Genomic DNA, 144,179 nt, shown 5'->3' with positions numbered 1-144,179 from the left:
CTGGCAGTTTGCAGAATCTTTTCTTTTGTCTTGACTTTGGACAGGTTCATCACAATGTGTCTGGGAGAAGCTTGGTTAGAGTTGAGGCGACCTGGGGTCCAATATCCCTCGAAAGCAGTGTGTCAGAATCTTTGGTGATACTTGGGAAATTTTCTTTTATAATATTCTCTAGTATGGCTTCCATTCCTCTGGGGCAGTCTTCTTCCCCTTCTTCGATCCCTATAACTCATATGTTGGAATGCTTCATAAAGTCCCATAAATCTGACAGTGAACGTTCTGCTTTCTCTCTCTTCTTTTCTGCCTCTTTAACTATCTGAGTTATCTCAAGAACTTTGTTCTCTGCCTCCAACATTCTTTCTTCTGCAAGGTCTAACCTGTTACTGATACTTTCCATTGCATCTTTAAGTTCCCTAATTGACTGTTTCAGTTCCTTCAGCTCTGCTATATCCTTTCTATATTCTTCATATAATTCATTTCTTATTTGATTCTGTTTTTGGATTTCCTTTTGGTTATTTTCCTCTATATTAGCAGTTTCCTACATTGTTTCTATCATTTCTTTCATTGTTTTCATCATGTGTATTCTAAATTCCCTTTCTGTCATTCCTAACATTTCTTTATGGGTAGAATCCTCTGCAGTAGCTACCTCGTGGTCCCTTGGAGGGGTTGCTCTGGACTGGTTCTTCATGTTGCCTGGAGTTTTCTTCTGATTCTTCCTCATGAGTGATTCTTGTATCTGTTTCCTTGCCCTAATTTTCCTTTCACTTCCTCTTGCTCTTTAAGTTCCCATGCCTGTGGACTAAGGTTTCGATGAGTCCTTTTGGTACAGGACCAGTAGGATAAGAAGGTTGAAGAGCAAGAAGGGATAAAAGAAAGAAAGAAAGAAAGAAAGAAAGAAAGAGAGAGAGAGAGAGAGAGAGAGAGAGAGAGAGAGAGAGAGAGAGAGAAAGAAAGAAAGAAAGAAAGAAAGAAAGAAAGAAAGAAAGAAAGAAAGAAAGAAAGAAAGAGAAAGGAGAGGGTGTGGATAGAAAGGAATATTGACAAAAAGAAGAGAGGCACAGAAAGAGGGAGACAGAGCAATATAGGTGTACAGTAGGGTACTTTGACACAATCAAAAAAGCCCCAACCTCTCGCCTTGCCCAGTTGGGTGATTCCCTTGAGGTCAGCAGCTCTTTGCTAACCTGATTAGACACAGTAGCCCTCCTCCACCAAGTAGAGAGGTAAGACAAAAATGCTATAATCAAACCAAAACAAGCAAACAGAAAACTTTACAGGATAAAATTGGGTGAAAAACCAAATAATTGGGGTAGAAGCACTAGCAAAAATGAAATTCTAATTATTGAAAAAGGTAGCAATGGGTAATTGTATTTAAACTAGAAAAATGGAGAAAGAAAAGAAAGAAAAAAAAGAAAAGAAAAAATCTGTATGGAAAAGGTTGAAATTAAAAAATAAAAGAAAACAACAACAAAATAAACAACAAAAAAAAACAACAACAACAAAAACAAAAACAACCAAAAACAAAGCAGTATATATTTCTTATTGAATGTTGTCTGGGCAACAGATGGTCTTCTGGGGTATGAAATGTCAATCACAATGCTGATATGACTGGAGGCCTCCGCTGATTTCTCAAACCCCACAGCGTGGACACCTTGAATCTCTCTTCGGCCCTCTTAAAAGGCACTTTAAACTTCTAAACTTGGCTAAGCAGAAGCTTTCTCAGGAATGTGATTGTCACGGGGATCACTGCTGAAGTGGCTATGCACTTACCCAGTGTGCCAAAACCGGTCTCACTCTGCCCCTGAGGGTTAAGGCTCAGTCCCCGCCTTTAGGCTGCTCAGTCACTAGGTTACCAGCTACCACCCGATCCTTGCTCTGTGACCCTGAGGGTGGAGCTTTCCAGGGCCTTTCTCTCACAATGACTCCCTACAGCCCACAGCCAAACACCATTAGCTTTGTCTAGCTCAGCGGCTCAGTGTGGGGCCCTAGACAATGCCCAAAGTTCTTTACACTCCTGCTCAAGCTCTCCCCAAGGCAGTTCAACTGAGTGCCAAGTCCAAAAGCACCAAAACAGTTCACAGGTAAGGCCTTTCCAGTTTGTGGTCTCACTGCTGCTGTACTTACAGCTGCCAGCGGGATTAGATGGATCAAACACACGCAACCACTTGCCAGTTTTCCACTATTTTTGTCCTCCTCTTGGGGTCCAGAAGTCTCTCGCTGACTTCCTGTATTCTCAAAGGGATGATTATAGGCAGATCCCACCAGCCAGAGATGCCTAGAGGCTTATCTCCCCAGACTAACGGTGCCCAGTTGCAGGGAAGCTGTTACCCAGCCGCCATCTTGCTCTCACTCCTCATCAAAACAATTCTTTATTAGAAAACCTTAGGAAAAGGAGTTAGATGGACATGATGAAAATGTGATCATAATATACATATTCTTTCTTATCATCAACTTAAATTTGTTGACACACATTAGTCCTGCCAATTTTTATGAAAACACAAACAAAGTAAACTAAATCTCAATGTGCACATAAATTTGTTATTTTGTTTTTTTGTGTATGTATTTTTAAATCCAAGAACATGGTGGGATCATTTTTTCTTTCACTTTTGTCCCCTTGTCTTTATAATCAAATACCATTTTTCTCTCTAGGGCAGCACCTGTGGCTCAAAGGGGTAGGGTGCTGGCCCCATGTGCTGGAGGTGGCAGGTTCAAGCCCAGCCCTGGCAAAAAACTGCAAAAAAAATTTCCTTTTCTCTTGTGCACCACTAATTTTTAACACCTGATAGGGAATTATTTATTCAGTAATTTCTCTAATATGTAGTAAGCGACTAAGTAAACACCATTTGATGAGTCTCTAAGACTCAGGAGAGGAACTGGTTATTTTAAAGAAACTCTCCAGAAAACTCTAACAAAATGAAATTTTTAAATACTTCCAATTAATGAAAATTTTAAAAACTAATACTTGTACTCTGAACATAAAATATTGTATATCAACAACTAGTAACACTTAGGCTTAAAGTCATCTTTTTACAAACTTATCACCTCAATAAATCTTGGAATGTGTAATAAAGGATTTTTTTGACATTCTAAGTCAAGTTCCAATATTAATTTAACTTACTTTACAAAATTTTATTATTAAAGCTGTGATGTCATACATAGGATTTTATCTATTCAAAGTAAATCATATGTGGATTGTAAGATGCCACCAATAGTTTAAAAAATGGGAAATTGACATAACTTCCTTTAGGAAAAATTACTAAATATTTCTTCCTCTTTAAGTGTATATTCTATAATATGTTAAATTAGAACTACTCTAGTCACAACTTTTGTTTATATTAGGGACCTTCCTACAAACATAATTATTCTAAGAAAAAATATCAACATTATTAGCCAATTGATGTCCATCTTAAAATCCATAAATTTCCTATGATTTTTATTTACTTGAGATTTATCATATTTGGTACATTATCAGTGACTGAAATGGTAACTAATAGACATCTTTGCCTCTTCTCATTCTTAGAGTTATGTTGCATTTTTTTGTGGCATTGTGCTGATATAAATGAAACAATTTCACTAAAATTAAGCTTCAATGTTAGCAAATTATAATATGGACTAAAAAAAAAACCTGTTAGCTTGAAAGTTCATCATTATGACTTTATTAATCATTCAAAATCCATAAAATTTTCTTTATTTTCATTTGACCTCCACTTCACAAAGCTATTATATGCCTCCAAAGGAAAAACTATAGAGATGTATAATATAAAATAACCAATTCTATGAGAAGTGGTGTGTAGATTCAAAAAATTATGTAATATAATGCAAAAAATTAATGGTGTCAGGATTTTCAGTAGTTTGATTATAGGAATTTGATTCATAGGCTTGAAAATATGTGTTAAAGGAACTAGGTCTAGGGAGAATGTGCAAATTTTAAAAATATGTGCTTATACACACCTGTGTACATAGGTATGCATATATGTGTGCATATTTACATAGACATATAAATATATTCACAGGGTATAGTTTACAGCAGAAGCTGAAAGTATTTTTCAGCACAATTATTTATTTTCTTATCATTTCTCTACAACTTTCTGTGCCTTTTTTTCAGAAACTATCCAAGCCATATTGCAAAGACTATAGCTTACCCAACTAAAAGGAATTCCCCTATGAAACCCATGGAATTCTAATTTATCAGGTTTTTTAAAAATTCTGTTAAGACGTACACCAAAATTTTATGAGAATGAACTAAATAGTGGGATTCCTTGACATATATTTTCTAGGAACTTCTAAAAAACCTTGAAATCATATTAAAATGTGAGAATATTGAGACATTTTGAATGCCTCAATTTAAAATAGTACAATCCATGTTACTTAACATCTCATGAACAAGACCAAGAAAAATGTCTTTTGACTTTAACAGTTGTCTTCCACTATGTCAAGAATGGAAAAAAAATGTATTCCTTCATGGACATCATTGATATAGATGACAACAAGTATAATAATATTTCTGAAATGTAAAAAACAGATGGTTTTTTAAAAAATAATGTTATGTTTATTAGCCATAAGCAAATCAATGAAAATTTTCCTAAAAAGTAAAAATCTGATTAAAAATCAATATAGAAATATTTAATATTCTCATATATAAATAATAAGTAGTAGAAATATAATATAGAAACTGGCATTGGAAAAAGTATTAAATGTGGCAAAATGTTAAAGAATGAACAAAATAATTTTTCAGAATATATATTTAAAATGAAAAATAAACACTAGTGGAAATTCAAAATAATAAAAATAAGTTGGTCTTTGGGCAGCGCCTGTGGCTCAGTGAGTAGGGCGCCGGCCCCATATGCCGAGGGTGGCGGGTTCAAACCCAGCCCCGGCCAAACTGCAACAAAAAAATAGCCGGGTGCCAGCCCCAGCCAAACTGCAACAAAAAAATAGCCGGGTGCTGTGGCAGGCACCTGTAGTCCCAGCTACTCAGGAGGCTGAGGCAAGAGAATCGCTTAAGCCCAGGAGCTGGAGGTTGCTGTGAGCTGTGTGATGCCATGGCACTCTACCAAGGGCCATAAAGTGAAACTCTGTCTCTACAAAAAAAAAAAAAAGAAGTTGGTCTTTGATAAGTCAGTATGATATGTACAAGTATGTAAAGATGTGGACAAGTCTTAGTTTTGAAAATGTGTAGAATCAAGGCCTGTCCAACTACCAGTGTAGGATTGCATAAAGAAGTGATGGGGAAGTTTACAGAAGGCTATTGTCTCCACATTCAACGGTAGGGTCATTGTTGGTCATTAGAGCCAGAAGTTCAGAAAATGAGCTGGACAGAGTATAGAGAACAAATAACAGCCTGGAATATGCTAGCACTTTGTTTCTGTCTCCTGCCACAGGGGAGAATAAGAGGGCAACAAAGTCCTTGAACACATTTTCATCTGTCACTTACCACATCTAAACAAGAAGCCGTTCAGAGTGTGATAGCTGCTGTTCCACTTCTGCCTTCCACATCTGAAGGAAATTTCTCTTGTGTTCATTTCTAACTTGACACTTACTTGGAAAGGGATTTGGGGTTACATACTCAAGAGTTTTATGAAATTGACCCTCTACAAAATCATTACCATCTATTACTTGTCTATTTAGCTATACATGCCTTTTTTAACCATATTTAAGTTCCAAATAACAGCAAAATCATACAAATATCTAATGTGGTACAACTATCAAGAAGGGTTGGCTGTTATTGCATATATATACAAGGTAGCCATAAAGTTTGAAATTTAAATTGTTAAATTGTTATATTGCTAAGTGCAGAAAGTGATATCTCTAGATAGAGTTATCTTAACTATTTAAAGGGATGTTTTAGAAATTTCAAGATAGATAGGTTACAAAATTTTACAAAATATTAGGTGGATGTTTGTCCTGTATAAAATATTCTCCAAGTTATTTTGCTAAGTGCACAAAGAAGTCAGAAATAGTCAACATATATTGCATAAATTGACTCTACTACAACTATTTAAATTGCACACAAACTTTATGGCCACCCTGTATTATATATTCTTTATAATAATATTATATTATTATAATAGAATAGAAGTCAGAAATAGTAAAAATACCTTGCATAAATTTGACTCTATTTCCTATATGAAAAATTCATATTATTTTCTTTTTATTAAAATGCTTAAATTGTTTTCGCTTAGGTTTGCAGTATAGTCCAATTTCGAGAGCTTATCAGTGTTTAATATAATATTACATATAGTTAATATAATAGAATATATAATGTGTAATATAAATGCATGAAATATAATCAATTTCAATAGTAATCACTGAGATGATAAAAATGTTCTGATAACTGATAATATTCTAAACACAGAACCAACAGAAATGCTGGATATTTATAATCAGTTGTAAAGAATGACAAAGGTCAAGAAAAACTACAAAGTTTTTAACCTAAACAAGAGAAAGGATGGAGTGGCCATTACCTGAGATGAAGAAGACTATGGAAAATTATACTGGGTTGGAGGAAACAGAAATTCCTTTGTGGGAATTCTAAGATTGGTATGAATATTGCATATTCGTGATCCCACGTGCAGTATGTGATTGGATATCAGAAACTTGAGGTCAATATCAAGTTGTAAGGTAGAGTCATGATGGCCTTTCAAGCAGTGAGATTTTGTAAGATCACCCAAGAGTAACTAAGATTGAGAATAAGACCAATTAATGAGCCAGGGGTTACTTCAAATTTGAGAGGTAGAATACATACAGTGAAACAAACATAAGATGTGATTAAAAATCTTGCAATGAGGTAAGAAGGAAACCAGCAGAGTGAAATGACCTTAAAGAAAAATGAAATGTTCTTTTGTTTTAGAAAAAAGAAAGTGTGAGCAACTTAGAAGATGCTGTCATTGAGCAGACATGTGGCCATTGGATTTAGCAATGTGAAGATCACTGGTGATCTGCAAAGATCAGTTGTAATGGGGTGATATAAGTGAAAGCCTGAGTGAACTGGGATGAACAGAAAATGAAAGTGGAGGAATTGAAGATGGTTAACATAGTCTACTCTTTTCAAAGGGTATTTGGAGGAAAAGTAAAAATAAACAAATGCATTCACACATACATACATACTTAAGGAGGCTAGTGTGTAACAGGAGCAAGTATCTGATTAAAGTATGTGCTTAATGGGAAAAAATAGCAGCATGAGACCTTTTTTGAGCTTGAAAAGTGATGCTACCGAGAGCACAAGTTGAGATGTTGACCTCAGAAAGGAGCATGTGATGTTCAACATTGTAAAACATGTGTAAGAGTTTTGGATTTTCTGCTCGTCGAACATAAAGTTGTTGTCTAGAATTATACCAGATACTTAGCAGTATACAAGAAATATTTGTAAAAGAATAATAATGAGATGAATAATGAAATATATCAGCTCAGATACTGAGAATGTTAGATAACATTTTATGGAATGTGTCCTCTTAGTAGGTGTATTTTATCAGGGAGATAGAAAAAACATCAAGAAACAGTCAAAACTTTAAAAGCACAATTGGAAGAGATGTTTTAGAAATTTCAGAACAGAAAGGTTGTAAAGTGTTACAAAATATTAGGTGGATGTTCGTCCTGTATGAAATATTCTCCAAGTTATGTTGTAAGTGCAGAAAGAAGTCAGAAATAGTAAAAATACATTGCATAAATTGACTCTATATGAAAATTTCACATTATTTTATCTTTATTAAAATGCTTAAATTGTTTTCGCTTAGGTTTGCAGTGTAATCCAATTTAGAGAGCTTATCAGAGAAGAAACTATGTACTAAATCAAATAGAAGCTGGCTTCATTTTTCCTTTTTTCTACATACAAATTTTTAAATTGGCTTTGAAAATGTTGACAAAAATTATTTTAATAAGCCATGCTAATTTCAATCATAAAAATAGAAAATATTTTTAATACATTGTGGATGTGATTATCTTTTCATACTTCATCCTCAAGGGTATTTTCAGTTCTGAAGATAAGCATCTAGGGCTCAAGGAGGTAAAATAATTTGCTTATAGCAGCCATGTAGTAAGTAATGGTACTTATGCTGCTGAAATATAACAGATACAAAAACCTTTCCAATAAATGTCCTAATGGTCAATTAAAAAAACTATCAATAATATATTAGATAACTATAAACACAATGAGCAAATTTAATACTTTTGCTGAAATTAGTAATAGTTAACATAAAATATAATTTTAAATAATAACCTAAGTTTCAATTAAGTATACTGGGGGTGCCAAAACACATTTTAAACAATCTTGTTTGAAGTAAAATTCATCATTACTAAAAAGTATAAAAATTGCAGGTAAAATGGTTGTGTGTAGCATGTCTAGGGACACTTGATCAGTAACAGTACTTTCCATTTATCTTTGAAAAGTCATACATAGATAACATCTATCAGCTCAGGACTTTAGCTTTGAAAAATTAATTGTCTTTTTTTTCCTCTCTGGTGTTCAGCTTTCCATCTGTTTCACTTTTTATCTAAAGACCAATATTAAATTATAATACTTTTTAATTGTCATTTCTGATGTTAGGAATTTTGTGTACAAAGTTTAAACTGAATGGACTATTAGGTCTAAGTTAAGGAAAGAAATAATAAAAACAAACCAAAAAACTTACACTTTAGACTCACATAATTATTAAATTAAAAAAAATAACATGTTGCATGAAATGCTCAGAAATTCTAACTAATCAGAAAATTCAGATTTTGCCCAACCCTAAATGTTACAACTTAACATTTTGGACCGACTTCAATAAATTAGCCATCTTTTAAAAACTTACAATCATGTATGTAAATTTAGTTATAGCATTTAGTTATAACATTGCCTTTTCTTTGTTTCATCATCTTGTATTATTTAAATTTAGGTGCTAGGTAGTCGAAGGTCTATCAATGACTTGGAATCATCAAGTATCATTACATGGCATGTTTAGTTTCTGATTCATCAATTTGAGGAGTTGTTTAGCATAAATTCATTTATTGATAAAGCATACAAAAAACACTTAGCTGGTGATCTGAAATGAAGTCCTGATGGTGAATATTTTCCTTAAGCATGGCAATTTTGGAATGCAGATTTAGTGTCATAAATCTTAAAGTGTAAAACCAAATACTACTAGTAATGTCATGAATCTGAAGAGACACTTCCATACCTAAAACTTAGTAATTAGAATGTTGAGAATGACCTTGATTTATTGAACATCTTACCTTAATCACCAATAAAATGACCCTGTACAGTAAAAATATACACTATAATATCCATATTTTTAAATTAAAGTATTTTTTCTTTTTATTTAAGATATTTATTTAGCCAAAACACTGCATTCTTTCATTTTTTTTACTACTTTTAGGCCTTATGATGGTATAATTCTTTTCTTAAAAATAACCAAAGAGAAAATACTGTGTATTAACTCTTCATAGCTTCTAGGTTACCCAGGCAGCTGTCAACATTAAATAACTGACAAATTGCCAGATGTAAAATAAAAATGTATCACCTCTTAATGATTGATGTTCATATAAGTACAAAGATAAATGTGCAGTGCAAAATAAATCTTACACTATATTTCAGTATTAGAAAACAAACATCCAAGTTTATATTCTTTAAAAATTCTACATACAGTAATGGATGTTACTGTTGTTTTCATAAGTAGGGAATAAAAATTTTGAGAAGTCAATATATGTACACAAGAACAGAGAATAATTCAATCACATTGTAGATGGCATATTTTGTATTCCACACATAATTTTCTCTTGGATTACTGTCAATATATTGGTATTTTTTTGGCATTTATTACTCTGATACTTTGAAATGAAAGGAACTGAAAATAACTTGCTTTAATCTTTTTTTTTTTATCAAAATTGTGACATGCAGAAGAATGGTCCTCAAACAATTTTTTTTTTTTTTTTTTTTTTGGTGATAATCTCTAGAACCTGTGAATAAGTTACCTTACAGTGAAAAAGGGACATTGCAAAAGTGATTGAGGATAAGGAATTTGTGACAGGAAGAATAGACTGGAACATTCTGAAGGCTGAATCAATTCATGTGAATCCTCAGAGCAATAACTAGGAGGGCTGTCCAGAAAATATCCAGCAATGCATGTCTGTATTTTTCATGGCTGGTATATGCACACATTCTGGGGAAGGGCACACATAAATTTGGCCTGAAATGTACAAAATAAACTGTATAATTAAAAGGTGTGTAATCCTATAATATTCTGCAATTAAACAAACAAAAAAAAAAACAAATTTAAGATTGTATAGTGTTTTCAATGTGTGCTGTTATACATACTTTTACAACAAATATATTTTTACTTAATATATTTCATTGTATCTCTTTACCATAAAAATTAATAATAGAAGTGAAATTCCTTCCTCAGAATGATAGAGCTGAAGCTTATCCCTTATTTTGTACATCCACCCTTCTCTTTATTACGCAACATCTGGTTGCAAATTGGAATTACTTGGGAAAAACCCAGTATGTCATAAAATAAAATTACACAAATTCAGATATCTAGAATCATTGTACAGGAAGTCCATGTTATGAACAAGATGGATTCTTTAGGTTTGGGTTTTTTTTTTTTTTTATTGTTGGGGATTCATTGAGGGTACAATAAGCCAGGTTACACTGATTGCAATTGTTAGGAAAAGTCCCTCTTGCAATCATGTCTTGCCCCCATGAAGTGTGACAAACACCAAGGCCCCAATCCCCTCCCTCCTTCCCTCTTTCTTTTACCCCCATAACCATAATTGTCATTAATTGTCCTCATATCAAAATTGAGTACATAGGATTCATGCTTCTCCATTCTTGTGATGCTTTACTAAGAATAATGTCTTCCACGTCCATCCAGGTTAATACGAAGGATGTAAAGTCTCCATTTTTTTTAATGGCTGAATAGTATTCCATGGTATACATATACCACATCTTGTTAATCCATTCCTGGGTTGGTGGACATTTAGGCTGTTTCCACATTTTGGCGATTGTAAATTGAGCTGCAATAAACAGTCTAGTACAAGTGTCCTTATGATAAAAGGATTTCTTTCCTTCTGGGTAGATGCCCAGTAATGGGATTGCAGGATCAAATGGGAGGTCTAGCTTGAGTGCTTGAGGTTTCTCCATACTTCCTTTCAGAAAGGTTGTACTAGTTTGCAGTCCCACCAGCAGTGTAAAAGTGTTCCCTTCTCTCCACATCCACGCCAGCATCTGCAGTTTTGAGATTTTGTGATGTGGGCCATTCTCACTGGGGTTAGATGATATCTCAGGGTTGTTTTGGTTTGCATTTCTCTAATATATAGAGATGATGAACATTTTTTCATGTGTTTGTTAGCCATTCGTCTGTCGTCTTTAGAGAAAGTTCTATTCATGTCTCTTGCCCATTGATATAACGGATTGTTGGCTTTTTTCATGTGGATTAATTTGAGTTCTCTATAGATCCTAGTTATCAAGCTTTTGTCTGATTGAAAATATGCAAATATCCTTTCCCATTGTGTAGGTTGTCTCTTTGCTTTGGTTATTGTGTCCTTAGCTGTACAGAAGCTTTTCAGTTTAATGAAGTCCCATTTCTTTATTTTTGTTGTTGTTGCAATTGCCATGGCAGTCTTCTTCATGAAGTCTTTCCCCAGGCCAATATCTTCCAGTGTTTTTCCTATGCTTTCTTGGAGGATTTTTATTGTTTCATGCCTTAAGTTTAAGTCCTTTATCCATCTTGAATCAATTTATGTGAGTGGGGAAAGGTGTGGGTTCAGTTTCAGTCTTTTACATGTAGACATCCAGTTCTCCCAACACCATTTATTGAATAGGGAGTCTTTCCCCCAAGGTAAGTTCTTGTTTGGTTTATCGAAGATTAGGTGGTTGTAAGATGTTAGTTTCATTTCTTGGTGTTCAATTCGATTCCAAGTGTCTATGTCTCTGTTTTTGTGCCAGTACCACGCTGTCTTGAGCACTATGGCTTTGTAGTACAGACTAAAATCTGGTATGCTGATGCCCCCAGCTTTATTTTTGTTTCAGAGAACTGCCTTAGCTATACAGGGTTTTTTCCCATTCCATACAAAACGCAGAATCATTTTTTCCAAATCTTGAAAGTACGATGTTGGTATTTTGATAGGAATAGCATTGAATACGTAGATTGCTTTGGGAAGTATAGATATTTTAACAATGTTGATTCTTCCCATCCATGAGCATGGTATGTTCTTCCATTTGTTAATATCCTCTGTTATTTCCTTTCTGAGGAGTTCATAGTTTTCTTTAGAGAGGTCCTTCACCTCCTTCGTTAGGTATATTCCTAGGTATTTCATTTTCTTTGAAATTATGGTGAAGGGAGTTGTGTCCTTAATTAGCTTCTCATCTTGACTGTTATTGGTGTACACAAAGGCTACTGACTTGTGGACATTGATTTTATATCCTGAAACATTACTGTATTTTTTGATGATTTCTAGGAGTCTTGTGGTTGAGTCTTTGGGGTTCTCTAAGTATAAGATCAAGTCGTCAGCAAAGAGGGAGAGTTTGACCTCCTCTGCTCCCATTTGGATTCCCTTTATTTCCTTGTCTTGCCTAATTGTATTGGCTAGAACTTCCAGCACTATGTTGAATAGTAATGGTGACAGAGGACAACCTTGTCTGGTTCCAATTCTAAGAGGAAAAGCTTTGAGTTTTACTCCATTCAGTAAAATATTGGCTGTGGGTTTGTCATAGATAGCTTCAATCAGTTTTAGAAATCTGCCACCTATGCCTATACTCTTCAGTGTTCTAATTAGGAAAGGATGCTGGATTTTATAAAATGCTTTTTCTGCATCTATTGAGAGGATCATGTGATCTTTACTTTTGCCTCTGTTAATATGGTGGATAACATTTATAGACTTGCGTATGTTAAACCAGCCTTGCATCCCCGGGATGAAGCCTACTTGATCATGATAAATGACTTTTTTGATAAGCTGTAATCTATTGGCTAGGATTTTGTTGAGAATTTTTGCGTCTATGTTCATGAGTGAGATTGGTCTGAAATTCTCCTTTTTGTTTGGGTCTTTTCCTGGTTTTGGTATCAGGGTGATGTTTGCTTCATAGAATGTGTTGGGGAAGATTCCTTCTTCCTCAATTTTTTGGAATAATTTCTGCAGTACAGGAATAAGCTCTTCCTTGAAGGTTTGATAGAATTCTGGAGTGAAGCCATCTGGACCAGGGCATTTTTTGGTTGGAAGCTTTTTTATTGTTTCTTTGATCTCAGTGCTTGAAATTGGTCTGTTCAGGAGCTCTATTTCTTCCTGGCTGAGTCTAGGGAGAGGGTGTGATTCCAAATATTGATCCATTTCTTTCACATTGTCAAATTTCTGGGCATAGAGTTTCTGGTAGTATTCAGAGATGATCTCTGTATCTCTGTGGGATCAGTTGTTATTTCCCCTTTATCATTTCCGATTGACGTTACTAGAGATTTTACTTTTCTATTCCTCGTTAGTCTGGCCAATGGTTTATCTATTTTATTTATTTTTTTCAAAAAACCAACTCCTTGTTTCATTAATTTTCTGAATGATTCTTTTGTTTTCAATTTCATTGATCTCTGATTTGATTTTGGATATTTCTTTTCTTCTACTGAGTTTAGGCTTAGATTGTTCTTCTTTTTCCAATTCCATAAGATCTCTTGTGAGATTGTTGATGTGCTCTCTTTCTGTTTTTCGAATGTAGGCATCTATAGCGATGAATTTTCCTCTCAAGACTGCTTTTGCAGTATCCCACAGGTTTTGGTAGCTTGTGTCTTCATTGTTGTTATGCTCAAGGAAGTTAATTATTTCCTGTTTTATTTCTTCCTTCACCCATCTGTTATTCAACAGAAGATTGTTTAATTTCCATGACTTTGGGTGGGGTCGAGCATTTTTGTTAGAGTTGAGTTCCACCTTTAGTGCCTTATGGTCTGAGACGATACAAGGTAAAATTTCAATTCTTTTGATTCTGTTGATATTTGTTTTGTGTCCCAGGATATGATCAATTTTTGAGAATGTTCCATGGGGTGATGAGAAGTATGTATATTCTTTTTCTTTGGGATGGAGTGTTCTATATGCGTCTATCAAGCACATTTGTTCTAGGGTCTCATTTAAATCTCTTATATCCTTGTTAATTTCTGTTTAGAGGATCTGTCCAGCTCTGTAAGAGGAGTGTTAATGTCCCCTGTTATTATGGTATTATCAGATATCATATTGCTCAGACTGAATAAGGTCTGTTTCAAGAATCTGGGAGAATTTAAATTGGGTGCATAAATATTTAGAATTGAAACGTCTTCTTGTTGTATTTTTCCCTTGACCAATATAAAGTGACCATCTTTGTCTTTTTTGACTTTAGTTGCTTTAAATCCACATGTATCTGAAAAGAAGATTGCAACTCCTCTTTTCTTCTGAATTCCATTTGCCTGAAAAATTGTCTTCCAACCCTTGGCTCGGAGCTTCAATTTGTCTTTTGAAGCCAGGTGTGTTTTTGCAGACAGCAAATGGATGGCTTTGCTTTTTTAATCCAGTCATCCAATCTATGTCTCTTCAGTGGGGAATTCAAGCCATTAACATTTATTGAGATAATTGATAAGTGTGGTAGTATTCTATTTCTCTTATTTGGTGGGATTCCATTGCTTAGTTTTATGTTTTGCATCAGTGTGGAGGTTAGGTTCTGTCCTTTAATTTCTGAGTTCTTACTTTGCTGCTGATCCATTGTGGTGGTCAGTGTGCAGAACAGGTTGAAGTATTTCCTGTAGAGCTGGTCTTGTTGTGGCGAATTTCCTCAATGTTTGTATATCCGTAAATGATTTGATTTCTCCATCAATTTTGAAGCTTAGCTTAGCAGAGTACAGAATTCTGGGCTGGAAACTGCTCTGTTTAAGTAGATTAAAGGTAGATGACCATTGTCTTCTTGCTTGGAAAGTTTCATTAGAGAAGTCTGCGGTCACTCTGATGGATTTGCCCTTGTAGGTCAACTGGCGCTTACTCCTGGCAGCTTGCAGAATCTTTTCTTTTGTCTTGACTTTGGACAGGTTCATCACAATGTGTCTTGGAGAAGCTCGGTTAGAGTTGAGGCGACCTGGGGTCCGATAGCCCTCTGAAAGCAGTGTGTCAGAATCGTTGGTGATATTTGGGAAATTTTCTTTTATAATATTCTCTAGTATGGCTTCCATTCCTCTGGGGCATTCTTCTTCCCCTTCTGGAATTCCTATAACTCGTATGTTGGAACGCTTCATAAATTCCCATAATTCTGACAGTGAACGTTCTGCTTTCTCTCTCTTCTTTTCTGCCTCTTTTACTATCTGAGTTATCTCAAAAACTTTGTCTTCTATCTCTGAAATTCTTTCTTCTGCATGGTCTAACCTGTTGCTGATACTTTCCATTGCATCTTTAAGTTCCCTAATTGACTGTTTCAGTTCCTTCAGCTCTGCTATATCCTTTTTATATTCATCATATCGTTCATCTCTTATTTGATTCTGTTTTTGAATTTCCTTTTGGTTATTTTCCACTTTATTAGCAGTTTCCTTCATTGTTTCCATCATTTCTTTCATTGTTTTCAACATGTGTATTCTAAATTCCCTTTCTGTCATTCCTAACATTTCTTTATAGGTGGAATCTTCTGCAGTAGCTACCTCATGGTCCCTTGGAATCTTCTACAGTAGCTACCTCATGGTCCCTTGGCGGGGTTGTTCTGGACTGGTTCTTCATGTTGCCTGGAGTTTTCTGCTGATTCTTCTTCATGAGTGATTTCTTTTATCTGTTTCCTTGCCCTAATTTTCCTTTCAATTCCTCTTGCTCTTTACATTCTTGTGCCTGTGGAAGTTGTGGGCAGGTTTAGACGGATTGAACACTCGCGACCACTTGCCTGTTTTCCACTGTTTTAGTCCTCCTCTTGGGGTCCAGAAGTCTCTCGCTGACTCCCTGTATTTTCTCAGGGGTGATGATAGGCAGATCCCACCAGCCAGAAATGCCTGGAGTCCTATCTCCCCAGACTCACGGTGCCCAGATGCAAGGAAGCTGTTACTCGGCTGCCATCTTGCGCTGTCTCCTGGGTTTTTTTTTTTTTTTAATTTCAGTTTCATTTGAGGATTCAAAGAAGCCGGTTACAATGTTTGCATTTGTTAGGTTGAGTCCCTATTATAATTGGGCCATACACCCTAACATTGTGCACATTAAGTGGGAGCACACTCATCTCCCTTGCTGCTCCCATCTCACCCCTCCTCCCATCTCTTACCTCCCTTGAATTGATTTGAGTTTTTCTCTTATGTGGGCATGTACTGACTTCATATTAGAAGTGAGTACATTGGGTACTTGCTTCTCCATTCTTGTGACACTTTACTAAGAAGAATATATTCCAATTCAATCTAGTTTAATACAAAAGATGTAAAGTCTTTATCTTATTATGGCTGAATATATTTCATAGTATACATATATCAGAGGTTGTTAATCCATTACTGGGCTGGTGGACATTTACGTTGTTTCAACATTTTGGTAATTGTAAATTGAGCTGCAATAAGCAATCTATTACAAATGTCCTTATGATAAAATTATTTTTTTTTTCCTTCTAGGTAGATGCCTAGTAATGAGATGGCAGGATCAAATGAGAGGTCTAATTTGAGTTCTTTGAGAATTCTCCATATTTCTTTCCAAAGAGGCCATATTAGTTTGCAGTCCAACCAACCTTGTAAAAGTGTTCCCTTCTCTCCACTTCCAGGCCAGCATCTGCAGCTTGACACTTAGTAATGTGGGCTTTTCTCTCTGAGGTTAGGTGATATCTCAGGGTGGTTTTTATTTGCATTGCTCTGATGCTTTGAGATGATGAGCATTTTTCATATGTTTGTTAGCTATTCACCTGTCTTCCTCAGAGAAAGTTCTGTTCACGTGTCTTGCCCAGGAATAGATGAGATTGCTCTTTTTTTCTGTTGATTGATTTGAGATCTCTGTAAATCGTATTTATCAAACCTCTGTCAGATTGTTACCCTGCAAATATCCTTTCCCATTCTGAAGGTTCTTTTTGCTTTAAATGTTGTGTCCTTTGCTATGTAGAAGCTTTTCAGCTTAAGTCCCATTTGTTACTTTTTGTTGTTGCAATTGCCACTGAACTCTTCTTCACAAAAATCTTTCCGCATCCTGACATCATGAAGAGTTTTTCCCACACTTTCTTCTAGGATTTTTTTATCATTTCATATCTTAGATTAAATCTTTTATTCATCTTGAGTCAATTTTTGTAAGTGGTGAAAGGTGTGGGTCCAGTTTCAGTCTTTTACTTGTGGTTATCCATTTCTCCCAGTACTATTTATTGAATAGTGATTCTTTTTCCCACTGTATGCTTTTGTTTGGTTTATCAAAGATCAGATGGCAATAAGAGACTGGTGTCATTTCTTGATTTTATATCCTGTTCAATATGTCTTTGTCTTTATTTTTGTACCAACACAATGCTGTTTTGATCACTGTGGACTTGTATCATAACCTAAAGCCTGGAAGAGTGATGCCTCTGACTTTGTTTTTATTGCTAAAAATTGTCTTCGCTTTACAGTTTCTTTTTCCAAGTTCCATACAAAATGAAGTACTATTTTTTCCATTTCTTCAAAATATGATGTTGGTATTTTAATTGGGATTTCATTGAATATGTAGATTTCTTTGGGTAGAATACACATTTAAACAATGTTGATTCTGCTTAACCAAGAGCATGCTATGTTCTTCCATTTGTTAATGTCCTCTGCCATTTATTTTCTTAGGATTTCAAAATTCTCTTTATAGAGATCCTTCACTTCTTTTGTTAGGTATACTCCTATTTTATTTTCTTTGAAGTTGCCATGAAAAGAATTGTGTCCTTGATTTGCTTCTCAATTTGGCTGTTATTTGCTTATAAGAAGGCTAGTGGTTTGTGGATATTAATTTTTATACCCTGAGCCATTACTACATTTCTTGATCACTTCCAGGAGTTATGTGGTTGAGTCTGTAGGGTTTTCTGAGTATAAGAGCATATCATCAGCAAAGAGCAAGAGTTTGACCTCCTCTGCCCCCATTTGGATACCCTTTTCATTTTCCTCTTGCCTGATCGCATTGGCTAGAACTTCCAGAAATATGTTCAATAGTAGTAGTGATAGTGAACATCCTTGTCTGGTTCCAATTCTAAGTGGAAGTGCTTTCAGTTTTACTTCATTCAGTATGGTATTAGCTGTATGTTTGTCACGGATGGCTTCAATCTGTTTCAGAAATGTGCCACATATGCCTATTTTCTTAAGTGTCCTTGTTATAAAAGGATGATGAATTTTGTCAAATGCTTTTTTTGCATCTATTGAAAGGATCATATGGTCTTTATTTTTGTTTGTACTGATATGGTGAATTACATGTATGGACTTGCATATATTAAACCAATCTTGCATCCCTTGGATGAAGCCTTCTTGATTGTGATGTATAATTTGTTTAATGTACAGTGCCACTCTATTAGCCAAAATACTATTGAATATTTTTGCATTGATATTCATTAGTAATATTGATCCGTAGTTCTCCCTGCTAGTTGGGTCCTTTCCTGGTTTAGGTAGGAAAGGTATCAGGATGATTTAGCTTCATATAATGTGTTTTGGAAGCTTTCTTCCTTCTCAATGTTTTGGAATACTTTCTGCAGTAAGGTTACAAAATCATCTTTGAAGGTTCAATAGAATTCTGATGTTAAGCCATCTGGTTCTGGGCTGATTTTTTGTTTTTGTTTTTGTTGTGGAAGCTTTATTATTGTTTCTGCAATCTCAGTGCTTGATATTGGTCTGTTCAAGAGTTCTGTTTCTCCCTGGTTAAGTCTATCAAGATGATATGATTCCAGGTATTGGTCCATTTCCTCCACATTGTCAAATTTCTGGACATAGAATTTTTAGTAGTAATCAGCAATAATGTCTTGTATCTGTGTCTGTGTAATATCAGTTGTTATTACCCCCTTTTAGTTTCTGATTGAGGTTTTTAAACATTTTACTTTTCTGTTTGTAGTTAATCTAGCCAATGGTTTATTGGGGAGTAGCTATCCCAACAGGGAAGGAAATATCAACTTTAATCTATAGTTTCCATGCAATCATTTTGAGTTCCTCATGTCAAGAGACCATGTTAGAAGAAGTAATTGACATTCATCATCAAGAGGGGATAGGGCCATACTGACACAAAGAAGGAAGAAAAGAAGGTATTTGGCCTTTAGATAATCCACTTGGTATCTTTTATTACTTCTCTGCCTAATCTTCATAACAAATAGCCAGCAAGTGCCACTGCCACCAGGGACAACCTTACATTTGGAGATTTGGAAAGTGCCCTTACAAATTGATGAAGGGGTACAAAGTAAGAACTAGAGTAAGGGCCCCCAAACTCTGTGAAGAAACAGGTTTAGCCATAATAATGGTAATAATCAGCCACTGTCCTCTTGTTTTCTTCCTAGTAGTTCATCATTATCCTTTTGTTTGCTTCTCTATAATTGCTACTCTAGAGGACACTGCCAGTAGTTGTAACTATTCTTAACTTTTCTCTGTATATACCATCACCTTTTTGGAACCTAGGGGTAGTTTTTGAGACATATTCCAGGCCTTGAATGCCCTGGATTGACTGACTCACCAAGACCAAAGAACTGTCTCAACTGATTTTGGACTGCCACCCCCCTGCATTCCACTGGATTCAGTGACCTACCAGAAGAGTGCCCCAGCTACAAAGGGACTGGTGGCTCTGCCCCAAACCCAGACAATCAGCAGACCCCAATTGCCTAATTCTCTGCCTGCCAAAGTGTCTTTAAAAACCCTGTCACCCCAATTCTTTCTTTTTTTCTTTTTTTGTAGAGACAGAGTCTCACTGTACCACCCTCAGTAGAGTGCCGTGGCATCACATGGCTCACAGCAACCTCTAACTCTTGGGCTTATGCGATTCTCTTGCCTCAGCCTCCGGAGCAGCTGGGACTACAGGCACCCGCCACAACGCCCGGCTATTTTTTTGTTGCAGTTTGTCCGGGGATGGGTTTGAACCCGCCACCCTCGGCATATGGGGCCAGCGCCCTACTCACTGAGCCACAGGTGCCACCCCTCACCCCAATTCTTGAAGAGGCAGAGTTGAGAATTTCTTCCCCTCTCCCCACTTAGTGCTATGTGGACTAAATTCTCTACTGCAAAACATGTTGTCTCTGGGTTTTGGATTCCTTTTGGGCAGAAGACAGATGACCCTGGTTTGGCAGCAACATTTTCTCCAAAACAAACTGCTAACCAAAATCTAACCAATGTTGCTGGAAGGTTCTGTTCAGCTTGACTGACCTTTAGACAAGCCTATTCCTGACTATAGGAAAGTCTTTCTGACTTTCCTTTCTTAGAGCATTTATTTTAGAAAACTTGACATTTCACATTCTTTCTATGTCCCTTCAAGTGTAAATGTTTTCCTATTCTCTTGCCAGTTTTATGAGGCAGGAGAATCTTTCTGAAAGACCTTGGAGCCATCTCTTTGAAAATGTAATCATTAAAATACATAGGGCCCCTGTCTCTCAGTCTCTATAGGGAGGTAAGTTGACACTGATAAAAGACAGGTAAAAAATACAGATGGTCTAATCACACTGACCAAACATCCCTCTATCACCTCCAATGTTTTTTTCCCTTGGCTTGCTCCAGTATTTAATAATCTTTCTACCTTTCCTGTAGTTGAGTTGACTTGCCTCTATTGAAATAGTCTCAAACTCTCTTGCAGTGGTTTTTGATAAAAGTGTCCCTTGTCATTTGTAATAAGTATCTGCTGAAATTTTTCTTTGGCAGGTCCTGGAGAATTATATTCTACATGATAGAATTTATAATAACCACCAAATGGATTTGAGTGGCATGAGTGGTTAGCAGTAATGGATATTGCAGTATTCCATGTAGATCCCCCTTTCTGAGGAGAAGTCATTCCCCCAGTTTCTGAGTGGTGACTACTGACTGCTCAGAGAAGCATCTCTTTATGAGGAACTCCTTCATCCAAATGTAGCTACCTCCTACATGTAATGATTGTCCAATGATGGATTACATATACCTAGCCCCATTGATTCAGTTTGGGACAACTTTAAAGAAACCTTCTAGCTTGAAAGGTGGGTTTAACTGGGGCCTCTTGCAAATGTCTCATAGTTCGAACTTCTCCCTGCAGGCATCTTTCTGCTTCTTTCACTCTTTTAGAGATATTGTTCCTAAGATTGTGTCCTAGCAAAATCCTATCTCAAAGTCCGTTCACAAGGGTTACAGTTTAAGAAATTCTTCATTCATATTCTACCATTTTTTAGAACATGTTCATTACTATTTTTAGAATATTAAACTTTACCATCCATATCTGTGAATATGGATTATACAACTGATTTTCTTAATGGGAAAAATACTATTTCACATAAAGAATATCAATATACCTATTCAAAAAGAAATTTTATTTATAAGATATATTTATCTTCTTAATTTTATATTGACAACTGCTTTTATTCATAGTCTTGTTAATATGATAGTAAACTTTAAAAAGCATTGTTACATCTAATATTTATATACATACTTCCCAGTTTTATGTAATTGCCACGTACATTTTTTAACATTTTGAAAAGTATCAACTGTGAGAATCAGTTATGCAGTCTTTATTCTATTAATACCCCAGGAAAAGTAATTTTCTTCTGTATGTTTTCAAACTACTAATTTGACTGATTTTAATATTTATACATTTTTATCAAGTTGCTTTTACATTTTTATACATTCAGACACATTTTTTCATCATGTGGTTATTGGAGGTTGTTTATTTCTTTATGTTTATCTATTTTTGCTTAGGAGGCTGAGAAGTATGTTAATCTGTTAGCATAGTTTTTTATTTGAAACAAAAGTACTACCAATTCTCTTCTCACTGGGTTAATTTCATGTGAGGTGCTTTATATGAATGCAGCTGACAAGCTCGCTTGGTGCTCTGAATTTGCTTTGTGTACATAGCCTCTATTCATTTTCTTTTATTAAAGAATTCATGAAATTAATAGCCCATTGTCTCTTCACTTTTCTTTCTTTGGTGATTATTTTTCCTAGAACAGTAAATTTGATTGAATCATTTAGTGCTTAGGCGTAGCCTGTATATTTAACTTTATGTTTACTTTCACCCTTCCTGCTTCAATGTGACCAACCTAATAAAATAAACTGTGTCTTTCAAAAATGCCATCAATCTATTAATTTGTGAGACACACAGCAGGTCCTTCAGATCTTTAACAAATGCTTGTTTGGACAGATATAAGCTCTATAAATATTGAAATATTATTTCAGTATGTCTTAATTTCTTAATGGGCAGAATTTTAGTTAAATCTGTGCTCTTGGTTTGTTAAGAAAAGACCTGATAGTTCTGATATCCCATAGAGTTTACTATGGCTTAGAAATCAAAGAATTGGTTATTATGTCAAAGGCATTTCTAGATCTCAACATAACTGCTTAAGAAATTGGCCTGCAAAAACAATCTAATTTCAAGTCTAGTTTCTGATAAAGCCCTTGTTCCAATAAGCCCTCCTACTTGCTAGAATATATAATTCTCAGCTTACACAAACCACACAAAGGGAGAGAGATAGTGCACACATTTTAGCCTCTAATTTTCTTTTCTGGAATCTTACCTGAAGCTCAAACTCATCATCAAAAAATTTGGCATCAAAATTACTCACTCAAATGACACTCCCTTGTCAAAAGTCATTCCATTTTTCTATCTAGAAGAATAAGACAATACCTAAACATATTAAAATATTATTCACTTTGACAATAGCACTAGTTCCAGGACATGAACTATTGCTATATTAGCGAGGAGAAGCAATCAGTATTTTTCATTGCCTAAAATCTCTATACTACAAAAAAATCCATCACTTCTAATGAAATTGGTAAGTACCTAGGAGGCAAATGTCTTTTTCATTTCTAGTCTTAAATCTGGTTTGAAATGAGCAGTTGTAGTTAGTTCACATTCCCAATAACCAGAAAAATTTACCCAATAGTGAGTACATTTATCACATCTTTTTTTAAAGGACATGACATTTTCATTAAGATTGAAAGGGCTATTATTGTTCTATTTAAAATATATCCATACATTATCATTAATATTAAAACTGGGAATAATAATAAATTTACTTTTACTTAAATTATTTAGGTTTTTAACAAAAATTTAACTTAGATCTACTTTTCTAAAAGATAACTATATTTCTGGGCTTATATGTAAGTTTTTTTAATGCAGAGTGCTTTCCATTCTTGTACATCACAAAATGATTGTGATGTTATAAATGTGAAATGTTGTGAATGTTATGCTTTTTTTTTTTTTTTTTTTGAGACTGAGTCTTACTATGTCACCCTCAGTAGGATGCTGTGGCATCACAGCTCACAGCAACCTCCAACTCCTGGGCTTAAGCGATTCTCTTGCCTCAGCCTCCCAAGTAGCTGGGACTACAGGCGCCCACCATAATTACCTGGCTATTTTTTTAGAGACAAGGTCTTGCTCTGATTCAGGCTGGTTTCAAACTCATGAGCTCAGGCAGTCTGCCTACCTGAGCCTCCCAGAATGCTAGGATTACAGTTGTGAGCCACATTTCTTTACTGCCATTTATCATTAACTATATTATCATCAGATTGTATTTTTCTGGTGTGTTTGTCTTGTATATATCCTCTTTGTGATAAAAACAAATGAATCTACATGAAAATTTGAAACATTAAAATGGAATAAATGGAATAAAAAGTTTTCAGTAGCGAGTGAATGTATTGTTATAGTAAATTAGAAGTAAATATCAATATTCGGTGCCTTCATGTATGTGTTTGTCACTCTTTATAAATTTAAAATATTAATTAGAAATTACCTATAACTATCCCTCAATGGTAATTTGGATACAATTAGAAATTATATTAATATTTTCAAGCTGAATCAGTAACTGAGACACAATTGGAAAATACATTGATATTTGAAGGTAAATGTTCTTAAAAAGTAATTTTCTAAAAAAGAAAGAGGTTACGAATGACTGTTTTGAATAGTAAAGTTAGAAAACAGTAGAAATCTATAATACAGTTAAATAGTAGAAATTTATAATGCATATTAATAAAACAAATTATACTTGAAATAGAAAATATAACATTTTGCAATTCTTTATAAAAATATGTTGGTTATAAATTTTACTTTATATAGTTAGGATTTAGTAGCTATAGTTCTACTTCATAATATTTATTTCATATTAAAGCATACATTTACCTGTGTGATAATTTGATAAATGTCAGTCTCATTAAGAAACAAACTTCATGAAAGATATCGCTATTTCTCCTCCAAACTACACTTTTTCTGGCACATGAAATTAATTTAGTATATTTACAGAATAAATTAAAAATAAATGAATAATATAATTTGAAAAACATTGCTAATGCAATGATTTGTATCATTTGTACCAGGAATTAAATAAATAGAAGTGACTATAAAATATAATAATTTAGCATCTGAGTTTAATTAAAGCATGATGCACAATTTTATGTGCAATATTATGCTTTAGAATATTCTTATATTATACAATTTGGAGTAGTACAGACCAATATGTGACTATTGATACCTTGATATTTCTGGCTCTAATTTCTCTGGCTTTATAATCTTTCTGTAATACTAAGTGCTAACAATTTATAACAGGCACTTTTATTGTCTCAATGAAATTTTGCTTTATAATTATCTTCTATAAAATTTCAAAATAGTGTCATGAATATTTTATGTTTCTATGGTATAAGTTGTAATGTTTCCTTTTTTATTTCTGATGGAGCTTACTTGAGTCCTTTCTCTTCTATTTCTAGTTAATCTAGCTATTGGTGTATCAATTTTGTTTATGTTTTCAAAGACCACCTCTTTATTTTGTTGATTTTGTGTATTATTTACTGGTTTCTATTTAATTTAGTTCTGCTCGGAGATTTGCTATTTCTTTCCTTCTTCCAGCTTGAGGTTTGGTTTGTTCTTTTTCTAATACCTTGAGATGTGATATTAAGTTGTTAATTTGTACTTTCTGTCTTTCTCATATAAGCATTTAAGGATGTAAACTTTTCTCCAGAATTGCTTTCTCTGTATCTCTGTATCCCATAGACACAAGCTTCTACAAGATTTTGGAAGCTCATTTTTCTTTTGTTGTTGTTGTTCAATTTGAAACTTTTTAAAAATTTCTATCTTGATTGTATCAATCACCCAAGGATAATTCAGTAGCAATCTGTTTAGTCTCTAAGTATTTTTTATCATTGTGAGAGTTCCTTTTTGGATCAATTTCTAGTTTTACTCCACAATGACTTAGAGAAGATAGATGGAATGAGTTTGAATACTTCCAACTTTTTCCTATTCAGTATGATGATGTTGGTTGTGCTTTAATATATGTGGCTTTTGAGGTATGTTCCACGTATTCTTAGGTTTTGAAGGTTTTTATCATGAACAAATGATGAATTTTGTCAAATGCTTTTTCTGATGTTGTTATGTTGTTGTTGATGCTGTTTGAGTATATAAGCTTCAGCCACATAAGTATAGCCATTGCTCTATAAAAACTCATATATAAAGTGTGTTTCATAATACAAAACATAGCTTACATAATTTTAATTAGTCTGCATTTTTTTTTTCAAAAGTAGCAAATGTAGTTTAATGTTCTGTTTGCTGATTTCATGACTAATAACTTTTCAGTAGAAAAATATAAACACATGCTAATTTGCTTGTAACTAAACCATTGCTATGGTAATAATATCATGAGATATATTCATTATGCTTTTAGAATAATTTCACCATTTCTCATTAAATGGGATAGTACAATGTATAACTAAGTCTATTAAGTTATTAATATATCAGCTGCAGTTTTTTTCTTTACTGTGAGGAAAATTACAGTCAAAGACAAATTAACAGACCTTTAATAATATTTCTAGTCTGATACGGTATTAAAATAATCAATGCAATTCTTGACACAAGATTTTACTTAAATGAAACACTAAAGTTTCAATTTTTGGATTCTGTCCTGTCAGTAATTGCGCCAGATTGCATTCTGATAATTTTCCACCGTGGCAAATAAATATTATCAGTTAAAGCTGCTTCAAATATCAAACAGAGTTGTGTGACTGTGGCTGTTTACAGAATGCCACAGTGTCTATCTCATATAACTCAGTGTGTTGATAGTAGGATACTTATCATTTAAGTCAATATGTACACGGTTTCTGGCTGGGCTTATGCATCTTTTTTGGGTGTGGGGGTGGGCTTTTCTTATGGAACACGAAGAGAAGGATTTATAATTTTTCCGATATTTCATTAGTATACTAATTATATTGAAATATTTTATAACCTGTGTAGAATTATAAAGAATAACATTTATTTACTTTTATTTTATACTTAGTATCATAGACAATCCTTTGACAGTGATGAAATCAAAATACAATTAAGTCAAATACAACTGTAAAAGTATTAAGAGTCGGAATTAACTTTAAATGGCATTCATTAAAATATCTTATACTATGCACAATTAAACTTTATAACAAAAACCCATAGTGTGAGATGATGGGAAGAACAGTGAACTAGACATCAGGAGATAGATTCTGATTCCTTCTCTACAGCCGATTAAAAGAAAGAATTTCTGCACAACTCTTAACCTCTTTGAACCTCAGTAACCTCATGTTTCAGCAGTATTACCTAGATTTTCAACTCTTAGTTATCAGTGAATACCGTGCACCTGGTTTCTCTATAGTCATCGAAATCGGTGATGCCATCAGGGAACAGTTCCAGATAGTCTGCCTTCTCTTTCCCTTTTATTAAGGATCTCCTTTTGTTCTCCTCACAAAGGAGATCTACTTAAGAAAAATTGTAGATTCTCCTTCATAGGGCCTTTGGGGTTATAAGAGTCGTTTGTTACTGAGGCATTTTAATGTTATATTTTGTAAGAATCACACTGACAGTATAGGACATGTGTATATTTAAATGCACAGGATTTCAATATCCTCTTATCAATTGTTCACTAAGTGGAAAGTGACGTAGACTGTTAAACACAAGGATTTTCTATGCACTAAGTCAGCTAGGATGATTTTTTAGAAAGAGAAATGAATAAGTATTTCTGTTTCATGTTTCAAGTTTTAGAAACTCTGAGGCATAGTATACTTCCAGGAGCAACTCTTTGAATAGAAACAATTTCAAACTCTAGTTGGTTCAAGAGTGACATTGTTTATTAGACTATCTCAATCAGTTGATGGAGGATGTCAGGAAATATTTTAAATATTTTCTTAAAGGTTCTTAAATATTTTGCTATTTTTGACAAAAGGGACTTGTCATAAACTCAAGACTAAATGCGATGTCTCATGTATATATATAGATATCTAGAGGGAATTGACACGTTTTAGAGTTTAGAATTTAGATATTTAGTGGTATCTAAGTATCTGCTGACTTTTTAAACCTCCCATTTATTCACAGTGGAAATGAATGTTGTGAACATCAAAGATCTGGGAGAAGTCATCTGATCCTTTAAAACATCTATAAATAAATAATATATTTGGCAATATTACTGCAAATATGTTCATGAGATATTTGGCACTTATTACTCTAGTGTCTTAGAAAAGGTAGTCATTTGGAAATATTTCTTAGAAGTCATTAAATTTATCTCATAAGATGCTTGGGCATATCTTTTCTTCAAAAGAAGTAAATGTGTTCTTAAAGAATATTTTCATTGAGACTATATATGCTAAAATATCACCAAAATAAAGCAAAATATGTGGAAATTTTGAGGCTGAGAAAAAAATCTTAACTTGCAATTAGAGTGCTCTGAGAGTATTTCAAAGACTACAGAGGAAACCAATCTAATAATGGAGCCCCAGAATTTTTAATCCATTTAATTGTATAGGTGCACTTTTTTACATACATTATGAGGGTACTCAGTATTTTGAAGCTTTTTAAAACAAAACTTGTAACTTTGAAAACCAATGAATGAACTGTATTTATAAATATAAGGAATTAACAATTCTTTCAATAGAAGTAATAGAAAAAGCAAAGTCTAGCGTTGCCCTTAAAAAGACAAACTACTACCTGTAAAATGTCAAGGTGAGCAGAAAATCAAAATTACCCCATTGTCTGACAAAAAAGGGACCTCAGCATAAGTGAAGAGCTGATGGAGGGCTGGAGTGTGGTGCCCAGAAACAGGATGCTAAAGCCAGACCAGGAGGCTTTTCAGAAAGTCAAGAAAGCCAATGAACACTATGAACTTTATAAGATAAATGCTGATGAAATTTCTTGTTCTGATAAACAGGGCATTAGTTGGAGAATGGAGGAATGCTAATCAGTTGCAGAAAATTTTACAGTCTAGGAAAAGAATGAGGGGGGAATTTTTGCCATTCCAGCAGGTATACAATGTAGGGAAACTACATTTTTTTGAAACGGAATTTTCTGAGCTATTAATATTTATAGTGATGGTACTCAGTAATTAGCAAAAAACACACTTCAGAGAAGAAAGTAAAAGTCTGTATTTAGCTGGTTTCTGTCATTTGAATGGAAATAAACCAGTAATTGTCTACGCTTTTGAAAATGGATAAGATTTCATAGAAATGTCAGAATTCAATGGCTGTGATCTTGATGTTATGTCTTTGTTATGCCCCAGTGAATTTCTTGACCTTGAAATTTAAAGTTAAAATTCAAATGAAGAATTACACAAAAAACAAGATAGACTCAAAGCACAGGGAATAGCTAAAGGTACACAATGAATTAAACAGAATTCACATTAAAATTAAAAATGTTATCAAAAACTCACAATGCCAGACTTGAACATTCTTCCAAACATTACAGAACATTTTCATCAAGTTTCAATACTTTACCCCACTAAAGAATATGAAAATAATATCTGGACAGTGTATTTAAAAAATGTCTCATTTCTTCCTTACACTAAACTTTTTTTTTTTCAAATTCCTTCTTAATTGAAATGTTTCCTATGATGATTTATATGCATGAAACTTGTGTGAGAAGCACTTTATTTTTATGCTTAATGCAAACATTCTCTCTGTCTCTCTCTCTCTCTCTCTCACACACACACAGACAAATACTGATTGAAGAGACAATCTCAAGGAAAATGATTTATTTATAAATAAGGATTAGTACAAATTAAAAATAAAATGTGTAATGAGCACTCAGGTTAATATTCTATGAATATGTTCAAACTCAAATACATCTTTCCCCCTAATTCCTTCATTAAATCATTTGTCCATGACAGGACAGTTAGATTGTTTCCAAGTTCTTTATCCAACACATAGTTCCAAAGATTTCCTCCTAGTGAATGGCTTGCCTTTTCTTTCCTCTTAACAGTATTTTAGCTATGTCCCCCAAATTTGGATAAGTTGCCTTGTCATTTGAATTTAGTTCAAATTAATTTTTAGATTTCTCTCAAGACTTCTTCTTTCGTCTGTGTGCTATTTACAGCTACAAGGTTTCCTTCTTAAGCAGCTGAGAATATTTCTAATATTGTCATTGTATACCATAAGAAAACTCTATTAAGGTCCAACTCAAGTCCATGCTTATTCTAAGTTCCTTTTACCACATGATTCTAGCCAAGACATGCCCTATCTCTGATCATTTGCTCCTATCCGTGAAATGTAATTAAATGATACAATCTTAAGATCCTTTCTCAAATTAATAGCAATTATAGTTCTACCAATTTTTTCTTGATAATTTGTTTTCATCCTGCCCCCAAATCTAATATCAATGATATGCCAAATTACTATGTCTGTGTCCTTTGTTTATTTTCTATACTTCTATAACAAATATCTTTGGCAGAAATTTTTATCATTTTTATTCTAGGTGGTTCACAAGTAAGCATCAGATATTGCTTTAGAAAGAAAAGTTAGTCAACCATCCTGGCTGACCATTCCTTTTCAGCATAGCAGAGCATTTAATTTTTCTGGAGAGTCTACCACTAAATGCAATAAAGTAAAAATAAAAGGAAAGAAAGGAAAAGTGGTGGAAAAATGAAATATGAATTATAGAAAAAAATAGGAAATAAAATGAAGAGAAATGTAAAATAAATGAAGAAAAAGTTTGCATTCCACCTTGCTTTCCTGCTTTCATATTCTATGGTCTTATCATAATCTTTAAGCTCTAGATTTCCCTGGGGACAAAGCAAGAAGCAAGTGGAAAAGAGGAAGATATTTTAAAATCAAAATTGTCTTTATCAAATATTGACAAGTTACTTAAGCTTCAAAGTTCCATTTTGTAATTTATTTAAAAAGATACATTTCTTATAAAACTGTACTATGGTTAAAAAATACCAAACCCAGGAGGCGGAGCAAGATGGCAGCCGAGTAACAGCTTCCTTGCATCTGGGCACTGTGAGTCTGGGGATATAGGACTCCAGGCATCTCTGGCTGGTGGGATCTGCCTATCATCATGCCTGAGAGGATACAGGGAGTCAGTGAGAGACTTCTGGACCCCAAGAGGAGGACTAAAACAGTGGAAAACCAGCAAGTGGTCGCGTGTGTTCAATCCGTCTTAACCCGCCCACAACTGTAAGTTCAGTAGCAGCGAGACTGCAAACCAGAAAGGCCTTACCTGTGAACTGTTTTGGTGTCTTTGGACTCAGCACTCAGCTGAACTGCCTTGGGGAGAGCCTGAGAGGGAGTGCGGAGAACTTTAGCCTTTGTCTAGGGCCCCAGTCTGAGCTGTTGAGCCAGACGGAGCTAATAGTGTTTGGCTCTGGGTCACAGGCAGACATTGTGAGCGATCTGCCCCGGCTAGCTCCGCCCTCAGGGTGGCAGAGCTGGAATTGGGTGGGAGCTGGTAACCCAGCGACCAAGTAGCCTAAGGGCGGGGTCTGAGCCGCCTTGCAGCCCTAACCCTCGGGGGCAGAGGGAGACAAGTTTTGAAACACAGGGTAAGTGGATAGCCACTTCAGCAGTGATTCCAGCGACAAGCACTTCCCTGAGAAAGCTTCTGCTCAGTAAGTGAACAAGTTCAAAGTGCTTTTTAAGTGGACGGAAGAGAGATTTAGGGTGTCTACCTGCTGGGGTTTGAGAAACTAGCAGCCTTCAGTCATATCAGAACTGTGATTAACATCTAATACCCCAGAAGACCACGTGTTGCCCAGACAATATTCAATAACATATACATACTGCTTTGTTTTTGGTTGTGTTTTTTTTTTTGTTTTTTTTTTTTTGGTTTGGTTGTTTTTTTTGTTTATTTTGATGTTGTGGATTGTTGTTTTGTTTTTTAAGTTCAACCTTTTCCATACAGATCCTTTTTCTTTCTCAATTTTTCTAGTTTAATTATAATTTCCCATTGCTGCCTATTTCAATAATTAGAACTTCATTTTTGTTAGTGTTTCTACCGCTATTATTTGGTTTTTCCAGCCAATTTTATCCCGTAAAGTTTTCTGTTTGCTTGTTTTGGTTTGATTTACAGCATTTTTGTCTTTCCTCTCTTACTAGGTGGAGGTGGGGTACTGTGTCTGATCAGGTTAGCAAAGAGCTGCTGACCTCAAGGGAACCACCCAAATGGGCACGCCCAGAAGGTGGGGTTTTATTTAAGGTTGTATCAAAGTACCCTACTGTACACCTATATTGCTCGGTCTCCCTCTTTCTATGCCTCTCTTCTTTTTGTCAATATTCCTTTTACCCATCCCCTCTCCTTTCTCTATTTTTCTTTTTTTTTCCTTATCACTCGGTCCTCCTTTCTTTCATCCCTTTTTTGCTCTTAAACCTTCTCACCCTTCTGGTCCTGTAACCCTTAGTCCACAGGCACGAGAAATTAAAGAGCAAGAGGAAGTGAAAGGAAAATTAGGGCAAGGAAACAGATAAGAGAAATCACCCATGAGGAAGAATCACCAGAAAACTCCAGGCAACATGAAGAACCAGTCCAGAACAACCCCGCCAAGGGACCATGAGGTAGCTACTGCAGAGGATTCCACCTATACAGAAATGTTAGGAATGACAGAGATGGAATTTAGAATACACATGTTGAAAACAATGAAGGAAAAGATGGAAACAATGAAGGAAACTGCTAATGAAGTGGAAAATAACCAAAAGGAAATCCAAAAACAGAATCAAATCAGAGATGAACAATATGAAGAATATAAAAAGGATATAGCAGAGCTGAAGGAACTGAAACAGTCAATCACGGAACTTAAAGATGCAATGGAAAGTATCAGCAACAGGTTAGACCATGCAGAAGAAAGAATTTCAGAGGTAGAAGACAAAGTTTTTGAGATAACTCAGATAGTAAAAGAGGCAGAAAAGAAGAGAGAGAGAGCAGAACGTTCACTGTCAGAATTATAGGACTTTATGAAGCGTTCCAACATAAGAGTTATAGGAATTCCAGAAAAGGAAGAAGAATGCCCCAGAGGAATGGAAGCCATATTAGAGAATATTATAAAAGAAAATTTCCCAAATATCACCAACGATTCTGACACACTGCTTTCAGAGGGATATCGGACCCCAGGTCGCCTCAACTCTAACCGAGCTTCTCCAAGACACATTGTGATGAACCTATCCAAAGTCAAGACAAAAGAAAAGATTCTGCAAGCTGCCAGGAGTAAGTGCCAGTTGACCTACAGGGGCAAATCCATCAGAGTGACCGCAGACTTCTCTAATGAAACTTTCCAAGCAAGAAGACAATGGTCATCTACCTTTAATCTACTTAAACAGAACAATTTCCAGCCCAGAATTCTGTACACTGCTAAGCTAAGCTTCAAAATTGATGGAGAAATCAAATTATTTACGGATATACAAACATTGAGGAAATTCGCACAACAAGACCAGCTCTACAGGAAATACTTCAACCTGTTCTGCACACTGACCACCACAATGGAACAGCAGCAAAGTAAGAACTCAGAAATTAAAGGACAGAACCAAACCTCCACACTGATGCAAAAGATAAAACTAAGCAATGGACTCTCCCAAAATAAGATGAATAGAATACTACCACACTTATCAATTATCTCAAAAAATGTTAATGGCTTGAATTCCCCACCGAAGAGACATAGATTGGTTGACTGGATTAAAAAACATAAGTCATCCATTTGCTGTCTGCAAGAAACACACCTGGCTTCAAAAGACAAATTAAAGCTCCGAGCCAAGGGTTGGAAGACAATTTTTCAGGCAAATGGAATTCAAAAGAAAAGAGGAGTTGCAATCTTATTTTCAGATACATGTGGATTTAAAGCAACTAAAGTCAAAAAAGACAAAGATGGTCACTTTATATTGGTCAAGGGAAAAATACAACAAGAAGACATTTCAATTCTAAATATCTATGCACCCAATTTAAATGCTCCCAGATTCTTGAAACAGACCTTACTCAGTCTGAGCAATATAATATCTGATAATACCATAATAACCGGAGACCTTAACACTCCTCTTACAGAGCTGGACAGATCCTCTAAACAGAAATTAAACAAGGATATAAGAGATTTAAATGAGACCCTAGAACAACTGTGCTTGATAGACGCATATAGAACACTCCATCCCAAAGATAAAGAATATACATTCTTCTCATCACCCCATGGAACATTCTCCAAAATTGATCATATCCTGGGACACAAAACTAATATCAACAGAATCAAAAGAATTGAAATCTTACCTTGTATCTTCTCAGACCATAAGGCACTAAAGGTGGAACTCAATTCTAACAAAAATGCTCAACCCCACACAAAGACATGGAAACTAAACAATCTTCTGTTGAATAACAGATGGGTGAAGGAAGAAATAAAACAGGAAATCATTAACTTCCTTGAGCATAACAACAATGAAGACACAAGCTACCAAAACCTGTGGGATACTGCAAAAGCAGTTTTGAGAGGAAAATTCATCGCTTTAGATGCCTACATTCAAAAAACAGAAAGAGAGCACATCAACAATCTCACAAGAGATCTTATGGAATTGGAAAAAGAAGAACAATCTAAGCCTAAACTCAGTAGAACAAAAGAAATATCCAAAATCAAATCAGAGATCAATGAAATTGAAAACAAAAGAATCATTCAGAAAATTAATGAAACAAGGAGTTGGTTTTTTGAAAAAATAAATAAAATAGATAAACCATTGGCCAGACTAACGAGGAATAGAAAAGTAAAATCTCTAGTAACCTCAATCAGAAACCATAAAGGGGAAATAACAACTGATCCCACAGAGATACAAGAGATCATCTCTGAATACTACCAGAAACTCTATGCCCAGAAATATGACAATGTGAAAGAAATGGATCAATATTTGGAATCACATCCTCTCCCTAGACTCAGCCAGGAAGAAATAGAGCTCCTGAACAGACCAATTTCAAGCACTGAGATCAAAGAAACAATAAAAAAGCTTCCAACCAAAAAATGCCCTGGTCCAGATGGCTTCACTCCAGAATTCTATCAAACCTTCAAGGAAGAGCTTATTCCTGTACTGCAGAAATTATTCCAAAAAATTGAGGAAGAAGGAATCTTCCCCAACACATTCTATGAAGCAAACATCACCCTGATACCAAAACCAGGAAAAGACCCAACCACAAAGGAGAATTTCAGACCAATCTCACTCATGAACATAGATGCAAAAATTCTCAACAAAATCCTAGCCAATAGATTACAGCTTATCATCAAAAAAGTCATTCATCATGATCAAGTAGGCTTCATCTCAGGGATGCAAGGCTTGTTTAACATACGCAAGTCTATAAACGTTATCCACCATATTAACAGAGGCAAAAATAAAGATCACATGATCCTCTCAATAGATGCAGAAAAAGCATTTCATAAAATCCAGCATCCTTTTCTACTTAGAACACTGAAGAGTATAGGCATTGGTGGCACATTTCTAAAACTGATTGAAGCTCTCTATGACAAACCCACAGCCAATATTTTACTGAATGGAGTAAAATCCACAGCCAATATTTTCCTCTTCAAACTGGAACCAGACAAGGTTGTCCTCTGTCACCTTTACTATTCAACGTAGTGCTGGAAGTTCTAGCCAATACAATTAGGCAAGACAAGGAAATAAAGGGAATCCAAATGGGAGCAGAGGAGGTCAAACTCTCCTTCTTTGCTGACGACATGATCTTATACTTAGAGAACCCCAAAGACTCAACCACAAGACTCCTAGAAGTCATCAAAAAATACAGTAATGTTTCAGGATATAAAATCAATGTCCACAAGTCAGTAGCCTTTGTGTACACCAATAACAGTCAAGATGAGAAGCTAATTAAGGACACAACTCCCTTCACAATAGTCTCAAAGAAAATGAAATACCTAAGAATATACCTAACGAAGGAGGTGAAGGACCTCTATAAAGAAAACTATGAAATCCTCAGAAAGGAAATAGCAGAGGATATTAAGAAATGGAAGAAAATACCATGCTCATGGATGAGAAGAATCAACATTGTTAAAATGTCTATACTTCCCAAAGCAATCTACCTATTCAATGCCATTCCTATCAGAATACCAACATCGTACTTTCAAGATTTGGAAAAAATGATTCTGCGTTTTGTATGGAACCAGAAAAAACCCCGTATAGCTAAGGCAGTTCTCTGTAACAAAAATAAAGCTGGGGGCATCAGCATACCAGATTTTAGTCTGTACTACAAAGCCATAGTGTTCAAGACAGCATGGTACTGGCACAAAAACAGAGACATAGTCACTTGGAATCGAATTGAAAACCAAGAAATGAAACTAACATTTTACAACCACCTAATCTTTGATAAACCAAACAAGAACATACCTTGGGGGAAAGACTCCCTATTCAATAAATGGTGTTGGGAGAACTGGATGTCTACATGTAAAAGACTGAAACTGGACCCACACCTTTCCCCACTCACAAAAATTGATTCAAGATGGATAAAGGACTTAAACTTAAGGCATGAAACAATAAAAATCCTCCAAGAAAGCATAGGAAAAACACTGGAAGATATTGGCCTGGGGAAAGACTTCATGAAGAAGACTGCCATGGCAATTGCAACAACAACAAAAATAAACAAATGGGACTTCATTAAACTGAAAAGCTTCTGTGCAGCTAAGGATAGAATAACCAAAGCAAAGAGACAACCTACACAATGGGAAAGGATATTTGCATATTTTCAATCAGACAAAAGCTTGATAACTAGGATCTATAGAGAACTCAAATTAATCCACATGAAAAAAGCCAACAATTCCATATATCAATGGGCAAGAGACATGAATAGAACTTTCTCTAAAGACGACAGACGAATGGCTAACAAACACATGAAAAAATGTTCATCATCTCTATATATTAGAGAAATGCAAACCAAAACAACCCTGAGATATCATCTAACCCCAGTGAGAATGGCCCACATCACAAAATCTCAAAACTGCGGATGCTGGCATGGATGTGGAGAGAAGGGAACACTTTTACGCTGCTGGTGGGACTGCAAACTAGTACAACCTTTCTGGAAGGAAGTATGGAGAAACCTCAAAGCACTCAAGCTAGACCTCCCATTTGATCCTGCAATCCCATTACTGGGCATCTACCCAGAAGGAAAGAAATCCTTTTATCATAAGGACACTTGTACTAGACTGTTTATTGCAGCTCAATTTACAATCGCCAAAATGTGGAAACAGCCTAAATGCCCACCAACCCAGGAATGGATTAACAAGATGTGGTATATGTATACCATGGAATACTATTCAGCCATTAAAAAAAAAGGAGACTTTACATCCTTCGTATTAACCTGGATGGACGTGGAAGACATTATTCTTAGTAAAGCATCACAAGAATGGAGAAGCATGAATCCTATGTACTCAATTTTGATATGAGGACAATTAATGACAATTATGGTTATGGGGGGGGAAACAGAAAGAGGGCAGGAGGGAGGTGGGTGGGGCCTTGGTGTGTGTCACACTTTATGGGGGCAAGACATGATTGCGAGAGGGACTTTACCTAACAATTGCAAAAAAAAAAATACCAAACCCAAACCAGTGCCCCATAGGTATCCTGTAAATGACTAGGCTCTTTAACATAATAGAAGGAATTCTAGATCTATATATTAATTTCTGGATTAGATTCATGACTCTCACACTTAAAAAAGTCTAATTCTGAATCATTTATTCACTATTCTTAGACCAGGCTTGCAATTTACCAATTTTCATGACCTACTAAACCTATGTCACATTTTTATATTTCTAAAAGACCCTCAAAATAATGTGCATCAATATTTTATTAAAACAAAACTGACATTTCCACTATTTACACAAACTTATTATGCCTTAATATCGTTTTGCCCATGAGCCTACTTTATTTTTAATATATAATATAGTGCACAAACAATAGTTTAGTTACTAATTTTATGAGCATTCTGAATCTTCATTTTATAAAATAAACATATTCCACATCAATTGTGTGTTTACATAAATTAGTTTCATATTTTAGTTTAGTAATAGCTACATCAGTATCAAGATTGAGAAATTTGGGTGCTAACTGAGCACACACAACTTTATTGATCTTCAGTGCTCCTGTAGTCCGTACACCTGACCAAGTCCTTTTTTATTAACTGATGTGATACAATTTCTTGCAAGTTAGTTGTAGATCCTTATTAATTTAATTAAATAAGCTCTCTGCTAACTACTTCCAATTATTTTAATCTCTGTTGATATCCACATTATAAATTTCTGAGGTGAATTGGGCAGTAGAGTATAACTAGCTTTTTGTTTTTTTCAATAGTTCTAAACATTTAAAACAGTAAGGCTGAAATTGATGGAACCCTTCTTTGAGTATGGTAATTTTAAAAACTTAAGTACATAATTCAAAAAGTTGTCCCGGAGACATTGATTCTAACATTCTAGTTTTCAGTGATGAATGTAGTAATATGACTTCTACTCTTTAGTAAGTTGTGCTAGCTAGACTTGTGGAACTGTTCAAAATTTAGATATGCATTAAATAATGCATAAATGACTTCAAAACAATTAGCTTTTTCAGCAGAAACTAGAAAATAATTCTCTTGGAAATACATATTCAATGAATTAACATTGCATTTAACCTACAGGGATAAATTTTCAAAATCGTCAATACATACCAAAAAGCATATAAAACATGTATTTCAAACTGCAATCTAAGTGCCATTATAAACAAAAAACAAAAGAGCTTATTCAAAATCATAGATTCAATTATTTGCAGAAATGAATAAAAATATTCTCCCATTCAGTGAAAATGAGTAAATTATTTTCTGCCAATCCTGCGTTAAATCAAGAAAGCTGCCAGTAATATAAATAGAAACATAGAGCACTGTCCGCAAACTAAAATGATTTCTGCCTTGTCGCATTCTTTTTTTTTTTTCTAGACACTGCATTTATATACCTCATTTAATGAGCACCTTGGTAAATAGTACTCTGTATTCCAAATGCATCTTCCACTCTCTGCCAAAGTTCCATCTTCTCTGGGTATGAAATATACTTCTCTGCCTCACAGACATTGGGTTTGTACAGGGAGTTGTTTGTACAATGCGATTTGGGCAGAAGTAACAGAGCACCATTTCGGAACAGAAGTCTTAAGAACCCTAGTGAGCCATTAGCCTTCTTTCTCTCCCAGCATCCACTCCGAGAAGACCTTTTCATAAGGATCTATTGATTCTTCAGCAAGTGTCCCAGAGTAAAGGATATGTAGAAAAGTCTTGAACACAACCTATAGTTTGCAGTCTAAAGACCAGCTGACTTCACCCTACAAGGGCACCTAATCCTACAAACAGTTCCTAAACCAGTGTACAAGAAAGCAAATGCTTGCCAAAGACTCTGATTTGGGAGTTACTAGTTACACAGCATTGTCATGGGCAAAATCATTTACAAATCTTATTTTATTTGATAATATGACAATAATAATATTTTATAAGTTGATAATATAATAATATAAGTTGATAAGTTGATAATAAGTTGATAATATGACAAGTTTATAATATGATAATATGACTGATTTGGGAGTTGCTAGTTACACAGCATTGTCACTGCAAGATCTTATACAAATCTTATTTATAAGTTGATAATATAACAAGAGAGATGATTCTTGGAGAGTCCCGCTTAATGCTTCAGTAGAACTCACTGAGCAGCATGGATTATGGCAGTGGTTCTCAATTGTCACTGTGTATTACAACTAATTAACTAAGGTGTTTTAAAATAAATATATTCTTAGAATCCATACTCAGAAATTCTGAATTAATAAATCTGAGTGGGTTCCAGGTAGAGTTTTTATTGGTGGTAGTGGTGATGATCACCCAGAAACTTTTGTTTGTTTGTCTGTTTGTTTATTTATTTATTTTGAGACAGAGTCACACTGTATTGTCCCAGGTTAGAACAGAAGTCTTAAGAAGGCTTGTGAGCTATTAGCCTTCTTTGAGGCTTCAGTGAGCCTAGCTCACTGGAACCTCAAATTCTTGGGCTCAAAGCTGTCTTCCTGCCTCTGGCTTCCAAGTAGCTGGTCCTACAATTGCCTACCATGATTCCTGGGTACTTTTTCTATTTTTAGTAGAGACTGGGTGTCACTCTTGCTCAGGCTGGTCTTGAACTCCTGAGCTTAAGCGATTCTCCTGCCTTGGCCTGCCAAAGTTCTGGGATTACAGGCATTAACCACCTCACCTAGCCCTAGACACCTTTATTAATCAATCATGACTGGGAATTGCTGTCCTATAATGTGTGCTGTGATAACTATAGGAGTATAAAGTCATTTTTATAAATAGATGATTAGCTTATTGGAAATGATTTTATCAGACAAATTCACAAGAAATGTATGTATATTGACCAAAGGGAATTTATTGGTTTTTAATATAAAAATGCATGTTAATTGGCTAATTCGCTTTATTTCCTTTATGAGCACCATCGCCAGCCACTTTAATTCTTCTCTCACTAGCCTGCTTGTCATGTAATTGCTTGTCCCAACTTCAGCCAAGTGTCAATTCTCTGACACATGCATTTACATAAGTTAAACAATAATCTTCTAATTTAGTGTATTATAAGTGCAAAAGTATCTTGAGGGGCTGTTTTTGGTTTTATTGTTAACACCCTTCAAGGCCTAAGTGTAACCTATTTTAAAACTTTTCAAATTTTCATGAGAAGAAAAGGAAAAGCCTCTCAGAAATTTTTGATGCCAAGTATTCTTGAACCATTGAAAACTATCATGTTAAGCATCTAACCATTAGTGTTAGAACATTAAAGTTTTAGAGTTCTAGAATAAGTTACAAAAGGTATGAGGCCCTTACCATATTCACTTAAATATTACATTCTTAATGAGGCCCACCACTCCCATTCTAGCTAAAATTATAAGCCCTTCCCTTCTGTTCTCTTTCTCCTTGCCCTATTTTTATAGTTAACACAAACTTTTTAACTCCTAACAACCTTGACTAAAATTTTTATTATTTTTTTTATTTTGGTTTTCCTTGTACCACAAAATTTAGTGGTTTGACCCAACAACAACTCTTATTATTTCTTTTATGATTCTAAGAGTTGACAAGGGAGTTGTTCTGCTCTATGTGATGTTGGCTGGCTCTACAGTCATATAGAAGTTCAGCTGGCTGGAATATGTGAGCTAACTCCTTGCAAAGCAATCAGCCAGGAGCTCAACTGAGGCTTTCCATTAGTGTCTCAATAGCCTTCTACCTGGACCTCTACTAGTGGTTATGATTTTCCTCCTTTGCAGATAATCTTATAGTCCCATTTCTGAAATTAGACAATCTCATTTCCCTTCATTCTCTTAGTTGAAATAAGTCACAGGGCCCACTTGAATTTAAAGGGCAGAATATACTCTTTATCTCTCTATGAGGGGAATGGCAGAGAATTTGCAGTGCTATTTCATGTATTACACTTACTATATTTCAAATTTACCAGAATGTAATCCACAAGAAAGAAAATAATCTTTCCTGTTTAATTCACTTGGAATAATAACATTATATCCAATAACATTACATCCAAGACAGTTAATGAATGAATGTTGAATTGATTTTTTAAAAATAGAAAAAACATAAAACCAAATTAACACAATTATTGATATTATATAACTTTACAATATATGCAATATAGTACATAGATAAGAAAATCCACGAATGTAGAATTTGAGATATTTCAGACAACCACAAACTATATTGAAGTTTTATCTTTGTGTTTCCAATTAAAATAGATGTGCTAAACAACATAACTGAGTAAACAAGACTGGACATTGGTTAATTTAGTCAGAAATGAAATAATCCATGAGACAATAAAAAGTCTTAAAGTCTTTAAGAGATCATTTTTAACATTCAAATGTAAAATAAAACTGACTATTTTTCTTTAAACAAGTATATAAAAATTCAGAAAAGATTTTTTAAAATTTACATATTTGAACATTCAAATAAATTGAAAGTAACTACAATTTTTCATATTTATACTTTTTTTACACTTTTCCTTGTCATATTTATATCAGCAATAAAGAGAAGGTTCCTTGGTTTGTGCAGTTAAGAAAGTCATCTTCTATAATAGTGTAATGCCAAACTTTTGAGATGTGTGTCAGTAAATAGCTCAGGGTTTAAATAAACATTTGCCATTCATCATCTTAAGAAATAGGGTCATTGATTTATAAATGTATGCATGAAGCAGAGCTGCAAAAGTCATGGCTGAGTAATTTAAAAAGGTGTTTATTCTCTTTATTGACTACCATATGCCATACATACACAATTCTTATGATTGCATATTTCAGTTTTCAGGAGATATAAACAAAGAGGAATTGTGAAATATAATTGATCATTATATGTATTGTTACTACTGCTTACATAAAATTCCCCTTATATATAAAAGCAAAAATAACAATTGTAAGTTTTAATGTTTCATTGTTACACAAACATTACTCACTAAACATGTAACATACTGTTCATACTGTTCAAAATCACAAATAAAAGCAATAGGTAATTTTTTGAAGAACAATATTAATATTTTCTTCATTTGTGGTTTTTACCTTGGTGTACTAGAGTGTAATATATATCTGGAGAGTAGGAGAGACAGTATATGCACAAAAATACATATGCATTTATGTTTATGCTTATATTTAAATAGATTTGTATACATGCTAGTGAGAGCTTCATCACATAAATACATACATATGCAAATAAAATATTTCACATGTATTGATAATAAGAAACTATTCAAGTAAAAACAATTTGTAATGCATATATAATTGAATGAATGAAAATAAAATCAATTCAGCACATTCAACAGACATCTGTAAATTAAGAGATATCCCCAAACAACTCCTAAATTGGACTATATGTTTATGGGAAGATATTTTGATTGACAAGTAAGGTTACTTACCAAAGTCCCTTTTGGGGATTCATCAAATTTTATGCAAAAATATGCCAGCACCAATAAATACGAGTGTTTAGGAGAACCAAGACATAAATGAATATATTTTATTTTCAGGTAAAACTTCTAAATTTTGTGTTACTGTCTGACATCACAGAAATTCTCTGTTATTTTTCAATATTTACCACATAATTGGACTTATTTTTCATTTGGGACTAATTTTTATTTGAAAATGTCTAATTAAGATTGAATGAAAAGCTCAAAATCTGTTTTCATAGTTCCTAATAAGTTAAAACATGGTAACACCTAAACCCTAACTTCTCCTAGAATTTCTCTCCAGGTTCAGTTGAAATAATTTAGCTAATTATCTAGATAAATCAAATACTAATTTGAACTCCTCTGAGTTAAGCCTCCAAATGAAATGCTTTTAAAAATTCATTCCATTTATGTATAAATTCAGCAATCATTGCAAAGTGACCATAATTCTTTGATACATTGGAGTGTTCAGTCCGAACATTTAATCTGAATAATCTTAAAACTTATTTTCTTTTTTATCATAATTGTGTCAATGCTTAGATCAGAGATCATTTTGAAAACAAGTTTTAGAAATGTAGTACCAAAATAACATTATTTAGGTTGATGATATTTGGAATTAAAAAGGAGAAATCAGAAAACTCTTAAAGATACTAAATTGTCCTTAAATTTTGTGTTCTTTTTCTTAATGATCACACTGTTCCAAAGCATGGGTCCCACTATACTAAAAACATAACTTACACTGTTTATGAGTTCATATATTTTATAACTATTATTCATATTTATCACTACAAAATTTCTTAGAATTATTTTAAAAGTAATTCTCAGTTACCTTTATGAAAACCCTGTATGCCTCATTAATTATTTCTGTATCTTAACGAATTCATTAAGAGTTGGACAAATACGTATAAAGGCATAGAGAATGCCAAGGCAGCCGAGAAGAAAAACACCCAGTAATAGATTGGATGGAAGGGTTCCTATGGTTCATAGAAGAAAGAAATCTAACTTGAATATTCAAGAATGAGGAGAATTTAGTTAGATGGAAATTCCAAAGTGGCAGGTACCACTGTGTGTTTGTAGAGTTGAATTATTGAGTGGGAGGAGTAGAGAAAAGAACCTTGCAAAGATAATCAAGAATAGGACCATGAAGAACTTAACAATTTATGTTAAAAGGAGTTTACGTACTTAATACAGAAACCAATAGAAAGCCACTACATGTGGCTTAAGCCACATGCTTAAACACACATGCTTGTGTTTTAAGCAAGACACAGGAGACTGAGGTTATTGGACCTCTATTTTAGATGTTACTTTGTGGTATGGAAAATTGATCAAAGGGTTCGTTACTTGTAACTATTGCAATATTCCAGGCAGAGATGATAGTGGCCTACACTATGCCAATAACAATGAAAATGAAGAAATCTATTTTTCTTCATTTAAGATGAAGATCTATTTAAGAAATACAAAATGCATAGAAGTGTAAGACTAATTAATATATTTAATTATAAGTCTTCTGTATGTGCTATTTATAACTTATTAAAATATTCATAGGATATGAGACATATGACCCGTAAAATTTCAAGTATCATTTTTCACATGTAACGACTAATCAAAAATAATTTTTATACTTTTTACCTTTGGCCAATCCTTATTTGAGGTTATAATTAGTAAATTCTTCATAGTTTCCTTAAAGATAAAAAAAAAAATCTAGATATATGATCTTATCACTGGCAAAGAGGAATAGTTTCATCTCCTCTTTTCTGATTTGGATGTCCTTTATTTCCTACTCTTAGCAGATTACTCTGGTAAGGGGATGATGGGCACATTTGTCTTGCTCCTGTTCTAAGGGAAATGCTTTCAACTTTTTCCCGTTCAATAAGATGTTGACTATAGGTTTGTTACACATGACTTTTATTTTTTTGAAGTATGTTCCTTCTATGCCTAGTTTGTTGAAGGTTTTCATCATAAAGAGGTGCTAGATTTATGCATCTATTGATAAGATTATATGATTTTTGTTTTTAATTCTGTTTATATAGCAGGTCACATCAATTTGTGTATACTGAACTATGCATGGATCTCTGGAATGAAAACTACTTGATTATGCTGAATTGTGATATACCATTGGATTCTGTATGCTAGTATTTTGTTGAGGACTTTGCATCTATGTTCATAAAGGATGTTGGTCTGTAGTTTTCTTTTTCTGTTGTTGTGTTCTTTCCTACATTGGTACTAGGGTTATACATGCTGTGTCAAATGACTTAGAAAAGATTCTCTCCATTTTGATGTTATGGTACAGTTTCAGCAGAATAGGTATCAGTTCCTCATTGTAGGTTTGGTAGTATTCCACTGTGAATCCCAGAATATTATTGTCGGAAAAATTTTATTGTTGATTCAGTGTCACTACTTGTTATTGGTCTGTTCAGGGTTTTTATTTCTATTCAAGCTTAGGAGTATTTGTGTTTCCAAACATTTATCCTTTTCCTCTAGATTTCCTAGTTTTTGTGTCTAGAGGTTTTCATAGTATTCTCTGATAATATTTTGTACCTTGGTGATGTTAGTTGTAATGTTTCCTTTTTCATTTCTTACAAATTTCATTTGAATTTTTCTTCTTCTATTCCTGGTTAACCTAATTAGAAGCCTATCAAAGTTATCATTTAAAGAACCATCTTCTTGTCTTGTTAATTCCCTGTATCTGTATTCAATTTTACTTGTTCATCTCTTATTTTGTTATTTATTTTATTCTGATAACTTTTAGTTTGTTCTTCTTTTCCTAGTTCCTTGAAGTGTGATATTAGGTCATTATTCATTTGTGATCTTTCTATTCATTTGATGCATTCATTTTGTGCTACGTACTCTCTTGGAACTACTTTTGCAGAGATTTTGGTAGCAGTGTCCCTTTATTAAATTTGAAAAAAATGATTTTAATCTTCATTTTGTTATTGACAGAAGCAGGTTGTTTAATTTCCATGTGACTATATAGTTTTGAAAGTTGCTCTTGGAATTGATTTCTAATTTTATTCCACCGTAGTCTGTGGTGGTATATAAAATGGTTCAATTTTTTTTTTTTTTTAATTTTCTGAGGCTTGTTTTTGTTCCAACATATGACCTGACTGGGAAAATGTTCCATATGATAATGAGAAGAGTATACTTCAGTTTTTGTGTAGAATGTTCTATAAATGTCTATTATGTTCATTTGTTCTAGAATCCTGTTTAGGTCCAGTGTTTCTTTGTTTATTTTATGCCTGGCTGATCTTTTTTAGTTCAGTAAGTGGAGTTTTGATGTCCCTGGCTATTATCATGCTGCTTTTTGTTTCTTTACTTATATTTAGTAGTATTTTCTTTAGGAATTAGGAACTCCTGTGCTAGACATACATAATATTTAAGATTATTGAGTCTTCTTATTGAATCAAACTCTTTATCATTATGTAGTAAGTGTCTTTGCTTAATCTTTTTTTTGGTCTTCAACTCTATATTATCTAAGAATAGCTATTTCTAGTTGCTTTGGATTTCCATTTACATGGAGTGTTTTTTTCCACCCCTTTACCTTGAGTCTATCATAAAAATTTATTAACTAAATAAATATCTTGGAGATAGTATATATTTGGGTTGTATTTTTTAATCCATTCTACCAATCTATGTCATTTAAGTGGGGTATTTATACCATTTACATTCAATGTTAATACAGACTTGTAAGATATTGTACCAGTCATCATGTTGACTGCTATTTGCTTTGTTTTCTCCCCAGAGTTACTGTTTTATAAATGCTTTGAGTTGTTACTTTTGATTATCTTTATATTCAGTGTACTGATTTTTCTGTTTGATGTACATAGCACCTTTAAAGTTTTCTTATAGGGCAAGTATAGTGGTGGCTGAAGAATCCTTGAAAAGATTCATAATATTAATAAATAAATTCAGTAAAAGACTCAGGTTACAAAAAGAATGCACACAAATCTGTAGCATTTCTGTACACCAATAACAGTAAAGCCTAGAATCAAATCAAGAATTTAGTACCATTTATGATAGCTTCAAAGAAAATAAAATATCCAGTGATATTCTCTACCAGGATGGTGAAATATCTTTATTGGGAGAACTACAAAAACCTGATGAAATAAATCATATATAACATAAACAAATGGAAAATGTTCCATGTACATTAATTGGACAAACAAACATTTTTTAAAATGTCTATACTGTTCAAAGTGATTTATATATTCAATAAAATTCCCATCCAAATACCAATGTTATTTTCCATAGAACTAGAACAAACTCATAATTTTTATATGGGATCTATAAGACCCCTAATAAACAAAGTAATCCTATGCAAAAATAATAATTCTGGAGGAATCATATTATTGGATTTCAAATTAATACTACAACACTATAGTAACAAAAACATCATAGTACTGGTATAAAGCTAGACACATAGACCAAAGAAACAGAACAGAGAAAACAGAAATGAAGTCAGACAGCTGTAACCAACTGATTTTTGACAAAGTATACAGAATAGATACCAGAGAAATGGTGCCTTAATCAGTAAGTGATGCTAGGATAATTGGAAAATCACATGCAGAAGAATGAAACTGTCTCTTACAATAACACAAATTAATTCAAGATAGATTAAAAACTTATATGTAAGACCTGAAACCATAAAAAAAAAAAAACTAGAAGAAAGTAAAGTTCTTCAGGACGTTGGCCTAGGCAAAGAATTTATGACTCTCACCCCAAAAGCAAATACAGCAACAACAAAAATAAGTGAATAAGAATTAATCAATCAAAAATTTTCTGTGCATCAGGAAAATATTGACAGACTAAATAGATAATGAAAGAAAATATTCACAAACTGTGTAATGGACTAAGGACTGATGTCTAGAATCAACAAAGTACCCAAACAAATTAGCAAGAAAAAACAACCCTATCAAAACGTGAATAAAAGAAATGAACAAACGTTTTTCAAAAGAAGATAAATGGCCAACAAGAATATGAAAAATATTTGACATCATTAATCATCAGTAAATACGAATTAATACCTTAATGAGATACCATCTTATCCCTGTCAGGATGACCATTATTTAGAATTAAAAAAAAAAAGTCTTTGTGGCATATGTGATGAAAAGGGAATATTTATACATTGTCAATGGGAATGTAAATTAGTACAGCCTCTATGGAAAACAGTATGGAGATTTCATGAAGATCTAAAAGTAGATTGATTATTCAACCCAGCAATTCCTCTACTGAGTATCTTTCCAAAGGAAAAAGAAGTGCCATTTTATCAAAAAGACAGCTGCATTCGAATGTTCATCATAGCACTTCACAATTGCAAAGATACGAAATCACCTTAAGTGTCCTTCAGTTCGTACGTGGGTAATGAAAATGTGTATATATATAAATAAAGTATTTCAGAAACTGAAAATGAAATAGCACATGTTCTCACCTATAAATGGGAGCTAAATGATGGGTATATATGATCATAAAATGTTGTAACGGACATTGAAAACTAAGAAGGGTGAATGAAGAGGGTGGCATAAAAAATTATCTATCGGGTACACTATTCTGGTGGTAGCTGCAGTATCCTGATTTCGGTATAATACAATTCATCCATGTAACCAAAACATTTGTGCCCTCCTTAATCTATTGAAATAAATCAATACATACATGCATATGCACATAAAATATTTTTTTAAATGTAGCTGTTGCAACTAGTACAGTATATCATAATTATAGTAGAAGCTGTTATTTTCTCTTAACAAGTATATATCTATTACCATATGTGAAAGCCTCTGTAGTCTTAGAGAAGTTAGTGTAATCTTCCATTGAGATAACAGTTAAGCTCTAAAAATGTCACTGCTTTTATTATTGATCTTAAATCTCAATGTAAAATGAGTGAGAGAAGAAAATAAAAAATGTGTAAAGCTCGGATGGCGCCTGTGCCTCAAGGAGTAGGCCGTCAGCCCCATATACAGGAGGTGGCGGGTTCAATCCTGGCCTGGGCCAAAAAAACTGCAATACAGCTTAATACATAAATTAATATATTGTTTCTCTTCCTCCTTCACATGATTCTTTCTTCATGAATTTAACTCTCTTAAGTAGTTTTAGTTTAGTAACATGGAAAGGAGAACATGAAGTTCTTTTGCTTTTCTTAGAAGAGAGAAATCAATCATTTTGCCTCTAAAATCTATAAAAAAAAATTGTATTTATCAAGATACCATATTAAACTCTGGCATTTCCAGGTCAGATTTCTGTGAAAAGTTTCATTCATACACCTAAATGTGAATTTTCATTCATCTCTTGCTTTCCTTTGGGCATGCACTTGCTTTCTAACCTTTCTACAGGTTAACAGTGAGGACAGAAAAAGAAATATGTTTCTTCTTTCGTATCATTTCTTTTCTCAACTACAAAGTGGATCTTGAGTGTGGAGATTTTTAAAAAGTGAATTTTCCCTTCTTCTAACTCATTTGCCACTCATATGTATTTTCTTTCCTACCGGATTTCCTAAACAATACAGTTTTGCTGAAATCGGGACAAAATGATTTCTCTTATTATTTTTATGGGTTTTTTTGTTTGTTTGTTTGTCTTTTTTTTGTAGAGACCGAGTCTCACTGTACCGCCCTCAGGTAGAGTGCAGTGGCATCACACGGCTTACAGCAACCTCTAACTCTTGGGCTTACGCGATTCTCTTGCTTCAGCCTCCCGAGCAGCTGGGACTACAGGTGCCCACCACAACACCCGGCTATTTTTTTGTTGCATTTTGGCCAGGGCTGGGTTTGAACCCTCCACCCTCGGCATATGGGGCTGGCGCCCTACTTACTGAGCCACAGGTTTGTTAATGTTATATTTTCCTAGATTGAGAGACCATTTTTTTCTTTTTCCATAAATAAATTCTCTCTATGTATCATCACTTAGGCTGAATGATAGGGAATTGAACTACAGCACCAATAGGTTTCAAGTAATGGGACAGTCCTAAGCATTTTGTCCTAATGGATTATTCTGCAATCACTGTAGAAAGTGCTTTTTGTCATAAGCAACATATATCCTACAGTAAGACTGCACCAGCTTCATGAATTAAAAAAACATGTGCGATTCTATTTGTTTATATGAATATATTATACTTTGTATTTTATGGCCATGAAGTAAAAGAATAATTTTTTTTTTTTAAATAGCTTTCCAGCCTTTCCCATAGGCATTTGGGTTCTTTACCATACAGACAGAAAAAAAAAGTGGCAAGGAAAGTTTACTGTTTTTATAGACAGTAGAATGAAGAGACTATCTTTACATGCTTAATTGACTATAGGTTCCTAGTACAAGCGGCTATTGTGCTATTGTACAGTTTATTATTTCAAAATTTTTGTTTTGTCTTCATTTCCATTTAAAAATTGAAATTATGCAAATGTTTCTTTCTGAACTCAATTTCTGCTTTAAAGTACATATTACCAAGTATTATTATTAAAAACATTGAATATAAGAAATATATGTATATTTGTATTTTAATGTCTCTATTTGAAAATATTCCTCTGTCACACTTAACTGATGTATAAGTAGATCACTAGGGAAAATTAGATTATCCTGGGTTTAGTCTGAATTTTAATAGACAATGTTTTTCTAAAGAAAATAACTTTAAGCTTAAGATAGAATAAGAAAATAATTTTTAATTTGTTGAACCAGCAAGTTTAAAACATAATTCCATATCTCAGAGTTAGATTTTGGCTACATACACCATAATACATTACTAAATACTGTATGGCAATCCAATTTTCTAATGAAATGTATCAGATAGAAAAATGGGATGGAAAAAGCTGAGCTTTAGTCTGGAGAGGGCTGAGTGTCAATTCTGAAACTCCAAGTTGTACTTCTGAGTGATTCTACCACTCACTGGCAATGAGACTGTGTATATCCCTTGAGATTTCTACTTGTAAAGTTATTTTCTCAGGTGTTAAAGTTAAGGAAATGATGTGTGGGATAATTTTTAGAGTTTAGTTAATGCTTTTAAGTGAAGCATCTGAGTTGGTTTCTGGCACCAACATACATCTGTTTATCTCTTTCTAGATTAGGAATCCCCTGGAATAAGAACAATTTCTCTGGGCCTTTTTTTTTTTTTCCTGAGGCAGTTAAATTATATACAAGCAGCCAATTCTAGTTTTATCTCTTTGAATTAAAAACTTATGATTTTTATAAAAACATATATTATCTATAAAATATTGTCTTCGATAACAATTAAACAAGATACACTTTAATTATTTTAAAAACTATTGAAAGCCTGGGTATGAAAAATACCAAGAGATACAATGTGTTGAATCCTAATAAGTGAGTTTAAAAAATAAAATAAGCATACATTTTTCTGATAATAACTAATGTAGATGCAATCTAGATCTCACATGTAGAAAACCCCAAATATTTAAGTAACAGACATCTGGAATGGATAAATAAGTTCAGCAAAGTCTCAGATTATAAAATCAATGTAACAGAAACATAAAAATATTTAGGGAGGATTTCTCCCCAAGACAGTAAATGCCTACTTCTGTAAAGAGATCCAAAAGATATAGCTTGTATCATTTTGTTCTTTTTATCTAAGGCCTTGGCTAAAAAGGCACAGAGGACTTAGGGCAAGTCTGTTGCTTTGGGGCTGCAATCATCTGGACACTTCTTTACTCACATATCTGGTGCTTGGTGTTTCTGTATTGTCCAGTCCTTGGAGAAAAGGGAACTACAAAGTTGTTGGCGTAATAAATACCTTGGGAGGCTATAGAGAGTCTCCAAAAATAGAATCCTTCTGTAAGATACTGTGATGTAACGATCTTTTTTCCCTCTGGAAACATTACTTATATTCCATGGTAATAAGCCTACTTACCACCTCCTCCAACTCCAGAATATTTGCTTAATAAGTGATCTCTCTTTCTGCAGGAGTTAAGTGGGTACATATATCAGCAGTATTTATGCAAACTATAAATCTCATAATTTGGGGGTTTATCCTTGTGACACAACCTACTACACCTGTAGACAACATCTAACTCTCAGTATATTGATCTGTGGATACTGGGGGTCCATCTAGCTGCAGAATTTTGTAATGTATAATAAAGTGTCTGTTTCTATTACTCAGAAAGCCTGTATATTTTGGCAACACAAGTACACACACACACACACAGTGACAGGCTTATTTGTTTACAAATAGGTGTAGTAACTTTGAGGGATGTGGAGGCTGATCGAAGTAAAAGAGATGACCATGAGGGGGCAGAAGCAAACAGTAAATTTTAGGTGGGTGGTGCTTTGACAAATTTGAGATGTGTGGTGCCCCCTCAGCCTGAGACCTCAGCATGTGGTACAGCATGGCCACCCACTACCTATAAAGGGAGGAAAGCAAGGGCACTCCTAAGATTAAGGGAAATCAGAGAAGGGGCTTATAAATCAACATGATATCTCTTATCAGTGTGATAGGGAGTTTCTGGGTCAGAGAACTCTAAAGGGCAGCAGCATTTTAGGTCAGCTATACCCCGGTATTTATCTTATGTATGGTCATCAGATCCTGGGTACCATGTCCTTGACATCTGCCTTAACCTATAGATGATAGCACAAGTGATGCTGTAGGGCTTCAGAAAACTGGGCTATAAATGGCCATGCAGTGTTTCTCTTGGTCTCTTGGAGGGCTTGTTCTGCAGATGCTCCTGCTCAGCATCTCCCTCTCAGAAACCAGATCTTACTGTAAGAAGCCCAGGTCACATGGAGAAGCCTGGTGTGGGCAGTCTGGAAGAGTTCAAATTGAGCCCAGATTCTGACTCATCTTATTCCAAACAGCAACATGTGAGTTAGAAGGCCCCAGATGATCTACCCTTGTCTGAGTATCCCAAACTGGGTTCTCATATCCCTCAGGGTGTGTAGCAGAGACAAGGCATCCCCCATTTGGCTTGTCTTAATTCTTGCTTCACAGAATCTGTGAGAATCATTAAATGGTTTGTTTTTTAATCCACCAACATGGAGGTGATGAGTTACGCAGCTGTAGATAACTAGGAAAAAAAGATAAGTCCTTTCTATCTTATAAGCCTTTGCATAAGAATTCCCTTCATATGTGTTTTCCATGGCTTTTAAACTTCTAAAGCATCAAAATGTAATTCCCACAAGTATCACTCACTATGGTCCTTGCTATTTTACATGTGCAAATGCCAAATAACACCATTTATATTAAACATTCTTAGAGGGCAGACTATATCAAAGAGTTTCTTTTATTTAAATAATTGTAACAGTATGGTATGTTAATGCAAATAAAAAGAAAGGATTCAATAAAGCCTGGAAAATGCTACACAGAAAATAGAATTAAAAAGATTGAGTGCACATTAAAATGTAATCTAAGTTAACCTTTAGTAACTGAGCAATTCAATGCCTTAAATAATACTATATATTTTGATAACATCAGTGAAGTTCATTAAAACACCTTAATAGTTCAGAAGAATAAATTAAGGCCTTAGATTTTAAATATTGTTTCCTTTTCATGGCCCATTATAGGGTTTGAAATTATATCTAGTTTCAAGGTTTTTGAAAACCCAGCTATTTTAAAAAAATTGCTGTGTTTCATAGCTAGTATGTGGTAAAAAGTATAACCCACAAATTTGAACTACAATTTGCCTTCATAACTTTACCAATTTTAATGCTGAAATTATTTCAGTTACTTGATTTGCATTAAAAATAAATAACTTTCATTTTTTATCAAGTTTTTTTCGGTGTAACAAAGAATAATTTTATTTAGGAAGAACAAAGAGAAAGTTTGGAGCACCTCCAAAGAGAGTTGGAAGTGAATCCCTCTACTGAAGAAGCAGAAGTGAGAGAGACAGAGACACAAAGGCTGTGCCGAGGTGTAAATACCACTTCCTTCCTCTCAGCTGGAAATTAGTTGCAAGTCTTTCATTGGCCTCTCTGCATCTCCATGAGTTATTCCTTTTTCTATTGGTCACTGATTACTGGCTCTTTCTATTGGCTATTGGATTTAAAAATTATTAAAAGTTCTTAAATTCAGACATCTAATAGAAAGTCAAATAGTGACAAATGTCAATGTTGTATTGGTATTTAGGAAATAGAATGATTTGATGTAGCTGTCTGGTATTTTGGGATATTCTGTCTTTGCATCCATTGTAATATTTTGTTTTGTTTGTTTTGTTACTTTCTCCCTTGTCTATTTGCACTTTATTTGGACAATTAATGAAAAAGAAATTCATTGGCCCATTTAAATAAATCTCCTTTGACCTTATGTTACATTAAATGGTAGCTCTTTTAAATAGGCCATCCCCTTGTATTCAAATGGGAGTACAGATAAATTAAGCCTTTTTCATTTAGACTCTATTGACCTGACTCTACTATTATGTATTTTTGTAAACACACATCTGTTGTTTATCATGAAAGACTAAAAGTGTATTATAATTAGAAATCTGCCATTAATTTATTTGTTTCTTAACCACCTGCTTCATATAGGATTATATTATCTTGTGATATAATATTCTTTTATAATAAAAATAATGATTGCATAAGAGAACATTATCCAAGGTTTTGAAAATAATTTTGATTTTAGTTTAATTTTTATCTTTAATATGTGCTTTTGTATCATGTTGACAGTTATCTTGCAAGTAGAGACTATTGTTTTTGAAAGTGTTCTATTCTGTTAGCAGTGTCTTAATTATATAACAAAATGACTATCGTGGCAAATCATAAAGCTCATTTATTACTCTTATTATTTCCTATAATTACACAGTATATTTAACCCATAAAAACAGCTTTTTCAACTTTTCTTCATGAAAAAAATCATCTGATTTTTCTTAAAAGTTGCTAATTATCATAGCATTTTTAGTGAGTATCAATCCATTAAGTTAAAATATCAGATGTTAATGGTTATTTTTAAAAGACTTATCTCATAAATATTAACGGATATTACCTACTGTGTTTAGTTTATATTTAAGATCATCAAAGAAGCTGATCAAGCAGATGCTTGAGATTACAATAAATCAAGGAATCAAAAATGAAGAGGAAATCATGTTTTAGAGATCAGAGAATTTTTAAATGTTTTACCATCAATCTAGAGTTTTGTTCTTAGGCATTGATAAATATATAGAGAAAGCACATCTGTCCCTTTTAAAAACTCCTATTGATGTAATATTTGTATCATTTACTTGTTGCTTGCTTGATGGGTAAATTATGTATAGCTGGATAGAGATTTAAGGGCATTTTTGAAGTTATTGCTAAAAGATAGTTCAAATATAGTGGAGAAGAGAAGTTCAATAAATCAACCATTTAGGACTTTAGAATTTAAGTGTAGAATGCAATCAGATGGAGAGTCAAATAATTAAGTCTACATTATATTATTTTCTGCTTTGATCTGTACTTTGACATGTGGAGGTGAGTGTGTAGACCAGAAAGTTTCACTGATGAAGGATGAGAGAAAAGTAGTAAGTACTGTGTCTACAAATATTCAGGAACTGTGTTTTCCAGGTACAATTTCTAATCATAGGCTGAGAATTCTGGAATGAAGAAATGAATAAAATTTGAGGATTAAATAAAAATCACAGGTAGATGTTGTTAAAAGTTTTATAGACACAAAATAAGTAAAAGACTTATGTAAAATAGAAGCCTACATTTCAAAAACTAAAGGCAGTGTAATTCACTGATTTATTTAGTTAGTTAGAAAATAACTGCTGATCACATACTATCTTCTAGACATACTCTAGACATGTTATAATCTATCAAAGAGCACACAGAACAAATTCCCCATCCTGGTCGTAGAGCTTATATTGTCAGGGATAGATGTCAGACACCAGATTTTCTAAGCATTGGCTCTACTCAGAAGCAGCCAACATATGAAAATGATTTAGCCTGTTTTTGAAGATTCCTATTCTTTATGAAGATGGCTCAGAGATAGGATCTAAACCTCTTGATATTCTAAGGACAAAGTCAGTGTAAACTTGACATCAGTAATCCTGCAATTAAAAGATTGTTGTCTTTTAAAATTTTAGTTGCAATTTTTTCGGAGTCAATTGTATGTTCAAAGGCAGGAGTAAGAAATAATGCTGAGAGAGCTCGTGTACAGGTTACCAGTTTCCCAGTGGTAACATTTGGCAATACCACAATAAAGAGCCAATACAATTTCTCAACTAGGATATTGAAATTGGTACAATCTACTGATTTTATTCAAATTTCCACAATTTAGTCTGTGCTTACGTGGGTGTATATGTTTTACTTTTGTACAATTTTATCACATCTGTATATTCATATATCTACCACAAAGGCCAAGATACTGAACAATTTCATCCTCATTGAGATTTCTCATGTTGCCCTTTTATAACCATACCTACCTTCCTCTTGATCCCTAAATATGTTCTTAACCCCTAGTAAACATTAATCTTTTCCCCACTTAGAAAATTCTATTACACAAAATATTATATAAATAGAACAATGCAGTGTGTAACCTTAGAAAAACTGCATTTTTTTTTAACTTGGTATAATTTCTGGGCTATTTCTAGTTACTGGCATGAATAAAACATCTATGAATATTCATTTATAGAAATATTTGTGTAAACACAAGTTTCGTTTCTTTGTGATAAATTCCCCAGAGTGTAGTTGTTGAGTCATATGCTAGTTGCATGTTTAGTTTTTTTTTTTATTAAATCATAGCTGTGTACATTAATGCGATCATGGGGCATGTTTAGTTTTATAAGAAACTGCCACACTGATTTCCACAATGGCTGTACCTTTTTTTTTTTTTCTTTCAGTTTTTGACCAGGGTCAGGTTTGAACCCGCCACCTCTCATATAGAGGGCTGGAGCCCTACTCCTTTGAGCTACAGGCGCCACCCAATGGCTGTACCATTTTTTATTCTCAGCAGCAATGTATGAGTGATTCCATTTTTTCACATCCTTCCCAGCATTTGGTATCATGACTTTTGTTTTTCTTTCTAGCCAATCTGATATGCGACGAACTCTATGTTTATAAAATAGTCTCTCTTTCTTTTAGAATGGTAGACCTACAAGCCAAGACGTGTATTATTCTTGTTAACATTTTTAGTGTCCAGAATGCCACCTGGTACATAATAGACTTTCAACAAATAACTTCAATGAATAAATAAATAATGTGGCTTTTTCTTGTGTAGAACATTCTGTAGGGATTGATCTTTCTACTGTGTTCTTTAAATGACAAGAACTTAAAATGCCCTATTTTCTTCAGATATGTGATTAAGAATCTTTTGTGCAGCAATATATGATTCCTAAGAGGAGAAAATTGCTGAAGTGGGATTTCTCATATTTAAAGAGTTAAATTTATATTAAATATTAGATGAAAACATTTCTCATTCATTCATTTAATAAATATTTATTCAACAGTAATCTGTGCCAAGCACCATTATTAACATTGAAAATGAGACATTCAAAAATAAAAATCCCACCCTCATAAATGTATCTTTGTGGTGTAATCATAAAATTAACAAAGCTTATATATATATATATATACACATATATATATAATGAATGTATCATTAATGTATGTTTTATAAAATTTAAATAAACATATAAATTATGTCTATTAATAAATTATATACATGGACATATATGCATATATTTATAGAATATTTTAAATAATAGCAGATGACAAGTAGAAAAATTAAATGGGAAAAGAATATAATTATTAGGAATGTATTCCCCTAAAAGTAGCAGAAAAACTTAACCAGCACTGGTTAAAATACAAGTTTCCTCAAGGTACACATTCGTAGTATTGACTGAAAAGTTCAAGGATGTCATCTCTGATGGCTTTATAATTCCCTTATAATTATAAAATTATAATCTGGACACAGTAATTACTCAACATAAACTTTAGCAGTGATGCTGGTGGTGTGGTAATGCTATTGTTTCCTTAGGGGGAGACAAAGACTTAGGTTGTTACTCTGAGCCATTTAAAACTGTTCTGTTTGGTTTTTTTTGTTTTGTTTTCTTTTGTTTTTTGTTTTTGAGACAGAGCTCACTTTGTCACCCTCAGTAGAGTGCTGTGGCATCAGAGCTCACAGCAACCTCAAACTCTTGGGCTCAAGTGATCCTCTTGCCTCAGCCTCCCAAATAGCTGGGACTACAGGCACCTGCCACAATGCCAAGCTATTTTTAGAGATGGGATCTTGCTATTACTCATGTTGGCCTTGGCCTTCCAGAGTGTTGAGATTGCAGGTGTTCTATCTGAAGTTATGCTCATGTGTGGCATTCTTGGCCCATTCAGCTTCTCTGATATGGTTGCCATCGATTCCTCTTCATTCTGTAGGTAACTCTGACTTGTGCAACAGTAGTAGTTACCTTTGACCACACTCAAAATGCTAAGAGATTTGTAAAGCCATCAGAGTGGCATCTTTGAACTTTTCAGTCAATACTATAAAGATGTACCTTGAGGAAACCTGTATTTTAATCCATGCTAGTCAAGTTCTGCTACTTTCAGCTGAATGTATTCCTAAGAAATATATTCTCCTCTCATTTAATTTTTCTACTTGCCACTTGTTAATCTTTCTTAATACAATTTATTATGGATTTTTTAAAAATTATACTTGGTGCATAGTAATTACTCAATGTAAACTTAGTAGTGGTGGTGGTGTGGTAATTCTGTCATTTTCTTCGAGGGGAGACAAAGACTTTTGTTGTTATTCTGCTGGCCACACTGCTGGCCACAGGCTGTTCTCTACCTCATATGCAGAACACAGTATTAACATATATATATGCTTCCTTAAAAAATGCCAACTTAATAAAATTTTAATCTACATGATACTAATCATAATGTAGTAAGTTTTCTTTTTAAATCAATTTTATTTAGTTAATTTGCACAGGGTGACATATTTAATATTTTATACATCTAATGAATTTTTATAAACGCATTCACTAATACTACTATCTCCACAAACAATACATAGAATATTTCCATCACACCAAAATTCCTTTATCCAAACTCTCTACAATCTCAGTCAAAATTTTCATTGAAGTTTAGTTTTGCCTTTTCTAGAATCTCACAAACACAGAACCATAGACTGTCATGTACTATTATCTTTTTGGCTTCTGTTTCTCAGCCTAACAGTGAGTAACATTGGTCAATATTGTCAAGTGTATCGAGTTCATTCATTTCAATTATTGACAAGTATGTCCTTACATAGATATACTACAGTCTATTTTTCATTTGCCTGATGATGATCAGTAGGTTGTTTCTAACTTTGTGCATTTACAAATGAAGCTGTTGAAAATATTTATGCACAAATTCTTCTGAGAAGACATAGAAGTAAAATTTTTAAGTCTCACAGTAAGCAGATATTTTAACTTGACAAGCAACTGGACAACATTTTGTGCAAGTGGTTATTTTTTTATGCACATTATACCCAACAACGTATGTTGTGCATTCCTGTTGTTTTACCTCCCAAACAATACTTGTTATTGTTAGTCTTTTTAACCATTAAAATGTGTGGGGAAGTAGTTGTATCTCACTCTATTTTCATACCTCTTTACATGTGTGTGTTTGTTATTTATACAACTTTCTGTGAAGTGACTGTTAGTACATTTTACTCATTTATAAATTTTGTTTTATCTCTTATTACAATTCAATTGTAGTAGTTGGGAGATAAGTAACTTCTGAAATAATAACGCTATCAGATAGATGTTAATTCATTAAATTTGAAATGTCTGATTTTGAATCAAAGTTTAGTTTATTACATCTCAAACAAGAAACAATATAATTAATCAAAATATGCTCCTAAACTATTGGCACAGTTTCAACGTCATAGACATAGCTTGTGTATGCAGCAGTGTAAAGCCTAGAGAGCAAGTAGCCACAGTTTGTTGAAAATTGAATACTTTTCCTTGAAAGAAATGATCCACAGCCTGAAAAAAGTGGTAATTGTTGCAGGTCTGGTGAATATGGTGGATGACAGAGGGTTTCCAACTCTAGCTTCTGTAGTTTGTGTAGCATTGTTTAAGTGACAGCGTTGTCTTGTAAGAGGACTGGCCTGTCTCTACTGACCAATTTCAGCTGCCTAATCATAAGCATCTTCATCATGTTTTCAGCTGCTTGCAGTACCAGTGGTTCTCAACCTTCCTAATGCTGTGGCCCTTTAATACAGTTCCTGTGGGTCGTGACCCACAGGTTGAGAATCTCTGCTAGACATTTGTTATAATTAACTGAGCAGGTTTCAAGAAGCTGTAGTAGATAATACAAGTACTGGGCCACCAAACAGACACCATTAGCATTTTGTGATGAATATTTAGCTTTCAACTATATTTTATCACTTCATCTTTTTTTTTTTTTTTTTTTTTTTTTTTTTTGTAGAGACAGAGTCTCACCTTATGGCCCTCAGTGGAGTGCCGTGGCCTCACACAGCTCACAGCAACCTCCAACTCCTGGGCTTAAGCGATTCTCTTGCCTCAGCCTCCCGAGTAGCTGGGACCACAGGCGCCCGCCACAACGCCCGGCTATTTTTTGGTTGCAATTTGGCCGGGGCCGGGCTTGAACCTGCCACCCTCGGCATATGGGGCCGGCGCCTTACCGACTGAGCCACAGGCGCCGCCCTTATCACTTCATCTTTATCCAACCATTGTGCTGAACACTTGCAATTGTCAAAAACAAATCCATTTTTCATCATGCTTAATAATACAATGTAGAAATGGTTCACCTTTATATTGGGATAGCAAGGAAGGCTAGCTTCAGGAAAGAATCACTTCCGTTGCTTGCTTAATTCAGGCAGAACCGTCTACACAGTTTCTTTACCTTGTTGATTTGCTTCATATGTTCCAATATTGTTGGAATAGTAAACTCAAACCCTGTTGCTATTTATATGTAGGTTGAAATGGTTCGCTTCCTCTATAGCTTTTAGCTCATTGAAAAAATAACAAGACAACTTGTTATCTACCTTGAACTCTAGTTGCCTTTGTGGCTCATTTTCAAGATTAAAATCACTAGGATGGAATGTCTCAATTATCAACATGCTATGCATTCATAAGCCACATCTTTCCCAGACACTTCATTTATGTTCCAAGTTGTCTGCATTTCATTGGTTCCACAATGGAACTCATTCAAAAATAACAGATTTTTGACTTATACATGGTATCACAAAAATTTGTCTAATAAAATATTTAAATGATAATCACAAGCCAAAATTTATATTTAAAAGAATGATGATATAGTCCAGGCACAGTGGCTCATGCCTATAATCCTCACACTCTAGGAGGCTGAGGGAGGTGTATTGCCTAAGCTCATGAATTTAAGACCAGCCTGACCAAGAATGAGACCCCATATCCAAAAACAGCCACGCATTGTGGCAGGTGCCTATAGTCCCAGCTACTTGGAAGACTGAGGCAGGAGAATCTCTAGAGGCCAAGGGTTTGTGGTTGTTCTGAGCTATGATGCCACAGCACTCTACTGAGGATGAGAAAGTGAGACTCTGTATCAAAAAAAGAAGAAAAAGGAAAAGGAGGAGGAAGTGTACCTTTGCATTTAAAAAAAGGTATCACAGTAAAATGTCAGAGATATCAACTGTCCAACTTATAAAATCAGACATGATAACATGGCCAAAGAGAAATACACAATATTAGACATTAAAAACTTCCTAGTGTAACTCTTAAATGTTACAGATAAAGAAACCAAGACTCTAGGAAGTCCATTTGAGAAACACAAAGCTAGAACTTCTTTTGCCAGTTTCCTACATCAGAGGATGTGTCTTTTAATCTATGCTTGTAAAGAGAAAATTAAAATTGTATTATTGATTTTCTTCTGGAATAAATTTATGAAAAATGTGTCAGTGCTAACAAAAATGTCATTTTAAATAATTAAGGAAATTTTGTATAGGCCAATTGCAATAAATAAGTTAAAGTAGTGAAAAAATAACAAGAAAACTTGATGATAAAATAATAACACACACTGCATGAAAATGTTGAGATGATTTATCTTCTGACATGCGTTTAATTCCTGAGGAATCCGTCTATCCAGCTGATTTGTTTCAAATGGTCCAATATTGTAGGAATAGATGGATTCACTCTCATTACAGCTCTCAGCTCACGATTGTCTACCTTGGTCTCAGGTCACTCGTGGTTAATTTTCAAGATTAAAATCACCATAGTGGAATTTCTCAAACTGACCACATACTTCGAGTTCATTAGCCACACCCTTCCCAAACACTTTGTTTATATTACCAGCTGTCTGTTCTGCAGCCGTTCCATGGTATAACTGATATTCAAAATAACACGGTAATTTTTTACTTTCCTATGGTTTTGCAAAAATTGCTCTAAAAATTTTTGAAAGAGGATCACAATCTAAAATGTATTTAAAAGCATGAGAATGAATGTCACTTCATATTTAAAAAAAATAAGAGGTGTCAAAGTGAAATATTAGAGATAGCAGAAATAGCAACTCTCAAATTTAGTACTTAAAAAAATCAGACATTTTATATTAAATATGACTATATGGATGGATGGATAGATAGATAGATAGATAGACAGATATAAATAGAAATAAACATTTTTCCCCAGACTATGGCTTTACTTTTAACATTCGAGTGCAAGTATTTAGTTATTATGCAATACCAAACCGTATTTTGTCTTTCTTTTATGATTTATTGGGATTTTATGGCCCATCTGAGAAAGATTTACTCAACCCAAATCACCACTATTTATCTCCCATGCTTCTCTTTTTATGCCATTCTTCCTTAGGAAGTTTTTCTAGTTTTGTTTAATGTATAGATCAATGACACATTTTTAGTTGATTTTTTGTCTAGGGTATGAAATAAGTCTTCAGGTCATTTTCTTTTTAATATGCATTTCAGCATATATCGAGTTGCTCTGGAATTACTAGTTTATAAAACAATTTTTTCCACTGAATTAGCTTATTAACTGTTTTAAATACCATGTATGTTTGGATGTATTTGTGTACTATCTATTCTGTTCCAATGAAACATATCTATACTTACTCTCACACAAAATTGTTTTGACTACAGCAGTTTCATATTAATCTTTCTTTTTTAAAATTTCAGATTGATATGGGGGTACATGCAATTTTGTTACATAGTTTGATTTTGTAGAGATAAAAGTCAAAGTTATAGATGTGTCCTTATCCCAGAAAGTATGCAAATACACCATGCAGTATATCTGTTGAGTGGGAATTTACTGATCACCTTCTTCCACTCCCTTCCTACTCAAAGTTCATTGCATTTTGCTTCCATATCAACTTACAGGTGTTGATCAACTCATTCCAATTTAGTATAAAGTGCATGTGGCATTTAGTCTTCCATTGTTGAGATATTTCATTTAGGAGAATTGTCCCCAATTCCATTCGGGTTGTTACAAAAGATACTAAGTAACCACTTGTTTATAACTGAGTAGTATTTCATGGTATGCCATATTTCATTAATTCCTTCATATATTGATGGGCACTTGGGTTGCTTTCCTGTCTTTGTGATTGTGAATTGTGCTGCTATGAACATTTCAGTGCAAATGTCTTCTTGATAAAATGTCTTATTTTCCTTTAGGTATATCTCTAATAGAAGAATTTCAGGATCAAATAGTAAGTTTAATTGTACTTCTTGGTGGAATCTCCATATTACTATCCATAGAAGTTTGTAGTCTCACCAATAGTGTATCAGTAGTTCTTTCTGCATCCACACCAGCGTCTGTTGCTGCTGTAGAGCTTTATGATAAGCCATTCTCACTCTGGTTAGGTGGTATCTCAATGTGGTTTTCATTTGCATTTCTCTGATGAATAGAGATGAGGAACATTTTTAATGGGTTATTTGGCCATTAGACTATCTTTATAAGGAAAGTTTCCATTCATGTCTCTTGCCCAATTTAATAGTGTAGTTTGATCTTTTCTTGTTGATTTTCTTGAGTTCTTTGTAGATTCTGGTTATCAGCTCTTTGTCAGATGTGTAGAATGTAAATATCTTCTTTCATTCTAGAAGTCACCTATTTGGTATGTTGACCACGTCCTTGGCTGTACAAAAACTTTTTAAGTTCATTAGATCCCATTTATTTACTTTTGTTGTTGCTTTCAGGCAGAATGGGGACTAAAGACCCCATTCTTAGCACAGGAAAATACCCCCAGAAAAAGGGAAAAATTAAAAAGTAAGCTGAGTGAAGCAGAACAAAGAAAACTTGGTTAGTTTACCTTTAAACCCACTGCTGCTAAATTTCTTATCTGAACAAGTTTCCTACTTTTCCCAGAGCTCTAGCCTATTAGGAATACAACTTACTAACACCTCTGTTGGGTCTGTAAACACTCTGAGAAATAATGGCAACAGAAGATGCTGTGGCAAGGCCTAGAAAGATACATTAACTAGGCTGTTTCCTACCCAGTAAACAAACAAAGCATATACCCATTGTGGAGATTTGCATTTTGCTGGGGCAGAGATCAAGGAAATAGCTCAAACCCTAAAATACCAGTAAGAGGGCTGACATCCCTTGTCACAGAGGAAGACCCCATGTGATGTGGCTGAGAGGTAAATTCCTCTCTCCTGCAGATTCTTCAGAGGAGATTGACACCAGTGACTTACTCCACAGTGAACTAACAGAGATTAACACCTCCCTAAGAAGCTGTGTGTGTGACCTCAGACAGGAAACTACCCCCACACAAGACTCAGATTCTAGATTTCTCAAGACTGTTCAGATTGTTAAGGTTAATGATTATAGAAACAATAGGAACCGATATGCTTGTTCAAAAAAACTACTGTCATCTTTGTTCCCTTCCTTACATTACTCTTTGGGCTAATGTGCAAATAGCCTTCAATAAAAGCTGAGTGGAACTGACACTCAGGACAACTGTCAGAACCCCACAAGTGGGCGATGGTCCCCTAAGTTACCACCTTTGAAAATTCTATTCTGTTTGTCTTGTGTCTTTCTTTCTCATCATTTCTAACTTTATATTTCTTCAGTCCATCACCACCAGATCCACCATCACCACCAGATCCAGTCTTAACGGACCCTGCCCCCAGGGCAGGACCCTGGCATTGCTATGATTGCCAATGGGGTCTGTTTCATAAATTCCTTCCCTAGGCTGATATTTTTAAGGAGTTTTCCTACACTTTCTTCCAGGATCTTTATAGTTTCATGACTTAAGTTTAAATCATTTCTCTATCATGAGTTAATTTTTGCAAGTGAAAAAGGTGGAGTTCCTATGTCAGTCTTTTATATGTGGCTACCCAATTATCCTTGCACCAATTATTTGAAAGTGGTTATTTTCCCTAGTGTATGTTTTTGTTTGCTTTGTTAAGGATCATATGACTATATAAGGATTGTTTCATCTCTAGATTCTATTTTCTGTTTCAAAGGTCTATGTCTCTCTTTTCATACCAGTATCATGCTTTGTTGATCACTATAGCTGTGTAGTATAGGCTAAAGTCTGGAAAAGTGATGCCTCCAGATTTGTTCCTGTTTCATAGGATTGCGTTGGCTATTCATTGGCTCCATATGAAGAATAAGATTCTTTTTCCAGATCTGCAAAATATGACATTGCTATTTTCATGGGGATTGCACTGAATCTGTGAATCATTTTCTGTAGCATAGACATTTTAACAATGTTAATTCGGCCAGTCCATGACTGTGGTATGTTTTTCCATCTGTTAACATCCTCTTTAATTTCTTTTCTCTGTGTCTCATAGTTCTCTGTATAGAGATGCTTCATCTTTGTTAAATATATTCCAATGTACATCATTTTCACTGATGCTGCTGTGAAGGGTACCGTGTCTTTGATTCGATTCTCAGCTTGACTGTTATTGATGTATCTGAAAGCTATTGATTTGTGTACATTGATTTTACATCTTGAGATTTTGCTGTATTTATTTATCAATTCCAAGATTCTCCCGACTGATTCCTTGGGGTTTTCTAGGTATAAGATTATGTCTTCAGCAAAGAGCAATGATGTTTGACCTCTCCTGTCCCTATTTTGATATCTTTGATATCTTTCTCCTATCTGCTTTTTCTGGCTAGGATTTCCAGCACTATGTTGACTAGTATAGATCATAGTGAACATCCTTGTCTGGTGCCAGTTTTAAGTGGAAATACTTTCTGTTTTTCTCTGTTCAATATCATGTTGGCTGTGGATTTGTCATAGATTCTTCTACTGATTTAAGGAATATCACATCTTTGCCAATTTTTTTAAATGTTCCTATCAAAAATAGGTGTTGAATTTTGTCAGTTTTTTTTCTGCATCTACTGAGAGAATCATATGGCCTTTGGTTTTACGTCAGTTTATGTGGTGAATTACCTTGATAGATTTGCACATATTAAACCAACCTTGCATCCCTGATAATGAACGCTACCTGGTTATGATGACTTTTTTTTTTTTTGATGTGCAGCTGATTCTGTTTGCTAAGATTTTATTATTTTTGCATTTATATTCATTGAAGATACTGACCTGTAGTTTTCTTTCTTTCTTTCTCTTTCTTTCTTTCTTTCTTTCTTTCTTTCGTTCTTTCTTTCTTTCTTTCTTTCGTTCTTTCTTTTTGTTTTTTCCTTTGGTATCAGGGTGATATTTGCTTTGTAGAAAAAGTTGGGAAGATCCCTTCCTTCTTGATGCTATTGAATAGATAATGCATCTCTTCTTCAAAGTTTTGGTAAAATTCTGCTGTGAAATCATCTGTTTTGGGATTTTTTGTTATTGCTGTCATTGTTGGAAGTTTTTTTTATTGTTGTTTCAATTTTGGTGCTTGATACTGGTTGATACAGGAGCTCTCTTATTTCCAATATGAGACTAGGGAAGTAGTATGATTCTACAAATTTTTCCATTTCCTCTATGTTCTCAAATTTCTGGCCATAGAGATTTTTGTAGCCTTCAGTGAACATATTTTGTTATTTTTCCTTTTTTTGTTTTTGACTGAGATTATTAGAGACCTTTCTTTTTTGTTTCTGGTTAACCCACCCAAAGGTTTATCAATATTGTTTATATTTTCAAAGAATAATTTTTCCCTCATTAATCTTCTGTATGAACTTTTTGTTTTTGATTTCATTAACTTCTGATCAGACCTTGGTTTATTGTTTTCTTCTGCTGGGTCTGGAGTAGATTTGTTCTTCCTGGTCCAGTTCCTTGAGACTGTTCATTTTTGTTTTTTCCGATTGTGGATGTGGGCATTTAAGGAAATAAGTTTCCCTCTTGGAACTGCTTTTTCAGTATGCCACAGATTTTGATAGTTTATTGTCCCATTCTAATTTTGTTCAAATAATTTGTTGATTTATGTATTTATCTCCTCCTTGACCCAGATATTACTAAACAATAAATTGTTTAATTCCCATGACTTTGTGTAGAGTTTAGTGTTGTTTTGTTTTTTTAACAAGGTAATTTGAACTTTATTGTTTTCTTTAATTGTTTGGGATTCACTGAGGGTACAAAGAATTAGGTTACACTCCTTGCATTTGTTACATAAAGTCCCTCTTATAATTGTGTCCTGCCCCCAAGAGGTGTGCCATACGCCATGACCTTCCATCCTCCTCCCTTCTCCTCTCTCTCCACTTGCTCATTCTCCTAACCCCACTTTGTATGAGCTCATCTACTGCCTTCATATTAGAATAGACTATAATGGATTGGATTCTTGCTTCTCCATTCTTGTGCTGCTTTACTGAGAATAATGTGTTCCACCTCCATCCAGGTTAATGCAAAAGATGTAAAATCTCCATCCTTTTCAGTGGCTGAATAGTATAACACGATATACATATATCACATCTTGTTAATCCATTCCTGAGTTGGTGGGCATTTAGGCTGTTTCCACATTTTGGCAGTTGTTAATTGAGCTGTGGTAAATAGTCTAGTGCAAATGTCCTTATGATAAAATTATTTTTTTCTTCTGGGCAGATGCCTAGTAATTGGATTTCAGAATCAAATGGGAGGTCTACTTTGAGTTCTTTGGGGATTCTCCATAGTTTCTTTCAAAAAGGTTGCATTAGTTTGCGGTCCACCAGCAGTGTAAAAGTGTTCCCTTCTCTGAGTTTAATGTTTTTGTTGGAATTGATTTTGCATTTTAATCCTCTGCAGTTTTTAAAAATACCTGACCTGTTGTTTCCCTGATGGATAGTAATCTGCTGGCCTTAATCATACCAGTTCCCTTACTCAGATATGCCTGCATTTCATGAAAGAGGCACTTGGTTTCAGATCCCTGGTCAGAGAAACCAACAGTTGATCTGCTCACTAACTGGCCTGCCCCCAGCTCTCCTGGTACATGCTACAGTTCAGGGTGGCCCCAGTTGCTGTCCATTCCCCTCTGTGTCCTTTGTCTGGAATCTGGGTATCTCTACCCAGAAATTCAGGTCGGTCTCTGCGCCAAACCAATTGGGAGCTATGAGATATGGTGCTGGCCTACCTGAGAGCTCAAATCATTCAGCAAGCCCCACACAGAGTCTCTGCTTCTGTATAACAAACTCCCCCTCACCTCTTTCCTTTGTTACCTCATTTCTTCTTTTTATTTTCTGCTCCTAAGAAAATAAAAGGCTGTTTAGAGGCTGTTTCTCATCTGCCATCTTTTTTCATTCTCATATAAAGAGTTTTAAATCATATCTTTCCTTGCTTCACAGTCACCTTAGAGCCCTCCATGGTAGAAGAACATGTGTTTGTAAAAGGATATTGTCCCTGTATCCCAGGTGAGAGAAAATGACACAATCTCTGTTTGCAAGTTGGTTTTCTTTTTTTTTTTACATAAAAGTGAAAAGCTCCTACTTGAGATAGGAGCCTCAAGTCTGGTGGGGTAGTTTCATAGCCACCAAAACAATGCTTGGATGGTTTCTCATTTGTCTTTCTGTTAAGCTCAACACACATCTTCCAATTTGTAGTCCAAGATGTTTTTTACAGCTGCTTCATACTAATCTTTAAGTTGGATAGTATGAATCCTCATGCTTTTTCTTCTTTTTCAAAATTTTTTGATGTTGTAGGTTTTTTTCTTGCCACTTTCATATAAACTTGAAATCCATTTTCTAAAATAAGAAGATTTTTGGAGAAACCATTTTGATTTCAAAGATTATTTAGGCAAAATTAACAAATAGTATTAATTCCATTGAATGTTTTGTTATAAAAACACAGTATAGTTTTTTATTTTTTATGTCTCCTTTAATTTTTTTGAAAGTGTAGAAGTTTTCATCATAAAGGTTTACATGATTGATTTTTATCCTATTGTAAACAGTATAGAAATTTAAAATAGGGTGGAGCCTGTGGCTCAAGGAGTAGGGTGCCGGTCCCATATGCCGGAGGTGCCAGGTTCAAACCCAGCCCCAGCCAAAAACCACAAAAAAAAAGAAATTTAAAATAGTTTTTAAATTTAAAAAATATGTACAAATACAAGTATAAGAAAGTATAATTTTAAAAAATCTGTTTTTAAATATCCTTGCTACATTGACTTACAAGATCTGATAGCTCTTTTGTAGCCTGGGTGTGGTGTTCTATTTGTACAATCATAACATCTACAAATAAAATATTTTATTTTTCTCTGTTTAATCTTCACTAATTTTCTTACAGTATTATGCTAGGTAGTCCCTCCTAATTGAATACAAATGGTGAAGGTATACGTATTTGTTTTGTTCCTGAATTTATTGAAAAAAGTGTTTAGCCTTTTGTTGTTGAGTATGGTGTTCACTCTTGCCTTTTCATAAATATTATTTATCATATTAAGAAATTTACCTTTTTTTTTTTTTTTTTTTGCAGTTTTTGACTGGAGCCGGGTTTGAACCTGCCACGTCCAGTATATGGGACCGGCGCCCTACTACTTTGAGCCACAGGCGCTACCCTGGACATTTACTTTTTATTTAGTTTGCTGAAATATTTTGTAATGGTTTGTTGGATATTTAGTATTTTCAAAACATTTTTTGCATCAATTATAAGCATTATATGTATTTTTTCTAGTATTTTAATTCACATTGAGAATTACATTGATATATTTTAAATGCTAAACCAATCTTGTGTTACTAGAATAAATGCTCTAGTGGTCTATTGCTGAGTAACAAACCTCCCTAACTTAGCAACAAAAAATAACCATTTTAATGTGCTTGTGGTTCTTTGGGCTAAGGACTAAAAATAAGACACACTATGTATGGCCTTTATCTAAAAAGATAGAAGAGCCATAAAATTAAATGTACTTTTCTGTTGGAAACTTACATTGGATTCTGCTATAAATGAAAAAATCTATAACTTTTGTAAAAACAGCTATATTTGAGGCATTTTGGTTATAACAGCTTCTTTGCAGATAATATTGCCTATGCCATAGAATTGTTGTGAGAATTATGTCAGTTAATAATTATACTTAGAAAAGTGTGAGACACATGCAAAACTCTATATATGCATTTTTAATATATTTTATAAATTTAAAAACATTAAATGTGTGTTAATTAAATTCATTGTATACTTTTCAAAACCTTTCCTGCTTGGTTCATATTTCATGTTAATTGTCTAATCAGTTTTAGTTCTGATCTATTTCTTACATATGCTTCTTTTCACCTTTACTATCAAAATCCAGGTACTTTATCGAGCACAAGTCATAAATCTTGAAAACATTGATGTTTGGGGTTAGATAATTTGTTTGCAGGTTGTGGTAGAGGAGGCTCTCTTGTGCATCAGATAACATTTAGTAGCCTTCTTGATCTTTTTACCTAATAGATACCACAATAAGCTTACCAGTTGTGAGAACTCAAACGGGTTACAGGAATTTGCCAAATATGCACCGAGGAGGCAAATCTCTCATGATTGAGAAACAATTGGGTTAAGTGAGTAGAGACAGAAAAAGCTGTAATTTCTTTTTAATATATTTCAAACTCCACACTGTTGAATATAACAGAAGCTGTTCTAGTTAGTTTAAATAGAGTGCATTTTTAATACAATGTATTTATAATTGTTGGAGGGTAGACCAGACTCCCAGCAAAAAAAGTGTATAATAATGTACCAAAACTTGTCCACTAGGGATATTGTTCTCTGCCATTATCTGTAATTTGGGCAAACTAGATTCCAAGGTGGCGGGTCAAGATCTTACTATATTAGCCTTGACTCATAATAGCAAAGTAGGTAATCTGGGCTATACCCTTCACAGCCACACATACAGGAAGAATGCATTGAGATCTTTTATACCACTAATAATAATAATAATAATAATAAAATCAGATATCTTCACACTTTCAGAAGAAGAAAGGGATATCTGCCTTTATTCCATTTCAGTTCTCCAAATTTATATAACTACTTCTGTTCAATTAGGTCAAAGTTGGAACTGAACTAAAGTGAGTCTGGGAAATGCAGTCTTTAGCTTTATGTCCTCAACCACGAAGGACTACATGTTAGAGTAGAAGCAGAAAGAGTTGAATGACCGATCCTGCAATGCCTGTGAGTCTCTTATAATAGTTCCACAATATATTTACAGGCGTTTAGCTACACTTCTTTCTTTTTGAGAGCTATATTTTGATGAAATTACTCTTCAACTTCTCCATGCACATTCACTGAATTCCCCCCAAATATTTTTGGCTTTCCTTTGTGATTTTGTTCTGGGTTTCGTTTTTTTTATTACTTTATGTCTTTTAATGTTTTTTTTAATTAGTGAAAAACACACATATTCCCAAATAGGAAAATGCAAGAAAAGTATAACCAAAGTCATTGCAACCACCAATGAAACACTGAGCAGCAACTAAGAAAAATTAGGTAGACATATTTAAATTATAAGATAGGGATTTCTGGTAAATGGTACCAAAGTTTAGGGGTAACCAAATTATGCTTTTATTACATATTGTCAGAAGTTTTACTTCACACATATATAACTCATAATTAAAAACTCTATTATGAAAAGAGAAAAATGCCATATCTAAGATGTATTTAAGTATTACATACTCAGAATTGTTTCTTTTGTATTAAAAAGGAAATGTATGTAAAGATGTAGATAATAGCTATATATACATGAATGAATAAATGATATTTATGTGTCAATAATGAATATATGATATAGACTAATAGACAGATATGTTTAGAAATATATTCAAAGAAATCTGAAGAAATTCACTGCTAACTATGAACCATGGTTGCAAATGAATAGTAAAAGTATGAAATAGATATTAAGGAAATTGAGAATGATGACTTAATTTTTAGATTATCTATATCTCTGTATTATTTGAAGAATTTTTAACAATCAGTAATAATGTTCTAAATTTAAAATAAGCAAAGGTGTTAAATAAGCATATGTAGAAGAGATGTAATGTGATTAGTTACGTAAAGTTTCTGAGCAGACAGTGAATACACAATCTATTTGAACAAACATAAGTGATACATTATAACAAGGATTGGGACATAAAGAAACTAAGGGATGACACCATAGTGAGATATTAAAATTTGTCATTCTGCAGAATTTCAAGCATGTTTGTTAATTTTGTAACAAAAATTACACCCTTGAGATATATTATAATGAAGTCTACATATTGCAAAGAGAAGTTCTTTCCCTTGTGGTGTCATCGCATTTATGTTTTGTTTCTCTATTTTATTTTTTAAAATATTCATTAAAACATTCATATATAAGATGCGATTGAAATAATTCAGTTAGTGTGTGACCTTGAACATACAAATAAACCCAAAATATGCTGTCTATATTTGTACACAGGAAAAAAAAACTAATCATATTTTAGTTATTCTAAGGAAATGCCATGTAAATACCCTTTCCTTTTATAGGAAACTACTTTATAAGGATTTCTTTGACATATTACTATAAGCTCTGGTTGCTTTTGTAGTGAAAACCCAGCAATTCATCTGAAAGGTCATTCACGACTAGGCACAATAATTTCAGCTGATCAAATCAATTATTTATACAATGAACTACAGTATGGTTCCCTCTAGAAATTACTTTATTATAGCTACTCACTCCCACTGAAGTCTTAGGAATGTGACATTTTGAAATACAAAGCTTGTTCTCTTCACTGAGCTTAATACGTATCGGCATCTCTCTGTGGCTCTTTTCTCTATTGAATAGCTGTCAGTCAGCAAGAGAGGGCCCATTCCCTAAACACACAGCACAGTGGGTTTTCTTGACATGATGGAGAATTTTCCAGTTGGCAAAAGTAAAGATTGAGGGAGGTAAAGCTTTGACTCAGCATGAAAGGTAATAGAGCTATTAGCCAAATACCAAATTCAGAGGTGCCGGTAATGCACAACCAGACAGCTAAGGCAGCTAAGAAGGAGATTTAATGCCCTATGGGACACAAGTTTAGCAAAGTGGCACATTAAAGCATACAAATAGACAGGGGAACATCTTTGGAATAGGGCTTGTGGTATGGAAATTACTGTCATTTTAAATTAACAATTATATTTAGCACACAGAGTGAACAATGTATTAGCATTCACATAATGGTATATTACCTACAAAAACAAATAAGTAAATAATTTTCTACCTTGAGTGGTAGCTAGAATAAAATAATCATATCTATAATCTTGCATATTATTATATTCTCTGGTATTCTATTTACATATTTTAACAAGGCTAATCTACATAATGACTGTAATAATAAAGTTTAGGAGATAGTTTTATAACTGCACTCATTTAACTTCTTATGCTTAGGTGAAATTAGAGATTGCACAAACAATTTAATTTTTTAAATCATATTTCAAGAAAAATATGTTTAGATTATCATTAGAACCCCATATTATGCTAAAATAGATTTATATGTAAAGGGGGAAGTTTAAATGTGCTATATCACATGGAAAATAGGAAAAGATATTAGTTATCAATTGCTGTGCAAAAAAAAAAAAATACTTCAAAACTTACCAGTTTGAAACAACACAGTTTTATTGTTGGACCAGTTCTGTAGGCCAGGAATCTAGGCAAAGATTATGTCAGTACTGTGACTAACGGTGTATCATGTGGCTGTAATCAATAAGTTGGCTAGACTATAGTAATCTCAAAGCTTGGCCAAAGTTGGATGGGCTTCCAACATTTAACATGATTGGTAGCAGGGCTCAGTTCCTTGTGAGCTGTTGAATCATAAACCTTAGTTTCTTTCTCACTAGTGCGTACAGGCCACCTTCATTTCCCTGTCAACTAGTTCTGTTCACAATGAATTGGTCAGCCAGCAGCAGAAAGAAACCACATTCTCTCTGTAGTGGTGACATTCTACTACTTTTGCAGTATTCTATTTGTTAGAATTAAATCACGGAGTTCAGTTTACACAAAAAGTAATGAGCACCAGAAGACATAAATCATTGGCAGCCATCTTGGAGACTAACAAAATGGTATAGTAACATTAGATTTGTTTCTGGTGGAATTGTAAATTTAAAATAGGGTGAAACATTTGCATTTTATTATATAAAAGTAACTGGGTAAATATTGGAAAAAATTATTCACTTAAGTATCAAATTCTTAATCTTAATTTTCTTTATGTTTTCCAAGCTTCATTTTCTCTAAAATTATAAACACAAAATTGTGAAGTTGAATTTGTAAAAGGCTTAAATAGCTTCTAGAAAGTGCTCCATGTTGTGCAGTTCTCCAAAAAAAAAAGGAAACTCTTTCAAATAACTCTTACAGGTAACCACAAAAAATGTTCTTACAAACTACAATTGTCGTGGTTTATGGACATACGTTCTCTAGAGCTTAGAAGGCAGCATGTTCCAGCTACATTGATTCATAAACAACAAAAATTAGTGATAGGAGCATCATGAATACACAAATATCATTCACAATTGACTATCAACCACCTGACAGACTAACATATGCATCTATTTGTACCTGTTTGCAGATTATACATCATTAAATGCTAGCCAAAATAATGTAAGCAAATAAATAAAACATTGTAGTCCAATAAATAATAGAAATAAATGCAACACATGCCTACACACTCAAAAATTGCCATTTTTAAAAATAAAATTGACTTAAAAAAATAAATAAATAAATAAAATTGACTTTTTGTTTAGTTCAAACTATTTCAAGTAAATCTTTTACTAGAATTTCTTAACAAATGAAAAAGATATTATATCCAGGAGAAGATTACTTGAGGTTTTGTCAGCACCAATTAGTAGTTTTGTATTCTGTTTTATTAGCTAGTTAATATTTCTAGTGGTGAACTATGCATAGAACCAGAAAATTGATGATGCTAATAGCTTGTTTCCCTCATCATCATTTCTAACTCTTTGTTTTTATCCTTGCCCGCTATAACCAGATTCAACATGTTAGCTAGAATGATGCTATTTCAATTTCTATCAGTAGCAAGTGTTTTGTTATGTTCTTCCCTTGGCATGTGATGAGAAACCATACGTTAAAATCCTTCGACATCTTTCTGATTCACTACTACACAATACACAAGTCATTGAGGTGATCAAAAGAACCTGCTCTCTCTCTATTATTGTCCTATTGTGTTCCACGTTTTTTCATTATATTCCAGACACAGTGGCCTGGATTTCATTTCTCTGGAATTCTGCAGAGATATTTCCTCTTGTCTCAAGCCACTGTTCTTATTTGTCCTGCCAGAATCCCCCTTTTCAAGACATTCACATGGGATTCCCCCCTAAATATCTCCTGCCCCTGCACACCTACACTGAGCACTTGCTTAAATATCTCCTTCTCCATAGGGCCTTGACTGCCCACCTCATTAATTAAAACTGAATCCTACTTCTCAATTTCCTAGCACAAATTCTGCCTTCTTTTCTCCATAAGTTATCACCAGTTAATGTATCATATCACTTGTTTTATTAATTTTCAAACTTTTTACTTGTTCACTTCAATGTAAGCAACACAAAGGAAGGGCTTTCTGTCCTTTTGCGTTACTGACATGTGTCGAACACTAGAATAGCACATGGTACCAAGTAAGTCTTCAGTAAAAATGTCAGAATAAATAAAGAATTTGGCCATAAGTATTCATTTGGGAGAATGGCTTTCAGTGTTAAAGTGTGCCTATGTGTGTATATGCATTTCCCTTAACTAAAACACAAACTTATTGGTATCTCCCCAGTGTAATAACCGTTTGGTAAGAGTGTACATGTGCTATAGTTATGTCTTCATTAATGGCTCTCAGAGGCATTGGAAATCTTCCCTCCACCCAATTCTGAGCCTAAGCTCTTCAATTTTGATATGTCTGTGGGTAGGTTTTGTGTCCTTATCAATTTCTAACACTAAAATAATACCTTATTGTCTCTCCCCTACAACCTCCTACAAAGCTTTCCCACCAACTACTGTCAATAGTCCTCCTACAAAACTTAAGATGTAACTGTTACACTCATATAAACTTAATCCTTTGTAAGACTTTCTTATTTCACTTAGCAATGCACATTTAAGATTTGTCAGTGTCTTTTTTTATTTTTATTATTATTTTTATTTTTATTTATGTATTTATTTATTTATTTGCAGTTTTTGGCCCAGGCTGGGTTTGAACATGCCACCTCTGGTATATGGGGCCAGTACCCTACTCCGTTGAGCCACAGGTGCCACCCGCTTTTTTTTTTTTATTTACTTCAAATATTATGGGGTACAAATATTTTGGTTATATAAATTGGTGCCGTACAGTCTGAGTCAAACTTGTAAGTGTGCCCATCATCCAGATAATGTGAGTTCTGGCTGTGAGGTGTGAACGTACCCATCCCATCCCCACCACACTTGCTTGATATCCTATGAAGGTTATTCTCATATGTGCACTTATGTGTTGATTGATTAGTTCTAATTTAATAGTGAGTACATGTGGTGTGTGTTTTTCCATTCTTGTCATACTTCTCTTAGAATAATGGTCTCCAGTTCACTCAGGTTAATACAAGACATATTAGTTCACCACTTACTTTATCACTGATGAGTACTCTATGGTATACACATTTTGTTAATCTACTCAGTTATTGAGAGGAACTTGGGTTGATTTCACATCTTGGCAATTGTGAATTTTGCGCTATAAATATTCCAGTGCAAATGTCTTTTTTTATAAGATGTCCTTTTTTCCTTTAGGTAAATATCCAATAATGGTATTGCTGAATCAAATGGTAGGGCTACTTTAGTTATTTGGTATCTCCATACAATTTTCCATTGAGTACTAGTTTGCAGTCCCTCCAACAGTATATAAGTGTTCCTATCTCTCTGCCGTCATGCCAGAATTTGTTATTTGGAGGCTTTTTGATAAAAGTCATATCATAACTTTTGATATCTCATTGTGGTTTTGATTTACATTTCCTTAATGATTAGAGATGTTAAGCATTTTTGTTTGTTTATTGACTATTAATCTATCTTCTTTTGAAAAGCTTTTGTTCATGTCTTTGCCAAATTTTTAATGGGATTGTTTGATATTTTTTCTTGCTGATTTGCTTGAGTTCTTTGTACATTCTGATTATTAGCTGTTTATTGTATATATAGAATGCAAACATTTTCTTCCATTCTTTTAGGTTGTCCATTCAATCTATTGATCATTTTCTTGGGTGTGCAGAAACTTATTTATTTGATCAGGTCCCATTTATTTATTTTTGTTGTTGCTGTGATTGCTTTTGGGGTCTTTATTATACATTCTTTGCCTAGGCTGACATCTATAACAGTTTTCCAAACATTTCTTCCTAGAATTCTTATAATTTCATGCCTTTACTTTAAATCTGCTATCCATCTGGCATTAATTTTTGTGAGTTGTAAGTGATGTGGATCCTGTTTCAGTCTTCTACATGTGGTTATCCAGTTTCCCAGCACCATTGATTAGGGATTGATTAGGGATTCTTCCCCAGTGTGTGTTTGTGTCTACTTTGTCAAGATCAGATGGCAAATTAGAATGGTTTTATATCTGGTTTCTCTGTTCTGGTCCATCCGTCTATGTCTCTCTTCTCATCCCAGTACCGTGCTATTTTGACTACTGTAGGCTTGTAGTACATCTTAAAGTGTGGTAAGTTAAAATCTCTCAATTTGTTCTTTTCACTAACTGCCATACTTCAAAATGCCCCCATTATAGGATAGCAAAAAGCATTTAAAACCACTAGACTGAAGACTGGGGACTTTCCACTTGGTTTTCCCTCTCCACGGACAGTAGTTCTGTTCTCCCTCTTTTACTTACCTTTCTTTTGTTTATCACCTTTTTATCATTCTTTCCATTATTAAACACTGTCCTATCACTTATCTGCATGGTCTATGGATTTACTCTTCAAACCCTGAGACCAAGGACTCTGTATAGAGAGAAATTTGGGGGAGCTTGTCTGGAATTTAAGATCTTCTGCAGTAAGCAACAGGAGCACTGCTTGACACTATCCTATTTTATTCTATAATAATGATTATGGAGAATGAAAATTCTGTCACCTGTCAGTCATTACACTTGAATAGAGTAGCTTGTAACCTTAAAGTCACACCTACAGGCTACTGGGGTGAGGTCTTCAAATCCCCCTTGGCTCCAGCAAGGGGTGCAGCCAAAATTGTTTTAATCTCTAAATCATTGAAGTTGAATGCATTTTATTCCATTAAATTTTTTTGTGCCATTTTCTCTTTTATAAATAATATCAAAGGACAGTAAATGCATGAGTATGAGCATGCAATTACTCTAAATTTTCTGAATAGTAGGAAAAATGATTTAGTTATTTTATTTACTTTTGCAACTTCTGAGGAAAAATATACTTTCAAAACTTACCTCATATCTCCAAGTCAGGTACCAAAATCAAAATATTTGACATCTTTCTCTTACTTTCTGAGCATTTTTGAGCAAAACTTTGTGCTATAATTTAAAATGTTCAATTTATCAAATTAGGCATTTAATGTAATCAATAATCAATTTCAGATCTATTCTCTGAAAAGTATCAAAGCTTTCTTTGAGATGTGCAAAAGCAAAAATTCCAAAGTAGTATTCTATAAAGAGTAATTAATTTACTTTTCCTCTCTAAAATTCAGTAGACAGCCTTACCCTCCACCTTGTGACTTTTGCTAATGTCAACACCACTACTGAAGAATTGTTAAGTAGAAAGCAGATAATTAGTTCCTATTTTATCTTTTAGAAATGATCTGAATTTAACTCCTCAGCTATCACATTACTGTCACATATATTTTAATTAAAATTTTTATGCTAATTATGATATCTTAGCTTTCTGTTATTGGCATATAAATACAAACCGATAATAAATTCAAATTTCTCTTAAAAGGATTAAGTTTGAATGCCCGTGGACTAATGAGTTCTTAAAACTCATGCAATTTCAGTTGCCTCAAGCTCTTCTACAACTTAACCATTTCTTTAATAGAAATGATTCAGAAGCTCTTTTGTATCAAAGGAATCATGAAATTCTAAAATAACCAAAGAACGACTTACTACAGAAAGTCCTATAAAATACAAAAATAACAGGATATTTACATTAAAATGTTCCTAAATAGTTCATTTAGGAACTATTGTTTAAAATTTAAAATTCCATAAAAATAATTAATAAGATTCTAAAAGAATGTAATTATCTTACAGAAGATTGAATTTGAATTATGTCATATCAATTGCTTAATCAAGTTGTTTCATTCTAAACTTAAAATTTTTGTATAACTGTCAATTATTATGACTCCTAAAAAGTTTTATTTTATAGTTTTTCTATAGTGAATGAGTTGCTTTCTGTATGTTTCCTATAGAACTAAAGAGATGAGAATATTTTTTCACTGAGGTCCAGGGAATTGTGATCATGCTCTGTGACTTATATCACAGTCAAATCTCTGCCAAGGCATAAAGTGTTGTGAGGTGTTAAACAGCTTTTAAATTTTATTTATTTTTATACTTCTACTTCCAAAACATCTACATAAATAGAATTTTTGCTAGTTAAAGACTGTCTCAGTCTTCCTTCACTCTATAAAATGCATTCTCCTTTCTGTGAAATGCTGGCATATGTGTTTCCTTATCTTGCATTTATAAAGGCAGAGACTTTATTAATTTTGTCTCCAACTTAGTTTACTCTGGTATATCATGAAAATGAAGATACATGGTTTTTTTGTTTGTTTGTTTTTTGTCTCGTTGATAGAGGAAAATCCTTCATGAAGAAGGTCTCTTTTCTTAGAATCTGTATGGAATGGCTATTTCCTACCTGGCTTATTGTAAAAGGTAAATGAAAAGGTATTTTGTGAGATGTTTCTACTTAATCCCCTTCTACTGTAAAGTAATTTCTTCACCAGGAAGTCCAATAATCATGAAGTAGGTCTTTAACTAAATTCTGACCTTTTTGATTATTTTAGGTTGACATTTTGGTGACCTGGAAGGGAACTGAATGAGTCTCCAGTGATCCCTGCTACTACATCAATAAGCAGGGCCTCAGTAGCAACAAAAATGGCTTTTTGTTCACCTGACTTCACCACAAGGGGCTGGCAGGAGCTGCTGTTGAGGCTTCTAACAGGTTTCAAAGCTCCCTAATTTTTGGTTTGAGATTCAAATTTTATTTAAGCACCCTGATTCCACGATCAAGAATGCTAAAATTGAATCTCTGCTTTCAGGGTAGACATTTCATTTTTGTTCTGTTGAGATTATAGTGCTTGCAGGTTTGTAATTTTTGCTTCTCTCTGAGGTGAAGGGTTGTTTGTTGAACCACTTGATGGAGTTTATACAGTTGTTCCTTTGTTCAAATTTTTGTCCGTGAAGGAAATGTTATCTTCTCTGAGAAGAAAAAGTGAATGATTCATGGCTTAAGCAAAATTTACAGTTTTAAAAAATATATACTAAATGCTGAAGCTCAGTTCATGTGGGATATCTAAATTTACTCTTCAAGGGACTAAAACCAATGAGAAATTTTCTATGAGAATAAGATTAAGTGCCAAGACAAGAAACACTGTTTCCAGGCAAACGCCACCTCAAATGACTAAGATCTTCAGGAAGGTGTTTGGCCTCGTTGTTTATGATGTGAAATGGTCCCTTAGGGAATCCCTGAAGAAAAACTTACCCTGCTGGGCACATACAAAGGGCTGATATCCTAGTACCTTAAGTACCCACAAATACTGGGTTTCAACAAGACACGTAAAAGGAGAGAAGTGATGCATTTGAATGCATTTGACATTTGAAGGAGTAATCCCCATCAAGCAACACAGCAATTACAAAATGTCTTTCATCTTCAGTGTTTGGTCATTTAAAAAGAAAACCCAAATTATGAAAATGTGTTCACTTAAGGCCCAAACTCCTTGAGAGGAGATGCACTTTTAGAAACTCCAGCTAGACTTATGTACAGTAATTTTGGTACAATATCCTGTCAATATCTAGAAAAATGGTCTTTCTTAACCTACAAATACCCCCAAACTACAATGGTCAATATGGGGAACATTTAAAGTAACTAAATTAATTTATTTACATGCACAATTAGAAAAACCCAGCCCTAAAGTTAAACAAAATAATTAGAGTTATTTCCAGTGGTGGATAGACATGTCTGAAGGAGATTCTGACAAAGTACTTCTCTTCTAAATGTGTTTCTGAATTAAAGAAAACCACTGAAGTTTTTTTCTTCCTCTCTCTTTTTATTTCCCTTTATCTTACCTGGCTTGCCTAGATTTGCCTTTTCGTCCTCCTCCTCTCCTTTCTCCCACACTCCTGTTTCAGCTACATTTTGTGAATATCTAGTATCTGGTAGAGGAAAATCTGCCTTTGTTTATCAACATTGACCAAAGGTAGAACTTAAAGGCATAATTAAGGAATTTTCTGATGTCCACCAGGACTTTATAAGTTTTGTCATGATTAAGGAATTTTCTGATGCCCATCGGGACTTTATAGGTTTTGTCATGAAATTTAAATTAAATATTCAAAATTATGACCTTGATATTATTATTTATATGAACTACTTCAAATGTTAGTATGAGAAACTAAAGCTAATGATTGGATAAGTAAGACAAATTGAAAGAACCCCCTTAGGGGACTTACTTTCATAAATTACAATTAAGACAACTAAAATACCTAGTCTGGACCTCTAAAATACTCCAGTAAATATCTAAGCAGATATAATTCTCCATTTTGCAATTACTACAAGAAACCTGATCACTTTAAGAAAGATTGTCAGAAATTACAAAGGAGACAACAGGCATGAGAATAAAAGGGGGGTGCTCCTAGGAACGTAAAAAGATCTTTACTTTCCTACCTACTAAGGTGAGAGGAAGAAACATTATTTTAAATAAAGATCAAACACAAGCTATGTTTTCTGTAATTAATCCAGCTTTATTATAAGGTCCCATTCCTTAGAATAAATAAAGAATTAAAATGTTGGGTGTCACCTGATATGCCTGTACCAGGACATAAATCTCAATCTGTAGCTTTATAACTAGGTCCTTTGCAAGGAACTCATTTGTTTGTCTTAATTGTCTCTGTCCCATCCAATTGAGAGAAAGAAACTTCTTAGAACTACACGACAGATGTGGGGGGTGGGACACAGCAAGATGGCAGATTAGAAACAGCTCATTACTGGGCACTTGTGCAGAGACAGAAAAACTAGAATTTCAACCACCTCTGCCTGGGGGAACTTACACAGGGACATCACTCCAAGTGCAAAGTGAAGCAGTGGTAGACTCCAGGAGCCAATGAGGCAGTCTGGAGCTAAGGAGAGCTAGCAAAGAGGGCAAGTGTTTGCCTATGGGCAGGGGCTAGCCAACCAGCCCTCACAGTCTTGGGATAACAAAGGGCCATCCTGCAGTTTATTTATTTTAGACTAAATAGAATCAGTGAGTTAAACTGCTTAAATGAGTGAAGAGATTCAGAAAGCATCCAGTGACTAAGATTGAATATCATGTGGGTAGATCTCCCATCAGCTTAGCTGCTAACTGGGAACCTCCATGTGGGAAGGCCATACTAGAGGAACAATTTGCAGGTCCTAGTGCACATTTGACTATGGCACGCTTGCTGAGCTTGGACAACCACCCTCAAGGTGAGCTGAGTGGATCCTGCAACCCTGGGAAAGCCACATGGCAACATTGTTGTCAAGGGTCAATGTTTGTTGTGCCTTCTAAGGAAGCTCTCCCTTTTGGTAGCTACTTTTCTCATCTTTCCCACATAAATTTCTCATGCAACAGCTAAGATATCCTCTTTCTTCTATCTTATATAATCATATTTTAAATTTTATCTATTTTTATTTTGTATTATTTTTCCTTCTTCTTTTCTGAATCCTGGGAGGTAAAGGAATTGATCTGGCTGGGGGGGGGGGTCACAGCATTGATGTGGCTTGCGAAGGTCCTTATGGCTTTGGCCTTTGGAAAGGCAGTATTGGAGGTCTCCACTGTGACATATTACTGATTTTTTTTTTTTCTGTTTTATATAGTTAGCAGAGGTAGAGTCTTGCATATGCCCAGGCTTGAAAGGAGCTCCTGACTACAAGGGACTCACCCAGTCCAGCCCAAGGCCTACACTTGTGGATGTGGTCATAGCATGCTGCCAATCACCACCATTTCTCCTGTCACAGTCTTTCTCTCTTTCTGTCCTTTTTCTCCCCCTTCCTGGCAATTCTGTTCTTTTCCTCCCATCTTTTTTTCTTTCCTTTTTCTTCTCTATATATTTGTCTCTTCTTTATACTTTTTCACTCTTTATCCATCTTTTCCTTTTGGCCATATACCAAAAGGCCACTTCAGCACCTAATCTCTGAGCCCAGGTAATTTAAAGCAAAGGAGAAGTTGAAAGGAAAAACTAGCAAAAGGATGTAAACAAGAAGAGAACACACATGAGGAGGAACCAACAGAAAAATCTGAGCAACCAATCTGGTGCAACCAATCTGTTGCACCAAAAGAGAGCAACCCCACTACCACCAAGGGACCATGAGGCAGCAACCAGAGAGGATTCCATATATAAAGAGTTAATGGAAATGATATTTAAAATATGGATTGTAATGACAGTAAAGGGAATTGATGAGAAAGTATAGAAAGAGAACCCAAAAATGGATGAAAGATATGAAGAATAAAGAGAGGATAGTGTGAAACTTAAAGGATTGATGCAGTCAGTCATAGAACATAAAAATGTAGTAGAAAGTATCAATAACAAATTAGACTATCAAGAAGAATGAATCTCAGAGCTAGAAGATACAGCTCTTGAGTTAACACAGGTAGTTAAAGATGCAGAAAAGAAGAGAGAAAGCAAAATATTTGCTTAGAGAATTATGAGACTTCAAAAACATTCAAATGTACAAATTATAGATATCAATGGAAGGGAAGAATGTCCCAAAGGAATGGAAGCCCTAGTGGAAGATATCGTAAAACAAAATTTCTCAAGTTTCACTAAAGATTCCAAAACTCTCCTTTTAGAGGGATATTGAACCTCAGTTCATCTCAACAAAAATAGAACATAATCAAGACACATTGTAATGCACCTGTCCAAAGTCAAGACAAAAGGGAAAATTCTCTGAGCAGTCAGGAGTAGGCACCAACTGACCTATGGGGGCAGATCTATCAGAGTGACAGATAACATTTCAGCTGAAACATTCCAAGCCAGAAAAGAATGTTCACCTACCTTTAATCTTCTTAAACAAAATAATTTTCAACCCAGAATTCTATATCCTCCTAAACTAAGCATCAAAATTAATGGAGAAATCTAGTCTTTTACTCATATGCAAACATTGAGGAAACCCACCACAAAAAGGAAAAGCTCTACAGGAAATACTTAGACCTATTCTCCACACCAAACATCATAATGCACCACCAGTAAAGTAAACACCTATAAAAGAAGGACAAAACCTAGGTTCCACAATGGTACAAAGGATATAACTCAGCCACACTTATCAATTCTGTCAATAAATGTAAATTGCTTGAATTCTCCATGGAGGGGCATAGGCTGGATGATTGGATAAAAAATCACAAGCCATTTCTCCTCTATTGCCAGGAAACACACCTAACCTTGAAAGACAAAATAAGACTCAAGGTAAAAAATGAAAAATAATATTTCAGGCAAATGGAAATCAGAAGAAAGAAAGGGTTGCGATCTTATTTTCAGATACAAGTATATTTAAAGCAACAAAAGTTAAAAGACAAATATGATCACTTTATTCTTCTCAGGGTGACAATACAACAAGAGGACATCTCAGTTCTAAATATTTATGTACCAAACTTAAATGCTATCAATTTATGAAACAGACATTGATTGGTCTGAGTAATGCAAAATCCCATAACAATACAATAATGCGGGTCTTTAATACACTTCTTTAATGCACCAGAACTGGACAGAGACTCTAAAAGATAATACAACATAATAATGTGGGTCTTTATTACACCAGAACTGGACGAGACTCTAAAAGAAAAGGAAACAATGATACGAGGAACTTAAACATGACCTTAGAACAAATTGGCTAAATAGACACATATAGAACATGGCACCCCAAAGCTAAAAAATATAGGTTCTTCTTGTCAGCCTATGGAATATGCTTCAAAATATATCAGATCCTAGGACACAAATCAAACCTCAACAAAATGAAAAGAATTAAAATTATTCCTTGTATCTTTTCAGAACACAAGCAAAAAAAGTAGAACTCCACTCCAACAAAAATTTTCATACTCACACAAAGGCATGGAAATTAAACAACCTTATGCTGAATGATAGTTGTATCAAAGAAGAGATAAAGAATTAAATCATTAACTTCCTCAAACATAACAACAATTAAGAAACAAGCCACCAAAGCCTGTGGAATACTGCACAAGTAGCCCTAAAAGAGAAATTTATTTCATTAGATGCCTATATCTGAAACACAGAAAGAGAGCAGATCACCAAATTATTGAATTACCCTAAAAAAATGGTAAAAAAAAAAAAAGCAATCTAATCCCAAACTTAGCAGAAGAAAAAAACAACCAAAATTAAATCAGAAATAAATAAAATTGAAGATAAAAGAATCATTGAAAAAAAAAATAAAACAAAAAGTTGGTTCTTCCTAAAGATAAACAAAATTTAAAAATAAAGTTTGATCAGATTAACAAGAAACTGAAAAGTAAAATCTCTACATACCTCAAACGGAAATGATGAGGGGGAAATAACAACAGATATCACAGAGAAACAATGGATTATCTCTGACTACTACAACAAACTCTATGCCCAGAAATTTGACAATGTGGAGGAAATGGACTAATACTTGGAATAAAATCTTTTCCCTAAACTTATCCAAGAAGAAATAGAACTCTTGAACAGACCAATCTCAAGTACAGAGATTGAAGAAACAATAAAAATCTTCCAACAAAAAAGTGCGTTGTCCAGATGGCTTCACTCCAGAATTCTATCAAACCTTTAAGGAAGAGCTTGTACCCATACTGCAGAGCTTATTCCAAAACATTGAGAAGGAATAAATCTTCCTTAACACATTTTATGAAGCAAACTTCACCCTGATGCCAATATCAGGAAAGGACCCAACTAAAAAATAGAACTACAGATCAATTTCACTAGTAAATTTTGATGCAAAAATACTCAACAAAATCTTATCCAATGGAATAAAGCTACACATTAAAAACTATATACATCATTATCAAATAGGCCTCATCCTAGGGATGCAAGGCTGGTTTAACATATGCAAATCCATAAATGTAATTCTCCATATCAATAGAAGCAAAAACAAGGACCATATGATTCTGTCAATAGATCCAGAAAAAGCATTCAATAAAATTCAGCATCCTTTCCTAAAAAGAACACTTAAGTAAATAGGCATAGTTGGCACATTTCCTAAATTTATTGAAGCCATCTATGATAAATCCACAGCTAATATGATACTGAATGGAGTAACACTGAAAGCTTTTCCACTTAGAACTGGAACCAGATAGTGTTCTCTATCAACACTACTATTCAACATAGAGCTATAACATAGGGCTAGAAGTTCTGGCCAACGAAATCAAGCAAGAGAAGGGTATAAAGGGCATATGAACAGGGGTAGAGAAGGTCAAACTGTTCTTTGTTGATGATATGATCTTATACTTAGAAAACTCCAAATATTGAAGTACAAGACTCCTGGAAGTGATCAAGAAATACTGTAACATCAATGTCCACACATCAGTACCCTTGTATACACCAATAACAGCCAAGCTGAGAAGCTGATCAAAGGCACAACTCCCTTCACAGTAGCTTCAAAGAAAATGTAATACCTTGGAATATACTAACCAAAGAGGTGAAAGACCCCTACAAAAAGAATTATAAAACTTTCAGAAAAGAAATAGCAGAAGACATTAACAAATGAAAGAACATACAGCTTGGTCATTTTGCCCCTTTGTGTTGGGACCAGAGTAATCATACCAAAGACACCTGGCCCAAAGACACCTGGTCCAATAGATATGGGATGGATACTCAAAGAACAGTGCATCCACACCATTATATTATAAAGTACTTACAACATGCCATTGAATGGGAACAATGGCCGGGTATATATTGGTTGGCTCCAAATGGAAAATCTTGGTTACAACCTGTGTCCATGGTTATCCTGCAGATAGTTAGGATGAGGTTCCTTGGATTATGCTTGGACACAATGTTGACTAGTTCACACTCACCCAGAAACTGCAATTTTTTCATATTTACAATCTCCTTCTGTTCATTCTGTGTTCTATTGCTATGATTATTCACCTTTCATCTTTACATTAAATCTAGGCACTTATGATGTTATTCGGCATATAGAGGCCTTAACCAATTATACACAAAATACCTAAATCACAGCCGCATGAGTCTCTGTTATTAAACATTAAAGTTACTGTTATGAAGCTTTATAAAACCATATAGATTTAGACATACTCACTGCAGTGCAAGAGAGAAATAAACTACCATGAAAGTCATATGTTATATCTATATCCCAGATGAACCAAACAACAATCACTAAATTAAGGGCTGATGTTAAAAACCAAATAATCAAACTTTCATATATAGAACCCCCTCTAACCAATTGACTAAGGCTGATTTAGTTCTTGGAGAATTTGGTGACAAAAGTTTCCTGTTATTCTAGGAATTATAATCCTTAGTTGTGTTTAGTCCTGTTTTGCCTACACTGCTATTGTAGTGTTTGCTTGCAATGGAGTTAGTGTGTGACTGAAGACTAAAAGAAAAGTCCCAGAAAGAATTGCATTAATTATATAAAGATTTAGCTGGTTAGCCTGACTCAGGTCACAAGTTCCTTCCCTCATGTAGCTTTAAATTTAGTTCATACTTAATTAGCTTTTTAGCTTAGTGAATGCCTCCTTGCCATGGGAAATGACATTATAGAAATGAACCTTTATAGCAATGTGGAATTAATCTCATGTATGTAAAAGGAGTCAAAGCTACTGAATTCATCTACAGTGCTGTTTTGAAAAGATCTTGATAAAAAGAGGGAATATAAAAATAAATATAATTTAAAAGTCTATGAAACAAACAAAAAAAACTTTAAATCTTAAGAAAGATGCAACTGTGATCTAAGATGTAGCAGGTTTGCAATTCTACTTTTTAGATCACACCTTAACACTATTTCTTATTGTTCCCGATCTGTAAATAACTAAGGAAAACCAGAGATCAGATCTTCTTTTTCCAGTCACTGATTTTTGTCATAAATTGACAGCTTTTGTTATTGTCTTGTACGTAAATCAGACCAGATGGTGCTCTGAAGAGGGACTCTTTGGCAGTCACAACTTCAGTGTGGTATATTAATTATACCTTTCCTGAAGGAAAAACAAACCAACAACAGCAACAACATAAAACCCTTGACTACTCAGATCATTGTAACTATGCAATAAGCTTTGCATAGATACATACAAAAATGCTGAAATTCTGTTCAAATTCCCTGAACATTGATCTCCATAAACTATACCAAAATTTTATATTCTGGAGCATTAACTTCTATTCTTGGAAATCTGTGGTTTCCCAAGCAGCCAGGCCTCAACCTTTGCCCTTAAATAACTTCTCCTTAAACTACATTCCAGATTTTTGATTATTTTACCTTGACAGAAGCAACTTTCTTCAGTTACATTTGTCAGTTCTGGATGGCTGCAAAGATGAAAATAAGCTGTTTAGGAAAATTTCGAAAGGGGAAAGATTGTTAAGGGTTGGAGAGTTTTCTACAGCCAGCTATTTCCTGAGAAGTTGAAGTCACTGGGTTGCTTTTTATCCCCTCTGTGGTCAAGCCATCATAGTTATAAGGGCAGGCAAATTCTGTTCAGATTTATTTTCTTTCTAGGCATTCTTCTTTAGGAATAATATAGCATAATGTCTTGCTCTGAAGCCAAACCATATTCAAGGCACTACTAGTTAACTTCTTTTATTTTCTGTGTGAAGGAGGGTAATAATATCAATCTTATTTGAGCAAATGTGGGTTTGTAAAAGGACTAAAATAGATGTGCTAATAGTTCCCCAGTTTTCCCTTGCCTTCTTCCACTGTACCACTACCACTCTTTTTTCTTTTCATTTCTTTTTCTTTCTTTCTTCTTTTTTTTTTTTTTTTGCTATCTCTATCTCTCTCCCTTGAACTTGGTACCAATAGTAAACCAATAATCCTTTCAAGCTGTCAAAAACAGTTTCGAGAAAATGCCGTTGTGATAGTTTTCAGTATTGTACCAGTGATCTCGAGCAAAAGGAACAAAACTAGGGCCAACTTTCAACTGCAAGTTTCAGCTAATGCAAAAACTTCTGCTTAAGTCAAAATCACAAAGAGGAGTACATGCAGTCCCCAAGTTACAAACATCTGACTTTTGTACAGTGCATTTGCAAATGGGGTACAACTGTGCTTATAGATGGGATTATTACAGGTAAGTGTTCCAACTTACATACAAATTCAATTTAAGAACCTATCTCATTCATAGCCTGAGGACTGCCTGTATATAACTTTCCCTACGTGATACAAATCTTTCCCTTCAGTGGGCCCATTCTGGGTCTTCAGGTTACCTGATGCCCTGACTTGACTCAAATAAAATAAATCCTTTAACCTCTACTTGAGTAATTTTCTTTCTAATGTATAAATGCTGTTTTGTCTCATAGTGATTATAATTGACTTTCTTTATACCGTGAAAAAATCAGTTTTGTCTCTATTTGCAATTCATCTGAGCATTTCTTCACTCCATGTAACTTTTGCACTGTTTTGACTTTTCTTTGAAGTGACATAACAATCTGCCTAGTTTGCTCATATTATATGAGTAAAATAAATTATTTAAAATGTGTTCGATATACTCTATGCAAGTCATGATTTTACCTTTATCTGAAAATTTTCTTTTAACATCTCTCTGCGACCTTTCTAAATGTATCAGAACAGTTTCTGAATGTATAAAAGTCTTATTTCTTCAAAAGCATTTAAAGGATGATCTTATGTGTGAAATTTCTGTATCAAAGCAAGAATGTGAAAGAAAATACAAATGTTTGCATCAGATTTGTGTACAGACAAGTAGACAGGACAAAATGAAAGAGTATGTCTGAGTAATTGGTGACCTTCACTTCCCTGAGTTTTATCTATTGATACTCTAAAAATTAAAAATGGATAATTGAGGCTCAGCACCCATAGCACAGTGGTTATGGTGCCAGCCACATACACTGGGGCTGGTGGGTTCGAACCCGGCCCCGGCCTGCTGAACAACAAGGACAACTACAACAAAAAATAGCTGGATGTTACGGCAGGCACCTATTGTCCCAGCTACTTGGGAGGCTGAGGCAAGAGAATTGTTTAAGCCCAAGAATTTGAGGTTGCTGTGAGCTGTGATGCCATAGCACTCTACCAAGGGTGACATAGTGAGACTCTGTCTCAAAAGAAAAAAATTAAAAGATAGTTAAATAAATAGAACTCTTGCACCCTAATGACCCTTAGTAACACAAAACAGATAAATGAATTAAAGTCCATGTGTAATAGCTGTGTAGAAAAGAGAATGCTTGTGACCAGAGCAGATAGAAAACGATAAAGATACACTTGAGAGCTGGTGCTGCCCTGCAAAAGGGTGAGAAGGGAGAGGGAGCTCTTATATCTATGTTACACTTATATCTTTATTGTAAACCACTTCTCCTTCCAAAACAAAATGTTCGATATTGGGAAATACAAAACCATCCATTGTCAGAATCTATCAATGCCTGTCAATAGAGATTTTCCTTTTCAGATAAACACAGATTAAACACTAACATAACAGTTACTGAGCATTTTCTTTATCTCAGGTAATATGAACAGTCTTTCCTTCTTCCTTCCTTTCTTTCTTTCTTTCTTCGGTTCTTTCTTTCTTTCTTTTGAGTCATAATGTCACTATGTCACCCTTGGTAGAGTGTCATGGTGTCACAGCTCACAGCAATCTCAGACTCCTGGGCTTAAGAGATTCTTTTGCCTCAGCCTCCCAAGGAGCTGGCACTACAGGCACCTGCCACAACTGGCTATTTTTGGTTGCAGTTGTCATTGCTGTTTAGCAGGTCTGGGCTGGGCTTGAACCTGCCAGCCTCCGTATATGTGGCCAGCATCCTACTCACTGAGCTACAGGCACCTAGGCACCATGGGGAAATTTTAAAATGATGAATCTTGGATGCATGTTATTGGGTTGCCTGTTGTAGTTTTTTCACATGGCATGCATGGAAGAGTTTCGTCATTTTAATTCATTTTCCTATTAGTGGGATATTTTCTCAGAATCTTTTTCATATAGAAATAATGTTTGTACTATTCTTCTAAGTACTAAACATATTAAACCATTCAGCTATTGTGTCTTTATTACCTCAAAGAATATCTGTTATCAGAAAAAAGTCAAAACTTCTGATTGGAGAGAGGACAGGAGAAAATAAAGAACAGTTAAAAGAGAAGAAAGAAAAAGACCACACCAAAAAAGGAAATAATTTAATAAAGTATAGAGGACGTTAACAATAAACACAATAACAACACACCAGCAAGAAAACATGTGATTCATAGATTACCTGAAATTACAATTGATTAGCTCTGGTTTGTAAGAAAATACTATAATAAATATTAGAAAGTCCGATATCTATTCTAGTTTTATTGCTCACTGGCTATGCTACTTTTTCAGACATCACATACTTATATGCATAGGTTCTGTCTCTTCAATAGTACATATTAAGGTTGTATTAATTTAGTGATTTCCAAAGTTAATGAGTGGTGTAGGCTGTAATAAAGGATTTACCTTCCTGTAATAAAATTAAAAAGATAAGAAAAATGTGGTATTTTCTTATTAATAAAATTAAATATATAAAATTTCAAACTGTCTCAATTATGAAAATCTGTCTTCCATATTATATTGAGATTCATATAGTTTTCGATTTATTTTTTGTGCAAATAACCCACATTTAAATTAGAGATTATTTATTAGATAAGTAAATGGAACTTTTGATATGTAGATGGATATAGAGTTTTGTAATAAATCATATGTTTAAAAATGCACTCTTTGCTCCTAATCAGTCTTTTTCCCCCAAACTATGCCCTGAAAAAGGCCTATCCTCACCAGCTGCAAAGGTTTAAATGTGTTCTCTTCAAACTTTGAATGTGTCAATGTAATAACATTAAGAGTTGGTGTCTTTAAGACGTGCTTAGGCCATGAGGCCTCTTCCTCATGAATAGGATTAAGGCTTTTAGAAAAGAGGCTTCCTATTAGTGTTGAGTACATTGGCCATATTAATTTAAAATAAAAATATAAAATAATTAATAAAAAGAAAACAACAAAAAAGAGACTTCCACTGATTCAACTAGCTTATACTTTTGTCTTCTGCCAAGTGAGGACACAGCCTTCTTCCTCTATGGAGGACGTAGCTCTTACCAGACCATGAAACCTCCCTTGATTTTGGACTTTTCAACTTTCAGAACTGTGAGAAAATATATTTATGTCCTGTACACATTACTTAGCTGTGGATAATTTGTCACAGTAGCACAAATGAATTAAGACAGTGGCTTTAGGCTCTTGAAATTGAACTGATTATTCACAAATAGAAGGGAGAGTTTCAGAGAACACTGTAACTTTAGAGAACATAGGAATACTGCATTGCTAATTTTTGTTTCACCAAGAATTAATGCTCCTGCCTTTTCTGTTATTAAATGCATTGGCTAGGTTATGTTGTTACTTAAACGTCTTTATGTGTGAGAATTCCTTTCTCCTTTTGATTTCTTTTTCATTTACTAACCCCTTAATTCAGTAATTATTTATTCTTTACCTATTATATTTTAGAGGCAATGTACGAAATTCAAATAAGACAATAATAGGAACAGTATAGCTTTTCAAAGAGCCTGAAGTCTATTGTGAGAGCTAAGAATATCAACAACCTAGACCTATCATAGCCTTTAGGCATTAGGGTTAGGTACTGTGAAACACCAAGAATTTTTATTGGACACACATAGTCCACATTCTCAGTTTCCCTTTACCACCTACCTCCTTCATCTTTAGATGTGAATGAAATGCCCTCCTGTAGGATATGTAATTTGGGTTTTGATCAACCTCTAAAGGGGAAAATTACAGATAGTTCCCTATGTTGTTACTTTGACTAATGCAAAAGAGCGATCAAAGAGCACATGGGCTGAACTGCTCCTCTCCTCTTTTTATCTCTGTGCCGTATGGCCAGGTATATAGTTTCTACATGAAAACTTTCCATATCAACCCACATGTTGAGCAAACACACGAAGGAATAGCTCTCTGCGTTTTTGCAGTTCATACTGAAGCAGGGGTGAATGAAGATAGGCAAGGTGGTATCATATTATCATATTACTTCCTTATTTCTCTTTTATTCTTGCCCTCACCTTTCTAGCCTTGCATTTTCCAAATTATTAGTACAAAAACCTTGCCTCTAGCTCTAATTTTATTGATAGAAGATTTGGTTAACTTTGTTCAGAGAAGATTTTGATTTTACCAAAGAAGACAAACTGTTTTGCCTAAAGAGGCAGATGTTAAAAGAAAACCAAAATAGAAACAAGGAAACAAGTTTGATACTTATTTTTTTTATTATAGAAATAATCTCATTAAAAAAAAAGCTATATTAAAGTAGTATTTCTAGTGAGGTCCAATATGGGAAAAATCACAGTAAGGGCAGTTAATCTGCATGTGGGTTATATAATTGTATTTTGCGCAAAGTCTCCCAATCTAGGAATTAAATAGAATTAAAAATCCAGCCTCAATCATGTTTGTTTATCAGGACATTATCATTGGTTTGTAGCTATCTCTTTCCAAAGGAAGGAACAGTTTAATTAAAGGCACTTTATATAAGATATAGACAAATTAAAAAAAAATTAAAAATATATAGGCAGCCCTTTTGTGGGTTTTCGTTTTATCTATTTTATATAAAAAATTAAGTTTAACATTATTCTATAAATAATTCCACAGGAAAAATCAATCACACAATCAGTTTGATCATAGGTATTTAAATAATAATCAGTTGTAGTTAAAATAAATTTAGCTTTTAAAGACTATAAACATGTATTTTATTAGAAATAGGGTAAAAGAAGAAAGAAATCTTTTCCACCAAAACTTGGTTGCTTAAATTTTCATAAAAAGGCTTTTTACCAATTCTGTATCTTGATAAATTGTATCTCTGACAAACTGTTATATTTGACACATAATAAGCAAATAATTTAATCAATAAATGGATTTGACAAATCAGTGGTCTGTAGGCCATTCAAAAATACAGTATTTTATAAAGAGGAACAAGTTCTTGGCATATGAAATATGACACAAAATTATAAAAATTTATAGAAATCTTTGGTAAAATTTTTAATATGAGACATTCAGGCTTCTTTAATACTGTTTCCTGCATTATGGATGAGTAAATACTGTCAAAGCTTTCACAATTAAAAGGTAACCCTGAGTAACACATGACACCTACAGTATGTACTTTATATATTTCCTCATGTATGCATCCTAGTGTGTGTACATTGTGTGGGGTGTATGTGTAGCTGTGGCTAGTGAGGGGCTCAGAAAACAGTATCCTAAAATCATGGCCTCAGAAGCGAAAGTTCTTCTCTGACTTTCTCCCATCTTCCTGAGCCTCTGTCCTGTTCTTCCCTGACATTAGCCACAGAAACTAGTATCCCTTTTCCCTAAGGTAGGTCATAAAATCAGAACCCCTTTCGCTGAAGCTAGCCATAAAATCTAAAATTATTCTATGTAGAAACTCACCATAAACCAGTTATCTGACCTAACTTGTTTGACTGTAGGCCATAAGATCCCATTTCATAAAGGGTCCTGCCCCATACATGAGAGAAAGGAATACAGCTCAGAAAGTACAAGAAAAATTTTGTAAGGCCATGACCATTCCCCGCTCAGATTATTAGCATTAGATCATACCCTTTTTGTCCAATCATATTTTTACATAGCCGTACATACTTTGTCAAACTTCACATAAAAATGAATAATTTCTCCTTTATCTTGAGTTTTCATTTTGAAAGCTCACGTGTACACCTATTTCCTCCTATTAATCAACCTACTTCATGTCTGTGATTTTGCAGAGAATTTTTATGAGGCTAAAGACCTTGATTTCTACACTAGCTTCAGGTAAGAAAGTGAGACTGAGAGATAGAAAGACAAGATAATTCCAGACGAAAATGTTTGTTTCTGAGGTCTTTATTTGGGGATACTGCTGTCTGAAACCCAACGATTTCACATTGTATTTTCTTTCTTTCCCACTTTGAAGACTTGATAATTTGCATCTGTAAAACAAATTAACAATGGACAAATTAGCAGGAAAAAAAGCATACAAATGTATTATATTCATATGTGCATAAAAGCCATATGAATATATATATATACCCAAATATATAAGATTTAAAAACTGGCCAGATGACTGAAGTTCTTGTACCAAACAAAAAGTCTAGGTTCTTGGAGTTCCTGGAGGGAGGTGGTGATAAGCGATGGAAATGTCAGAGGAGGAAATAAACTAAAAAGTAAGGCTGTTGTTTGATCATACAGCTAATAAGACTCCTAGGAAAAAGCCCTCAGAAAAATATATGACAGTCTCTGGCAGTCTCTGGGAAGAGCTATCAATGTAATCTTTCGTAGATCTAGCTGAGACAGATTGGGAGCCTCAGAGAAACTCTCTACATTTGATATTTACTTTACTAATCTAGATCTCCTGTATAGATTCAGAGCTCCCACAGAAAAAAGATAGATTTTCAAGTTATGTCTGTAGCCCCTCTAAATAGTCATCTCAAAACTTATAAATAAGCACACTTTGGGTGGCACATTTTAATCTCCCACACAGCTTTATCCAAACTAAGAGAAATGCACATTACCTTGCATCCCCTAGAGTAGAATATTTTGTTCCCCACAGTTTACGTCTATCTATGATTTTAGTCATATTAGTGTCCCTAGAATAGATCAGACTCTTAATGACAGATTTTCATTAGATAAACTCAGAGAAAGTTATTAAATATAACATATTCTTTACATTAAAACCATCTTCTTAGCACTACATGTAGGCCACCTAATTATAGGAAAAATTTAGTTTTTAGGTCAACTCTAGAAAAAACATAACTGTCCCTTTCCCAAAACTAATTCCTGGGGCAATAAAGGGAGTGTGAACACAAGTCACAAATGCCATGTTAAAGATTGATAGGAATATCGTGCCTTGACTTACTCATCCAAAATTAATTGGCCAAGACCAAAGATGTTTAACAACTTCCTCAAACCTCACTGATGTCCGGGTATCTGTGGTGTTCCGTTACAGCTGGCAACTCTTCCTGCTCTTCCTCCTTCCCTTAATATAGAAAGAAATCTGAGGTTCTTACTAACTGAAAATGGCTCTTTGTGATCTTGACCATCTTCTCAGTTTGCTTGGTATCTGAATAAAAGTCACTTTCCTTCCCCCAACAACTTATCTCTCAACCTCTTGGCAGTTTTGTGGAAAGTGGTACATGCTTAGACTCAGTTACAATACTAGGCTTTCTGGAAAATGATGGAGTAATTAGAACTTTGTTGGTGATTGTTGAGTTACTATATATTTATTTATTTTAATTTTTGAGACAGAGTCTTACTTTGTCACCCTCTAGAGTGTCGTGGCATCACAGCTCACAGCAACCTTCAACTCTTGGGCTTAGGTGATTCTCTTGCCTCAGCCTCCCTAGTAGTTGGGACTACAAGCACCCACCACAACACCTGGCTATTTTTTTGTTGCAGTTTGGCTGGGGCCAGGTTTGAACCCGCCACCCTGTATATGGGGCCAGTGCCCTACCCACAGAGCCACAGGCACCACCCGCATAGTGATAGTTTATATGAAACAAGGAAATAATTCAGAAGTAATTTCTGATATTTAAATGTATAATTTTATTCTTTATTTGTTCTTTATTCTTAAGCTAGAATATCTTTAATTGCTGTCAGCTGAGAAAGACAGAAAATTAATAAATAATAATATGTCTATAAGATTATAGCAAGGTTTCTAAGAAAAAAGAATGTTAAATTGCAAATACAGAGGCAGAAGTTTCTGTTAGTGGGTTGTATTTGTATTTTAAGAGACAGAATTTCATGGATCATAGGTTCAAGCAAATACTCATTGTGCCAAACATTAACTACCACTTAGCAACAGTGATAGAAAAGTAGAAAACATCTGGCTGTGAATAATGAGCCAGAGCTTCTCAGCTCCCTTGGATGCTAATAGTATTGGGCAAAGGTCATGGTGAAGGCCATCTGGCTCCCTGTGTAAAGATCTGTAGAGATCTTTCCTAGCACTGCAAACCATCAGAACATTTGTAACAAAGAACAGGTAAGAAAATCTATTAAGTATTAAATATTTAACAACCAATTTTAAATTTTTGACATTAATGTATTTCATTATCATAGTACCTAATAAATATTAGATTGATACCACAAAATATTGAAACTTATGAACTCTGTAATAATAATATGGAAATTAGCAAAATTATACTATGAACAAAAGACAAATCATAGCTCATATATTTAAGTTACTCATGCACATGAACTATATGTTAGCTCAGAAGAGATTTGCTTCCAGCTTTGCTTTCTTAATTTTTTCTTAATTTCTGCAGTCATGATATTCTTATCAAAAATTGCTCAATATAAATAAGTATGCTATCATTCATACAAATTTAATTATTACTCTTTTCTTATAACCAAAAAAAAAGAAAAATGTATTGAATTATCTCTGTGTGTCAGACACTATGCCTGCCTTTGAGGTCCATTTTAATGCCTTAAAGAACTGATTGTTTTGCTTAGAAGAGTTTTCATAAATGTTTAGAAAATGCTATTTTTGCAATACAATATAATTTATGCTTTAATAGAAATACACAAGGGCTTTTATGGGAGAATACTCATAGAAAATTTCACTAAAAAAAGTTACAAGATCAGTCTTGTGTAATAATTAGGCCCTAGGCAGGTAGAAAGGATTATAAGCATATCTGAGCCAGATACAAAAGCACAGAGGCATGTGTGCTTCACCATTCTTGGAAGGGGTGGTTGAGCTGGCACTGAAAAGAAAGGTACATCTTTATTTGTCATGTCAGTGAGCTAGATTTTCTCTTGAAGTTATTAGAAAGCTCCAGAATGACTTCGAAGTCTTATAAATAATTTGTTTTATAGAGAACATTCTGACAAAGAAGGTAAAAATAAAACAAACTGCCAGACTAAAGGATAAAAAGTCACCTGGGAGCAGTGGTAGTAACAGAGGAAGTAAATATTGATAATATAAGCTAACTCACCCAGTGAGGATAAAGAAGAAGAAATATATTTGAGCTATACCTAAAAAGTAATGTCAACAAATCTGGGTATAAAATTGAATCTAAGTGTTTTGGTAGAGATATTGTTTAAAAATAAATTGCAAATTACAAGTTTGGTACAATGAATGGATAATAATCACATTGACTGTGTTAGAAAATGGAGGAGATAAAAGTATATTGGAGCTGGGTATGGTGGTATACACCTGTACTCACAACTACTCAGGAGGCTTAAGTGGGAGGATCACTTGAACCCAAGACAACACAGCAGTATAGTAGTAAGACCTTATCTCTAAAAAACAAAACAAGTGTATTGGAGATCTAAGAAAAAGTAAGAATTCCTAATGTGACATGTTTGAAAGCACATCTAGTGAAAATAAGACGGAGTCTGTCAGGGCAGGGCAGACATGATGCAGTTAGTTTGGTCAGTTTAGATCCTGCTTGACCTTCCCCATTTGTCTCCCATACTTACTGTTTTGTAAATGTAGCTCCCACCCTAAAGATGCCTATCTTGAGTAGTTTAGGTGATTAACTTTTGAATTAGAATGCTATTTTGGATCATGAGTTATACTGATTATTATTTACTATGAATCATGGGTTCAGCTGATTGTTTTTTTAAGATAAGGGTTAACAGGATCTTCACTTTGAACTCAAATGTATAAAACTATAATGTTAGAAACTGAAGAACAGAGCAGCCTTGGAGAGCTATTCTCACTGTTCTCCAGACTCCCAGCCTTCTGTTAAATAAAGTTTGGTGGACCTATCCCCATCTCTGCCTATTGGCTGACAGTGATAAGTATCCTGACCCTCTTCATTCAGTAACATGTTCAATATCCAAATAAGGATATCCCATTGTACAATTGTACATATGAATCCTGACCTCATGAAATGTCATTGGCCTAAGATATAGTTAAAAGGATCAATGGGCTATTGTCATTAATTATAGCTAAATGGATAAAATAATTGGTGAGAGTGGCTGGGCCCAGTGGCTCATACCTGTAATCCTAGCACTCTGGGAGGCTGAGGTGAGTGGATTGCCTGAACTCACATGTTCCAGATCAGCCTGAGCTAGAGAGAGACTTCACCTCTAAAAATAGCTGGGTGTTGTGGCAGGTGCCTGTAGTCCCAGCTACTTAGGAGGCTAAAGCAAGAGAATAGTTTGAGCCCAAGAGTTTGAGATTGCTGTAAGGTATGATGCCACAGCACTCAACCTGGGGCAACAAAGTGAGACTTTGTCTCAAAAAAAATAAAAATAAAAATTTGTGGGAGTGATTAGAAAGAAGACGACCATATGATGATCAGTTATGTTAAGTGATTTTTAAAAAAGGAAGAAGGAAAAAGTGGGAAGCACCTAGAAAAATATAGGAGGGTGGGGACCTGCAGCCATGGGGCCATACATGGCCTTCTGGATCCTTGAGTGTGGTGACTGAATCCAAATTTTCCAGTACAAATCCTTAGGGATGAAAGTGTGCCAGAATTTTAAACAGCAGGTTCTTGGGTGATCAGACAAAAAATTGAAAGATGCACCACTAATGAAAACAGAGCCACAAAAATGGACGAGTATGGCTGGCATACTTGTCTGGCTTAGGACACTTCCACTACTGAAGCAACTGCCCTTGTAAAAAGAGCCAGAGAAAATCCTGCTTGTCACCCTCAGGAACTATCCATCCACACACATTCCAGGGAGGCCCTTCAAGCCACTCGAGGGAGAACCCTGGCCAGAGGCTTTCAGTTGACACACCCCTTCTAAGCAGACAGGAGTGTCTGAGAGTGTTCAGAGTTTATTCAAAGACATGAAAAGGCTCTGCAAAATTAAGACAAAGCTTATTAGTGGAAGGGTGGTGGAAACAGCTCACAACCCTACTACAATATTTACTCCTTTTATAACTAAAGCTACTTTCTTATATACCCAAAGCTACTTTTTTCTAGTGTGGTATTCTTTTTTAATTGCAATAGTCCCAGCAATCACCTCTCTACCTAAAGGGCAAAGAGACTTTTCCCTTGGTGCCTACAATAGCAACAGAAATAGCAGCAAAACCTAGCTTCAGTCTTTTTGTTGTTGTTGTTCATTGCAACTTTTACAAAGGCCTTTACTACTCACTAAAAATACATGAGTTCACCAGTATTTTCTATTCTTTTCAGTTAGGCAAGTTCGGTGTCTAGTTCTGGGGAATGGGCTGTGAAGGAGAGCATGTTATGTCCTTTCTAACAAAAGCATTTAGGATCCATTATGCAACCCCCTTACCCTGGCTTTTTCTTTCTTACCTGTGTCATTCAAGGTAACACAGGTCATATATGGTGAAGCTTGAGCTCCGTCAACATAGATTTATTATCACCATGTGAAACATCATTCCCATCAATATATAATAGACATGGAGCATTAGCAAAATGTGAAGTCCTATTTCATTAAGTCACTGATATTTGTGGGCTTCTTGTTATGAAGCATAACCAAGTTGTCTATAAAGGGCAAGATGATAAATATTTGGTTTTATTGGCTCTATGGTCCCCTTTTCAGCTATTTAACTCTCTGTTTTTATGGCATAATACATGAAGAAATGAATGGGTTATGTTTCTGATGCAGGTCCCCATCACCTAGGGCTGGACATGAACTCCATTTTCTAGGCCTAAACAGGCTTGAAAATGAGTTTGATCAATGTTCCATCAAAACCATCACTCCCCAGGAAGAGAACACAGCAAACAAAACCACATTCCTACACAATGGCAGTTCTTAAATTATCTTCTGCCCATAGGACTCTGACACTGATGGCTGTGATACAGTTCAGAAATATATTCCTTTTCCCCAAACACCCTTGCCTTCCAGGAAGGAGAAACCATATATAAACCCCTAGACAGGCAACCAAAATTGGCAACCTACTTGGGATCCTCACGACTGTGCTGGAGGCTTTGTTTGTCCTCTTCTCTTATCTATCAATAAAATCTGTCCAGTCACTTACGTGTAGTGGTTTGTGAAGTCATTCTTCAATTTCTGAGACCCAGGACCCAGTTGAGAAATCCCAGTGACATTTCTATAAATCTTTGTTTACATCTTATCTAGATACTACTGATAGTGCAATAACTTATGTTGTCTTAATCATGATGAAACTGTAGAGCCATAAGATATAAATAGTAATTAAAGTCTGATTTTTATAAAAGTGTGCACATAGTCAGAAGTTAACCAGCCATAGTTCCCTAACTTCCTTACTGCTGTAACTGCTAACGGCACTATCCTTCCTGATAGATGCAAGATCTGTGACATCCTTCACTATTTCTGTAAATAACACTGCCATTAGGAAGTGCAAAGATTTGTGCTTTTGTAGATAACAATGACATCGTAGCACCTAAGACTGGTCTTTGAAGTATTTCTCAAACTCTGCATTCCAACTGGACCTGGATAGGTATGGGAATGGTTCCAATAGCCTCAAGAACCTATCCAGAAAATCTCTCAACAGAAGAAGAAGATAATCTCTGAGTTCATTTTCCGCCAATATGCCAACCTAATTACCTAGCCCTTTGCTAAACTATCTTAATAAAACCCCTTTCTCCAAATTCTCAGGACCATAGACTTGAAAAATTATTCACATCTCCTCACCTGGTGCCTTGAAAAATAAAACTCTTTCTCCACCCCAACACCTGCTATCTCAGCGTATTGGCCCTTCCTGTGTGGTAGGTAAGGGGCCCAGTTGGGCAGTAACAAAGAGATTTTACTTTATGGGTAGAAGAAATATAAATGTTTTATTCTGTATATTTAGACTTAAAAAGTGCTCCATGTTGTTAGGTGGGGAAAAAAAATCTTTGTCATTATATCCCTTTTCTCCATCAATTTTTCTCAAAGGTCCTGTGGATATACAGGGGTGGAGAGTCTAAATTTAGGTAGGTTAAATTATCTTGTGCTGGTAACTGATTGACCCTTTGTTACTTCTTCTTCCTGGGCAGTATGCCGGTAGTCCATTTCAACATTGGTACTTTCTAACCTTTATTTTTTTGTGTGTGTGTTAAGCAGAACCTTTACTCAAACTTTACTCAGAACCTTTATTTATTGAGTGTTACACTAAAGTTCAAAAAATATGGACAGCCATGTAAAAATATAACTAGACAAAAGGGGCATGATCTAAACTAATAGTGGGGAAGCCCAGCAAAGCCTGTCTGCCTAGATTCTCCTTGGACTTCCTGAGCATTATTCCTTTCTTCTGGGTGCGAGGCAGGGCCCTCTCTGGAATGTGGGTCGCATGGGAAGGTAACTTTAGGGAGGAGTGGGACTGAGAGGCAGGAAGATAGGAGAAGTTTAGAGAAGAACTCTCACTTCTGAGCCCATCATTTTGGGGTACTGCTTTCTAAATTTCATTGTATTAATACATGTATATATAAATTCATACATACAAATTCAGTCCCTAAAAGTAGAGTGTTAAATAACGTGTCATGCATAGGAGGAGGTCCATAAAATAAGTAATTATTTGGCCCCAAATATCTGTAGTGTCCTTAATCAGGAAACTTTGCCAAAGATGGGCCATTTTTAGCTTCTACTCAGAATTACCACCTTACACGTTAAACTCAGTCATGTCTGAGACTTTCAAGTTACTTGCTTTTTAAATGTCCTCATTAAAATATCTGGCGGGGGTGGCGTCTGTGGCTCAGTGAGTAGGGCACCGGCCCCATATACCGAGGGTGGCGGTTTCAAACCCGGCCTCGGCCGAACTGCAACCAAAAAATAGCCGGGCGTTGTGGCGGGTGCCTGTAGTCCCAGCTACTCAGGAGGCTGAGGCAAGAGAATCGCCTAAGCCCAAAAGCTGGAGGTTGCTGTGAGCCGAGTGACTCTACAAGCGGCAAAGTGAGACTCTGTCTCTACAAAAAAAAAAAAATATATATATATATATATCTGAGGGGGAATGACAGGGACTTAATAACGCTAAACGAGATTATTTTGTTACAGTTGTGCCACAGGATGAGCTGAGGAGGAGGCCAAAGGATCATATTCACTAGATTTGGTGCAGAGGTTTTCTCCACAAAGCTCCCCACACTTCAGTAATACACATCCTTCTTTAGACCAAGTCCAGAGGGGAAATTTATTTTCCTCTTCTTCCTTCAAAATGTTCTTGGTTTCAGAATGAGTAAGGCTTCTTGTGTTTTGTTCATGTCATATTAACCTTACTTACGACCTTCATTTTGTATCTAAGCCTTAATAGCGAACAGGAAAACCTTCTTGATATAATTTTGTTCTCTCCAGTGTAGTGACCAAAAAAATCATTGCAAGCAGCCAGCTAGTAAGCCCCATGTTTAGTGGTGGGGACAGACTGGCATGTGTTACAGGCAGCTACCCCGGTAACAGAAGCTCAGCGAGTAGCCTAGAGCCGAATAGAAGTCAGAAGAAGAATTGCTGCTGCAAAGTGACCTGTGCTCCTGCAAGTTACTCCCAGGAGGGAAAAACGGACGGGCCGAGCTCTCCTAGAGGCCCTCAAGGACTCTGTGGCACAGTCTTGCCATTGGGGAGCTTTGGGTGGGGGCGAAGGGGGAAACCCACAGAAGCAGCTTCAAGTTTCACCTACTGTCAGTGGTGAAACTGAGGAAAAACAAACAACAAAAACAAAAGGAACACCTACACTCTGTGTGAGCTGCTGCTGCTGCTGCTTTTTTGTTTTTTGAGACAGAGTCTCATTATGTTGCATTCTAGACTGCTGTAATGATGTCACAGCTCACAGCAACCTCAAACTCTTCAGCTTAAGTGATTCTCTTGCCTCAGCCTCCCAAGTAGCTGGGACTGCAGATTCCCACCACAATGCCTGGCTATTTTTTTGTTGTTGTCACTGTTGCTTAGCAGGCCCCGACCGGGTTGGAACCCACCAGCCCCAGTGCATGTGGCCAGCACCCTAACCACTGAGCTATGGGTGCCCAGCCCTGTCTGAACTTCTTAATTAAAAACAATTTTAACTGAATTTAATTATTTAACTAATTTTAAATAAATCCTTGCATCATTGACCAAATAACTGAAAAAAAAAAAACTTGTGCAAAGTACTCAGGCCAATGTTTAGCACCTAGTAGGCAAAAAATAAATTATTTGTATTCATGCTTCCTTCTAGATCCTTTCTTCCTACTGAGTTCAGGGCTCAATCATGTTTTCACTGGTAAGTGAAAATTCTGCTGTGTGGGTCTCTTTTGCCTTTCTGACAGGTTTTGTTAAGGGAACACTGTCTCTCCTCATCTCTCCATCTCTATGCTATACCTACTTGACTAAAAACTCCACCTATTCCCCACCCTAGAGCTCCCTGATGCTGTTTTGCATCTCTAGTTGTTCTTCTCCACAAGAAACTTACTGGATCCACTTCTCTCCTGTGTAGTTCATTTCTTTTGTTTGTTGCTTGCCATGCCTGGACTATGCCATCCCATTGAAAATTCAGCTCTTATCAGAATGTAGGTGAGAAAGTATAAAGGTTATATTTTATAATCCATTCATTGCTCAATAAATTATAGATTATAAAATCATTTCTTCATTAAATCTTTTTTTTTTTTTTTGAAGCAGTCTTGTAGCAGCCCGTATAGCCTGTGGCTAGGAGGATTGAGAGTTATAAGAAATACCTGTATAGCTCAACAATGGAACACCTTAGTGGAAAGGACATGGAGAGGGATTTAGCCCTCCTAACAAGCATGAGAGCTCGCGAGATGAGAGCAGTGGTGAATTGGCAGTCTCTACACCTATGGTGTTGAGACACGAGATCAGCCTTCTATTAGGCTGGAGGAGAAGGCAGTCAGGAGCATGTGCATTCTATCACAGACCACTTACTCTGACTCTGTCTCCTCTCCTGCCTGCAGAACACCAGCATGGCGTCTCTCTGCTGAAGATTACCGAGTTCTACTAAAGACTAAGAGCTATCTATTCTAAGACTGCTTTACTCTCTCTCTCTAGCTGAAGTAGATAGCCATCAGGCACCTAAGAGAAATTGTTCTGAGCAAAGTAGCTTAGCAGTCAATGTCTGGAACCTAGTTAAGCTGGCCCAAGACCTGGCCAGTCCCAGGCCTGACAGAGTCTTACATTTTGGCCCTCGGTAGAGTGACATGGATGGTGTCACAGCTCACAGCCACCTCAAACTCTTGGGCTTACATGATTCACTTGCCTCAGCCTTCTGAGTAACTGGGATTACCGGCAACCTCCACAATGCTCAGCTATGTTTTTACAGACAGGATCTTGCTCATGCTCAGGCTGGTCTTGAACTCCTGAGCTCAAGCAGCCTACTGACCTCACCCCCCGGAGTGCTAGGATTATAGGCATGAGCCATTGCTCCTGGCCTTTCTCATTAAGTCTTGTTAAAATAAATGCATTTGACTTTGCCCCCATTTGTACTACAAAAACATACAGCTCAAATGAAGTTCACTGTTTAAAAGATGAATTATTTCTTATCTATTTGGGAAGGTCAATTTTATTTTTCAGAAATGACATTTCTGGGCAGATATGTTGTCTTATGACGTAATGCCATTTATGGTAACCTACAACACATCTTTTGTTAAATATAATCGAAAAATTCTTCAAACAGAATGAAGATCAGTTTCTTAAAGGTTAACTGCTAAAAGAAGCTCCTCATCATTTCAAAGACGAACTGCCAAAGTGGAAAAAATGTTCAAAGCAATTTCTATACTAAATCCACAGAGTAGAATGTTCTTTATTTAAATATGCATTGCTTAGCTGCATAATTCTCTCTCTCTCTCTGAGATGATTCTCACTTTGTTACCAGGCTGGACTTCAACTTGTGGGTTTGAGCTAACCTTTCACCTCAGCTTCTGGACTAGCTGGGACTATAGGCATGCCACTACTCCCAGCCAGTTTTATTATCGGCCTAATGAAAAATACAATTTTGATTTTGAAAATTCTGTTATGTATGTATTTTAAATGTTCCTCAAATTACCTAGTCAACATGAACAAAGATTAAAATAAATGTCCTCGTCAGTAACTTCAGATTAAGTAAAGTTGCAAAATTGTAGAAGTAGAACTGTAAAGGAAGAATTTGTCTTAAACTTAAGTTGTGTCAGTGTTCATTGTGAATGAAAGCACATGTCAATAAAAATGTTTGCAACCAAGTCTTAAGGGAATAATGAAACCTGGTAACCTGAACTAGAAGGGAGGATCCTGCCTGTTGATTAAAAAAAGAAAGAAAACCTAAATATTAGAAAATAAAAATAGATCTTCTGAATTTATTTATTTTTTTTAATTTAAAAAAAATTTCAGATTAATGTGAGGGTACAAACAGCTAGGTTACAATGTTTGCATTTGTTAGGTAGAGTCCCTCCTGCAGTTATATTCCGCACCCAAGAGGGGTGTGCCATATACCCTTACATTGTGCCCAGTAAGTGGGATCACACCAATCCCCTCCCTCTTCTCTCTTCCTCCTGTTTCTGATAAGGGCCTTCACAGAAGATGAAGGGGGAGCAGAATGACACATGATGAAAGAGGAAATCAGAGAAAAAGTAGGGATGCCCATGCTTTGTTTAAACAACCAGTTCTTCTGCGAACTAATAGATCAAGTACTCATTACCGCTGTGCAGGCACCAAGCCATTCATGGGGGATCTGCCCTCATGATCCAAACACCTTTTGGAGGGGTATTGCCCCACCTTCAACATTGGACATGAAAATTCAACATGAGATTTGGAGGGGGCAAATATCCAAACAATATCACAACCTGTGGCATGTTTTTATTAGTCCCTTTTTTAACAGTGTCTCTCACAGAGCAGAAGTTTTTAATTTTAATGAAATCTGGCTTATCAATTGTTTTACTTCATTTGTAGTGATTTTGTTGTTGTGTTTGAAACATCATTGCCAAATGTAAAGTCATGTAGATTTTCTCCTATTTTATCTTCTAGTTACTTTAGTTTTGCAGACATTTTAAACTATGATTCATTCATTTGAATAATTTTTCAGAAAGATGTAAGGTTTGTGTCCCAACTCACTTTTTGCATGTGAATGTCCCTTGTTCTAGCATTATTTGTTGAAAATGATTCTTTCTCCTTTGAAATGACTTTGCTTCTTTACCAAGTATTATTTGACTATATTTGCATGGGTCTATTTCTGGGCTCTCTAGTCTCTCCATTGATCTACTTGTCTCTTCTTTTGCCAATACCACACTGAGTTGATGGTTAACAAATGTTCTGTTCTTGTCTCTGAAGCCAAATGAAGAATGAGGATAAGTGGTTTGAGGAAAAGGAAAGAGAAGTTGATTAATTTGCGGGCAAATGAGGAGGGTGGCAAACTTTCAATTTAAAGAACCATTGTCTTCACTTTAAGGAGAAATATAGAGGTTTAAAAGCGGGTTTTCAGCTTCAGGCTATAGCATCTCCAGAGAAGAGAGATTGTCACCTCTGTCCAGATAATTCTGTTGAGTTGTCTCTATGGTTTAAGATACTAGAAAACAAAGAACAAAGAATACTCTCTTCTCCTCTGATTCTTAGCCTCAGGCAGGAATGTAGATTTTAATTCTTCAAAAAGGGTAAGAGGTTTTAAATAGACAACTGGTAAAATATTTTGCCCTTTTTCAGACTCTTATTCCTGTTACATGATAACTATATAAACCTTTGTAGTGGGTGGCGCCTGTGGCTCAGAGGGGTAGGGCGCCAGTCCCATATGCCAGAGGTGGTGGGTTCAAACACAGTCCTGGCCAAAAACCACAAATACATAAATAAATAAAAATCAAAAAAAAAAAAACCTTTGTAGTAAGACTTATAATCAGATAGTATCACCTTTATTCATCTTTAATGTTGTATTAGCTATTCTGGACTTTTGTTTTAACATATAATTTTTTTTTGACATCTACAAAATAACTTGCTGGGATTTTTATTGAGCTTGCTTGGATTCTTTAAATGTATCACATTTTTTAATTTACCTTACTTAGTTTAATTAATTTAATACATTATTTTTAGGATTTTTTTCAAAAATTCAGCATGTTCATTAAAAAAATTATAAGGTAGGTTTCTATAATTCTACACAAATTGACATAAGGTTAACATTAAGATTTGCATAGAAAATACACTGTTTTCAGGAAGCTTATTTCTTACATTATCATTTGATAGCTACTTTTTTTCATAGGACTGTTATTTTCTATTTGGCATAATTTTTTCCAAGGTATTTATAATATAGCTATGGTAGGCTGAATAATGGAGTCCCCTAAAGTTGTTTATGTCTTAATCCCAAGAGCTAGTGAACATATCACCACACACTGAAAAAGATATTACAGATATGTTTAAGTTAAGGACTTTGAGGTGGGAAGATTATCCTTAATTATCAAGGTCATTGCATTCATAAAGATGCTGGTAAGAGATAAATAAGAGAATCACAGACCTGAAAGGTAATCTGATAAAAGAAGCAGAAAGAGAATGGGAGGGACAGGATGGAATCAGAGGTCAGAAAGAAAAGAAGATGATAGATTTACAGATGGAGAAAGGGAAAATGATCCAGGAATGCATGGAGCCTCTAGAAGCTGCAAAAGGCAAAGATATAAATTAGACCAGAAGGGTCCTGACGGAATGAGACTGCTGACATCTCGATTTTAACTCTTTCTGTTTTCTGACTTCTGATCTATAGAACTTCTTTTTAAAAAGTATATTGTTTGAAATTACCATTTGCAGTAATTTTTTATACAACAATAAGAAACTGATATTATGCAAGTGAATAAGTGGGTACTTAAGGGAAAAGTAATCTCTTTATGCGCTTGCATTGCTAGAAATAGTGATTTAATAAGATTGAAATAAGTCCTCAATTATTTACTATAAGTAAATTAGGAACTGAATTAATAAAATGACTGCAGATGATGGGCAAAAGGAACAGAGGCAGGAGAGAACTGGATCAGAGAAAAGCATGTACACATTCAGAGTACAATACTGAGAAATCCAAAGTCTGTTGCAAGAGTGACAGTTTGATGCCTGGCCCTTTAAAATGAGGAGACTATCTTGCGGGAGCTTCACCAGTCCCCCAGCACAACTCAGCCCCAAGGTCTCTGAGCATTGAGAGGCTAAGCTCATGCAGGTGGGACTGCTTTCTCAGAGCGAGGGAGCACAGGGGGTTGGGAAGATTAACCAGAGAAGGCAAAATAGGCAGGAAATAGCACAAGCACTTTGATCTCGGTAGAACAGAAAAAGCCTCACCTCCCATTTCTCAGTATCACCAGGTGCCAGATTGCTCACAAGGCCTCCCAGAGGGTTAATTGCTCATGTTGAGATTTGTGTCTGTGGTCTAATTGGGGTTGGCCTTGACTTTCTTCATTGGACTATGTTCCTGTTCCAGGCTCTGTTTGTGTTAGGATCAAAAATATCTCAGAGTGATAAAAGTAAGAAGTAAATCAGTACAATTAAGGTAGTTAATTGAAGACATAGTTTGGTTAGAAAATCCAAGCCCAGCAAGAACCATGATATAAGGGTTTAGCCTCCCCCACCAACCTCCCCACCCCCATTTAATGTATGTAATAATAACAGAGCTAGCCCAGAGCTAGAGGCTGCCACAGGTCTTCACACTTAGAGATAGTCAGTCCACCAACCCAGCTCTTAAAAAAAACTTTTACTTTGTTTCCTGACTCTTCATTTTCCCTCATCCTCTAGTCTCCGTCAGTCACTGGGAAAGAACTCACTGTGTAGTTTGGGGCTGGTCCCCAATAATATTATACTTAATTATATATTTTTTAATTTTTTCTGCTTATACTGTCTCAAATATATTATTTAAATCATGTGTAGCTAGAACATTTTTGAAATAAATAACTGGTAGCAATATTTAATCATTTCCCTAAAATGCATATATATAGATATATAGATATATATGTCTATATGTCATATATATACATGCATATATATATTAATAGGCATGTATTCGTATGTGTGTATTCACATATCATATATCTAGAAAGAGAAACCTGAAATTGTATTTAATCAAATGTTCTGTCTTATTTAAACATATTGTGTAGCATAGTCTTCTAGCTTATCATTTTTTTAGTTATCTAAGGAATTTCAGATATCACATGAGATATAATCCTATGTTTTCAGAATTATCATCAACTTAGTGAAAAATTTTTAACATAAACCTATGCTCAATTTCAATATCATTTCAGTCTGGTGTTTCAGTTTTGTATCATGTGTGCAAAGCATGTGTTTTAACAAGAAAATTAAAATGTAAAAGTAAGTCAATATATTTCAGTATAGATTTGAATGGGAGATGCTTCTTTTTCTAATTTCCTTAGTTTTAAAAAGTATAGTAATAACATTCTGATGTATGTTTGAAAAATTTAATAAAGTTGTATTAAAAGTTATATTATTGCAGTTTGGCAAAAAATAGCCGGGCGTTGTGGAGGGCACCTGTAGTCCCAGCTGCTCGGGAGGCTGAGGCAAGAGAATCGCGTAAGCCCAAGAGTTAGAGGTTGCTGTGAGCTGTGTGATGCCATGGCACTCTACCCGAGGGCGGTACAGTGAGACTCTGTCTCTACAAAAAAAAAAAAAAGTTATATTATTAAAGATTGATACTGTAGTTTATTTGGTGGCATTAGTCCATAATAAAGAATAATAATTTATTTTTCATCAGGAGTTAAAAACCTATGGAGAAATACACACACAATCATAAACAAACACAAAGGTAATGTGTATACAGGTGTGTGTATAAATTTCTGGAAAATTTTTGTTTTGTCATTATACATTGCCAAAAATAATATTAAATGTTTATTTTCAATTATTGTTAACACTTGATAAATACTTTTCCGATAAGTATACTATGTTTGTATATTACTTCAGTATATAATTTTCATGAAATATAATTTAGAAAAATATTAGATTTAGCAACTATAAAAAGCTTGTACCCAACGGTATATACATCCACAACTAAACAACAATAAAATATTTTTTCATATATAATTAGCTGAGAATTCTTGTACAAAATAGAAAACGTGGTGCATTGTCAACCCATTTCCGATGCCAAAGTAAGAGCTTAAAATGACTTTGCCAATTAATTATTCTGTTTGCTGAAGGGTCTTTTTTTGCAGACATTCTTTATTACTTGAGGATGTTTCCTTGCAAGAATAAATGGTTGGTAAATGGCCTAAATGCTATTTTTTCTCCTGTGAATGTTGTGACTCCTGAGATATTCTCCAGGGCATTCCATTTGACTAAAGATGGCTTCCTGACCTGTAGAAATGTTCAAGGTTACATTCTCTTTGTTGGCAGACAAATAAATGATTAATACCAAACCATTTTGTTTTAAGAGAGAACAATTGGTTTTGCTATTTACATTCTGGAATCTATCTGTGTGGGACATTAAAGCTAAGATTTACCAAGGTAACTCATCTTTACTGTCCATTTCCTTTCTTTTTCTCTTAGCGATATTTTCTGGAAGAACAGATTTTCAATAAAGTATATGAATATGAATTCTGTCTCAGAGATTCTTGATTCTTGTAGGGAACTTACCTAGGATAACTTCTCTTTCTCATGTGCTGTGAGTTTTCATCATTAATCAATGACAGATGTATATATTTTTGCTATGATTCACCGTCATAATTACATTGTTTTTCTTCTTTAGAATAAATGAAACAGCATGGGATTATGCTGATTGATTTTCAAGTATGAACCAATATTTCATCTAGTATTATTCAAACTTGGTCATGATGCATTATATATTTTATGTCTGGCTAGATTTGATTTGTTCATATTTTGTCAAGCACTTTATATCTGTACTAATGATAATATTGCCATGCAATTATCTTTTATTTTGGTAATCTTGTCTTATTTTAGTTCAAGTTTATTTTGGTACAAAAATATAGTTTAGAACTTATCTCTATTTTTAAAAAATAGTTTCAATGTGAATATTATTTCTTTCTAAATATTTAAGAATAATTATTACTCTATTAACTTGGCTTGGGATTTTATTATTGTGGAAAATTTTTAAAAACTATTACAAAATATGTTGGTATAGTATTTATAGAAATGTTTCAACTTTAAAATTTATTTTGTCAGTTTTGGCCAACCATGCTTTTAAATATATTACACATTTTATCTAAATACTAGAATATGTTAGAAAAAAGGTGGTTGATAATACATAGGTCTTTATGAAACTTTTGAGATGCACAGAAATCCAGAAATGTGAAATCTGCCTGGATGGAAACAATGGAAGCCCTCTCAGAAACACTGACAAGCCAAGCAAGTTGCAACTTGGACAAGTGACTCAAAAAGAATGATATCAACTATATTTCTTGAAAGTGAAATAATAGACCATCACATAGTCTGTCTTAAAACTTTCCTAGTGGCTTGGTTATGTATTCTTTCATCTACAATAGGCAGAATTCTATGATTACTACTAAGATGTCTGACCCTGATGTACAGGTAATATATAATCCTTGTTTGAAGGCAGGTGAGAGAAGTGAAGTAGCAAGGGGAGTGAAGATGATGGTATAACTACTTTGATTTGTCTACTATTCAGTTGATTTTGAATTAATTATAAAATGTGGATTATTCTGGGTAGTCCTTGCCTATTACTCAAGTCTTATAAGAAAAGATGTGACAAAGAGATTTTCAATTGCTGACATTGAAGAAACTATCATGTTGACAGGAGGGCCAGTGGCAGGGAATGGTGGTTAATTTCTAGATTGTGGACTTCAGACCTATTAGAAGGAATTGAATTCTGCCAATGACCAATGAGATTGAAAGAGAATCCCAGGATTCAGATGAAACTAAGCTTTATTTTCCTCCTAATGAGACTCTGACCAGAAAATACAGTTAATGCCTCCACTGATTTTTAACTTCCAGGACTATGAAATAATAGATTTTTGTTGTTAAGGCTGCTTAGTGGTTAGGAACTTAGTGGTTAGGAACTTCTTAGGAGCAATTGAAAACTAAAACACTATTTGGTTAAATTTCCTACATTTTTTTTTTGTTTGTTTGTTTAGTTCTTAATGTAAGTCTATGTTTAGCTAAAAATTGTAAGTTTTAATAGGCCAGATTTTAATTATCATTTACATTTAGTTTAAAATATATTTAATCACACTATGATTTCTTTTTTGATTGGTAATTATATTTAGGAACACATAGGCATTTTTCAAAACACACCCATCTGTTACTTTTAAGACATTTATCTTTATAGAAGTTTTATTCTAATATTCTCAGGTGTGGGGGGAGGGTTTCTTTTTTTTCTTAGTTTATAATGTTTAGAATTTATATACCCTCTTGAAACTATGTTTTCATCCTTTTCTGCAATATTGGAAATTTCTCAGCTGTTATCTTTGTAGATATTACTTTATTTCAATTGTTCTCTCTTCTCTTCATAATGCTTTAATGTATTTTGAATCTTGTGATAACATCTCAGAAATCTCATGTTTTTTCATATTTTGCAACTTTTTTATCATGCTTCAGTTTGCACATTTTATTTGACCTATTTTTCAATACACAGATTCTCTCTACAGCAGCATTTAATGTGCTATTGAAGCCTCAGTGTATTTTTAATTTCTAGATTTCTTATTTCCTTATTGTATAGATTAAGCACTCTGTTGAAATTACAAATCTTGTCAGTTAAGTTTTGAATATATTAATCAGTATACTTAAAAGTCCTAATTTGATAGCCACCATATTTCTATTTCATATAGATTGACCTATATCTATTTTAGCTTGTATGATTGTTTTGGCTTTGAGTCCATTCTTACGCTTTCGAAAGTCTAATTATTTTTTATAAAATATGAAACATTCATGAAAAAATTAGCAATAAAATTAAGTCTGTGGTTAATTTATTCTGCTACTTAAAGGTCTTGTTTCTGACATGCACTCAAAATAGTGATATATCATCTTAATCCATCCAAAGATTGACCTGATTTTTCAATAGGCCTTGATTATTTATAGATTACCTTTTATAGGCCTTGATTATTTATAGATTACCTTTTCACATAGGTATAGCCTTTCATAAGTTATGACTGAAACTCTTGAGTGTTTATCTGGCCTTCTTTCTAGAAAGGTCCTGAACTTCATTTCTTCTCTTATTCCTTGAGAGATGTATATAGGAAAGATATCTCAAAAACAAAATTCTGCAATAACATTTCAATTTCTCGGTCTCTTAGTAGGTACTTACTGCTCAAGATCTTAGCCTTTTCTGCAAAAGCTTTAGAATGGGCAATGCCTTAATGTTGTGCTGTCTCATACTCTATACAGACGGCTACTAGGCATCTAAAATACAGCTGAAACGAAATGCGCTCAGTGTGAAATGCACACCAGTTTCTGAAGACTTAACATGTATACACACACAAACACATATATACACTTGCACAGAATACAAACTATCAAATTAATAATGTTTTATACTCATGTGTTAAAAAGGTTATATTGTGTATATATTTTCTTAAATAAAATATTGTGCCAAAGTTAATTTTAGCTATAACTTTTTACTTATTAAATGTGGCTACCAAAAAAGTTAAAATTACATCTGTGACTCTCATTTATGACTTGCATTATGTTTCTGTTGGGAAATGCTGTCTGAAAGGGAGAATCCTCAATGAATGTTTGTCTTGACACTGGGCTATCCAACTTTCTGGAATCTGAGTCCTTCATGTTTTTATTGTCTTAGTAGTTTTCTACACATATGCTTTACAAATTCTTTTTTAAATATTTTTTTAGCTCTTCCTGCTATCCTTTTCAGAAGTGTTGATTAAAAACAAGAAAGCCCATCAATGTCTAAAGCAAAAGTTTCCAACTGAAAATGCTTAAGATATTTCCAACTGAAAATGTTTAAGATATGTAAGTTTTTAAACTGTACTAATTAGGAAGTGCCCATAAATTTTAGATTTTGATAAAAACTATTTTCTAAGAGCTAACATCTGCATGTGCAAGTGGTTTTAATAATCCATCCCAAAATGATAAAAAATGCTTATCTAGGGGAAATTCTAACATGCTCTGGGCTTAATCTAAATGTAGTACTATCACAAATTAAAATCATCACCATCCTGAAAAAACTCTTATGGAAAAGAATTTATATAGCTGATAAAATTAAGGAAAGCATGTTAGAGACAAATTATTTATGGATAAGTTAGGCTCTTTGTTCCATAAACATAAACATTTTTTAAAGCCCCCAAATTTCAGGAATATAAAGCAATGTAAATGGCCTTTTATACACTTACACCAATAATAAAAGTGTACTTTTCAATTAATTTATCTTTACTGTATCTAGTGGACAATTCTCAACATCTGTCCTACCTTTAAATGAGATGTTTTTGCATAAATTATGCATTTGAATAGCCATTTTCCTGATAGTATTGAGTTAGCTTTCTAAAATATTAAATCATTTATTTTTATTTAATTATTTTTATCAGATCCAAATACTCAAATTCCTTTCTTAAAATGGAAGAAATTCACATAAGCTTTGTTTAACATTTTCAGCTTAACACAACAGAACTGAAAATTACTGGTAAACATGTATTTCATAAACACTTTTTTTCCAGAGTGAACAAATCATAAATGTATTTTAATAATTTTTCACAAAATGAACACATTTGTAATCACCACCCACGTCAACAAACAAAACATTATCATTACATTGTGGTTTTAAATTGCATTTTTATTGTGACTAATAAGGTATAACACCTTCTCTTGCATTTAATACTCATTTGAACATTTTATTTATTGATACGCCTCTTTATCTGGATTATTTTTTATTGTGTTGTATTTTTCATATATATGTACATATATATAACAAACCTATATGTGTGTATATATATATATATATATGTATGTAGGTTTGTATTAAATCATCTATATAGTCTTGCAAGTTTATAGATTTTGAGATATATATATAGACAATACATCTGTATATGTACACGTACACAAAGTATATGACATATACATGTATATGCATGATACAATAACTTGCCAGTTATATGTCATATACTTATTTCTCCCCCTGATTTGCTTGCCCTTGAATGAGTAGTGCCTTGATGAACATATGTTTTTTTAATGCAGTTTTTATATAATTTTTGTGTAATCTTTTATATAATCCATAACATTTTAATATAATTTGATTTTTCCATAGTTTACTGATTAGTGCATTTTGTGTTAGGTTGAAGCAATATTTAACTGCTACCAAATTATGAAGGTATGCTTCTATATCAACTTTCAGAAGCTATATTTCCTCTCTTATGAATTTTGATCTATAATCCGTCTCAAACTGGTTTTTGTTTATAGTGTGAATTTTATGACAATGATAATTTTTTTCTTCTGAATATGAAATTAACTTTTTTTTTTTTTTTAGAGAAACTCTTCTTTATAGCACTGTGGTATACATGCTTTAAGTCTACTGTTAGTATAGGTGAAAATCTGTTTCTGGATTCTGCCAGGATCCTGCCCCAGGGGAAGGGTCCTTTAAGACCTCTGGAACTGGCAGCAATCGACTAAAGAAAAGAAAAATTAGAAGCAAGGAGAGACAAAGAGACAAGACAAGCAGAATAGAGTTTTCAAAGGTGGGAAACATAGGGGACCATCGCTAGTTTGTGGGGTTCCCAGTGAATGGCCGTGAGTGTTTGTTCCACTCAGCTTATACTGAAGGCTATTTGCTCATTTAGCCCAGAAGGTAAGCTAAGGAAGCAAACAAAAATGTAAGCAGTTTCTCTGAGTAAGCATGTTAGTTTTTATTCTACCTGTAATCATTTACTCTAAGAGTCTGAACAGCCTTGAGAAATCTGAAACCTGAGCCTTGTATGGGGGCAGCCTCTTGTCTGTGGTCACACACACAGATTCCTTCAGGCAGGTTAATCCTCACTAGTTTACTGTGGAGCAGATGCCCTAACAGCATTATCTCCTCTGAAGAATCAGTGGAACAGAAGAATATACCCCTGATTTCCACCCAGAGGCATCTTTCTCTGTGATAAGTGGGTACAATCCCTCCTACCCATACTTCAGGGCTCAAGCTGTTCTCTCAATCTCTTCCCTGGCCATAATACAAATCCCTACAATTGGTATTTCCTTTGTTGACTCTGTGGGGGACAGCCTGGTCAATGTTTCTTGCCAGGCCTTGCATGTAGCTTCCTCTGTGACCATTATTTCTTCAGAGTGTTTACAGACGCATCAGGGGTGTTAGCAAGCTGTATCCATTACAGGCTAGGTTTATAGGAAAAGCAGGAGCTGCTCAGATAAGGAATTTAGCTACTGGGTTAAAAGTAAACTAGCCAAACTGTTTTTATTTCACCTCACTTACCTTATTTCTCTGTTTTTCCTTTTTCTGGGGGTGTTTCCCCTTGCCAAGAATGGCCATTCTGCTGACAGGATTCTATTTTATTACTTTGACATAATTTTCTATCCAAGCACCTGTGCCACCTTCTCCTAATTTACGTAAATAGTCTTCAGACTTTGTTTTCTTTTTTATAAAATAGTTTTTTAGTTTTAATTATTATCGGTAAATAATAGTTGTATACATTTATAGGGTACATGTACTAGTTAGATACAGGTATACAATATGTAATAATCAAATCCATCAACATTTTGAAATTTTCTTTTTATTTGATTTTTTTTTTATTATTATTATTGTCTTGAATTCATTGAGGGTACAAAGAATTAGGTTACACTGATTGTGGTTGTTAGGTAAAGTCCCTCTTATAATTGTGCTCAACCCCCAAGAGATGTGCCATATATTAAGACTCCCCCACCCTCACTCTCCTCCTCTCTCCCTGCTGCCCCATTCTCTATCCCCCACCTTGTATTAAATCATCTACTGCCTTCATATTAGAATTTAGTACACTGGATCCCTGCTTCTCTATTCTTGGGATCCTTTTCTTTTCTTTTTTTATTTTTGTGTAGAGACAGAGTTTCACTTTATCGCCCTTGGTAGAGTGCCGTGGCATCACACAGCTCACAGTAACCTCCAACTCCTGGGCTTAGGCGATTCTCCTGCCTCAGCCTCCCGAGTAGCTGGGACTACAGGCACCTGCCACAATGCCCGGCTATTTTTTTTTTTTTGCAGTTTGCCTGGGGCCGGGTTCGAACCTGCCACCCTCAGTATATGGGGCCAGCGCCCTCCTCACTGAGCCACAGGCGCTGCCCCTTGTGATCCTTTTCTAAAAAGAATGTGTTCCAACTCTATTAGACTTTACATGCTAATACAAAAGATGTAAAGTCTCCATCTCTTTTTAATGGCTGAATAGTATTGCATGGTATACATATACCACAAATTGTTAATTCATTCCTGCTTAGGTGGACATTTAGGTTGTTTCCACATTTTGGCAATTGTAAATTAAGCTGCAATGAATAGTTTAGTGAAAATGTCCTTGTGATAAAGTGATTTTTGTTCTTCAGGGTAGTTGCCTAGTAATGGGATTGCAGGTTCAAATGGGAAGTCTAATTTGAGTTCTTTGAGGATTCTCCATACTTCCTTCCAAAAAGGTTGTGTTAGTTTGTGGTCTCACCAGCAGTGTAAAAGTGTTCCCTTCTCTCCACATCCACACCAGCATCTGAAGCTTTGAGACTTTGTGATGTGGGCCATTCTCATGGGGGTGAGGTGATATCTCAGGGCAGTTGTTTGTTTGTTTGTTTTGTTTTGTTTTATTTTTGAGACAGAATCTCACTATGTTACCCTCAGTAGGTGACAGTAGGTCACTATGTCACCCTCAGTAGGTGACAATAGGTCAACCTCAACCCTTGGGCTTAAGCAATTACCTTGCCTCAGACTCCCAAGTAGCTGGGACTACACACACCAGCCACAATGCCTGGCTATTTTTTTGTTGTAGTTCTCATTGTTGTTTGGCAGGGCTTAAACCCACAAGCCGCAGTGTATGTGGCTGGCACCCTAGCTGCTGAGCTACAGGCACCAAACCATCAGGGAAGTTTTGATTTACATTTTTCTGATGATTAGGGATGATGACCATTTTTTCATATGTTTGTTAACCATTCATTTGTCTTCTTTAGAGGAGGTTCTATTTATGTCTCTTGCCCAGTGATATATGGGATTGTTGAGTCTTTTTTTGTTGATTAATTTGAGTTCTTTATAGATCTTAGTTATCAAGCTTTTGTCTGATTCATAATATGAAAATATTTTTTCCCATTCTGAACGTTTTGTGTTTGCTTTGGTTGATTCCTGAGCTATAAAGAAACTTTTCAGTTTAATTAAATTCCGTTTGTTTATTTATATTGTTGCAATTGCTATGGAAGTCTTCTTCATAAAATCTTTCCCTAGGCCGGTATCTTCAAGTGTTTTCCCCATACTTTCTTCGAGGATATTTATTGTTTCATGCTTTGGATTTGAATCTTTTAACCCACTTGAATCTATTTTTGTAAGTGGTGGAAGATGTTCATTCAGTTTTAGTCTTTTAAATGTGATTATACATTTCTTCCAGCACTATTTGTTTGCTGATATTGGTATGTTCATGGGGAGTACATTGAATCTGTAGATTCCTTTGGGTAAAATAGACATTGTGACAATGTTAATTCTTCCCAGACAAGAGCATGGTATGTTCTTCCACTTGTTAGTGTCTTCTGCAATTTCTTTTCATAGGATTTCATAATTATCTTTGAAAAGATCTTTCACCTCTTTTGTTAGTTATATTTCTAAGTATTTTATTTTCTTTGAAGCAACTGTGAAGGGAATTGTGTCCTTGATTTGCTTTTCAACTTGGCTGTTATTGGCGTATACAAAGGCTACTGATTTCTGGACATTGGTTCTATGCCCCGAGTAATTACTGTAATTCCTGATCACTTCCAGGAATTTTGTGGTTGAATCTCTGAAGTTTTCTATGTATAAAATTATATCATCAGCAAAGAGTGAGAGTTAGACCTCTTGTGTCCCCATTTGGATGTCCTATACATCTTTCTCTTGCCTCATTGCATTGGCTAGAACTTCCAGGACAATATAAACAATAGTAATGATAAAGGACATCCTTAAATGGTTCCAGTCCTAAGTGAAAAAGCTTTCAGTTTTATTACAGTCAGTATTATGTTAGCCGTGGGCTTGTCATAGATAGCTTCAACCAGCTTAAGAAATGTGTGATTTATGTACCTTTTTTTAAGTGTTTGTACTAGAAAAGAATGCTGAATTTTCTCAAATTTTTTTCCTTCATCTATTGAGAGGATCATATGGTCTTTGTTTCTGCTTTCATTAATATAATATTTTTCACTTATGGATTTGAATATGTTAAACCAACTTTGCATTTCTGGGATGAAGCCTACTTGATGATTATGTATAATTTTGTTAGTTTGTTCATTTTGCAGTTTTTGTCTGGGGATGGGTTTGAACCTGCCACCTCCAGCATATGGGGAAGGTGCCCTATTCCTCTGAGCCACAGGTGCTGCCCCATGTATAATTTTTTTAATGTGTAGTTGCAATCTATTAGCTAAGATTTTGTTGAGTATTTTTTGGATTGATATTCATTAGTGAAACTGGTCTGTAGTTCTCCTTTTCAACTGGGTCCTTTCCTGGTTTTGGAATCAGGATAATGTTTGCTTCATAGAACGTGATTGGGAAGGTTCCTTCCTTCTCAGTGTTTTGGAATAAGTTCTGCAGTATAGGCACAAGCTCAACTTTGAAGGTGTGATAGAATTCTGATGTGAAGCCATCTTGTTCAGGGATTCTTTTTTTGTTGGAAGATTTTTATTGTTCCTGCAATCTCAGTGCTTGATATTGATCCATTCAAGATCCATTTCTTGCTGGTTAAGTCTAGGGAGATGGTATGATTCCAGATATTTTTCTATTTCTTCCACACTGTGAAATTTCTGGGCACAGAGTTTTTTGTAGTAGTCAGAAATAATCTCTTGTATCTCTGTGGTATCACTTGTTATTTACCCTTTTTTGTTTCTGATTGAGGTTATTAAAGATTTTACTTTCTTGTTTCTAGTTAATCTGGATAGTGGTTTATTGATTTTATTAATATTTTTGAAGAAACACTTTTTGTTTTATAATTTATCTGAATGATTCTTTTATTTTAAATTTTATTTATTTCTGGTTAATTTTGGTTATTTCTTATTTTCTGCTGGATTTTGGATTAGATTGCTCTTCCTTTTCCATTTTTTCAAGATGATTCATTCAAATGTTGATGTGATCTCTTTCTATTTTTTGGATGTAGGCAATAAAGAGATAAATTTCCCTCTTAGGACTGTGTCATCTGTCAATTAAATATGTACTTTCACTTACTCATGATAGCCCATGAATTTCATTCTTCAAATTTCTGAAACTGATGACCCAGCAGAGAAATTTCAGTAATGATATATCGCATTCATTGGTTTGCAGATGATGAACCATCCTTGTATGTCTACAACGAATCCCACTTGATCCTGGTGAATGATCTTTTTTAATGTTAAATTCAGTTTGCTAGAATTTTTTTTTTTTTTTGAGAATTTTGCATGTATGTTCATCAGAGATATGGGTCTGTAGTTTTCTTTTCCTTGCATGCATTTTTCTGATTTTGATGTCAGAGTGATACAGGCCTTGTGAAAGGAGCTTGGGGGTATTCCCTTCTCCTTGATATTTTGATTACTTTTTGTATATGAGGAGTACTATGAATGTTTTGAGATAAATATTAAGAAATGTAAAATCATTTCCATTACTATATTTTCTCAAAATAATTGCCATGAAATTCTACATAATTTTGTATTCCTGTAAACTATGTTTGAAAACACTCTTTACTCTCATTTTCTTCAAGTGCTATAAGCTCACTTTCGTAGGCATGAACAGAGCAGCTTCTTCAGGGTTGGAGAACCTCCTTCCGTGCATGCGATTTTTGGCTGTAGGGAACAGGAAATAATGATGGGGGACCAGGTCAAGACTGTACGAAATAATGAGCCAAAAATTTCACTTCTGTGGACTCCAGAAACTGAATGATCTTGACAGTGGGAGAATACATATTGTCATGGCACAAGATGGTATACCACAGTCCTATCTTTGGCTACCATTCTTGAAGCTTTCCGAAACTTTTAGTAGGCATATATTGTGTATTACTGGGCAGTGAAAGTTCTTTTTATCTCATGAGGAACAGTTACAAACTGACAGAATTTTCTTTTTGACACTTTGGGCATCTTAAAAAAAAGAAAATCACCACTGTAAACTGATACTTATTCTTTGGATCAAACTGGTAAATCCACATTTCTTCACTAGCAATGACATCAAAACATGTCCAGACTTGCCTTTGTCAAATATGACCAGTTATTTCTTCACATCATTTAACATGGATGTACTTTTGCTTGTCTTTCAAAGCATGAAGCACCCATTGGGAAGAAACTCTCCTGGCTTGAAGATAATCATACAGGATTTTGGCTATGGCCAGCAATCCAATCTGTAGTACCACTTCAATGTCCTTAAATGTCACTTTATTGTTTTAGAAACCATTTTTTTTCCACGGCAGTGATATTTTCCTCAGTCACTACAGTTGGCAGAAGCCCACTCTTCTCTGTCTTTCAGTGAAATTTGGCCTCTTCCAAATTCTAGAAACCACTGAAAAATTTTCATGTGTGCATGTGTAAGGTCCCTAAAAGCCTGTTGCAAATGGTTAAAGTCATAAACCTTTCTCTTATTAAGCTACCTTATATTGAGTTGATCTTTCAATGAATTATCTGGGGAGAAGAGATGTTCCCCTCTCCTTCACAGTGAAACAAAACAAAACAAAACAAAACAAAAATATTACCTTGGGTGAAGTATGTAGAAATATGAATTTTTGTTTTCATATCTTAAGTAAATGAAAACAATGAAATCTTAATTCTGAGTTTAGGCTGAATTTATCTTCTAGAATGAGGTACATGGCACCTGACTGCTCTGAAACGACTAGACATGAGAAGATGAAGTAATACAGTGTGTCTTTAACATATAGCTCACATTGAGCAGTGAATAAGTGGTAGGGTAAGCTCTTTTTCTTAACCTTACTCTGTCTCTTCTCTGAGCTCTCTGCTCTCTTAGACACTCTGTCTAGAGAAATTTAACATGTTGGAAAGGAAGAAGGCTAAAGTGGCTTATTTCTTATAACTGCCCTTACAATCTAAGCAAAAGAACAAGTGGATAACTCTCATATACAAGCATTCCTCATGGTATGCTTGAAGATGGCTGACTAATTGCAGTCAGATAGTTCTCTTCTATGAAGAGGAACCAACATAGTGAGTAAGCCTCTCCTACCTTGCTTCTTTAGCTAATTGAAGGATAACTATTGAACAAATCTTATGAACTGACATCAATTTGGGGAAGCAGTGTAGTCCTCCTTAATGAGAAAGAAAATTTTCTTCTTTATACAGCATAAAATGTGGAAGTTGTGTTGACACACAGAGAAATAACACTTAACATTTTTGCAAATAAAAAAATGCCTTGATTTATGCCTCACTTTGATATTATGGCTCAGAGAATAAGTACAAAAGAGGTGAACATAAACATGTATCCTTATACTATACTGTTTAGTATAAGGATACATACAATCACCTTTCCATAGATGACGAGCTTCATCTAAACCAAGGTTCGCCAGTAACTTTAGAAGAAATGTTATATTTCTTTAATCTTAAACTAATCCCATGATATGATACAACTCTTGCATATGATACTTTCCTACAATCGCTTTAAAAATAGAGTAGGAAAAGTTAGAGGATTTGAACTCTCCAGTCCAAGAAAAGTCGCTAGCATTGGAAAAAAGGGAGGATTTGCTTGTTATTTTTATGTTTTGTATTCAGTAATGGAAAGATAATTTACATATTTTTTAAAATATCCAACAGGTTCAAACATAAAACCTGGGATATAGTAGGTGTTCATTTGAAAACATCTATTTTAATTTTCATTAAAAGAAAAAGCAAATTGGAATCACTCAGAATACACAGTGAGTTGAGTACTGTCAGACAGCAAACAAATCATATGGAACCAGTGGAAACAACAGATGCTATCAAGAAGGGTGTGTAGGGCAGGGAGAAGAGCAAATACAAGAGGTAGAAACTGATGAGGACTCAAAAGAAGATTAAAGTCTCTTGTGAGCACAGCCCAGCAGCTGATAGCTCTGATGTGAGCGCTGAAGATGCAGCAAGTGTTCCACTTATCAACACCTCCTGTCTGCTGAGGAGATCTCTAGAGATGAAAGACCAACAGAGGCTCTAATTTATCTTTCCTGGTGGTTTCACTTATCATTTAGCAAAAAAGACAGTCAAGACATTTTTTTCTAGGATTTGAATTTTTTTTGTAGTATGTTACCTAATGATAGCAAAATAAAATTACATGTTTTAAATAGAATATACACTAGTATAAGCCTTATTACCATTTCCACTTTCTGTAGTAGTGATTAGCCTCTTAGGACCAAAAAATAGAGCCACACTGCCACATGTAAAACAACTGTATTTCAAAATTCATGGGTAAATACTTAAAATATACCAATAAAAACTTCAGCAGTTTATGTCATTACTACAAAAAATTCTTATTTTCAGGTTTGGTTCTCAAATTCCATGACTATCTATCTATCTATCTATAGATATATATTATGTATCAATTACTATTGACGGGTTCATCAGTTTAATTAAGATAACATTTTATTGTCAGAAAATGAAAAGGATGAAGATCAAGGATTTAAATTGCCTCTAGCTAAACAAACCACTAGGAGTTGAGAAACAAATTGAATACTAAACTTTACCTGTCAAAACAAGTATTTGGGTTTTGATTTTAATCATTATAATTTTATAACCCTGCAGAAAGAAACTAATTTATGCTGTTTTAGGGAACTTATCTCTTCTGCACAATGAAAATATTCATACTTATCTCACATGTTATTTAAAAAAATCATAGAATAGAGCTCAAGCCTTTAACTAACTTGTAATACATCTTTTTCAAAGTCTTACTGCTCCTTACGACATTAACACCAGCTGTATAAAATAAATTATTATAGATAAGTCATTTTATTTTATAGAGAGAAAAATATTAATGAAAAGAGTACAATAAACCATATGTAAGTACATTTCTATTTTTAAATCCTGCTCATCTCTGACATTATTAACAATATAAATATTGATATTTTTTCAGAACCCTAAACATATTCTCAACTGAAGGGATAACAATAATTATTTAATATAGGTTATAAATCAAGCACTTGTTATACATATATACACACACAATTATTTTATTTTACTTTATTTATTCTATTTTTGTTTCAATGGATTTGGGGGTATAAATGGTTTTTTTTTTTTGTTACATGAAAAATTGCACAGTGAGGGCGGCGCCTGTGGCTCAAGGAGGAGGGCGCCGGTCCCATATGCCGGAGGTGGCGGGTTCAAACCCAGCCCTGGCCAAAAACCACGAAAAAAAAAAAAAAAATTGCACAGTGAAATCAGGACTTTTAGTGTACCTATCAACCAATTAGTATATATTTTACCCAAAATGTAACTTTTGATTTCTCACTCTCTTCTCACAAGATACATAGTGAGTATCAATACAGTATACAATATTTTGTATATAGCATATATATGTATATACATAATGTCACAATAGTATACAATATTTTGTATATAACATATATGTACATACATAATGTTAATCTAAAAATCTGCTCTACGTGAAGAGCTATAATTTTCCCTGTTACACAATTTATAGCAAAATAACAAAATTTACATAATACTATGTGTCAGAAACTGTTTTAAAAGCTGTAAATATTTTATATGCCTTTACAACTACTCTAAATCCTCTTTTAGGTAACTCAGCACTGGTTCACAGGAGTGCAGGAACCTTGTAAAAAAAGCATTCCAAATTTCTAACCCCTGTTTCTTTTATTATTCTTTCATGTCGCTTACTTTTTCCATTACAGTCTTTAACATATTATTAGCTACTTTAAATTCCCTCCCTGATAATGCCAACATTTGTGTCACAGCTGAGTCTAGTTCTGATGCTCATTTTGTCTTTTCAGCTTGTGTTCTTTCTTGCCTCTTACCAAGCCTTGGGTTTTTAACTGAAAGTTAGTATTACATATCAGGTAATAAGAATTGAGGTAAAAAGACTTTCATATGAGATTTTAAGTAAATCTAGATAGGAGCCAAGCTGTATTTAATGTGAGTTGTACATGAAAGAGATTTAAAATTCTTCTTGTATTCTTCTTTTCTTTGTACTTCTTCAAGAGCACCTCTGTGAATAGTCTGTGCCTTGCAGGTCTTTCAGCTGTGACCCACGGTTAGTGCACTGAAGCTCTGTTTATATGGAAAAAGATGTGAGAAAAAAGGAAGCACTGTATAATCTTATGACTGAAATCTCAGTCTTTTAGATGGGCTGTGTCCCTGATTTATGTCTTTGGCACATATTTTTACATTTCTATCACTTTTGGTAATGATACTGGAATTTCTTCTTTAGTAGGTCCTTGGTCTCAGTGAATCAAAGAATGAATCCACAGACCACAGATCAGTGGTAAGACAGGATTTTATTTTACACAAAAGGATACAGAAAAGAAACACCAAAGCTCCTGGCAGAGAGAAAAACCCAAGTGGGAAGAAAGCTAGCCCTAAGCTTTCTCTCTCTAGCTCTTTGTCTTGCGGGTAAATATAGTCACCTGGGTTCTTTGTAGTTACACTTGGCCAGGACTTGGTAACAAATGAATGGATACAGCCCCTTCCACTGAGGCAAGGAGAATGAATGAATTAATGAATGGATACAGTCTCTTTTGTTCCCAGGCCTAGGAAACTTACATGAAATTGACCAGGCCTAGGAAACTTACATGAAATTGGCCAGGCTAGGAAATGGGGGGTGGGGTTACCTGTTCAGCCACAAGTGCAAGGAGAGGGAGGCCCTCTCTGAGGGCCTGGTGCCTCCCCTGCAGTTGTCTGGCCCCTCTCGCTATTGGAGCCTCCTGTTGCCTCCACCCCACAACCCGCTGGTTCCTCTGCCGCTGCCACCGCACCAACACTGCCAGAGCAGAGGCGGCTGGTCCTCCCCTCAGCTTGGCTCAGCTGGCTGGGAAGCCAGCAGCCCTGTATCATCAGTAAGACTGGCTGGAGTTTGGGAAATGTCCTTCTCCTAGGTTAGATAAGACTTTTTCTTTCTCCCTGATAGATACAAGAGACTATGTATCCTGGCTATTCGCCTCTTGATTCCTAGAGGGAAAATCCTTCAAAGATGGGGCTTCACTTAATGCTTTAGCCCAAAAGTTTCTAATTTTCATGCTCGTCCAACACATGCTCAGCTTCCAGCAATTTGTCAGAAGTACCAGTGTCTTCTGCTTTGGGTAAGCAGATCTTATCTGTGAAATAAGATTCAACTGCTTTTCTACATTTTGGCCTTGTAGTTTATTCTTCAATTTCAGTTCTCTAACTAGTTCAAGAAAATCTATTGACAATTAGTGTGTTCACTTTATTTCTGTTGTGAAAATGAGAGTAAAGAGGACTTCAAGCTCTTTACCTCTCAGAGCTAAAACTGGTAGTCAAAGTTTAAACATTTTTATTTATTTAAGTCACATAACAACTTTATGAGGTACATGATATTATTATCCTCTCTTTAAAGATAGTGAAACTACACACAGAAAAATTATATACTTTGCTCATGATCTCACAGCTAGTAAGTGGTAGAATCAACACAAGAACATATGCTCCAGAAATGCCTTTATCTCCATGTCATACTGCTTTTCAGAAAAGACTTGGATTGATTCAATAACTTAAACAAGGTCAAATTACCAATAAAATGTAGAGCCAGCACTTGAGCCTATTACTTGTTTGTCTAACCTCTGCACTGCTCTGCATGGATTCAGATCAGACCTGATGGTCTACATCTCTAGTGGGCTTTAGAATGTCTGGATGCTCATCATTATATGAACTTCAACTTTCAGTTCCCAAACATTTCCCCATTCACTAATTCTGTTTGATGTAATAGATACTCAAATCACATTTTATCTTAGTTACCCAACATGCAATGGTGTCAGTTTTCTCTGCCAGAGACAAATAATATCAGTATATGCACATTAACTCCTTTAATTCTGACAATAACTTTATGAGATCAGCAGTATTATTATTTTAAGAGATGAGGAAACTAGATTATAAAAAGCTTAAATGAATTTTCTAAGTTCTCATGAGACAGTTGCTATATTTTATTTAAATCACATCTTTTATATTGAATTAATAAATAGGTTATTTGTTTCCTCACATATGTAAAACCTTTCTTGGATCACTCGACAGAGCTATTTTTAAAAAAGTAGTTCCAATTGCCAGAACAATTCATTAATTGTAGTGTATATTGCAATATATGAATGATACCATGTTAGATTTAGATAAGCAATACCTCAATGCTTCTGTACAAGAAGCAAGGTCAGAATTCTTTTACCTCTGTAAGTGTTTTTATAGTGCCACCACCTTACAGATGCTGAGTTTTGGAAGATTTGGAATTTGATGCTATCAATACCAACTGTTTTTAGTAATTTTTTCTCTCACAAAATTGCAGGCATCTTATCTCATTTATTTCTTTGTCAGACTCATCAAATAGCAGGATTTAATGATAGTTTTAACTTTGTAGTACCCATGAACATCTCATCACAGTCTATGAGTCCACAGACCATTAAATGCAAAAGAAATCTGAATCATTTATATGAAATTAATAATGAAAGACAACAGGACATGACTTCTCTGTCTCAGTAATAATGACTCGGATATCTGATGTTTGTGCAATATAATGATGTAAATCAGAATTTTAAAATGACTCCATGTGTATGGTGTATCCCTTCCTTTCATAATTAATACTATAGATAGGCCAAAGCATGCTAACCCAGACTAAGAGTACGGCTAATTAGCAGTGGGGGATTGAAGTTCACCAACTAGTTGTGAATTTTTACTTAGCTGGGTGAAAGGCCCCTCATGAGGTCAAATGATGCTGATACCAAACCAGCACATGAAAAGAGAACCACATGGAATGGTCAAAGAGGTCATCAATGATCATAAGTACAGAAAAGTTAGGGTTCAGGACTAAAACCAGGCAGAGTGATGAGTTGTACAGCTTCTGAAAAGGCAATTAAATCTATAGTACCTCTAATTAACTACAGAGGTGAAAAGGAGCGGTGGAGAGACAGTGTAGGAGGAGTAAATCACAGGCCTCTAAGAGAAACATTGTTTTCTTCATTAAAATTCTTTCACTTAAATTTCCTTCTGGTAGAGACTTAGGGATGGCAGAAGCCACCTAATTAAAAATTCACACGTTACCTATTAGTCATTTTTCAATCATATTATATAATGTGCTTGGAAAAGAAACTTTTGATAATGGTTGTATTCTACCAATTAAAGGAACCCAGAAATTTCTTTGATTCACAGTAAAGAAATCGTACTTGATAATGAAAGTAAAAATACTTGCTTTGCAGTCTCTAAAACAATTTCAATCATTCTGTACTTCCTTTAGTGTCACTTACTATACTGAAATTAGATGTATCTTTATTAGAGCAGCTTGTTAAAACTAATTTGAGATTATGACTAACTGAAGTGAAAAACACCTAGGATTTGTCTCATTTCCATTACATTCTTATTTTAAAAGCTTCTGTTTCCTCAGGAAAGGGTAAAAGTACAAATAATTGGGATTATACATGATGATTAAAAGCTGATCTAATTTTTCAAACACTCTTCAGTTTTGAAAAGCTCACAAATTAAACTGAAGTCAGAGTGATTGAAAACGCATTTTCTTCCGAAGGATCAATTTGCCCAAACTTCTGTTCATTCACACAACTGAGAACATTTAGATAATTCTAATCAAAATATTAATAAATTAGAAAAGTAAATGCACTTTTATAATTTTACAAATGAACAATACTTTGAAGAGCTGAAATTTAAGGTAGCTATTCTATTACCTTTGCATAATAAAAAACTTTTAAATTCATTACATGATTCATCAGGATGTACTTATTTTTAAAAGTTGCACTATAATAATCTTGAAATATTGGTAAGATTCTAACAGTCAGTGGAGGAAAAGACATTACATGTAAGGATATTAGGAGTTTTATTACGAATGGAGTGACATGGAATAGAGTGAATAGCTTAATGGCAGTCAGAAGACCTGGATTCTAGATCTGGCTAGACCGCCATCTTGAATTATGTAATAAATTTTCATAAATAATAAGTTTATCCCTCACAGCTTTTTATTTTTCTATTTTTGAAACAAAAATAGGACATATAATGCTATTTATTTATAGTCTAGGCCTTTATTTACTTATTATTCACTAACTCTTTAAAGAGTTATATTTCATCAAACTATAGGATAGATTTATGGCATTACAAAAATTAAGGTCACAGAATCATTTTGGAGCCAGGTTTTGAGAGCTCATGTATGCCAAGCTGAGTGAATATATATAATCTTGCAAACTGTGTGAAGTTAAACTTTTTTATTAGCAAATTCTCTCAATATGTGCATATGACCAATAAAATCACTCATTATCTATAATGAGGAACATGAAATAATAATAGTTTAAAGTGATACTTCTCCTACTTCTGTTGATATACTCTTAACATCAAAGCCATCTTAGGCTGTAATCCAAAAGATTCCTTTGAAAGTGAAACTTTTTTTAATTGATTGAGTTTACCTTAAAAATTCATATTTCCACTACATGCCATAATATATCCACAGTATTAAAATGAAATATTTTCCCAAGAAGCATTGAGGTAAGTTGAACTGCTAAAACTATGCTTCCCATTTATGCTCTGGTTTAACCCAAAACTCTGTTTGCTATGTTAAATTTCCAGACGTATCTGTTTAGACATTACAAATCTAAGTTGTGTGCATGCATCTATGTATGTATATATAAAATTTCTTAATATGACTGTTAATATTGGTATCTACACATACATTAGTGGTATTATTAAATTACAAAAAGAAACAAAAATGTACAATAAAAAACATAATCCCTTTTATACACAATATAATCTATTTTTATAATAAAATAAAGAAGTTTATTTTTTAATTTTTTTATTAATTTATTTATTTTTATTGTTAAATCATAGCTGTGTACATTAGTGCAATCAAGGGGTATAATGTGTTGGTTTCATATACAATCTGAAATATTCTCATCAAACTGTTCAATGTAGCCTTCATGGCATTTTCATAGTTACTATATGTAGGCATTTGTATCCTGCATTTAGTAAGTTTCGCCTGTACCTATTCTAAGATGCACCGTAGGTGTGGACCCATCTATTACCCTCGCTCCACCATAACCTCCCCCCTCCCTTCCCCTTCCTTGGCCCTTTCCCCATAGTCTTGTGCTATAGTTCAGTTATAGCCTTCATGTGAAAGCTATAATTTAGCTTCATAGTAGAGCTGAGTACATTGGATACTTTTTATTCCATTCCTGAGATACTTTGCTAAGAAGAATATGTTCCAGCTCCATCCATGTAAACATGAAAGAGGTAAAGTCTCCATCTTTCTTTAATGCTGCATAATATTCCATGGTATACATGTACCACAATTTGCTAGTCCAGTCGTGGGTCAATGGGCACTTGGGCTTCTTCCATGACTTAGCAATTATGAATTGGGGCTGCAATAAACATTCTGGTATAGATGTCTTTGTTATATTGTGATTTTTGGTCTTCTGGGTATAAACCTAGTAAAGGAATTATAGGATCGAATGGCAGGTCTATTTTTAGATCTCTAAGTATTCTCCAAACATTTTTCCAGAAGGAACTTATTAGTTTGCATTCCCACCAGCAGTGTAGAAGTGTGCCCTTTCCTCCACAAACAAGCCAACATCTCTGGTTTTGGGATTCTGTTAAGTGGGCTACTCTTACTGGGGTTAGGTGATATCTCAAAGTAGTTTTGATTTGCATTTCTCTGATGATTAAGGATGATGAACTTTCTTTCATGTGTTTGTAGATCGTGTGTCAGTCTTCTTTAGAGAAGTTTCTCTTCAAGTCCCTTGCCTGCCCTGAGATGGGGTCACGTGTTCTTCTCTTGCTAATAGGTTTAAGTTCTCTGTGGATTCTGGTTATTAGACCTTTATCGGAGGTATAACCTGCAAATATTTTCTCCCATTCTGAGGGCTGTCTGCTTGCTTTACTTACTATGTTCTTGGCTGTGCAGAAGCCTTTTAGTTTGATCAGGTCCCAGTAGTGTATTTTTGATACTGCTTTAATTGCCTGGGGAGTCCTCCTCATAAAATATTCACCCAGGCCAATTCCTTCAAGAGTTTTCCCTGCACTTTCTTCAAGTATTTTTATAGTTTCATGTCTTAAGTTTAAATCTTTGATCCAGTGAGAGTCTATCTTAGTTAATGGTGAAAGGTGTGGGTCCAGTTTCAGTCTTCTACAGGTTGCCAACCAATTTACCCAGCACCATTTGTTAAATAGGGAATCTTTTCCCCACTGGATGTTTTTAATTGGCTTGTCAAAGATCAAATAACGGTAAGTAGCTGGATTCATCTCTTGGTTCTCTATTCTGTTCCAGACATCTACGTCTCCACTTTTGTGCCAGTACCATGCTGTTTTGATCGCTATCGATTTATAGTACAGTCTCAGGTCTGGTAGCGTGATTTCTCCTGCTTTGTTTTTATTGCTGAGTAATGTTTTAGCTATTCAAGGTTTTTTCTGATTCCATACAAAACAAAATATTATTTTTTCAAGATCTTTAAAATATGACAATGGAGCTTTAATAGGAATTGCATTAAAATTATATATTGCTTTGGGTAGTATGGACATTTTAACAATGTTGATTCTTCCCAGCCATGAGCATGGTATGTTTTTCCATCTGTTAACATCTTCAGCTATTTCTTTTCTTAAAGTTTCATATTTCTCTTTGTAGAGATCTTTCACGTTTTTTGTTAGGTATACTCCCAAATATTTCATCTTCTTTGGCACTACTATGAAAGGAATAGAGTCCTTGACTGTTTTTTCAGCTTGGTTATTGTTGGTGTATATAAAGGCTACAGATTTATGGGTGTTGATTTTGTAGCCTGAGACATTGCTGTATTCCTTGATCACTTCTAAAAGTTTTATAGTAGAATCCCTAGTGTTTTCCAGATATACAATCATATCATCTGCGAAGACTGAAAGTTTGATCTCTTCTGACCCTATGTGGATACCCTTGATCACCTTTTCTTCCTTAATTGCAATGGCTAAAACTTCCATTACAATGTTAAAGAGCAATGGAGACAATGGGCAACCTTGCCTAGTTCCTGATCTAAGTGGAAATGATTTCAATTTAACTCCATTCAATACGATATTGGCTGTGGCTTTGCTGTAGATGGCCTCTATTAGTTTAAGAAATGTCCCTTCTATACCAATTTTCTTGAGTGTTCTGATAATGAAGGGATGCTAGATATTATCAAAAGCTTTTTCTGCATCAATTGAAAGAATCATATGGTCCTCATTTTTTAGTTTGTTTATGTGCTGAATTACATTTATAGGTTTACATACATTGAACCAGCCTTGAGAGCCTGGGATAAATCCCACTTGATCATGATGTATAATTTTTTTTATGTGTTGTTGGATTCTCTGTGTTAGGATCTTATTGAGTATTTTTGCATCAATATTCATTAGTCACATTGGTCAATAATTTTCTTTTCTTGTTGTGTCTTTCCCTGGTTTGGGGATCAAGGTGATGTTTGCTTCATAGAATGTATTGGGTAATATTCCTTCTTTTTCTATATTTTGGAAGAGGTTTAGTAGTATAGGTACTAGTTCTTCTGTAAAGGTTTGGTAGAATTCTGACATAAAGCCATCTGGTCCTGGGCTTTTCTTTTTAGGGAGATTTTGTATAGTTGATGCTATTTCAGAACTTGATATAGGCCTGTTCAACATTTCCACTTCATTCTGGCTAAGTTTTGGGAGGTGGCTTACTTCCAGGTATTGGTCGATTTTTTTCATATTTTCAAATTTCTGAGAGTAGAGTTTCTTGTAGTACTTGTTAAGGATTTTTAAATTTCTGAGAGGTCTATTGTTATTTCATCATTACCATTTCTGATGAAATTAGAGACTTTACTCTTTTTTTCCTGGTTAGGTTGGCCAAAGGATTGTCTATTTTATTGATCTTTTCAAAAAACCAACTTTTAGATTTATTGATCTGTTGTATAATTCGTTTGTTTTTAATTTCATTTAATTCTGCTCTGATTTTGGTTATTTCTTTTCTTCTGCTGGGTTTGGTGTTGGAGTGTTCTTCCTTCTCCAGTTGCTCGAGATGTCCTATTAAGTTATTAACTTCCTCTCTTTCTGTTTTCTTGAGGAAGGCTTGCAGTGCTATAAATTTCCCTCTTAGGATTGCCTTTGCAGTACACCAGAGGTTCTGGTAATTCGTGTCTTGATTGTTGTTTTGTTCCAAATATTTGGTGATTTCCTGCTTAATCTCGTCTATAACCCATCTATCCTTTAGCATAATGTTGTTTAGCTTCCATGTTTTTGTATGGATACACAGGTTCCTGTTGTTATTGAGTTCAACTTTTATTCCACGATGGTCTGAGAAGATGCAAGGAATAATTTCTATTTTTTTTAATTTGCTGAGTTTAGATTTGTGGCCTAGGATGTGGTCGATTTTGGAGTATGTTCCATGGGCTGATGAAAAGAATGTGTATTCAGTTTTGTTAGGATGAAATGTTCTGTAGATGTCTGTTACGTCCAGATTTTGAATGGTTGAGTTTAGATCTAAAATGTCTTTGCTTAGCTTCTTTTTGGAGTATCTATCCAGCACTGCTAGAGGGGTGTTAAAATCTCCAACTACTGTGGAACTAGAGGAAATCAAGATGCTCATGTCTGTTAGAATTTCTCTTATAAATAGAGGTGCCTTCTTGTTGGGTGCATAAACATTAATAATTGAGATCTCATCATATTGAGTATTACCTTTAACAAATATGAAGTGTCCATCCTTATTTTTCCTTATTTTGGTTGGTTTAAAGCCTATTGTGTCTGAGAACAGGATTGCAACACGTGTTTTTTTCTGCTTTCTGTTTTCCTGGAATATAGATGACCATCCCTTCACCTTGAGTCTATATTTGTCTTTTAATGTAAGATGCGATTCTTGTATGCAGCAGATATCTGGCTTCAGTTTTTGTATCCAGTCAGCCAACCTTTGTCTCTTTAGAGGACAGTTTAAACCATTCTCATTAATTGAGAATATTGATAAGCCTTTCAAGAGTCCAGTGGACATTTTTAATCCTTTTGTGACTGTGGAAGTTGGAATTTGATCAAAATTTTCTGGGTGGGTTTACTTTTGTGGTGGAGGATTATGCTGGTCTTTATGGCGGATAGGTCTTAGAATATCCTGGAGAGCTGGTTTATTTATGGCAAATTTCTTCAACATGTGAATGTCCTTAAAGTATTTAATTTCTTCATCATAAATGAAACTCTGTTTAGTTGGGTACAGGATCCTGGGTTGAAAGATATTTTGTTTTAGGAGAGTAAAAGTCAGTGACCATCCTCTTCTAGCTTGAAAGGTTTCAGCAGAGAGATCTGCAGTTATTCTAATATTCTTCCCCTTGTAGGTAATGGTTTTCTTTTGTCTGGCAGCTTTTAGAATTTTCTCCTTCATATTAACTTTAGTGAAAGTGATTATGATATGTCCGGGGGATGTCTTATTTGGGTTGAGTCATGCTGGAGTTCTGAAACTGTCTGCTATCTGAATTTCAGAATCTCTTGGCATGTCTGGAAAGTTCTCCTTCATAATGTCATGGAGGAGGACTCTGTGCCTTGTGAAGCCACTTCATCACTTCCAGTGATCCCTATAAGATGAATATTGGTTTTCTTCGAATTATCCCAGAGCTCTCTGAGAGAGTAATCTGTTTTTGCCCTCCATTTCTCTTCCTCTTTGAGAGTTTGGGAGCGTTCAAAAGCTTTGTCTTTGTGTCAGAAATCCTTTCTTCTTACTCCATTCTGTTACTGAGGGATTCTACTGTGTTTCTCAGATCTTTGAGGGCTGCAACTTCTTGTCTCAATGTGTCAAAATCTTTGGTCATTTGGTCTTTGAATTCGTGGAATTCTTGAGATATCTTTTGGGTTACTGCTTGGAATTCTAATTTGATCTTATTTGCTATGCAGATTCTGAATTTGATTTCTGACGTCTCAGCTATTTGTTTGTGCATGGGATCTTGTGCTGTGTCTACCCCATTGATCCTTGGGGGAGTTGATCTACTCTTATTATTCATATTGCCAGAGTTTTTCTGTTGTTTTCGCCTCATATTATTGTTTTTTACCGTTGCCTCTGGCCATCCTCAGAGTTGTGGAGGTGTCTCTCCAAGATTAGACCCCAGTGGGATCACTCTTTTGTTCCTGGTTCTTTGTATGGAGTGATCCTGTGTAGTTCCTCTAGGGTTGACCCAGCTAGGGAGTTCTGGTTGTGGAAGCAGCTCTGGCATGTGACACACCCCAGATCCAGCAACAGGGCAGGAGGTGGTGTGCACAGTTCTCAGAGTGCCTGGCAATCAGTGACTTTGGCACAGAGTATCCAAGGCTCCAGCAGTCTCTGACCAGGAGAAGGGCTCTGCGCAGAGGCAGGGAGGGCTCCAGAGAGCATGTGGCTACCAGTATTCCTGGCCAGATGAGCGGGCCAGTGTGGAGGCAGGGAGTATACAGGAGGGAGAAGGCAGGGTTGCACGGCTCCTGCAGTTTTTGGTCAGGGTATGCGGAAGCCCTGCAGGCGCGTGTTGCAGTTCGGGGGTCGTGGTGCAGCTCTTATGGAGGTCTGGGAATCGCTAAGCCCAGGAGTTTGAGGTTGCTATGAGCTGTGACACCATGGTACTCTACCCAGGGAAACAGCCCGAGGCTCCAGTGTGCCAAAAGCAGTCTCAATCTGCCCCTAAGTGTTAAGGCTTTAAAGGCTCAGATCCCGCTTTAGGCTGCTTAGTCAATAGGTTACTAGCTCCCGCCTGATCCTTGCTCTGGGACCCTGAGGATGGAGCCTGCTGGGGCAGTTCTCTCACAATGGCTCCCTGTGGCCCAGCTCAGTGGCTCAGTCTGGGGCCCTAGACAATGCCCAAATTTCTCCGCACTCCTGCTCAAGCTCCCCTCAAGGCATTTCAACTGAGTGCCAAGTCCAAAAACACTGAAACAGTTCACAGGTAAGGCCTTTCTGTTTTGCAGTCTAACTGCTGCTGTACTTATGGTTGCTGGCGGGATTATGTCGATAGAACGCATGTAATAACTTGCCAGTTTTCCACTGTTTTTGTCCTCCTCTTGGGGTCCAGAAGTCCCTTGCTGACTCCCTGTATCATCAAAGGAATGATTATAGGCAGATCCCACCAGCCAGAGATGCCTGGAGTCTTATCTCCCCAGACTCACTGTGCCCAGTTGCAGGGAAGCCGTTACTTGGCCACCATCTTGCTCCACCCCCTCCTAAAGCAGTTTATTATTAACTACTTTTACTTTAGTTTTTGTTTTTATTCTCCTGCTGGATTCTGAATTGGTTTGCTCTTTCTTTTCTAATTCCTTGAGATGATTCATTAGATTGTTGATTTTTGAATTTTTTATCTTTTGGATGTAGGCATTTAAGGCTATGAAGATTCCTCTTAGGATTGCTTTTGCTGAATTCTACAGATTTTGATAACATATATCATTTTTTTACTGAGTTTGAGGGATCTTATAATTTCAATCTTAATTTCCTTCTTGACCTGATAGTCATTTAGAAATAGGTTGTTCAATTTCCATGATTTTGTGTAGAATTAGATGCTTCCATTGGGGTTGATTTCTAATTTAATCCACTTTTTTTTGAGAAAAAACAGATATAATTTCTATTTTTTTTTAAATTTGTTGACATATATTTTGTGACCTATGATGTTATCAATCTTATAGAATGATCGTGAGAAAAATGTATATTCAATATCTGGTGGGTCGAATGAGTAGAGTTTGCTTTATAAATGTGGGTACATCCATTTTAGGTATATAAATATTTAGGCTTGTTACACCTTTTTGTTGAATTTGTCCCTTTACTATAATATAACAACTATTCTTTTCTTTCTTTACTTTTGCTGCTTTGAAGTCTGATCCAAAATTGGCTACTCCAGCTTTCTTTTAATTTACATATATATGGGGAATATTGTTTTCTATCCTTTCACCTTGATGCTAAATAAATACTTGTGGATTAAATGTGTTTCCTGCAGGCAGCAGATACTTGGCTTATGCTTATGAATCCATTCAGCCAGCCTATATCTTTTGAGAAGGAAGTTCAAGCCATTCATGTTTATTGAAAGGTTTGGTAAGTAGGGTGGATTTCTGCTCATCCTATTGTAGAACATTAGCTTACCTCTTCAGCTATTGTGATATTTAGGATCCAAACTTTGGATTTTGGATGATTTTACACTAGTGTGTATTGTGCTGATTAGTGTAAAATGTGCAGATTGGTGATATGAGTAATTCCTGCAGGGCAGGTCTGGTCTCAACAAATTTCTCAGTGTGTGCTTATATGATAAAGTCTTTTTGTCTCCCTCACATAAACTGGAACATATTCTTTAGTAAAGTATCTGAAGAATGGGAAAAAAAAGTATCCGATGTACTGAATACTACTATGAAATCAATATATAACCACCTACACACTCATACGAATGGCAAAACATAATATAGTCCAGAAAGTAGAAGAGAAGAGGAGACAGAGGGGAAGGGAGGTGGGATATGGGAGGAGGGAGGGTATTTGGAGGGACCTCACCTAATGTGCATGATGCAATGGTACATTTCAAAACTATTAAGAAATGAGTATAATTGTGATGAAGGATATTCCTTTCCTTCATTTTCTCCTTCCTTCCTTCCCTCCTTTCTTTCCTTCCTTACTTCCTTCTCCTCCCTTCCTCCTCCTTTCCTCTTTACTTCCTTCCCCTCCCTTCCTCCTCCTTTCTCCTTCTTTCCTTTTTCCTTCCTTCTTTCCTTTTCACTCCCTCTGTCCCTCCCTTCCTTTACATTCTCTTCCTTACTTCTTTTCCTTTCTCTCTTTTCCTTCCCTTCCCTTTCTATCCCCTCCCTACCCCTCCTCTAATCTTTCTTTCTTCCTTTCTTTCTCTCTGTCTCCTTCTTCCTTCCCCACTCTTCTTTCTCATTTTTCTTTCTTTCCTTTTCTTTCTTCCTCTCTCTCTTTCTTTCGTTTTCTTGCCTCTCTTTTTCACTCTCTCCTTTCTGCAGACAAAGTTATTTGGTTTTTCTTTATTTTTTTTATTAAATCATAACTGTATACATTGATATGATCATGGGGCATCATACATTCGCTTCATAGACCATTTGACACATTTTCATCACAATGGTTAACATAGCCTTCCTGGCATTATCTCAGTTACTGTGCCAAAACATTTACATTCTACATTTACAAAGTTTTGACAAAGTTATTTGTTGAGGACCATAAATGTAATGTAGGGAGTAATCAGAGATCTGAGAGTAGGGAAGGTTTAAAATAGCTACTTTAGGATACAGGAAAAGTGAACTGAGAAAAAGTTCTTGAAGGCTGTAAGAGATAATTTTGAGTTGGGTAAACATACATTTTTATAAAAACCAGTCATCTTTGTTTTATGCTTATATTTGTGAAGTATAAAAAATTAAAAAGGAATTTTCATTTGCCTTCTGCTATCATTTTTATGAATAAATACAGTAAAGATATTAAGAATCAAGGACATGAAAATAACAGCAAGAAAACTGTAAAAGGTCACAGTCCATGGAATCTAAACATTAAGGATAGTCAGCAAATAAACAGGAATGTATGAATATCAGAAGTTTCCATGAAATTTGCAAACCAGCTGTAAGAATTGGAGGTTAATTTATAGAGTAGGATTTCTAAAGTATTGAAAGGTGGAGCAGATTCAGGCAAACATTCCATTATGGTTGTGGGAAAGAGTTGTTAAGAGTGGAATAGAGGGAACATTTGTAGATAATGAGCTCAATGAACTGAGGTAGAAGTGAGTATTATGTGGGCCAAAGTAATTACCTTACTTGACTGGTAATCCAATTGTTTTAGTTTTCAGCAAATAAGGAGCCATTATCAGAATATTTGACAATGATAGTCAAAAGGAGAAAATAGTGGTAGATAAACTTTAATAAACCACTTTTAATTCACAAGTGTGCATGTGTATATTTGTTTGTTGTGTTGATTATTCTGTATGTATGTACATAAGTCATCAGAGACTTCCTTGCCTGGAGATGACTCCTATAGTGAGGAAGACCTGAGCCCCACTTCTACACAATTAGTGCACAGAATGTTAGTGAGAGAGAAATCATTACTTGACGGGGATGCCAGTATCTCCTAAGACTGGGAGAAGAGGGAAATAATTATTGAAGAAATTGAGGGTGGGGTGTACATTTCATAATGGAGTAGAGTTTCTGATGGCAAAAAGAACAGTTTTTTTTTTTTTTTGTAGAGACAGAGTCTCACTTTATGGCCCTCAGTAGAGTGCCATGGCCTCACACAGCTCACAGCAACCTCCAACTCCTGGGCTTAAGCGATTCTCTTGCCTCAGCCTCCCGAGTAGCTGGGAAAAAAGAACAGTTTTAAGTGAAGAAGATAAGAGAGTGAAACAATAGAGTCAGGTCAGTTGATAAAGTGAATGTCAAAGAGACAACTGTAAGATAAAAATGGTAGGGTGAAGTATGGATTAGTTAGGCCTGAGCATCTCTTAGGTTTCCCTTTAAAAAAAAATAAATTCTAATACTCATGGTGCCCATATTTTATTTTTGACCAGTCTCCATAGTTAATCCATTCAGTTTTTCTACTTGCTTGCTTTTGGAATCTTCAAGCAGTTTATTTATATTTAACCTTAATCTATATGATACACTTTCTGTCTGTAACAGATCCCTATTTTTATCTCCAGTTGGATTAGTTCATACAAGCAGAAAGTCTTTATCTTTGGGAAGTCTCAACCAAATACTCTGTGGAGTGCAGATGATCCATCAGGTCGCTTTTTGAAGCCTCACCCCCAGAATAACATGATGTAATGCATAATAAACTCTCAGATCACTCCAGAAAAGTCACTTTGTTTTTCCTGAGGGAAGGAATGAGTGGGCCACATAGCAACTTTCTCAAAATATGAAAGTTATTAAAAAACATATGTACTATAGTGGTAAAGTGAAGAAAAAAAATTTAAAAACAGTTTCCCTTACACTTTTCAAAAATTGTTCTTTTAGATATTGTGAAATTGTTTTTTTACAAGTTTTCTTAAAAGTATATTTTCAGCACTTCTATAAAATTCTTAGGATCTTAGATACTTTACTTCCATTTGTTGCTTACACCTTATATATCAATGGATATTGTGTGTTGTAAATTCTAAATGTTTTTTACAGGTGAATATGTATTATGATTATTGTTCTTTCAGATTCTGTGATGCTTATTGGAACCCCTGCTTGGATGTCATGAATATCATTAAATTCAAAATTTGAGTCCATGTGCTTGAGTTACTCACCTATTCTTTATCTTTATCAGGGTGGAATTTACATAATGGGTTCATTTTGCAAAAATGTATCAAGCCTTTAGATTTAGGATGTTTGCATTTTTCCCGTGTATGCTAGCCTTCAGCAAACATTTTCTATAGAAAGTACTTTTGGGCACATACGGAATAAAAGCATATTGTAAGTGGTAGGGTGTGTCAAGGCAGCAGATTAATTTTCAGTTTGATGAACAATCAAAGTGAAAGGTTATTTGGAGAGTTGAAAATTAAGAACAAAATACAGTTACTGCACTCCTGCTGCAAATAAGTGTATGATAAAATTAGAACATGACTTGGAACTCTTATTTCCCAAAGCAGCACATTTTTAATAGAAACCATAATTTGGTTCCATCCCATCTTCTTTGCTGCCATACCCATTTTGTTATTGCTGTATTGCTTTTCACTCCCAACTCCTATTGCACATATGAAACTTTGTGTACTTGCAAGACCACATTGTGTTTATTTTTACCGAAGGGTCAATATTTACCACAATTTATAATACTATTCAATTAACATCAAATATGGTAATGTTGGTTCTTTTTTATTTTATTTTAGTTTCGTTTAGTTTAGTTTGGGGGGAATTTCCCATTCTTCATTAGTGGCAAGCTCATCTAAATGTTTTATTTCATATTTGAATAAGTTAATATGCTATCATACTTTAAAGGAAGAAGTAATAATTCTTCCTTTAATAATTTTTCATATCTTGTTTACTAAATTTAACACTCTTATTAACTATTGTCAGCATCAAAACAATTTTACAATTTTGCACATGCTTCTTACATATCAGACATTTAAGGATAAAATATTCTAAAAAGAAATGGATCTCATGTAGCTTGCCATTCAGGAAGAATATCATTGCTTAGAGAATCTGCTTATTTAAAAACGAAAGAAAAAGTATGTCATATTATATTTAATTCTCTGCTCAAGTCTTTTTATTATACTCAGAAAATTTCAGGACTATAGCATGGACTATCATATTCTAATTTGATGGATATTTTAAAAAGACATGTTTGCATAGCTGAAAATAGAGGGAAAAAAATACAATTAGTGCAATGTTGCTGCAAAGAGGATGTGTGATAAAATTCGGACCTGTTTAAGAACTCTGCTCTGCACACAGCATGTTTTGAACTGGCCTTGTTCTAATAGTTGGCTTCCTTTCTTTCAACACCTTTATTCTGGTCCAGCCACACAAGCATCTGAGCTCACTGGTGCATCAAAAGCATGCTTCTGCCTCACGCCCTCTACCCTAATATTCTTTCTGCTTAGAATTCTGCTCTCCAACATTTACATGGCTTATTGTGGCACATCTCTCCGGCCACTGCTTCAGTGTTCATTCAGCAGCAAGGCTTTGTCTGAATACTATAGTGTATACTATATGAAATACCGGTCCCTCATAAACCACTCCAATCTTTATTTCCTTTACCCAGGCTTATTTTTCATCATGGCACATAAAGCCATCTGACGTATTTTATATGGATTTCTGTACTATTTTTTGGTTTGTCTATCAGTTCCAGTTTATAGGTGCTACGAGAACAAGAATGTGTTTTCATTCCTATTGTAACACAGTGCCCAGAATATGACAACCAAATTTTTCTTGAATAAGTGAATTAAGTTTCTATCATTAAGATAATTATGGATTTTTAAAGTTTCTCCTTTATTACCATAGCTGTGCAGACTGATATTAATAGAACAATTTGGATTTTTACCTTACACTAAATAAAATTAGTAAGACTCTCAAGAGAACATTCAATTTGCAAACCAGCATTACTGGAATATTTGAAGATTACAGGGAGAGAATTTAATACATTGACATCTATCACTGCACCTTGGAATATAATGTGTTATTTGCAGTTCATTAATTACTTCGTAAAGCTCAAATGTCGTTGGGATGGACCCACACCCTATGTCATGGCATTGCTAGGAACTGTGTGTTTGTGACACTCTGGAATTTATACGTGGAAATCCTAATGCTGGAGATGATGTAATTAAAAGGTTATAACCCAATTATAGCTCAAGAATATGGGGAAAGGGGATAAGGAGGGGACGGGAGATGATGGGTGGAGGGAAGGTAATTGGTGGGACCACACCTACAGTGCATCTTACAAGAGTACATGTGAAATTTACTAGGTGCAGGGCAGCGCCTGTGGCTCAAAGGAGTAAGGTGCTGGCCCCATATGCCGGAGGTGGTGGGTTCAAACCCAGTCCCGGCCCAAAACTGCAAGAACAACAAAGAAAAGAAAAGAAATTTACTAGGTATAGAATACAAATGTCTTAACACAATAACTAAGAAAATGCTGTAAAGGCCATGTTAACCTGTTTGATGAAAATATTCCAAATTGTATATAAAACCAGCACATTGTACCCCATGATTGCATTAATGTACACAGCTATGCCTTAATGATAATAATAATAATAATAATAAAGAACAAAAACAAAAAAAAAAAAGGTTGAGCCTTGCAAAGTGATAAGTTAATGACAGTAGACCCCACAGGGACCAGATTAGTGTCCTTAGAAAAGAGGCCCCAGAGAGCCGCCTTGCCCCTTCCTCTAGGTGAGGACACCTCTAGAAGGCACCAGCTATAAACCAGCTAATGTGCTCTCACGAGATATTAAATTTGCAGGAGGCTTAACCTTAGATTTCCTAGCCTTCAGAACTGTAAGAAGTAAATTTCTCTTAGTCTATATTATTTTTCTATAATGCCCCAGACAGACTAAGGCAAGAATGTAAAATAGCCAAATGTCTATATTGCCTTGGGAATTACTCTGGCTTTCCAAGAAGCATTTTGTAATGATTGAGTATTGAAAGTTTTTAACTTACCCTACTACCTACTGATATATACTTAACAAGTTAAGCCAAATCAATGGTAAGCATTACGTTGACTTATCTCCTGCACCTATTCAGTTAATTGTCTCCCCAAATGCAGTTAATACTTGCCTTCTTGATCTCATATTTAAATTAGTATCTACTGACAAGATTTATAAAGTCTTTCAGTGAGTTGTATCTTTCTGAGTTATTGCTTTTCCAGGCTCCTATTCTATATAGAATTTGTTGACTTGTGCTGATTAAAAACACCAGTGAGTAATAACAACCCTGTCAGCTTTGCCTTCACCATCTCATTGAGGCCCACTGATCTGCATATTGTTTTTAGTCAAAATCTTAGGCATTTAGCCATCCTATTCCTCTTGTATTTATGAGTTTATTTATTATTTTTGTTAACTACTCTTGGGCATTTTGTATCCTGAGCTCACTAAAATAATCTACTGTTTAAATAAACCATTTTTACATTCCACCTTACCCACCACCTCTAACCTCTCTCTGCTTTCTGCAAACCACTATTTGGAAAAACTAATAAATAAAAGCTTATCTGATATGGCTCTGCTTGGGCAACCC

The sequence above is a fragment of the Nycticebus coucang genome, chromosome 1, assembly GCF_027406575.1.
Source record: "Nycticebus coucang isolate mNycCou1 chromosome 1, mNycCou1.pri, whole genome shotgun sequence".
Taxonomy (NCBI): Eukaryota; Metazoa; Chordata; class Mammalia; order Primates; family Lorisidae; genus Nycticebus; species Nycticebus coucang.
The sequence above is the reverse complement of the archived record's forward strand: the minus strand, read 5'-3'. Positions refer to the sequence as shown.